The sequence below is a fragment of the Drepanopeziza brunnea genome (assembly GCF_022702325.1).
Source record: "Drepanopeziza brunnea f. sp. 'multigermtubi' strain 214-2 chromosome Unknown ctg8, whole genome shotgun sequence".
In the NCBI taxonomy this organism is placed as follows: Eukaryota; Fungi; Ascomycota; class Leotiomycetes; order Helotiales; family Drepanopezizaceae; genus Drepanopeziza; species Drepanopeziza brunnea.
The window spans coordinates 2,070,385-2,207,312 of NW_027094071.1; the positions used below are offsets into that span (position 1 = coordinate 2,070,385).

Sequence of the window (136,928 nt, forward strand, 5' to 3'; positions counted from 1 at the left end):
GAATATGAGTGGTCGTATGAGGGGGAAGACAAAAGGAAAGGAGGATTGGGGACCAGGATGGTGACAGCCACTGCTTCCGAAGACACAGTACCATCCCCATTCTACTTCAGAAACCTGGGATCCGGCGGACACGGCCATTACAAAACGATCAGGAACTACTAGCCAAGTTCACCCTTCCCGTAGGTCAGGCACATCCTCATAGAGACCGTGGTCTAAATGAGTTGACTTTCATTGACGCCGTCACGATTCCGTGCCGCTCAAAAAGAGCAGAGAGAAGGGGGGAAGAGAAGGGCAAGGACAGAAATGGAAGAAGGGGACTTACGGAGGTGACCGAGAAGAGGCGGCGACGAGGTGGCGAGGTGGCCGGGAATCTGTGAGCCTGTGAGTGATATCAAAATCCAAGGGGCGAGAACGCGACAATACGGGGAGACCAACAACTTTCCTTATCCGAAGACAGTAAAAGCGGTGTTCTTGGTCCCGACTACAGGCAACCCGTATGCCACACAGATGATTACGCCGTCCGCGAGTAATTACTTTCGTAGCTGCCCAAGACGTGTCAAGGGTGCACCACCACGATGCGCCGCAGCGACGGGTGTCAGATTTCAATTGAAGACTCACGGCCTCTGTGTGGCGGAAGAGAAAGAGACAGAAGGGAAGAAGGCGGCCGACTCACATGGATAAATTGGGCGCGGGGGTGAGGTGATGCAGAAGAAAAAAACAAGAGGAGATGCCAACGAAGGGCGAAGTCAGAAGTGGTATGGAAGATGAAGTAAGGAGAGGAGTGGTTGCTGAAGGGTGAGGGAGGAGGCAGTGCAGAGAACGATGAAGGATGATGAGGGAAACTTGAGGGCGAACCTCACCTTCTTATAGTTTTTCGTGGGTGCCAAATTTTCCCAAATCAGAAACTCACTAGCGTAATCAGACACTCACTAGATCACTTCGCCTACCCAGATCACCGAGTTTTTCACGTGTTTCTACACGTTACTTGCGAGGTGTTGGACGGAAACCATACCAACATCAAGACTAATACTAACACTTTGATACTCAACCATGTATCAACATGCACTAAATCTATGTCACATCCATCTAGGGGGGTCACCGGCCAGGAAGCCAGATGGTTACTACATATGTAGGCATCACTTGAAAAACTCCTGCAGTCACACCATCCTACTATCAATACATCATAGATTAAACAGCTAGCCGGAAGCCTAAGAGTACATGTAGGGTATCACAATGGGACCTGGATTTGAAGCTGTCCATCTCCAAGTAAACAAATAAACAGCCCAGGGGGCAAATGCCAAGTACTTAGCGAGCCGCGCATTCCCTATACATACCTTACATATATCTCTTGATACCATTTACGCTCAATTCCAATGCTAGGTATTGAATATTGAAAGGCTGCCTCATGCGTATCATGCGGGTCTTGAAGAGAACTAACAGGTGATGTGAGTGAAGTGATGTGAAGGCGGACGTTGCTCACGGACGGGCCGGACCCGGCCGAGCTGGGTTGGGCCGAGCCTAACGTGAAGAAAAAAATCTCCTAGTCAGCCGCTTCGTTCCGCTCCGCATTAACGTCCACATTAACGTCCTCAAGCTTACCTCGTTGCTCTGGTTACGTCCCAGCCCTATTTCTTCTAGTATCGGTTCCAACCTCGTCTGAAAGGTGAGGTGCGCGTGTGACTACAGTAGGAGACACCAAACACTCGACATGATTGCGAATAGCTCCAAACTCTCTTTTGATAAGCTAAAGGACCTCGTAGCTCTCATAACGCGCCGTCTGAGAAACGATATGATAATGCACAGTTCGAGTGTAAACCTTTTTCCTGCCTCTGTGCTGCTGCGAAGCCGGCCTAGAGATTGCCCTACAACCAACACTGGCCGGTAAGCACTACCTGATAGTTGATCACAACCACCACCTAACGCGACTTTCGTATGGAGCCTGACCCTCGGAGAGACATGTGCCCTAGCCAGAAACGCCATTCACGCCGGCACATGTCGGACCATCCACGAAAAAAAATCTACACTCTCGCTCGAGCTAAGGATGCCCGTTCCCTCTCGCTTTCCACGAGACTCTTCAAGATGCGAAGCTCCAGGAGAAAATTTCCACAATCTTGTACGTGACTTGTGCATTTGCACCATCCACCCTAGCTCGCTAGCTTCAACCCGCGAGAATATGAATCTCGTCACCTCCATGATACCACTCTAGAAAAGAGGCAAGGGTCATTACTCATACACATGCAGCCTTGGCTCTGAAGTGTGAGTTCCTTCTGCCCTTTTCATCTCGTATATACGCCAGACTGGACGATTACTGTGTACAGTGCTAGATAACTGCTAATGCATAAATCTACCTTTCGCACTAAAACTAAGGCTCAACACTCCGAAAAAAAAAAAATCGACATTAGCTCGTGTTTACTGGTCAATCCTTTGAAAATTTGATTAATTACCACCGAGAAGCTTGGATCTGTGTGAGTGTTTTTTTTTTTCTTCTTTTTTCTTTCTTTTTTTTTCGATAGACCTAGATACAAAAGATAAAGCTGAAGTCGCTATTTCATTTAAGACTTCTTCTAAAGCTAAGCGAGAGCCAACATTTTACATTTCTGCTTCAATAAACTCTATCAAGTAATAACATAAGATAAAACCGGCTCATAGTTATAAGCTTTATCTTGCTAAGTATGAAAAGGGTTATAATTTAAATTTACCTTTTAAAGCTTGTGGCTGTAGAAAGCTTAAGCCATCAAATGTAAAGAGTCATGATGCGGAATAAAAGTTTATGCATTCGCAGTCAGAGGTGACTATATCAAGAAAAACCTATGTGTCGCACTGGATTCTCAAAGAGCCTGGGTGCTCCTGCTGAGCGGCATGTATCATAACAGGTGATGGACGGAGCATGGATCTGGGCCAAGGGCATCTATAACATAGCCTTCAAAGCGAGTATATCATTAGATGCCCAGCAGGCGAGCCCCAACCCCCAATCATCCGTTCCCTCCACTGACCTCAGAGAATCTCACGCAGAGATGGCACTGGCATATACTGAACGACCTCGGCCGCATGATGCCAGTCTGCTGAGTGGAGAGGGCGCTCGTCAGATACTCCACCATAGTATAGTCCGTAGCCATCTACGCGAGACGAACTTCGTGAGATTTCGGTTGCTGTCATGCGAAGCCCACAAGACCTCGTCAGCAAGGGAAATGTTTTCACGGCGCCAGATGCATCCAGTTCACCCTCAAGGGCTCTCTCTGCCGTCGCAATTGCGTCGGACGTCCGGCCTCTTGAGTCCCAGGATTTGCACGTGAGTATCGTACCGACCAACCCCTAGACGTTCGAGGCAGGAATAGGAGGGACACAAGACGTCACGGTTGAGAAAGGAAGCATAGAGCCAACAAAGAATTTACATGCGTCTTTGCGTCGCAACGAACCTACAATTGTAAGTCCTACCACTCGGTGTCCGAACACATAAACAGCTCCGTCAAATCCATCATCCATAAAACTTTATCCGTCCAGCAAAGAATTTGAAACCATTGAGTCAAAGCACACGTCTACACGATTTTCTCATTTTCCCGGAAGCGGAAATGCACAGGAAAAACGAAAAACAGAACCAAAAATGAAAGACAGACAGGTGAACAAGCTGAGATTGGGTATTCGCCTCATTCCAAACGCCACAAGTGGTATGCACATACAGATGGATATACGTACAGATATCATACACTAATCTACGTTCTGCGCATCCTTTTCACCATGAACCACCCTGTCGCACCGTCTACACAACTCATCCTCAACCGGTGCCACAAACCTCCAGCATCTGGGGCACTTGTGGTCTTCCGTCGGCAAGACTATCGCCTTTGCCATGCCACCCTCGGTCTCGAATCCCCTCACGTAGAGCCAGTCCTTACACTCCTCCATGCCCGCCTTCTCTTCGCCCATTCCCGTCTCCTTGGGCTCCAGTGTCCGAAGCTTCACCTTACTAACCACAAACATAGCCGCCAGTTCATGTTCATACACCTCGAAGAGCAAGTGTGCCGATGGCGGTACCTGTAACACCACTGTACTCTCTAAGCTAGACCCGATTTTCTTGTCGGCCCTAGCTTCCTCCTGCGCAGCTTTGATAGCAGCGTTAGCAGCCATCAGATGCTGAACATGCCAGGACTCCGCAACAAGTCTCTCGGGCTTCATGATCCGGCGGTGCAGCAGGGATAGCGGGTACTTGGCTGGGTGTTGCCATATGGCATCGTCTGATTTCATCCACTCGGGACGATACTCCCACGCTTCTTCAACAAGATGCGGACATATCGGTGCCAGCATACATAGCAGCCCATGGAAAATTTCCGGAAGCACACCCCCCCCATCATCGCAATACAGTCTATCTTTTATAGCTTCGATGTAAAAAGCCGAGAGACCGCCGTTGATGTATCTATTAATTGCATTGACGCCCCTGTGATGTTCGGTACTCTCGTAGGCGGAGGTTACATGACGGACACATTCGCCGAGCTGGATGAGGGCGATTTGGTCAAGTAATGAAAGGGGAGCTTGCGAGCGAACGTGCATAGAGCCGAGGAGCATCTTGAGGGTCAAACGGTATTTCACTAAGGCGGTATGGTTGGCGAGAAGGACGGAGGGGCCGATGGATATGTCGCGGGTGTAGTCGCTGCTGGCGACCCAGAGGCGAAGGGCATCGGGACCGAGGGCCTGGGAGCTGGGGCCGCCGGCCTTCTTTTTCGATTTGATCGGCGGGAGCAGCGAGCCGTCAATGATCTGGCTGGGAGCAATAGTGTTACCTATAGACTTGGACATCTTCTTGCCTTTATCATCAAGCGTGAATCCATGAGTTATGAGCTTCTTGAATGGAGCGTAGCCTTTCCCGGAAGCACTGGTATGCGTCAACAAACTCGATTGAAACCAGCCTCGGTGCTGATCAGTTCCCTCAATATAGACTCCAGCTTGTCCTTCGGTCTGTGTCCAGCTAGTTCCACTGTCGAACCAGACGTCCATCGTATCTTTACCCCGTCGGTAGGATCCTTCCAAGCCCGGGACAATCCAGGCAGGGTCATCAGCAGCATCGGTCCACCAGGCATCAATGCCTCGCTTTTGGACGACAGAGATGATGTGGGCAACACTTGCATCTGTCAAGACTGCAACACCGTCTTCATTGTACAAAGCTGGAATAGGCACGCCCCAGGCACGTTGTCGAGAGATACACCATTCGCTTCTGCCTTTGATAAAGCTCTCTAGTCTTGCCCGACCAGAACCGGGGATGAACTGGCATTTCTCGAGACGCTTCAACGCATCATCTTTCACATGTTGGACATCTGCAAACCACTGCTCTGTAGCCCGGATAATGACAGGAAGTTTGGTCCGCCAGTCATACGGATACTTGTGCTTATACTCGTGGGTCGCGAGGACCTTGTCACCAAGGAGCGTCAACACCTTTTTGCTGCCACCATCCAAGACAGGCGTCCCTTCCAGGACTTCCGGGTTTTCAGGAAGAGCTGCAGCAGTGAAGCAGCCAAGGTCGTTGACAGGGGCCACGGCCTCAATTCCTAATTTCGTACAAAGCTCGTAGTCGTCCATCCCATGGCCTGGGGCCAGATGAACAAGACCCGATCCAGATTCGGCAGAAACAAAATCTGCGCAGACGATGGGCTGGGACCCACCATCATTGCCGCGAACAGGATTAGTGTAAGAGCAACTTTCCAGATCTTTGCCCAATATACCATCCAGAACCAACTCGAGAGGGCTCTCGCTAGACAGCACCGAAGCAATATTTGGTAGTCTAGTGCTCGCAACAAGCAGCACATCTCCTCTACTCCTCACAAGCGAGTATTCCATCTCAGCACCGACAGCAATGGCCCTGTTCGCCGGCAACGTCCACGGCGTCGTCGTCCAGACCACAGCACTCACTTCTGTCCCCTCTGGCAGCGTCTCCCGTGCCACATCCGGCACGCTCATCAGCGGGAATTTCACATATGCAGCCGTGCTGACATGGTCCTCCTTGTACTCCAGCTCCGCCTCCGCCAGTGCCGTCCTCGAACTCGGAGACCAATACACCGGCTTGTATCGTCTGAAAATGAGGCCCTTCTTCGCCATGTCACGAAAGACCTCCAGCTGCTTGATCTCAAAAGCTGGATCCATAGTCTTCCACGCATTTTCCCAGTCGCCCATCACACCCCACTCCTGGAACCCTTTCATCTGCTCCTTCACTGTCTTGGTAGCCAACGCTCTTGCTGCCCTTCTCACCCCGACCGCATCCAGCTCCACCTCCCTATTCCCCTCCCCATTCTCCCCGAATTCTCCCTCACTCTTCGACTTTTTCAAGCGCTGCTGCTCCAGAGCTTTGATCTCAATCGGCAGCCCATGACAGTCCCAGCCCGGCACAAAAGTAGCCTTGTACCCCTCCTGCACCTTCACCCGCACAATGATGTCCTTCAGAATCTTATTCAGCGCATGCCCGATATGCAAGCTTCCATTTGCGTACGGCGGGCCATCGTGCAAGATGAAGGGGCCGAGGCGAGGTCCCTGGCTGCTCTGCCAGGCGTAGAGCTCGTCGGTGCAGCGCTTTTGGAGTTTGGGGATGGCTGAGAGCGAGGGCCGGGGACTGATGTATTTAGCATTGTAAGGGGCAATTTGAGGGGATTCATTACGGAAAATTTGACTTGGGCAGCCGGAGAGTTGATAGCCAGGACTTTACGGGTAAAGGACGGGGCATTGTCGAGAGCCCATGGTATGGACAATGTTTTTTTCTTGACTCTATATTGAAGGAAACGCGGTCGCGGTGGAATATTGCCGAGTCAGTTGTAGACTCTTGGCATCAAAAGCGAGTCGTGTGTATAATTGAGCATATTGACGGAATGTCACATCTCTGCATTCCATTTACTCGTTCAGTCCGTTCAGTATATCCTATACTACAATTCATGCCCAAAAACTCCTAATGACGAGGAATAACCCGAGTCAATGCCCTAACGTAACTCCGATATCCATGCAAGCCAGCCAAATCCCGCAATGCCATCAAAAAACCGTAAGCCCGCTCACCGTTCCATTCTTCAACACCTCAAATACCAGGCCTGGAAATCCAAAGAGTGTAGTGTTGCCCAGACCACGCGTGGTTTCTGTGCCAGCAGAATCAGTTCTCTTTCCACCACTATCCTCCCACCCACCTAGCAATTCACAACTACTGCCAGGACTATCTCCCCAGTCACGGTTCAACACCATCCCACGCTGACGTGATTTCGCTTCCTCGCTACTCTGATAGATACTCTTCCACTCCTGATGCAGTCTCTGTTCCACTTCCTTGAATGAACTCTCAGAGTCTATGATATCCTGACCTTTCTTCGGGATCAGGTACTGAATCTCCCACCGACATCTGCGGTGTCTGTTGAATGGGTACGAGCCAGGTACATTCCCGTGGAGAATCACCTTTGATGCAACGAGGCGGCTTGAGGCATCAGACGGTGTGATATCTTCCGGCTCTGGTGCACGGGATTCTCTACTCGGCGGGCACTGGGATGGCGCCGTCGGAGTGGAGAGCAGAACATCGAAGCCGTGATAGAAGTAATTGTAGAAACATTCTCCCGACAGATTTCCTGCCACTTCTCCATCATCATCGTCTTCTTCCGAGTCATCCGTCGCCGTATGCGCCGAAGATTGATCGGTATCTGTAGAATCATCATGTAGTCTCATATCTGCTGACTCCGACCTGCCATGGCTACGGGATTCAGGCCGAGCTTTGTGAATAGACATCCGTTGATCGTTTTTTCGGTATATAGCATCTGGAGGACCTAGTATAGCGACCAGTTCTTGAGGAGACGTCAAACCAAGCTTGATCCAAACCGGTGCAACACTATCTGACCGAACCAACTCCAGCTGCCCTTCTCCATAGATCCTCACCAGCCGAACTTCATCCGGCACAGGCTCGCGACCTTTCACAAGAGCCGTGAAGGTATCTCGGGGGTCTATGGTCTGAACATATAGCCTTTCTCGAGCATCCGGCCACGAGTCCCCACGAAATATAGCCATCGAGGCAGCCGGATGACTGGAAGAAGAGGACAGTAGGGACACAAAATCCTTCTTCGGAGACCAAGCCGAGTTTTCCAAAGGAAACGAGAATGCCACCCCAGGATATGACAGCACGTAGAGTCCCAAGCCCGTCTCGTCCCCCGCCTCAGGACTAATATATTCGCCTGGGAAGGTTGGGCCCAGCAGCCGATTGTAGATGTGCCGGAACGTAGGTCCTGGCAAGTCCTCTGCCTGCGAAGCTACCGTTGGTGCGTTGGAGCCCGCCCGCAGCACATTTTGATCCTTGTATGCGAGCTGACATTTGGTGAAGTCCAGCACCTCTATCAACCGCAACCGCTGCGCTGGACCATCGAACCGTAATCGCACGCCGTTTGTCGGCAGGTTGAGAATGACTGGGTCCCTGACGGGGTAAGCTTGGTTGTACACCAGATCCAAGTGCGGAAATCGTTGAGGCTCGGCCTTCAGTCGTGTTAGGATGTCGTGCAGTGTTGCTCCCAGTACTGTATCGCCGCTGTGTCAGCTGCCTCGAGCTCTGAATAGGTAGTTTTCAAAAGCCCGAGATATCTCACCCATGAAGCCCAAGGCCTGTCCTGGATAGACCTGGGCTGTGAATAGAGACATTCTGGGTGCATTTGCGGAAGATGCAGGTTCTCTGATCTTCGTTGGTGGTTTCGGTCTCGGTCTTGTGGTTGAGTGTTGACCTGGATGGAGATCACAAGTCATGGGGGGTGGAGGGGCAGACCGGTTGCCCCTTCAACGGCGTCCTCACTGTAAGTACTTTCGCGCTCCAGCTTTTTTTAAAAGTCAACATGCGCATCAACATCATACCTGCAACATCACAACCAATTTTCAAAGTGAGTATTGCGCAGTCACTCAAGAGCGTTCAAGCTTTATGTCACAGCATTCTCTTCCTCATTAATCCACAAAAAGTCAATTGACCAAGCCCCGACGCGCATAATCCAAAGGAGCGCTCCATCCACATATATCAACAAACACCCTTTCCACAGGTGTATGGCAGGCATTCCTCGGCCGGCGATTGTCGCGCCCTCCAAACGAACCATGCGTCCTCCTCCAAGACCTTCGACCGCCAGATCTCAAATTGTTGCGCCTCCTGCAGCTCGAATCGACCGCTCCGGCGCAGTATCCCCAGCAGGATCGGTCATGTCGGTGGCTACGACGCAAGGAGGAACGAAGAGAAAGGAACGGGAATTCGAGCACGACGAGGAAGAGACCAATATCAACGTCGTGGTCAGATGTCGAGGTCGCAATGAGCGCGAAGTCCGTGAGAACAGCGGAGTCGTCCTATCAACGAACGGGGTGAAGGGCAACAGCTTAGATCTCTCCATGGGACCCAGCGCTCTCAGCAACAAGTCGTATCAATTCGACAAGGTTTTTTCTTCGGCTGCAGACCAGGCCATGATTTACGACGATGTGGTGACGCCTATCCTGGAAGAGGTATGAAAATTGCGAAGGTGTGGGTGGGCAATGCTGACCGCTTTCTAGATGATTGCAGGATACAACTGCACGATTTTCGCCTATGGCCAGACTGGAACTGGCAAGACGTACACGATGTCCGGAGACATGAACGAGACCTTTGGAATGCTCTCTGACGCAGCAGGAATAATACCCCGAGCGCTCCATGCGCTGTTCAACAAGCTTGAAATTGATGACGCGGAAGCTTCAGTGAAATGCTCCTTCATCGAACTCTACAACGAAGAACTCCGGGATCTAATTTCGCCGGACGACAATGTAAAGCTAAAGATTTACGACGACAACTCTAAGAAAGGTCACTCGAGTACTATTGTGCAGGGAATGGAGGAGTCGCATATTAAGAGCGCTATCGAGGGTATCAATCTTCTGCAGCATGGCAGTCACAAGCGACAAGTTGCAGCTACCAAGTGCAATGATCTTAGTAGCCGAAGTCACACGGTATTCACCGTTACGGCATATATCAAGCGCACTGCGGAAAATGGCGAGGACTATGTCAGTGCTGGAAAACTGAACCTGGTGGATTTGGCTGGTAGCGAAAACATCCAACGCAGTGGAGCCGAGAACAAGCGCGCTGCTGAGGCTGGACTGATCAACAAGAGTTTGTTGACTTTAGGAAGGGTCATCAATGCTCTGGTCGACCGCGGCTCTCACATTCCTTACCGCGAGTCGAAGCTTACTCGGCTACTGCAGGATTCCCTGGGAGGACGGACGAAGACATGCATCATTGCTACTGTTTCCCCTGCGAAGAGCAATCTGGAAGAAACAATCTCTACCCTAGACTATGCATTCCGGGCGAAGAATATCCGGAACAAACCCCAGGTCAACCAGATGGTCAACAAGAAGACTCTTTTGAAGGAATTCACGTTCGAGATTGAAAGACTGAAGAGCGAGCTCATCGCCACCCGGCAGCGCAATGGAGTGTACCTCTCCAACGAGAGTTATGAGGAGATGACTGTGGAAAGCGAGTCCCGAAGGATCCTCAGTGAAGAGCAAGCCGCCAAAATCGAGACCATGGAAACAAACTTGAGGAACAAGGTCCAGGAGCTTTATTCCTTGACCTCCAATTTCATGACTATGAAGAAGGAAAACGAGAATACTAAGTCCATTCTCGACGAGACTAAGGATATTCTTGAACAGACCGAAACTGTACTTGCCAATACGCGACAAAATCTTGCCGAAGAGACTGTCTTGCGAAAGGCACATCAAGAAACAGAAGAGCAGCTGAGCACCGTCGGAGGCGAACTTCTGTCGACTCTGGGTCGAACTGTACATGATGTGGGTGGACTGCATGCCAAGAACAGGAGAAAATCGGACTTGCAGTCTCTGAACCGCAATACTTGGGGGCTTTCGCAAGCACAGGTGACCGAGGTCACCAGTATGGTGGAGGGCAGAGTCGAGGAATTTCGGGTTCAACAGCAGGAGTTGATGGCGACTGTTTCCACCAGAATGCAATCCTTTGTCGCTGGTGAGTTGGAGAAACTGGCTGCCACGCAAGCATTCCTGGAAGAGAATGTTGCAAAATTTGATGGATCCGAGAAAGAAGTATCAGAGCAGACAAGAACCGCCAAGGAAGAGATGGATGCTGTTTTAGAAGAGATCAAGACTCTCCGAGAAGACGTCAAGACTCGCGTTGGCGAAGGACTTCAGGGTATGTCTGTTGCAGCTGAGCGGATTTCGGCAGAAGTTATCAGCGAGCTTGGTGCTTTCCACACACAGCTACATACATCCTATAGCTCCCTCGGCCGCGATTTCAAGGGTCTGTTTGAGGAGCTTCTCAAGCACGTCCACGCTCAAAAGGCCGAGGCAGATATCCTGCGCCAACAATTGGCCACTGCTAGCGAACTTGCCATGCAATCGAATGTTGCTGCGTGCTCGCGTCTCGATGAAGTCCGTCGCGAAGAGAAAGAGCTGGCGGCTGTAGATCGTCAAAGCCTGCTCTTACAGATCACAAATTTAGTCATGTCCCAAGGCGAGGCACAGGATGCACGCCTGAATTCCAAGATCCAAGAAGTCCAAAAAGATGTTCTGGCATCGAAAGAGGGCTTTGAATCGTCACAGGCTCAGTACAACACTGGAATGGATGCTTGGAATGAGAAGGAGACACAGCTCGTCGAGGAAGTGCTGCGCTCACGAGAGACACTGAAGAGCAAACTGAAGGAAGACTGGGTGGTATGTCCTCCGCGATGCATGTTGAAATCCAATATACTGACGAAATACAGGCTGCGAACAAGCATAACACATCCCTCCAAGCTGCCACAAACTCGGTCCACGCGGAGACAGTCCGGATCGTCGATGAGCAAATGAAGGATATCGAGATCCAAATGCGAGCTCTAGACGACTTTGTCACCCGCGCCCGCTCTCAAAACGCCCGGCACCATGACAGCCACACCCAGTCTCTCGACAACCTGTCAACCACTGTCAAGTCGTCATACTCGAACATTGGCTCCCATTTCACCGCCACCTACGAACGCGTTCGCGATCTTGGCGATGAGATGTCCGCCAAAACCACAACTCTTCAAGAATCCCTCGCTCCTCTCGACTCCGTCCTCAAAGAACCCCTCACCACCCTCCGCGAAAACATTGCCAGCACGAATTTCCACGAATACACGCCTACTGGCCAAACACCGCAGAAAGTGCAATATACATACCCGACTGAACTTCCACGCACAGATGCACATGAGAAGATCTTGGCTGCGATGCGCAAACCAGTTGAGTTCCGCAGTCCGAGTAAGAGTATGGCCTCCATGGTTCCTGTGATTTACAACGACGACCCATTAGCTTTCTCCGGTGCCACGCGGCAATTTTCGCACTCTCTCGGCCCGCCACCCTCACGACCTGCTGATGCCAAAGAAGAAATTGTGCGCCCGTTGACCAGCGGGAGCGCAGGGCTGAGGGAGATGGATATTAATGTACAGCCAATGGTGGACGAGAATATCATTCAGATACCAAGTCTTAAGCGCAATGTCAATGGTGGCAAGCTGCCAGTGCTGAAGAACAAAAGGAGTGTTGTTGCCTTGGAGGGGAGGGAGAATGTTGATCCGGGAACGAGTATGATGAATCCATCGGCGCAGGTGGGGGGTACAGGACGCAGGAGAAGTCCTAGAAATGGTTAAAAGTCCGGAAAGTGGGCGATTGCATGAGAAGGGAGGAGAGTAATATGCATAGTGACGGACGGTGGAAGTTTGTGTGTTATGTCCGTCCCATCCGTCTTGGCTGGCATAGCTCGGCGTTGGCTGTTGTGCTCAGGTTGGGTGTCAATTTTCCGCGGGACTCGGTTTTGGAGATGGCATTTGGTTGTTGTTTCTGGAGTACTGGCCTGGTTGAATTTTGGAAGGGGATAGACGGCGAAGAGAGAAGAGAGTAATCAAGCAATTGAGGGTCCATTGTTCCACAAATCTGTCCTCGGTATTCCTTTGCTTGCCTTTCACGTTTCTGATCATATCAAGTTGCAGAATTTAATACATGTTCTCTTATTGTACGATTCATGTATATAAGAATACCTTTCGCATCCACGTAAACTTACCCACAAGTACCAGGAAGACTTGTCACACTCTACCCAAGAGGCAGAAGCGGAAGCGCTGAAAACCAGCTGTACCCATCTCCGTGTGTTGGCAACCCAGCACAGCTCAAAACAAGTCTAGCAGCTCCGTAGATATCAAGTGTACTTGCAACTGCTGTCAATCTTACTCGCTCCTGCTGTCAAGTGTACCTGCTACTGCTATCATCCATCGCCTCCCTCTCCCACCTCGCCTATTGATCCCGCCCATTTCCCACCCTCAGCCCAGTTAGTCTGCAGCGCTCTATCCCACATTTTTCGTACCGCAGCAACTCTGATTTAACCAGATGCGACTGCTGCAGAGAAGGCATCTCAGCATCTGAAAATGGATAGACGCTGACGGTTGTCGCGTTGAGGTTGGTTTCTTCTGCTGGAAATAGAGTGGGTTTATATGAGGAAATACGGACAATTAGGAAGACGAGAGGGGGGAAAGGGGAAGGAACCGAGGAGCTTATACTACCTATGTATGGGAAAAGCGACGCAGCGGGTGTGATGGGGCTCGATGAAGCGAGGGGGGGTTGGGGGATGTAATATGTTGATTTCATCGTGTGGTGTTGTGTGGTGTGGTGTTGCGAATGGCTTTTTGGAAAGACGGTGGTTTTTCTTATGGCTCTTGTGCGCCTCTCAGCGCTAGAACTGAGGGTTATGATGTCGGGTGTGCGGATGAGACGATGGAGGAGATCAAGGCAGGAAGCTGGTGGCAGGAAGGGAACTTGACCAGTGGGAGGGATTATGGGAGTGAAATGTTGACGGTTTTTTTATTCTTTTTTTATTTTTTTTGCTGTTATTCTGATTATTACTGCCAAGTCTTGGACCTTTGGACATTTGAAATGTCGCAGATCCTACCCAGGATATTGTCGGCAGTATATTTTCGGGGGAAAAAATTGAAAAATGAATATCGCTGAGTATCGTATGAACGTGGTGGATGTGTGAAGAGGATGGTTGAGGTGATCTGGCGATGCATCGATGCCCGACTTTACCCCCAAGCTGACCGTCCAGAGTCCAGAGAGATATCCATCCCTATCGAGTTTCTTGTGCACACCGCACGCAGCCTACGTATCGTACGGTCTCGATTCATTCACGTTATTTCTTCCATCTGCGCACATGCAACTGACAAGTCCAAGTCCTCAGCCCTTATTGTACACGAACTGTCAGGTCCCCCGCGATCGCGCGTCCACATAAAGCGAGCCCACACGGCGTTTTCTGAAATCGATCATTTTCAAAGACGGCGGGTAGTCTGGGACTGTTTCGTGCAATAGCTCTCGATCCTTGTTTCTTGATCCTTGACTCCGTACTGGCGATGAATGTCAGAGAGAGAGAGGTATCAATCGCTCATGCTGGACGTCGTCATTGCCGACTCGACTGGTAGTTTCATCTTTCTTTGCAACGCGCGAGTTAGTGACCGGGTGCAGGTAAGAGCGATACAGGTGAAAAAGTGATTCACGAAGGCCCAATCTCCGAGCAAATAGCATACATTCAGTGGATATGTGTTTCTGGCAGAAGGGACTGTTGGAATATGAAGAGGCAAAGGGACGCGAATCGAAGAAGATGCATACAACGCTGATGAGTGGCTGACATTATGAAGAATGTAATTCGGAGAATACCTTCCAGTCAGCTTCATTTCCTGATTTATGGTATCATTTGACTTGTGTTAAGTTGAAGTATGAGTATGAGTGGCTGTAGAATAAAGGTGCGAGTACGGAGATGACAGTGGTGGGATGAAATGACAGCACGATTTCCTACCCACCTTCATTTAATCCAGCCTGACCACTCTCATGGCACAGAGGGCATCGTAAGCCAGCTATTACAGGAGAAAATGTATAGATACGTAAATCTAAAAGAGAAGAGGTGAAAAAGAGGAGCGTGGCCCTTAACTAAATGTGTACTCCTAAGATGTTGAAGTGTATACAAATCCCACGTTACGTTGGCCATTTTCCAACGGCAGAGATGATCTATTTAAGTCTTTTCACACCTCGCAGGGCAGCTTACATCCTCGCGACTATAAGCAAGAGGTGCGTTCGCGCTCAGCTGACACGGTTGAGGTGTTGCGGGGAAGTGGGGGTTTTCTTCCCTCGCTTATTCGAGAGTAAATAAACAACCGGTGAATTGACCCCGGAGCGCGGCTGGGAAAGAAAATCTGGCCGGGAAAGCCCGTTGCGCATAGATAGGGTAGCCGAGTTGATTTCGCAGAGAATCTAGAAGGTGTATCGTGCGGTTAATAGGGTTATAATATTGGAAACTGCAGTGCAGAACTGCAGGACCGTGACTGTGCTCACGCCGATGATGGTAAGGTTCAGTGTTGGCGTTGCACCCGGGGAGGATATGGTAGATGGTGTCTATTGATTATAATACGACCTATAAAGCTGTGTTCACTACCAAGCTGCGTAGTTCCGGTGTATCGGCTCGGGTGTAATTGGATCTTCTGAAGGAGGTGTAGAGGTCTGACGTTCAATAAGGTTTTTGGTGGTTAAGGGCACTGTCAAGAGCATCTTTGCTACTGATACCATCGCTGCTGCTGCTCCTCTTCGTAAGATAATTCCATTGACTTACAAAGCTTTGCTGTGGGGTAGGAATTGCAAGCAGGCAGCTTCCTACTTGCCTACATATTTTCCTCGAAGAATTCCGTCTCTGACAACTTTTTTAATCATCAACCCATTCCCATTCCACGTCCTAATTGGTATTTCGAAGGGACTTGCAGTTTCAGCGAATTTCTTCATGCAATTCCTGGTTATGTGTATCGCTCCTAAGAATCTCCTCATCTCTGCCGCGTACCTTGTGGTCGGCCATTCTCGAATCATGTGGGCTCTCTCCAGCTTGATCGATTTTCTTCTTCCTCTCCAGTTCTGTATCACACTCCCAGTACCCTTAGCTCGAGCATAAAACAAGAGGCACTCTTTGAAGGTGAGTTTTAGCCGCGACCAGAGTAGTATAGGCAATCCAAAGCAGCTTGACTACTCCCGAGCTCGGGTATCGGATATCTTGCGGTCTTGGAAAAAAAATGACAATCACTTCAGTTACATTGCTCTGAGAACAGGATAATTTTCTTTTGATCTAAGTATTCTCTGGATAGATCAAAGTAGTAGATAGGTTGATACTGTAAAGTGAGGGGGTGAGATTTTTGATTAAGCGAGAGGTGCGTTTCTGAGCTCTCGTAAAGGAGTTAACATATCCCCATGATCCGAGAGGACAGCAAAAACAACAGCAAATATTGTAGAGGTAAAAAAGACGAAACTGTTCATCTACACCAAGCTAGCGGCAGCAGAGCAGCTGTCTGTAGTTTCTCTAGGCAAGGGCGAGATTTTGTACCTCCTATCCTATTAGACAAACGAAAACAGCCTATACGAAGATGCAGAACGCCACACGAAGCTTCAGGTAGCCCCGTCCACGTCCACTTCCACGTCCACGATCGAACAGCGATTAACTTGAACAAAACAGTAGCATACAAACCGCTCTCTTCGGCAGCCGACCGAGGCCCCAAGAACAACCAACCCAAAAGACGAGAAAACAAAACAAGCGAGTCAATCGATCCTCTCTTTCTCTCCACAACTCAAATATTGCAACCATCAGCAACCATCCCCCGTCACCCAGAGGACTAGGTACCTCCTCCGCTTCCCTGCCTCCACGATTTCTCTCTCTCTCTCTCTCTCTCTCTGAGGACTCCGGAGACGTTCCCTTCCCAATCCCCAATCCCCAGCTTCCGTTCCATCCGACCGACAACTGACAAGCCCCAGCCAGCGACTTCGTCGCCGCGGAGATGACGTGGAAAGGTAAACTTTAAAGCCCAAAAAAAGAGTTTTCTGTTCCAGTTCTCGAGAGAAAGAGCAGATTGGCGACCCAATATCCAGCGTTAGTGTTCTTTACGGAGTATAATCTAGCTCTCGCGCCATCTTGTGATCTGTGAGTTCCGCCAAGGGGGGGGGGGAGAGAGAAAGGCGTTGCCACTAGGTGCTAGGAGCTAGTAGGTATCGAGAATCGAAACTCGGCGTCGGCGCGCGATTGGCGACGGTATTTACCCACTGGCCGATATCGGTGAGCTAGCTGATAAGCAGTAGCTAGATGAATTGAGAACTGGAGCTGCAGACGTACAGTCTCCAGAGTAGGGATTGAGAAAGGAGGGTACGCCCCTAAGTAAGTCTGTAGTAGTACGTAGTACTTACAGAGGTTACAGCGATTGAGGTGTTGTCCCTGGTCAAGAGCAAGGGGGTGTGGAGCTCGAGCTTGACCTAATAGGGTAAAAAAATCCAAACGTCCAGCCTGCGTAGAAAGAGAGTTCTTGGGAAGTCACGCTACTGCTTACCTACCTACCTGACTGGACTACAGACTTCACTTCTACCTCGAAACCTACAGCGGTTTTCTTTGACTTTGGAATCCGCAGATGACCAATCCATTAGAAATACGGCGATGTGGCGCAGGTCGGCTCTTCCAAGCAGTTGGTAAGAATAACTCGACCACTAGCCGATCCTCTTTACAGTATCTCTCCGGATTCCACACCTCTTGAAGTTGGGATGGCATGCGTCTGTGTGCATGCATAGGAGTAATCTCGTAGATAGTTCAGCTAAACGAGGGCCGCTTCTACGGGAAGAAGCGGCTTCTTATCTTTCGGATAGCAGGACTAGAGTGTTCCAAGACTTACGGTAGATAGAGTCGGTATGTAGATAGGAAGCATGTAGAGATCAGTAAATGCAGGTAAGCAATAGTAGGACTTGACGTCGGACCTTCCTTAAAGTACGCGAATCAATTATGTCCCGCGAAACAATTGCGTCCCGTGACGCTGATAAAATAGCAAGGAAGTCAAACTTATATTTTGATGAAAACATTGGTTATGTAACCTAATAAATATATATATTATTACATTGTGAAATCTTAGCCAAGCTAAAAAAAAAAAAAAAAAAATCTTTTTCATATCGCGTATCCTTCGAATTAAATAAAAAAGGGCTCCAGATGAAAGCCGCAGCGTACTGTATCTCGTTTATCTTTTCCAGCTTTTTATTCAAGCTCTCTCGATCTTTTCAGCGCCATTCTTATCAAAATTGACGATAACATAATAACAATTCGCTTATAATTTCTCTCGTTATCGCTAATCCGAAGATAAGCTAACAGATTTTTCAAATGCGTTTTTTTTATTTACAAAAACCTATAGATCGATCGGACACGAGGCCTTCGCGAGCTGAGCAAAGCTCTTTTTCTTACAACGTTTTTCAACGCAGCTTTTTCGTCTGCAATTGCGCTTCGAAAAAGGAACAGAATGATATTACTAGCTTCTACTTCTTTCGCTACAAGCTGCTTTTCGCAGTCTCGAATAAAGATCTTCTGGCTCGGGTGGAATATAAACGGGAATCTCTCCACTTTATTGCTTATACGCCTCTTTCAATTGATTTTTTTTTTTTTTTTTTCGCTCTCTTTCGGCTTTCCGATCAAAAACTCTTTTGCCGTTACTTACGATCGTTTCGAAATTTAATTATTACTAACTTGAGTTTAGAGTTAATTGCTTTGAAGTCAGCTTATTACTTTTCGATTTCTCTGGCCTGGACTTTTTTACGCGCTATAAAAGCTAGTGCATTTGCATCTGTTTGCAAAATTCGATTTTTCAATTAACTTCTTCTTGCACATATCGCATTGAGCTTTTTAGGATTCACGGACTTCTGCTTAATCAAAGCTTTTTCGCAATAACTATATCTTAATACCTTGTTCCGAAATTGTATTACGTAAAAGAGTTGTACTCCGCGTCGCTTACAGAATAGCGAAGAAGTCCAGTATGTATTTTGATTGAAATATCAGCTATAGAACCCGATACATGTAAATATAATTATACTGTTCAATCTCAATCAAACTGAATATATATATTTAATTGACAAATATCATTTTGAAAGGTTATACTTTTCTTCGCAGTCTAGTTATACAAAAAGAAAAAAAAATCGGTGCGGGATACAATCGTTTCGCGAGACTTCACTATTTCGCTTACTTTAGGAGGGAAGGGCCCCTAAAGTTGCGACGTCAAGTCCCACTATTAGGTACCAGTGGCTCGGATGATCGGGCTATGTTCTCTTCTTCTCTTTTGACTTTGGACCTCCCCCCGTTCCGAGAGGGATCCGTGCACAAGGATCGTGCCACCACTGTACCAGCCGGGAAGACGGATCATACAGTACGCGAAGGAAGGCGGTAGGTATCGTATTGAGCCATGCAATCAGTGTCCATGCCGCTTCGATTCGGTGATCATCTCGCGGCGTTGGGTTATGGTGGGTGGTGGTGGTGCTGCTGTTGGCAGCGAACGACGGCGACAATCGCAATTGCGGTGGCCGTCTACTTAAGCTTTACGAGATACGGCACGGCCATTTCGTACCGTCCGACTTCGGAAGAGGTGTGAGAATCTTACGATTGTGCTTCTTGATCTGGCCGAGAACCGAGAACCGAGAGCGGAGAGCGGAGGCGGAGGCGGAGGCGGATGCGGATGCGGAATAAAGAAGAGAATACTCCGATTGAGTTGCATGGCGGGAGTCTGGAGATGGGGATACGCACAGTAAGATGGGACGGGAAGAGATAAAACGGGAGGAAAGGCGTGGCGTGGCGTGGCGTGGCGCGGAACCTCCATAAGGCTGGCTTTTCCTGGGGAAAAGCGTGGCGCGCCGTGGCGGATAGTCGAATCTGGAAGCTTTCTGCTAACGTATCAATAGTATCGAAATCATATTCCGAAGTTTGCGGAGGGCTTCCCCGATACGGATCATGCCGATATGCCTCCCTTCCCTAACCCAAGCAGATGGAGCGAAGCGGAGCGAAAGAGAGGCTCGTACGCCAAAGAAAAACAAAAACACTTACTGGGAAGAAAAGACTTAACCCGTGCGCCAAACAAGGCGAGCTGTCGGCTATATACTTCACAGTAGTCCAACTTTGGAGTTTGAAGATCGATTTATCGGGTCTTTAAGGTTTGGCCTCCGTAGAGAGAGCCCTTGAATTTTCAATTGAGTTTGATATTGCATATTGTAACGTAACGCAGTTTTTTTTTTACAACAAGGGAGAAATGTTTATATACCTCGAAGTAAGAGATTTCAACGCGTCAGAGAAAAACCTTGTTTCCACTTTCCAGAGCCATGGTATTCAACCCCCGAGGATGTAGGTAGGTAATTCCCTGCTTCGCTTTAGGAAGAAAGGTACGTATAAGATTTGCCAAGAGGCATCGACCCTTTGCTAAGTTCGCTTGCACAACTAGTGGTACGAAGGGCTATTGATTGTTTTACTTTGTATTAGCAATCATACTTTGTATTAGCAATCAATTTCTTTCCCTGAAATTCAAAGGAAAGTCTAGCAGGACTTCTTAGTGGTCCCTGTCTAAGGTAAATAAATATTGTAGTATATCTGCAAATTGAAAAGGACCAAAAAACCCAATTCGCGAGTAGCCATTCAAGCCGCAAAATGTTTCAAATAAATAAATAAATAAATGAATATATATATATATATATATATATATATATATATATATCATGGAAGTTCTCTCAAACCCTGACCTCTCTGACTGGGACGAAATAGAGAGTCAACGATTGTTTAATGTAATAGTCACGTGACTTGTCTAGACGCTTGCTAAATTGTACTAGGTACTTGTTCTAGAACGCCGCCGCACGCATCCATTCCGTAGCGAACACACGGTTGCCTCTGTCCTACAGATAAACGGATGAGATTAGATATAGATCGAACGGGTTTGGGTTTGGGATACGGGTTTTGGGGCTCTTTCTAGATTGTGCTTTGGCCTCACGAAGAAGGCTTTAGCCACCATGCTATGCTACTTATGCTACAACTCCGTATGCTGAGCAGAGACGGACCAAAATCGTCGCTTGGGAACCCACGGCGCATTGACGCTGCATCTTCTTGTTCTGGAGAGCACCCGAGTTTAGCGCGGCTCTCTGCATCCCGCATCCGCACTCTAGCGAAGCATGAAACGAATGCGTACACATTTTCGGGATAAGATCAGCTCTGCACATGAATGTTTTCTTTTTCTCCAAGGAAAATCTGGGGTTACGAGAGGTAAGCAAAATCTCTCACCGTCTCTCTCTCTGGCTAACTATACTGAGGGCCGTACTCCATGGTTCAGACTCAGGAATGATAATCACCAGCAAGCCGTAAGGAGCGTTTACAGCAGCAGAGCAGATGGACGGGAACCGTCTAAAAAAGACTATTCCAGCTAGCTGGCTAGCTAACTGGCCACATCTCACGGTCCTTACACCTCTATCGACAGCATCATGAATACGCATTTTCAATCTTCTGGCATACGAAACTAGTGCGCAAAAAACTAGTACACGTCCCTCAAAGGCCTGGTTCCATACTCTAGGCAAGACACGATGCGTGCGTGCGTGCGTGCCTAGTTTTTTGGTATCAAAACATAATAAACAATGTAATAAAAAATCCACTCACTCACCAATAATGGCAGCCGCCCCCCGGATAGACCCCAAAGAAAAACGCTCTTACAGCTCTTCCCAACAAAATCTACCAAGAGCTCCAGAATCTCAGATCCTCCCTCCTAGAGAATGCATATCGGCGGCATAGTATCATGTTCTCGTTTGAAAAATAAATTCATACATCGATACATACGTCTCTCCATCTCCATCTCCAACCTTAGAATCAAACCCCCCTCCGCCCCCCTTTTTCGTCTTCTTCTTCTTTTCTTTTCAAACAAACAATAGAACACGGGTTGACGGAACGCAAGGGGATATCTTCGGAGCCGAATAAAGAAGGGAAAAAAGGAGGAGGGAAAAAATAAAAAGAGACGAAAGAGTCAAGCTACGGCCCCGGCCCCGGCCCCCTTGCTGGAGTCCGTAAAAGTACATACATACAAAGTACTCCGTAAAGCCCTAAGATGATCCACCCAACAGCCCTCCAAACCATAGCTCTCAAGCTCTCCTGAGCCCCCACCCTTCCCGCTTCTTCTTCTTCTTCTTTTTTTTTTTTTTTGGATGAATATGCAGAATCGTACGAAGGAGAGAAGAGAGGAGAGGAGAAGAGAAGAGAAGAGATTGCTTGTTCAGATGGATAGCTAGCTAAGGAAAAAGAACAAAAAGGGATTCCATTAAAACATAGACTATACTCCGTACTTACCTACCCTACTCTCCGGCTAACAGATCTGAGGTTTGATGTGCAAATAACAAAAATGGATTTCAAGGATCGGTCCCCTGAGTTTATACAGCGAGTACAAGTAATAGTGGGGACTTGGCGTCGCAGCTTTTGGGGTCAGTAGCTAGCTAACCTCGTCCCACCGGGAAAGTATAACTTCTTGTCATTTCACAAAGAGAGTTTTCTCGCACTTGACCAAAAACATCAGGACTTGGCTATGGCAAGAAAATTCCCTCCCAAGTACTGCAAGAATTTAGCCAGTATGATAAAATCGGACAGGGCCTTTCATCCATCCGGTACTTCCTACGTACTACGTACAGGGCCAAGCTGCATTTGTCTTGCCCTTCACTTAGTAGTACTTGGGTGGAATTTCAGGGTCTTTTTTCAGGGTCTGATTTCGTAGAAGCCGGAACCTTCCGCTGCCGAAAGATACCCAGCAGGAAAAGACCCGGGTTGACCACTGCTTCAATTCGCCTGTTCCGCGCGCCATTGACAGAGTTTTCGTCAAGCGAGCCATTAATGCATCGATCTGGAAGGGTCGCGCTCGTGTACTTAGAGAGGATTTGATACTTCAAATTGGTGGTGGCAGTGACAGAACCAGCTCTTGGTCCTGGTCCGCGGGCGAGGTGAAGTAAGGCAGTAAGTACCTAGTAGTAGCCCCGTTGACGCTGATACTCTCTGCTGCCTGCATTCATCCCGACATGGCACCCACATGAACGCCGTATATCGTGATGGCGGGTGCCCTGTCGACCTCGTCTCGAGTATTTTTATCCCATCTTGATGCACAGGCAAATGATCTATCTGTACGGTTTTCGGCGAGCCGAAACCGAAGATTCTGCGGGAGGATCAAGAGGCCGGATCAGAATGGTCATCATACTTCAGGGTTGGACTTCGGCAAGAGTTTAGTGGGGCTGGAGTACGAGTAGGTACAGTAAGGGTCATCGATAGCCTTCTGAATGGTCAACCCGTCCCGTCAATATGCGTGCCGAAATGTTCTATCCAAGTAGGACTCGTAGGGAGAGTCTGTAGCGTGATCTGATGGCTTCATGTGTTCGGAAAGAAACAGAAAAATTGCGCCATGCTCGCGAGGCTAGTTGTTGATCTTCACCTGGACGCGAACAGATTGCAGCTGATATGCGGTGAGGCAAAAAAGCGTGTGGCACACTGATGAGAAGTTCCTGTTCGGGAGCTGCCGAGCTAATCTAATAACTCCGTAAGCATATCAAATTCGGATCGCTCACCGAGAAATTTTCCGTGTTCTTGGCAAGTAACCTAGTACTATCCCCTAGAAATAAAGATTGACCCCCGTGGTTACAAGGATGTCCGAGGCCACTTACTACTACTACGTACGTATTTCGTAGTAAGTCCATTTGTTTCGAGCATGTAGAGGCGTTTCCTGGAGATTTCGATAGCCGGGATTTAGTGAACTTTAATTAACTAGTTGTACTTGCTAGTACCACTACGCACTAGGATAGCAGTAGCAGCCCTAATAGTACAGCTAGCTGGTAGTAGACAAGCTTCTAGGGAGATGGTGATTCGATTGATGAGGGTGGTGGATGACGTTTCCGCAAAGACGGTGAACGAGCGAGGATAAACATGGCTCGAGGTGTTTGTCATGGTGGCCGGAGTCGTCCAGCACAGAACAGCATTGAAGTTGGCGACCCTCAAGATAGAGAAGCATTTCTGAAATAGATAGCTTTCTGATTGACACCAGGATACGAGCAGCGCTCGTCTTCTCGGCCTATCATTTTCAGTATGTTCCTCTGCATTCGTCTGCATTCGGAAAATCGTCGTCCGCCGTACGCTGATTGGGCGCCAACGCTTGCTGGCCTTCCACGTGTATTTGATCCCGGGTCAAATTGTCCCATCCAGGTCGGACCAAGTTGTTGAAACACGGGGGCTCTCCCCTCTCATGCAGCATCATCGACCGGTCTCTCAAGATCTGGACCGATCTGTTATCGGCCCGCCAGGGCTTATCCCGATAAGTCGGCAGCCGCTTTACGGAGTATTCCCGGAAGCCATTATGGTTTCCCTGGGGGGGCCAGTTGTATGCCCTTGCGTTGAGACTCAAAGCCTTCTCTCGCCTTGGCATCATGGCGTTCTGCTGCAGGTTGATACTGGTACGTCCTCTTGCTTCCTCCTCTTCATAAAGACATACCCATGGAGTTAGTTTTAGTTTCTCTAGCAGTGCCCTGGAATCCCAAAAGCTACTCCTCTACCGTATATTGCATACTTAGGCCATATTCCGATGTCTGGTGAGGGATTTCCGACCACACATCGAGAAACCTTATTTCCTTGGTATCAAACTCCTCTGATTTCAACTGGCAGAGTGGAGCAGAGTGTCTCTGCGCTTGTGAGGAAGAGACTACCTAACCATCAGTCTTTGAGACGCAATCAGTTGGACGACTTAGGGGTTGGTGAGTTCAGATTGTCGCGGGTATTCGTCTCGCGTGTAGCAGAAATGAGCTCCGTATACCTGGATCGTACTCCGTACCTGGGCGGTGAATGGAGGAGGCTGTGGGACTCTGGAGCAAGGCTACTAGTAGATTCATTATTCGACGTCTGGTGGGTGGCATTGATGACATCGATCGAGGAGTGAAGAAAGAGTTCGCCAAACTGGTTAAGAAGTGTACCGCCACCGCCACCGCCAATGCGTAAAGCAGCGACACTACCTCACCGATCAGTAGGTAGTTGGAGGTGCAGTGTATCTTTTGCGTGCTCGTTCGTTTGTTCGTTCGTTGGTTCGTTGGTTCGTTCGTTCGGATCACTCACCGTTGCTCTGCCGATGAATGCTGGATTAGAAATGGATGGTGGTATGATGGTGGAATCGTTGGTTGATGTCGATCGCATCGCGGACGGAGAGAGCAGAGACAAGCCACTCACTCTACTGGCTCGCTTATAGGCGACGGGCCTTCCATGATCCGATCTAGCGTAAACCTTATTCCATCCTCATCGCCTTGCTCAGCCAATGGCGGGCGCCTTCGGACCAGATTGTGGGGAAGAGGGTGGGGACATCTCTTGGCCCTCATGGGTGCATTATAAATTACAACTAATTACAGCTACTAACTTCTAGTTTGTGCTACTACTGCCTGCTATTGATACTACCATATACGGTAAACTATAAACTTTAAACTGCCACACTTCGTCCGTCCTCGACCATTCCTGTGCGTACCAGGAGTGAAACTCAAATCTGAACCCAAACCAAACCTTCCTACGTAGGTAGTTAGGTACCTACGTAGTAAGTAGTAGGTACCTAGTACTACAGTACAGAGTACGGTACGGAAAGTAGCCCAGCCTAGCCCAGCTCAGCCCAGACCAGCCCCCCGCCTCCAAGCCCACCACCACCTCCACCACCACCTCCACCACCTCCACCACCTCCACCACCTCCACCAGCTCCACCAAGCTCCACCACCACCTGGTTTATTCAACCTCCAGGATCCGAGGCCCAAGAGAACGAGATTCACTTTGCTGATCCCCGAAGAAGAACCACCCATCCACCCATTCATCCACCCATCCGCCCAGCACCCACCAACCACACCCCCATACTGCCGGTCTAAGTTCACCTCGACCGGCCTGAATCATGTCCCCGACATGTGCCAGGCATCCCGCTGCTGCCGTTCCATCAATATCAAAGCGATGGCCCGTGTCCGGACCTAGCACCTGTGGCAAGTATATATCCACACCCGCCAGTCTCGACATTCTGAACCCGTTCCCCGCATATCTCTCTCACCACATCCCCTTTCCCCCCCCCCCCCCCCCCCCCCCCAAGCCCAAGACCAACTAACTACCTCATTAACCCACTTCTCCCTGCTCCCGCAATTCTGGCTTGGGATCCATTCATCCTGCCCACAGCACGCCTCAGCTGTGGAACACTTCCCGATTACCGTGCAACAGCAGCAGGCTAGCCAGCAGCAAGACGACCTCCAATCACAATCCTCCGTCCCAAATCACCTCAGTGCCGTGGCATATCAGTGCCATGGCCAGTATCAATACAACGGTGTCGATGACCAGCGCCAGCACCAATTCCAATAGCCCCATTCCGACGGATGTGGAGGAGCCCCGGAAAAAAGGTCGGTGGTGTCCAGTCCTGACAGACCAACACGCCAACTGACCACATAGTCACAGGCTCCCGTGGGGGAAAGAGATCAGTCACCCATCTGAGCAAAGCCCAGCTGGCGCGGAAGCGCGCCAACGATCGCGAAGCACAGAGGAATATCCGGCAGCGGACAAAGGAGCATATCGAGAACCTGGAGAGGAAGGTCAAGGAATTGGAGCAGGGCGGGCGGTCTGGCAGTATTGAGAGGGTGCTGAAGCGGAACCGGGAATTGGAGGATGAGGTCGAAAGGCTCAGGTCGATGGTCAACGGACACCACACGCCAGTCATCGCGGCTCACGCCGACATACCAGAGATATTGACCCCCCAGAAGGGCTCGCTCGAATGGATGCCAGAATCCGCCTCCGGAGCCTGGACTCATCCAGTGTCACACGTATCCTCTCTCAATCCGCACGCGGAAATCCCGGCCTCCAACGCGGCATACCCGACCACCACAGCGCAGGCATACCCGGCAACCACCGCAACATCCATGGGCTACAACGAGGAAGCCGCTCACCAGATCTACCCTCCCACCGAATCCTGGGGAAGCCCAACCCACTATGCGCCCCCAACGCAGGCCATCCAAAAGTCGGCCCAAGCCTGGTCACCCGTCGACTCCAGCTTCTCCCAACCCTCCCGCTTTCCAGATATGCAGATGACAGGATTCAACGAGGTGGTTAATCAGCAGAACTTTAGCTCTCCAACATGTTGGCAAAATCAGCCGTCGATCTATTCTTTCCAGATGTCCACGAAGCTCAAGTCCCCCGTCACGTACCTGGACCAGTTGATTTTCAGTGTGATCCAGTCCCACAGGCACCTACACTCCACGTCTGCGCTATCGGGAGATGAACTACTCGGCCCTGCCCTCCCCTCCGTTCATATCCTTTTCAACCAGCCCGGACCAGCGGAGAAGCAGCCGCCTGATATCGTCCAGGTCATGGAAAAGTATTCCGCTGTCATCGCCAATCGTGGCTTCCCGCTCATTCCAGAGAAGCTGGCCTCTTTTCTGTGCATGTATCGCTTCATTCAATTTCAAATTTTGCCTACGTACGAGACCTTTCAGATGCTGCACGAATGGCAAGCGCCCCGCCCTTCTCAGCTCAAGACGTTACACCCGGCATGGATGGACCTGCCTCCTTGTAAGTTCAACGTTTTCTTAGCATTATGTTTCTCGTCTACGATTTATCCGGCCTCCAACTTGACGGAAAAGCTTTTTCTGACTGCGCGTGGCAGGGGGGAAATTCCGGGACAAGATCATTGAGAACCAGGGGAAGTATGACACACCCGAGTTCCAACACGACTACGCCCTCGGTCTGTCCATCAACTTCCCCATGGACCCGATGAAGGCGCTCATCTTCGATAATGGAAAGATCATGATCAGTCCTGTTCTGAATAATCATTTGAGCGATATTAACAACGTCACCATGAGCAAGGCGTTTGGGGACAAGTACCCGGAGTTTCGGGATTGCTGCCGCATCACGGAAGTATGAGAACGACGGACCTGGTTCTGAAGAGATGGGACAGGTTGACCCTTACGAAGACATGACTCGTGGTGTTTTAATATCCGGCTTTTGATTTGGCTCGAACGCGGCGTTGCGTTTTGGCAGGCGTTTCGGAGGGCCGGACGAATCGTGGCGCACGTTTTCTTTTTTAGTTTTAGGATACCAGATGGAATTTTTTGTTGTGGTCTTTTGTGTGTGTCGCGAACTGAGCTGGGACAGCTCCGGCGTTTTGAAACAGCAGCGTGCATGGAGGGATCGAAACCTCCAGGCCTGTCGGGCGTTTGGGTCTGCAACGGACATGGCTGCTTGTGGCCTGCCGTGGAGTTCTTTTACGAAAAAGATCATGTTTTAATTATTATTCTATCTATCTTCAGCCGGGTCGAGCTGTAGTAGGCTTTTCCGAGCCGTCTATAACGTATATACATTTATATTTACATATAAACACATATACCTATACATATACCTATACATATACATACATATACATATATATATACAAGCCCACTCTTTTTTTCTTTTCTTATTCTTTATTTCTCACGAGGCTCCTTCCTCATGTTGCATTCTATTCTATTCATGGCATACATACATACACATCCTTCCTTCCCATCATCAGCACCTCACAATATCCCCTCACTCACTCCTCCGCCCGCGGCTCGCACCATCGAGTCGATCTCCTACCTAGATCTACCAGGTACCCTCCCCCATCACAACTCTTCTCTCCTTACTCAGCATACATACTATACTATTCTCACACCATATTTCGCTTCCGTTCCCGGGCCATCCAATCCAATCCAATCAATCGGGCCGGGCCGGACCGTTTCTCCTCCGGAAACCCGCGCGAGCTGGAGCTAGGTTTTGGTGGGTGGGTGGATAGGTAAGGTCTTCCCTCTTTTTCTACTAACGAACTCTCTTTTTTTTTTTTTTTTTGGGTTCCCTTTTGTCGTTTTGATGTTGTGAGCATTGGCGTTTTTTCTGGCTGCTTGGTAGCTTGTTAGATGGTGGGTGGGTGGGCCTCTTGGGGGGGGCGGGGGTCTTTTTTTTTTTTTTTTTTTTTTTTTTTATGGAGGGGTGGAAAATCACCCCTCGGGGGCTGGGGGCTTGGGGGTCTTGTGGAGATGGGAAATGGGAAATGGGAGATGGGGATCTGCGCGGTGTATGGTTCTGGGCGTGGGGGGGGGGGGGAGGGATGGGAAGGGGCAAGGAGTGGAGTGGAGTGGGTAGGTAGAGGGAGGTACTTTGTGAAAGCTAACGAACGTCTCGAGTGTTGCGGGATTCGGCGCTGGGTGCGGATGTTTGGATGGTTGGGGGAGGTGTGGTGGCTGAGAAGGGTAAGCAGGTCGGTCTATCTGTCTTGAATGCGGTTAGGGAGCGAAGTGGTAAAGGTCCCTTCGGGGATGGTCCAACGCGTTTCAGCGAAAAATTGGAGAGCCGAGACTTGGATTTGGACTTGGACTTGGATCTGGATCCCGCTGGCTTCTGCGCCGGCTTTGCGTAGGTAACTAAGTGGGTATATACGCTTTTCGATCCTCGGTTGGCATCATGTCTCTCGCTGGATTTGAGGGCATTTTGATATTGATATTGATCTTGATCTTGATGTTGGGGGTTAGACTTATAGTAGCTGAGGTAAGGTAAGGAGGTAAGGTAAAGTAAATATAAGGGAAGGGCATGTCGGTAGATTGATCTGATAACGGAACTCGTTGTAGGTCCGATAGAGCTCTCCGTCGCGAGAAAGAGATACAACTAGCTAAAGGGTCATTTGACTGATGGATGGTGCCGATTATTCGTCCGATGCCTGTGCCCCATGCCGGTGCTTTCTCCACCGAATTAAGGAGCCCTTCTTACCGCCGAAGAGCCTCTCGGATGCTGGAGCTCTTTTTTTCCCGCCGCGGACAGGGGGAGGATTCCCGTTATTCTGTTCTGTGTCGGGATTTATGACTTACATTATCGCCGGAACGGGATGGGATGGGACCGATTGATCTGTTGATTAGTGCGGGGGCTAGGCATGGCATCTCAGATACCCTCGTCTGCGGAGTCCGCATCTTTCATAACTTTCTCTGGTCGAGAATTATGTGTCCATATCGGCTTTGGGGGACGAGGCTTTTGTTTTGTAAATAAAGCTCGCTTCGTCTGTAGCCACCCCTTCTTTGCCCTTGCTTGGAAAGTCATGACGGAGAGGGTCTGGTTCGATGGATTGATTGATTGTGTAAGTAAGTAAGTAAGTAAGTAGGTAGGTAGGTAAGTAGATAGGTAAAACGAAACGGAGATAAGTGAAGTCCGGAGAGCTGGGCGCGATATCTGGTTTGTGGGATACTGGAGAAGGTATGTGGATCCGATTCACATTGATGGAAGTATGATATACCTAGACCTGATGGGATACCGAAGAGAGCTAGCTGTACAGATACTACTAGATAGTAAGTACTCCATGCTGGATTCCGTCGCACCGAACAATTCCCAGAAGTTGTACGTGTACACCCACGGAGGAAGGTCCGCCGTGGGTTTAGAGTTCGATATGCAGGGAAACCAAAATCTAATTATGCATACAGGCAATCAAGAAGTTCAAGGAGGGCAGGGAGAGTTTTAAGGTCGGGGCCGTGCCGTAACTAACCCTCTGCCCCACGGCCAGCGATCTCCTATGCCTCGACAATTAAGTGGATCTTGATCTTGCGTGCCCTCAACACATTAAAATCAGATGCCGCTCTATGCGAGCCCACGCGTCCCCTTGGTGCGCGCAAAGTAAAATAGAAGAAGGGCCGGCCCGTTCGGGGGGGGGGGGGAAAAGAAGCTATTCGCAAAGTCGGTGTGTTGCAGGATCGCGAGGGGGACGTACGTAGTAGATATTTAGAAAACAGCGGATTAAGCGCAGAATTTATTATTAACTTTGCGCTGGGCCGGCGGTCCGCAAGACACCTACGTCTTGTTTTTTTCTTTCTTCTTATTATAATAGCCAGCTCTGCTAAGTATAAGCAGAACAAACAGCAAGGGGTCGCTAGCCTCTTTTTTTTTTTTTTTTTTTTTTTTTTTTTTTTTTTTTAGCGTATCCTATCGACGTACGCTCGCTGAAAACTGATCAGCTCTGATCTCGTTATGTGCATTGCCTTGCTTAAGCCGAGAATAATTAAGCATATGGTGAGGTTTCGAGAAATTGTTCGTGTGGTTGTAAGCTAATTGTGCAGGCCGTATTTCACCACATACACGGCAGACCGTCATTCAGCTTGAGGTGCTGAGGCATGCGAAATCGTGCTCCACTACGTTCGAGGCACGGCAAATCTTTGGCTCTTTTCCCCTCCCTCTCATTTCAGGTGAAGTAGAAAGTAGAAGAGAGTTTCGTTTGATAAGGGACACGAATTGGCGTTGACGCCGCTGCTTGATACTGCGTTTCTGGGACATGGCCTTCTAGGAGAGAGACTCACACAATCAACTCATTGATTACAGCTACCATTTTGCAATCGTAGGGTTCAAATTCTCGCATCAAACGACGTATGGGTGTTCGCTGATAAGGCAGAGATATGTATGGAAACACAACGAGCCGCGGAGGCTGAGACTTCACGGCATGATAAGCTTCCGCAAGATAGAGGAGCTGGCTGTCTCCGCCACGGTCTTTCCCATATACAAGAGTGATTTTATTGCCTTCTTTTCAGTCTCGCATTTCGCATTTCGTTTAAGAGAGTTTAGGCGCGAAGTTGTAAGACCTACTGACTGACACTTCCGCATTGCTTGCTTGCCTTTGATATGGAGGTACCTACAGCGGTTACACAATTCCGATCCATCACGGGAGCTAGCTTGATCGAGCAATACCTCTCCAATCCTTCGCATGAGCTGCGATCAATTTGCGTGCGGCTATTACGGATTGCGTAAGAAAAGGCCGGCGATTTCGAATTTCCAAGCGCTTGTTGAGGGTATGCCGGAGCGTGGTCGGGATGGGAACGAGGCTGGTGGGAAATCTTGAAGATATTAAAATAGCAATCCTTTCTTCTAAAGTATATATCATGTTACCGCGTCTAGCGACACGGTGCAGGGGACCGTAAAGGTATTGCTCGATTAAGCTACTATCCACTAGTCGTAGCAATTACGGCCTAAGGGTAGGGAATGGAGAGAGGATACGATGTACGGATGTCTATCTGGGAGAATCGGAGAAGGGATTCCGCGGTGGGGACATTAGTTGCGCTGCTGGTGGTGGGATTATAGGTCTTTCTGAACATCGTACTTGGCTTTACGGCATGATGAGCCTCCGCAAGCTAAAGGGAGCCTTCTCCGTTGTGCTCTTCTCCATATAATAATACTTATACACAACCTTCTTTCTCGTTTCGCATCTCGCATTTCGTTTAAGAGAGTTTTAAGCGCGTGGTCGTACGATTACCGGCACTTCCGAATTGCTTGCCTCCTTCAATTCCGTCCGTACTTTCGTTGAACGGGATAGCCCTGGATGTGATTGAGCGGTAAGTACACGGACACATCTGCGACGTTTTAAAAGATAGACTTTAACGCGTATCGTCGGCTTTCAAGGTGTACTACTACTGGTCTACTGGTATCGCCTTCCCGGAAACAAAGGCAGGAGGACCCCCAGGGTAGCGCGGCTAGGTTCTTGTTGTGTTTGGGCTCGTGCCACCGTGGTTACGCTGATATTTCTTTCTAAGGGATGGAGGGGTTGGAAGAGGGTCAAGAAGCAGACTTGAAGATACGGATAGGATATATAGACTTTGAATGTACAGAGTGGAGGAGGTCGTTCTACGTACTTTACTATCCCCTCCTTAGATACTCCGTAGATGCCGGTCTTCGTTTAGCCCGATGCATCTAGAGCGGTGGTTTCTGAGTGGCTCAAAGCCCTGTCGATTTTACTGCACAGACTAAACACTTGCTTAAAGATCCTTTTCAAGACTAGATCGTGATAATTCTATTAGTTCAAGCCCTGCTACTAGTAAGAGCCCTTGCAAAATTATACTTCCGGAATTTATCCATGAGGAGGGGGGGCCACGGAAGAGAAATCTGCATTGAGAAGCTGGAAGCGAACATAAATCGAGGATCTACACGGGACTTGTGAAGTCCCGCACGGGATTTGTTGTAGTCGTTGTATTTATCGACGTCTGGCGGGTATCCAAGACGCAATGCTTGGACCAGAGGACCTCCCACGTGGTACGGCGACGTGCTAAGTGAAGGATATAAACCCTTTAAAAGCATTTCCTAAGAACGTGCGCCGAGTTTTCCTTCGTCAACTATCGAATACGTATGGCCCTACGGGCGGCCTCGACCCGTATGACTACAAGCATCGTTCTCTCTTGTCGAAGAGCTAAAAAAGGCTCGCGTTCGTAGCCCTTGTGTACAGAGCCGGTATGTTTGCAGAACGCTCTTTCGAAGGCGCAATGCCGTGTTTTCGATCATCCGAATTAAGCCCTTCTCATCTTATCTCTTACACCCGTTCCCTTTCTATCGCAGATCCTCTTGGTCTTTTTACATCGGTATGCCCGTTACGTATAAATCGTAACCGGCATGGTGTTCGAGAAGCGAGAGGAAAGAGGGTCGAGACCGCTCGTAAAGGTAGATCTTCGGCGCTCTAGACTCTTTGCCGCAAGGGAGAGCTGAAGGTTCGTAAGAGGCACCTCGTACAGGTGAAGAATCGTAGCCTCCTCGCACGGGATCTGTGGAATGCGAAACAGGGAATTGGGCGGTCCGGGGTCATCATTGTGGATTTAACATACGACCAGAAAATTGGGGGATTTGGATAAAATATAAAACAGTTGTAGGATGAAGGTTGGTGACGTATTTAAGAATTCTTGTCCAGTTCCTTATACTATTGGTATTCGGAGTGTCTATTGTATACTCTTGGCTTTGGACGTACCGTTATTACTAGGTTGCTTTCACAACGGTCTCTTGCTAAGTACTTCGGTAAACGGGTATACAGCTTCTGTCAACGGCTGGGAGGCGGCAGCGTAGTAGTAGTAGTAGTAGTAGTAGTAGTAGTAGTAGTAATAGTAGTAGTAGTAGTAGTATTGATTTGCGTCTAGCGGGTAAACAGCGGAGCAAGCGCTTCTCGCCCTGGGACCTCCCATAGGGTACGGAGACGTGTAAAGCGAAGGGTTCACAAAAATTCCATCAAATCCATCTAACAAGCGCCAAACCTCGATAATCTTCTCTTGGACCGACCTAATATCATCCTATAGTACCCCCGAATAAATTTCGAAAAAGTTGTTATCGAAAGATAAAGATTGAGTACTCCCGTCCCCTACGGATAGGATGGATAGTACGGAAAGGAGAAGATTATTCCTAGTCGAACTCCAAAACTCGATATCTCATTCTCGACCTCAGGAAAGCTCGGGAGGCGGCAGCGTAGAGCAGGCGGGCGGGGACGCTCGTGACTCCCTAGCAAGTTGAATAATGATAGTTAACATAGACAACTCAAGCTAGCAGATACTCGCTCGATCGAGATTGATACCATATGATGCATGCCATTAACTAATGCGATGGGGTTTGCTAACAATAAAGTGCCGTCTCGCTTGTAAGCGAGAATACGGGTCTGTATTCGGAAAGTAAATAAACAGCGGGACAAGCGAAACTTGAATCCATGTGAGGCACTGCTCTCGCAATCACCCAAACCATGGCTTCTCTTGCCTGTTATAGGGTGCGAATGAGGCTGTTTTGTGCCATAGTAGATGATTATAGTGCCATTTCACTTACAGGGCCCGGACGAAGCTAGTTATTCATGCTCCTCAAGCTGACTTCCTAAGAGGTCACCTCCTCTTCACTTATTGCATATTGACTGTCTTTCCATTTCTTAGAAAATGGCCTCATGTATCGATAAGAGCAAAGTCTGTAGCTATCTAGTATCGGCAGTGTAGGTGACGCATTCCACTTATCGGGCTTTTTAGGACATGACACAGAACAGCAGAGCGACAGAATACTTAACCACTATAACAGTGTGCTCAATTCCACGAGAGGGAGACTCAAGGCTTTTGCGAGAGAAAGGACTCCCCAGAGGTGCTAATCGTTGTTCAAAGAACATGTGGTATCTTGCTTAGAGCTATTGGAATATTCAAGTATCGATGGCATTTCTATGGCTCAGCTCGCTCCACCAACTTGAACTAGGACATTAGGCAATCTTCGTTCGTGATGCCGTGAGTGATTGTCGTGTCATCCTATCTCTCCGTAGCAGCCATGTGGGCTGATGATGCCATCATGGCATTGACGTGCGACTGGGTCCCCCATCTGCGGGCCGGTCCCTGCGTGCCAGCGATGGTTTTCGGATCGCCACTTCTGTTCCGGATGCGGCTACAGAAACTAGAACGATATGACACGAGATAGGAAAGAATTTCAGAATCATATATATGTCTATGATTTCCTACCCCGCAGTCGGTTTACGGAGCTTGGCTTCCTATCATTCAGTATTTGTTCTTCTCAACTCCTCCGCCATGATCTTTAGACCACCCTACATCTCCAGACTCCAGAGAACACCGCAAACATGACGCTCACCGTCGAAGTCATTACATTTGTTTCGAACTTCCGATGGTATATCATTAGGTCTGTCTTGACGGCGTATGTAGCGAGTAGCTATCGACAGTACCGACGTTTGAGTACTTTTAAGGGTCCACGGCTCGCTGCCTGGACCGATCTCGTAGATACACCCTAGCCATTTTCCAAGACCAGGAATTTCAAGGAAAAATTGGGCTGTTAACGATGAATGATGGCGAGGCTTGAGAGAAGAGTCCGCCACTAACTTTGACAAAGTGGTTCGCGAAGAGTGCCTTTGGCATCGGCCCCCGGGCCACGAAGTGCTAGCTGACATCTGCTGGAAAAAGAGTCAGTGTTTATATTTCGGTAAGATGGCTCCTGGCCGATCTTGACTTTCCATAGGGACACTGGTGCGGATGGGCCCAGATACATTGATCACAAACTCGCCAGAACTGGTCATGAGAATAAGTGCTGCGAGATCTCCATACATCAAAGGCGATGTGAGTATGAACTGGCTTCTATAACGCATTTTCATGTCCTGTCGAGCGTTTCTTGGCTCAACTTGACGCGGTTGTTCTGGGGATTGCGCTGAAGCTATACAGTGGTACCATAGTGTCAAAATGCCACCCTACCAACACTATATTTTCAGTGAGGACGATGAAAAAAAGATGACTTATCGTCGAGCACAGATGACTGAAGGGGTAAGTGACTAGCCATCATTAGCCGAGTCTACTGGCTGATGATCGCTTTGTAGTATTCTGGCAGGACGAACCCGTTAATAAAGCCCTATATCGACAAACATATCCGGAATCTGCTTAAACTCATTCGTGCTAATTATGTCTCCACGGATGCCTCGTTCGTTCCCCTCGACGTGGGTAGACAGACTAGCGTCGTTTTTCACTCGGGATGTCATAACTGATATTGCCTACGGCCAACCGTTCGGAAATCTCATCTCGGACACTGACATGTGTGACTACATCAAATCGACAGAGGCCATGCTTTTCTTGATGGAAAAACTTGGCGCTGAGCCACTGCTGAGAAGGGTGGTTCAGACGGACTGGGTTAGCAAGCACTGTTTCCAAGTGACAAGAGTGAGAAAGGTATCGGGAAGATGCGAGGGTAACAACCCTCCCTTCTGCACCATCCTTCGCCGAAATTCAGATTTGGATTAAAATCGCCGTGCTGCGCTAACATGATAACAGCATTTCAAAGAGGCTGGTCCGTGATCGCTTCGCCACGACCAAAGTGATGCCGAAAGACATGCTCTCGGTGTGCATGTCGCACGGCCTCAGCGAGAAAGTCATAGTCGCCAAATCCACCGTCAGTATCCTCGCAAGGTCAGATACCACGGCGACAGTCATCCGCGCGACACTCCAGTACACCGTCACCGACCCGTCGACACTCTTCAAGCTCCAAGCCGAGATGGACACATACCTCGCGTCCACAGCCGGTGCTGGGAACACCACCACCTCGGCCGCGGACATCATCCAAGACAGCGAAGCGAAAGAGCTCCCGTACCTCCGTACCTCCGCGCAGTCATCAAAGAAGGGCTGCGAATCGGGTCACCGACGACAAGTCGCCTGACCAAACTTGCCCCTCCAGATGGCGACCTGGTCGACCTCGACGCGCACCGTACCGGGAAACCCGAGAAGGTCTTTATCCCAGGCGGGACCAACATCGCCTGGACCTCGCGGGAGGTCAACGAACGGGGAACAGACCTCTTTCCCTCTCCCTATATATCTCTCTCCTGAAAACCTCTTGCAGGGAGAAGGGCGTCGCCGACTTCGCCCGTGTACTTCTAGGGGTGTGCAGCAGGACAATTGGATCTTCGGGCAAGATACGGACCTATCCCGGTCCGAGAGGTGGCTCATTGGTGATGTCGAGAAGCTGGCCTACGTGGACAAGGTGGCGGACCTGAACTTTGGTTGTGGGAGGTACCGCTGTCTCGGCTACCGCATTGCGTGGACGGAGCTGAACAAATGCCTCCTTGAGGTGAGCCTGTGTCTTTCCGTGGGTGGAATTTTCCTGGCTCCTAATGCGCCGTGGCAGCTGTTCCGGAATTTCGATGGCCAGGTCGGTGCTACCGCCCGCTCTCCCGTTTGGGATGAGATACCCTCCAGATACCCTCCCTCCCCTGACAGGCGAGGAAATCTACCAAGTGTGTTCTGGCTGACTGGTTTTGCTAGTTTGTCAACCCGGCAAGGCCGTGAAAGTCTGAGAGCCGTATCTTGTGGCTCCAGAGCCAGCTGTAGGTAAAAGTCACCGAGCGAAAGCGTTGATGGGACCTATATCGCTTAAGTGTTTTTTATTATTATTTTCACACGTACGAGACGGAGGAGGAGGAAGAAGAGTTTCTAATCCGTATCAGAGGCAACAAATGTGTCTATTTTCTATACTTCACAAATCAAAATGGATTATGAAAATCTGCATATTGTACCCGATTTCTTGGGGGGGATTTTTTTTGGGGAGTGTTTGGAAGTGAGAGGTATAAATAATCAGATTAGCTAGCTAGCACTTAGGTGACACCCTCCTTTCGTCGCATCTAGTCCAGATACCACGGAGCTAAAGAGTACACTGTGTATCTCGCAGAATCTCCATCCCAGTCCCGGTCATCCGCAGAGAGCCGGAATATGACAGGAACGGAGCTGCCCAAACGCATACTCTCTACCCACAAAGCTCGACCATACTCCACCGCCTTATCATAATCTAACAAAACAAGAGCCCGACTAGCTCGCAGTTGCACGCTGCAAAACCTGCCTGGCTCGCCACCAGCAGATGGAATAGCGATCCGCAACTTGAGATTTAAGAAGTAAAATAAAATCCGTCATGGCGACTACCAAATTGATTTCTAGCCGGAGTAGAACCCAATATCAACACCGCCACCGTGTCGATGTCTCCAAACCTCGAGGTTTCATACTACGGAGGCCTCGCCCGCAAGTCTCTTTGCCAAGTCGAAGTCGAAGCCTGCAGCTGAAAAAGACTACCAGGGAGCCTACCGCGCGGAAGAGGAGAGCGCGCGTGTTGTCGGTCTTCGTACGGTTGTTTCTGCAGTGCTGAACAGCGGCGCATGCTCCTATCGCAGCAGCGACGACAACACCAGTGTTACGATGGCGCAGGTCACGCTTTTGCAGTGTATCTTTCGAGGAAGCCATGGCAGAGAGAGAGGTAGCGTTGTTGAAAAAGGGGAGCGAAATAAGCGGGGGAGGGAGAAGGGGAAAGGCGGGGGGGGGGGAAGAAAAAAAAAGCATGCAACTTGAGCTTGCATCTTGGGAGTTGCAGCTTTTCCCATACAGATGGATCAATTCTTGCATCCTACGGTAGCGTGCACCTTGCAGATGCAAGAATGTAGACGCCATACAGACAGACAGACATGCTTACAGACAGACAGACAGACAGACAGACAGACAGACAGACAGACAGACAGACAGACAGACAGACAGACAGACAGACAGACAGACAAACCGTATATTTACCCCAACCGCCAGCCCAACCGATCCCATCCCCTCAGTCAGCCAGGAAAAGAAATTCTAATCCCAGATAGAAAGACACAATACAACACATTACAATAAAAAACAACACAACACAACCCAAGCCAAAACCCACCCATCAACCAAATCGAAAACCCATCACCGCGATCAAAAACACCCGCCTGAGCTTAAGCGAGCTCCCCTTTCCTAAAAGGTAAACCAACCTACCTTACCTACCCCACCTCCCCAAACCAACCCAACCCAACACTACAAACCCACCTCCCCTCAACCCCCTCCATCGCCCCCCACCTCCCCTCAAGTGCATCAAACGAACGGATACACAAGATAAACGAACGAGAGCAGTGCCGATACGTACTTTCCTACTTCCAACTTCGTATCTTGCTTCATGTTAAGCCCTCCCTGTCTAGAAAGGGTAAAAGGGTTAAAAAAAAAAAAAAAAAAAAAAAAAAAAAAAAAAAAAAAAAAAAAAAAAAAAAAAAAAAAAAAAAAAAAAATTAAAGAAAAAAAAATGAAAGAAAAAAAAGGGAAGGGGAAATAGAAAGAGGGCCTTGAATGGGGAAATAAAAGAGTGGGAAAGAAAGGGGGAGGAGGTCCGTCTTCGTATGTTAAGCGTGAAGACAGATAGATAGACAGACAGATAGACAGGCAGATAGACAGGCAGATAGATAGGCAGATAGATAGATAGATAGACAGACAGAATAGATATGCTACGACCAGTTGAAGAACAAACAGACAGACGAGCAAGCAAGCGGATGAATGGATAGATGGGTGGACAGATGGGTACCTAGGATCGATCTATGGGAGGGAGGGATGGGATGGGATGGGATGGGATAAGATGGGAGGAGGAAGGCGAGAGGAATATGGGACCGACGGAGAGAGATAATGGGTGGGTGGCATTGAGCGTAAAGGATAGAGGATGAAGGAAGGGAGGGGCAGTCAGTAAGTACCTTTATAACCCTGAGAGGGAGAGGGAGGGAGCGAGAGAAAGCCCCTTGATAATGAAGATTAAGCCTTTTACATTCTATTAATTACTCCATGGTCTGAAAGCGATTAATCATACACGCCGAGATGGTCATTCTTACCCCCAATACTCTGTCTATATTCCTATTCCCATTTCAAAACCAACGCCCGAACTCTACCTAGAACGTATATCCTCTAAGACAGTTCTCCAATGCTGAAGACCTTCGTCCTCGGAGGTTGCGATGGTATCACGGGGGGTTGGTGAAGTACTTGCCCGGGACGTGTCATCTGCTGATAATTCTGGCTGTAGATCTCGCGCAGAGCACCCAGCCGTACCCCTGCCGGAAGTCCAATAGCAGCGGTCCCAAAACCCACTTCGTCCTCTTCCCCGGGGTGATTTTCCTCTTCGGTATCGTCGTCGTATAGGTTGCCGACGTATTCCCGGGAATCTGCATCACAGTCTCCGCCATCTTCCGACTCATCTAATGCCTCATCCTGCTCGTCCTCGTCTCCGTCCTCGTGAGAACTGTCGAATATGCGAAATACCGCAGGTAAGCCTTCCATGTCATCTGGGCCGCAATCGTTCGACAGGTCCACAAGCTTCTCGTACAGTCCTTCGGCTTTGTATCGCTCCTTCTCTTCCTCGTTCATGCCTCTCGCCAATTCCTGCATGCTGTCGGCGAACTGTCCCAGCATGAACCCATCTTTCGTCAACTCATGGCGAATCTGAGGTTCGTCACAAAGGGCAATGCTCTTGCAAATCTTTCGTAAAACCTGCATCTCGTGAGCATTGGAACTTGGAGCCGAACTTGAGAGACCGAGGTTGCAATTGGCAGGCAGAGCATTCTCTTTTCAGAAAAGCAAACTATACTAGGTACTCACTTCGAGTGCATTCCTTCTCGTCTCCCACCTCACATCCGGACCGGCCGCGGCCACGATGGCTTCTCTACTCTCGTCCAGAACCTGGCAAATGTCTCCCATCATCTCGAACTGCTTGCTACACGACAACCTCTTGTACTTTTTGTTCATCGTGTACCAGCAATCCCTGGAATAGTGGTCGAAATTCACCGGTGGCCTCGCCGCCTCCTCGGCAAGCCGGGCATTATGTGCAGATTGCACAAAAGCCGCGAGGTTCGGGTTTGCATGGCAGATCTGGTAGAGGAGGCTTTGGGTCGTCGGATGGGGGAGGGAGAGAATCTGACTCCACAGGGATGGCTCATTGCGTCGGCTTCTTTTGGCGGACGGGACGGGGTTCGATAGAAGGGATGAAGATCCATACGGCTCTGAGAAGCTCGCGTATGTACGCTTGGAGCTTTTGGAAGCCATAGCGGGCGGTTTTGGTGAGGGCAGTGCTGCTGCGACTGCAGCAAGGGAGGCGGATGGCGAGAAGCTCGATAGCTTTCGCGACTTCACGCGCCAAGGCCAAGCGCGGATCCCGCTTAACGCCCACGTCACGTGTTCGTATATGTGAGACCATAGTCGTGGTGCTGGAAGACGTGTTGAGACCTTTCAGCTTTGCTGAGAAGGGAACGAATTCTCCATTTTGTAGCCCAAGAGAGAGAATATGGAGTCAAGATGCCCCGACAGCTTCAATCTGTGACGGGCTTAGTTCAATCACCATATTCTTTGCTTCCTTCAGAAACAGCTGAGCGGCGCTCGATCAAAACCACTACTAAGCGTCCGGTCTCTGGGATCAACATATCACTTGCATCGCTCTAGCATTAGCCTCTCAATTTCAATCCAAAGAAAACACTGACTACTCCGTACTTCGATATCTTACCGTATGGCTAGGAGGTCAAGAGGTCCTTAGATCCAACCCCTCAAAATGCATGCGACAAAAAGCTCAGATCCGACGCAAGAAGCCAAAAGTCAACAGTCATGATCAGAATCTGAATCATATTGAAAATTAAATCTTCTTCGTCTATCTATCTATCCGTCCACTTGTCCACCTGTCCATCCACACACCGACATGGATAGCACTTCTCATCTCATCTCATCCGACCCCCCCTCGATATAGCACCATCCAGCACAGTAAACACCCCAATTCATCCCAAAACCATTCATGCATGCACCGCTCCATTGTATTACCCTCCGCGAATAACAAAACAAAAACAAAAACAAAAAACTGTAAGTGAAAAACCCGTCCTACCGCGACGACAAAGCGTCGAGTCCAAACGCCCAGCCAGCGACCACCTCGCCCTCGCCTTTGCCCCGACCCGACCCCAGTTACTCTCTCCCTCAGATGGAATAAAATTAAAATGGTGATAGAAAATCTCAATTCAGATGGTTGGAGGCGCATTATACAGGTCCGGTTGGTGAACGGACAATAGATATATGGTATAAGGTTGCGGTATATAATTTTTCGAAGTGTGGTTTAGACGGACCATGGAATGCCCGTAGTGGATTATCGAAACCAAAAAAAAAAATTGTATCGAAGCGTCGTGCGTTTATCTGTACGCGGGTGACCACCGTGTGTAAGTATCACCGTAGATGGTTCATTGCTGGGTGTCGTGGCTCGGCTCGATACTGCGTGGCTCGATGCTCGGTGCCGGCGTGCCCTCAACTCAGAGTGGTATAATTGTGGACGCAAGGTGTCCGACGAGTCGTTCAGAAGCTGCGTTGTGAAGGATCTCGACTCTCATCATTGCGTCGCTGGCCATTCTCTCCTCTGGCATTGACCCATTCCTGGGCACCGCTCTGTCTTCCAGCAGGCTGCTCCACCGGCAGTTTCTGATCCTGCTGTTGACGGGGAGCAAGTGCCATCATAGACGGGTCACCTGGTCGGATAAGAGACGACGCAACGGCCTCTGCAATCTGAACAACGACGTAGCCTCGCAGCTCATTGTCCTCCCGGCGGTCCTCTTTCTCGAGCCTGAAGCGTTCATCCTTGGCCATGTTCGAGCGGCGAAGACTACGAATCTCGTTCTGGATGTGAAGCAAAACTTCTTCGGGACACCTCCTCCGCTCAAGGGCTTGCTCAGGCTTGCGGACATAGCGTCTCGTCACATCCGTCGCTCCATCCATCGAAAAGGCAATGCAGTATGACATCTTCTTTCCCCAGCCCTCGGCATACAGCCGCGGGTTGTCCCACGCCTCTTCGCAAGCATCGACGTGGATCCACCGTTGTTGCATCTCCGAGTAGACTTCCGTCCAGATATGGTCTTCGGCGTTCCATACCCATCGCACCCGTCCTCCGACGGCTCGGCACAGCATGCTGAACGCGTTTGCCCATTCTCCACATCGTCCCTTCCGTGTTTGCAGTAACCGCCACACATCGCCGTATCGTGGGAATCGCTCGTACGCACCACAGTCACCAGCCGAACATCGATACAACTCGACTCGAAGGGCTCCGTATGCCGTCTCCTCGGGCGTAGGTGGTGTCGTGCCTTGCGCAATTGTTGGCGAGAGACACACTGAACACGGCGGGTTGTTGACCCAGGAAAAGAACGAGCGCTTAAACCATCTACACCGACGAGTTAGAACCGATCGTCTCTTGAGAGCAAGCACAACGTACCTCAGTAATGCGCGGATGACACAGTCTTGGTAGCCCCATTCCGGCTTGCGTCCATCGCCCATGCTCTCCGCCTGAGCCTGGAGCACTTGACTCTCCTCCTCTGCCTCGCCATATATCCGATCCAGGGGAATCACCTGCAATGCCTCATCCAGCAGTCCCGGGTTTTCGTACTTGGTAGGGGTCAATGATAACGAGATGAGGAGGTTCCGGAATTTCTGCGACTGCGCATCGGCCGGTGGCGAGGGGACCTTGGCTTGGTGCCTTAGCGAGGCATACGGTGGGGGGGATGGGCTGGAATGAGAAGAGGGAGTCGCAGGCCGACTGCCGGATCGTGGTGATGGCTGGGAGGCAGTTGAGGGGCGCTCCGAGGTCCTCCGCTCTCTCGGCGAGATCCTCTGTTCCAGTTCATTCAGCCGCTTCGTCCGCAACAGGCCCTCGAACTGTGCCGTCAGACCGCGCGCCCACCGATCGTCAAATTCCCTCAGGCCATTCTGTGCACTGCCGCCGTAGGGCTGGGAGTTGGACATGTCTTTAGTCGAGATGTCGAATTTCGCACTTTGACGTTCGAGGCTGATGGGGGGGGGGGAACCTCCGCCTCTGATGCGCACTCTTTTTTGCCTCTGCCCGAGTCGGTCCTCCAGTGGAAATGCCGTCTTTTGTTGTGTTAATGAATGAATGCAACGGGGAATCAAGTAGCTGGCTGGGTGGCTGGGTGGGCTGGTTGGCAAGGTTGAAGAGAGGAAGATGGAGTTGAGTGGTGAGTAGGGACGATGGAAGGTTGAAAGCAGAGTGGACTGGGTTGAACGAGATGGGGGAGGGGGGGGGGTGTGGGAGGGTCCACCTCCTCTACTAGAGTGGACGCGTGAGGAGTGGTGGATTAGGGTGCATGGAGGCGTGTTCAGTCGTCGTCAGCTTTTGTTTTATTGGTGCCTTAAGCGGCCTGAGGATGACTAAGTGAGGTGGAAGGTGAGCTAGGCGAGTCGAGGCGAGGCGGTCAATAGGGGCAGAAGGGTAAACAAAGCCGAATAAAGCCATCTAGGCCAACAAGACTTTCTGCGCCTTGACCCTTCCTGCGAGAACAGACTTCTAGAAGTCCTAAATATGCTTTTATGTGAATATACTTTATCTGAAGTTCTGTACACTGTACACTCACCATCCTCATCATCATGCCTCGTTTCATCCGGATTATGGCAAAACAAAAATAGATATACACAACCGCATCACAGTAGACCCGAAAGTCAATTTGACAAGTATGGGTAAGCTTATGTTCCGCCTCACGACGAAGTAGCACGTAAGTACTGATAACTACTACTACTACTACTACTACTACTACTACTACTACTACTACTTACCTCAATAAACTCGTCATGTATATAAGAGCCATACAGAGAGAGAGAGAGTACTGTTCAACATTCCTTTCCTCTTTGCCCCGCTTGTCTTCCTTTCTCTTTCTCTATACAATTACCCTACAGGCTATATAGCAAATACCTACACCCATCAGCCACCACCACCACTTACCACCACCACTGCGACCTATACTACCACTACTGTTTCACAACAAAACCCTATATCCACATGCAAGTACGTACGTAGTACATCTCCATCTCATCCCCATCCCCATCCCATCCCCCTCCCCATCTTCATTTCCGCCCTCCCCCTCCCCTGGGTAAAGCCGTCCACCGATCCATCCCTCCTCCACCCAGCACCCCAAAGAATGAAAACCCAACAAATCAACCAACAAAAAGAAGGTTCAGGTTGCGCGTCCAGGCCTTGGCCACCCATCTTCTAGAAATACCTAGTGGCAAGCAGCTTGCGCGGCCACCGCCACGCCAAGCCCAGCCAGAGTTTCGATGACAGTACCGACACCGACCTACTGTACAGCCAACAACAAGTAGGTAGTAATACAATACGTAACGTGACGACTCCCTTCTGCTACCCACTCTGCTCTCCTCTGCTCTCCTCTCCTCTCCTTCTCCCTCCACATTCCGTTACGTACTTGACGATAGATATGTACCGAGTACCAGGTGCTGCCACCACGAATCCTCACGGGTGCGGATGCGACCTTCCGCGGGTTGCACGAAGAAAGATACCTAGTCGTACGTGCTACTTACTGTACTACTACAGTACTGTGTACAGTAGGTACCTACTACGTACTTGCTGAAGGGATAGGTAGATACGGTAGTAGATAGATAAGTGGATACGGAGTCGGTGGGTGGAGCAGGGTACCCGAGCTGTCACACGCGGCCCGAGTGCGCGTTTCGGGGGTCCGTCCGTCGTCGAGTGACGAGCGGGCGGGACGGGCTCTAAATAAAACAAGAAGCCTGCAATCCCTAGGTACTTAGAATTAGCTGGAATGCTTGCTACGGTACAAACAAGTACTACCGGTACGTGCAACACACAATCTTTGAACCCAATTTTAGAAAAAAAAAAAAAAAAAAAAAAAAACCCCCGAAAAGACGGGTAGCGATGTGGAAAACCCAGGCTCTCTCTCGTCAGGTTTAATTAGCCTGAATAGGCGATGAAACGAGCAGACAGGGAGAGAGGGAGAGATGGTGCAGTACCTACCGTACCTACCTACCTACCTACCTCCTATACAGCTGTACACAAATTCATGGTGTCGGCGCAGGTTTGAATAGAATGAAAAAATGAAACGAAGTCGAAAGCAGACAGAGGTCAGCTTGGTGGCTTGGAGAGCTCGATATGATGATGCGATGTGATTCGACCCATCTCCATGGCCACAATTCCTTTGATTCCATCCATGGCCCGCGTATTTTTCATCTCATCTCATCTACCGACATATAGCATCACACGACGTACCACTCACTATACAACACCAACCAATCCACGGAATCAAAATCGCAACTACCTAGTTCACCGAATTCTTATCCCTCCACTCCTGCTCGCCATAGAACCGCGGCGGCAGATCCGCGTCCCAGATCGGCCTCTCGACAATCGCAACCTCGGGCCCGTCCCCGTTCCCATCCCCATCCGCATGCCCCTCGCCAACCACCACCACCCCAAGAATCGGCCGGTACTTGAACGTATGCCAATGATTCGGGCTGTCATCGACGACCTTCTCCCCCCCTTTCCCCTGTCCCGCCTCATCCTCAAAGGCAGCGACGAGATCCACCTCCTCACTCTGCATGCCCTCGTGCTTGTCTTCCCGCTGCGTAACCCTCCGTATCTTGCGCGAGATACCCGTGCTCAGCGTCGAGTTGGCAATGACACCGCCGGCGCCTGATGGGTTTTCCTTGCCGTGACGAACGCGGCGTCGCTTCCGTGAGCCTGCAAGCTGCTGCTGCTGCTCCTCCTCATCACTCGGATCGTCTGGCACGCCCCGCTCGTTACTCTTCACAAAATCCCTCGTCAGATCGAACATCCAGAGCCATCCCACTCCGTAGACCCACAACCTCTCTTTCGTGCTGCCGACATCCCACAGCACGCCCTTCGCTTGATCCAGCATCTTCCTATACTGGGCCGGGAACGAGGCCGGGGGGTTGCGACGAGACCATGGGCTCAACCCGCCTTTCAGGACATCAAACTCAAAGATCTCAGACGTAGACGTTACGACGACAAGGCGCGCTTCCCCGCTCGGGAGCTCATGAGAAATGGGATGAGGCGTGTTTCGCGTCGGGTGCGGCACCACGCCATTCGCCACGATCTTCTGCGCGGTAGCGGGCCGGAACGACAGGACGACCGGTGCAGTGGGGAGTTTAGGGAGGAGAGAAGCGGAGGGATTACGCGTCCAGTGCTGGCCGTAGATGAGTTTAGGGGACTTAGGCTTCGAGTCCTCGTCGCTATCAGAATCCTCGTCGCTGTCTGGCTCGGAAGATGATGACGCGGTGGATGAAGAGGTAGTCGGGAGGGGTAGGGTCGTGTCTTCGATGCCGGAGAGGGCGAATGTGTCGATGTAGCCAGCGAGATCGCTGACGGCTAGAACTTTGCTGTCCGATGACCACGCAAGCTGGGTTATCGTTCTGTCGTAAGTGCCAAGGCCGCCAAGGAGAGTGAGTTTGTCGGTTTGGCGGGAGAGACGGGAGAGCTTGGTGAGGGCTGGGTGGATGGCGATAGAGGGTGATAAGGAGGGGTCGTGGGAGATGCGAGTCAGGAGGATATGGCTGTCTGGGCGGATTATGGAGAGCCATTTTCCGTCGGGGGAGAATTGGATGAGGCGCGCTCCTGTCGAAAAAGCTTCTGAAAGAGTGACTTTGGTGACTTTGAGGCTGTCGTTGTCATCAGCACTCCGGGACCGTAGTTGGAAGACCTTGATATCTGTTGCAGTCGAGACTGCGAGAAGGTTGCCATCGGCGTTCAGAGTCGCGGATGTTATGTTCGCTTCCCCTTTAATCAAAATCTTGGCGACCAGTTTGCGGCCTGGCACAGCAGGTCTGTCCTCATCATCCTCACTTGAAGGCACTGGTGTGTTGTTTACCCTCCAGACGTGCAGCTCTCTATCCCACCAACTCATCATCAGCCGCTTCCTTGGCGAGCTTCCAATTGTGAGTTCTTGGGGAAGGAAAGGTAATGATCGCTGGTTCTCGAATCCGAACTGGTCTAAAGGCGTAACAATAGGGGACGCATCCGGTCCTACAGCCGTCAGTCGAGATATAAAAACGGGCCAGGAATAGTACCTCCAGAAACCACCACACTCATGCCACAACCCTCGAAACTTGCCATAGCCTTCACATCGTGATTGTGAAACCTGCGATGCGAGACTTCAGCCCATCTCGGCTTTCCTTTTCCTTCTGGCTTATATGCCACAGTCCTCCTGTCCATTCCACCACTAAAGATCGCCGTACCATCAGCGCTGGCAGCAACACATAGCACGTCCTGCTCATGCGACTTGATCCTCTGCCTCAGGGTATATGTTTTCCCATCCCAAATTTTCAGCTCCCCTGTCGAGTCTCCTGAAACAATCGTTCCATCTTTTAGAACCTTCACAGACCAAATCAGAACCTCCTTTGGCGCTCTTCTGGGTCCAGCACCGGTGGTCATGCTCCGCAGCATTGCCCCAGTCCGGATGTCGAAGATGCGGATCATGCTGTCTGTACATCCTGCTATCACAGTGTTGCGGTCTTGGAAAGTAACACTGATGATCTTAGCCTTTTTTGCTGAAGGCCGCACCAGAAGTCGCTGCAATTGAAGGTCATCATCCTTGGTCGAGTAGAGGACCAGAGCTCCATCTGTGCACCCCGCGATCAGGTTCTGTCCCGCCCAATGCGATGTAGAAACACCATTCGACTCAGACTTCACCGGCGCAAGAGCTGGCTGCGCAGCAATGCACCAGATCTCGCCGTGATTCCCGCTAGCATTGCGCTTTGGTCTGCTGGTTTGCAAGTCCCATTCCGTGACCGTCGTCGTATATCCAATGCTGAAAAGTCTCGATTTCCCAAGAAATATTTTGCCGTCGACCACCTCGTTCGGATCCTGAGTCCATACCAGCCCATCAATACTCCGGTCTTTCCCTCCGCGAATAATCGTTTCCTGGAACCATAAACCCCTCTGCGGATTCCATATCTCGATGTCGCCGTTAGCACGCCCTATCGCGAGTCTCGGAGGGGCTGCTTTCTGGTTCTTGGATATGTAGGCGTGGGAGAATGCGAGCGCATTGATTGTAGAAGGCGGGAATGGCACGAATCGACATCGGTGGATATCCATGGTGGGCGTTGGGAACTGGGGAACTTTCGCACGCAAAATATATTTAATCCAGAAACTTTTCGAGACACTGGCAAAATTGTGCCGTGCCTAGGCGGTGAGAGGTGGAATTAGCTTGTTTGAGTTTAGCGTGTATGTTAAAGTTAGCTCTCAATCTAGGTACTACTACCTCACTTCCCATCTCACAACTTCTCAACACCACGGCATATCTTGTATCAAAGGTCAGATTCCTACGTATCTCATATCTTGTATGGAAATTCATTACATTTGGCGTCTATAACAAGCCTCAAGCATCCCTCTTCTTTACCAAATCCGTCTCAAATTCAAGTCCGGCATCTCGCCGGATCACCCCATACATCGAGGACGAGTCCATGGGCCTTCCCCCTTGGTTCTTCGAGAATTCCCTCGCTTCCTTCAGATGCCCCAACGCGACTTCAGCAATCTTCAATCTGGTGCCTGCATTCTCTGCACAAGTGATGCCGTGGCTAACGTCCTTGAGTGCCAGGTTCAAGTCGGACAGTGGCGTGCCACCTATCACGATCAGTCCTGTCTCATCTGTCTTTTGATATGATGGCAAGAAACATACCTCTGGGGGGCTCGTATGCACCGGTCGTCATGCGTTTCGAGATTGTCCCGGCTAGCGGCCCGAAATTCTCCTCGATGAACTTTTCCATTGCCTCGGTCCCCAGTCCGGTCTTTTCAGCAAAGACGTGCGCTTCGGCAATCATCTCCATCATAGATGCTGTCAGGAGATTCCTAACCAAGTCAGCCTTGCCCGTTCCCTTGTTTTTTAGGTCATGGTACCCCGCAGTTTTCATCAAACTTGACTTAGAGACATCCTCCCCGAGATTGATTACTTCTCTGCCCATCACACCTTTCAGGTATGGAGCTATAGCCTCAGTAGCTTCTGTCGGCCCCGCCACGATGAACAGTAACTTCCCTGCTTCTGCAACGGGCGAGGCGCCGGAAACAGGAGCTGCGGTCATATCAGCGCTGTTTCGTCTCCTGTCTGTGTATGCTTTACCCGATACAAATGTAGCTCCAGCTTCAGTCACCTTCTTCGATACCCGAACCGTTGTGTCTGGATGCACTGTTGAAGTATCAACCATGATCTTGCCGTTCAAATTGCCAGACCCTAGCATTTCAGCGACGATGCTTTCTAGGACAGAATCATCGCTTATCTGTCCCAACCCTTTAAATTAGCAATTGGGCTTTTATTTGTACAGTGGGTTACTTCCAGAAGAGAAGATAATATCAGACTTCGAGACAACGTCCGTAATTGTGGCGCAGGGGACGCCTCCAAGCTCTACCAAAGGCACTCCTCGAGATAGCGTGCGATTGGTAAAGTTCAAAGCTGGACCGCCTGATGCACTTAGATGCTTTTGAAGGTTCTTGGCCATGTTTAGGCCCATGGAGCCCAGCCCTTGCAATTCTGTCAGTTTATTTTCCCGAATTTGACTTGCGAGTTTTGGCCTACCTATCCATCCTAGTACTGGTTTTGCTTGAGAAGTCATGGTGAGTTAGCTTGGAGAGAAGTCAGTTCAGGGAAGAACGCCAAAGAGTACTACGGCGAAAAGATAGGTATGAACCGATTTTTAATCCTAACGACTTCTGATGTACCCCACTTTTGGAAATGACTCGTGCAGAGCCAGCTACTAGTCACTCTTACCTTCCCATTTATGCAGGTCTTCTTTCGTTCGAAATTTGGACCTGAGAGCTGTAAATTCCAGATTCTACATGAAAGTGGACTCGCGTAGATTTACTGTTCCCAACTCCCTCTTCGTTGTCAAATATATAGTTCCTCGTGTTATTGAGACTGGAGATCGACAGATTATAAGCTCTAACATATCGGAAGTGTTGTACAGTTCATTTTCTACTCAAAGTCGAGTAGGTAATTGCTCGTCCGAACCTGCGTGCCCGACTCCTCTGGACGCACTCTTCATAGTCGTCCCACGTCCGAGAAAGTTTCTACCGAAGAATCTGATGCATTTATGATATTTGCTGTTCGGCCTCACTACGCTTGCGCTTCTTTGGTGTTTTAGTAGGTGCAAAATTTTTCAAAAGGAAGAGAGAGAACGCGTTCAGCGCCCGTATGAGTGGAAGGAATAGCATGCATCATAGAAGAGGTGGTAAGCCGTAGTGCCAGAACGAGTAAGATCCGTTACTGCCTTACCCCTTGCGAGCGATCGTGTGAATTTTCTCCCGGGGCATCACCTCTGATATCACACGCTGTTTAATGTATAGCAAGTCTTACACCGTCAGCTGTGCGGTGGAGGCAGCTCGTTATTCCGCACTCTTCAAAGCAAAGCGATTCGAGAAAGCGAACAATTCAAGATATATACTTCTCTCCTTCTATTTTCTCAAAACAAAATAGCTGACTTGCCCGTGTTGCCTCTCATGAACAGGTTCCTAGAGTAAATTGAAAATAAGGATTGAAGTAGCTCTAGGTACATTGGCTGGGTTGGAAGGCCGATGTTGCGGAGATGAAGGACCCGAGTCTACTTCAGTTACCCTTGGCGCCATGCTCACACTACGGAAAGTGTTTGCTATCAGTCGTAATCGTATGATAAATTCCTCAAGGAATTCGGTCGCTTTCAATCCGACCTTCGCGCAATATTCTAGGCACTTTTTACTATTCAAGTTTTCTATAGGCTTTGCTTAATTTGGAATCGGTCGCATTCCAAATGCGAGTGGCAGCAAGATTTCTCGGTTGCCCTTCTATAAAATCTCAGAACAAGAACCTGCGAGGCATGAGGTACAAGAGATGAGTTTTATTTTCTATAAGAAAGCTGCAGGGTACTTTATATTCCGAGATCTGCATTAGCAGAGCTTCTGCTAGTCATGTGGGATTTTGACGTGAAATATCCGGTGAGTTGAAACAGAAAATATGGGATAACAGCGTGTTCTAAACACGCTTCCAAAACTGGATCTCATTCGATTCATTCACCAACTGGCATCCAAATGGATCCACGGGGATTTTGATAAAGGACTGCCCTTGCGGTATCAATTGCTTGCCAAGTGAAGCGCAAAGCCCAAAGGACGATCTTGAGACACAGTCAGAACCTGTATCACCAGAGAGAATTCACACTAATTGTATGACCGTGTCACTCCTCCTCTCGAGTACTCTAGCAGTGGCGGCGTCAGCGGCCTAGAGTAGCCAAACTTATTTACGAATATCAGACACCTAAGGCATACAGTAACACCAGACTCGCTGCAGGAGCTTGACTCGTTGCTAAGGATAAGAAGGTCCATCACCTCTCCGCATCCGTCGCAAGACAAGTACTGCATCAAGTACTGGATTCGGGTACACATTATCAAGAATGCTTTAATCCAAAGCTGTTGTCAAGTATTGCTCTGCTGTCAATCAGACTTCTCGCTAGCTCAGTCACTTTCTCGGAGCCCGTCGAGAAGCAGTCCGGAATCTGGATTTCAGAGTTACGAATCCCTGATGCCACTTCTTGAATCTTACTGTGGTATATATGCTCAGCACTTCGCATCGAAATGTCCTACTTATTTAAGTCTTGTGTCTAGCCTGGCTAAGCTTGCAACTCCGCTGCCTGCTGGGACGGCTGCGAAGGGGAATTGCTCCCTCCTTCTGCTTTAAATAATCTGCAAGTGTCCGGGATTCCAGGTACTTGCCTATTTGGACTCAGGGGGAATGCGGAGACACTTACTTACACGGCAGTGAGTCTGTGTGACTGCAACTGACTGCGAGAAGCGAGAAGATGTGTATAATTGGCGGGAAGGCTGTGATCTGCAAGATTTGGATGCACTAGAATATTAGAGAGCATACAGGGAGCGTTCGACATAAGCGCCCGGCTATTCTGGCTGATTCTCAACCTTGCGACGCAGATGCCAGCCGAACTATGGTTGGACAGACTTGACTACGACTTTGAAGTTGACGGCTCGAACAACGCGTCCCCTCCCCCCCCCTTAATACAGAAGTGACGCCTATCGGAGCAGCTATCTAAGGAGGCTCCGATCACTGCGATAAATCAAATAAAACTTCCGGTATTCAATTTTCTCGCTACCTTTGTTGTCAATGTTGAAGTGGTTGCCAACTTCATCGCAGCTTTATACTGCGGAAAAGTGCAGTCGGGATTCTTGACAAGGCAGGTTACGATTCAGACAAGCCCGGAAGTTTGACTTCCCATTCCAGTTGGCACAGGAGCCCCAATCAGACAACTTCCTACTCGCTCATAGAGTCGACTCCTTTCATTCCGTTTCTGACACCTTCCTTCATGGTCTTGTCCAGCCAAGCTAGCCTCATACTCATCGATAGCGCTCGAAATCATCTCTTCGCTTCGTTAAATAGCTTCAGACAATACTTGAGGACACATACGATTATGAATAAACATTAATAATTGCTTATAAACCCTGAGAATTCACCCGAGGAACAATTCATACATCGCGCCGAGGATAACGAGGAGCCCGTGCTAACGCCTGCTTAAAAGTCCCGACGTACTAACATCAGGCTAGAAAGCAAGTCGAGATATCAAGTTATGTTCCAAGATTAAGACATAGCGCATTATTTCCTGACGCCGAAGTCTACGATTTGGCGTTAGTCTTTATGATAGCGGCAGGATAGGAGACTTTCAATGATCTGCAAGGCGTCATCTTTTAGCTAGAGAAGCTATAGGCTACTTGGAAGAAACTTTGCTCAACGCTGCTATAAATATATTAAGAAAGAAAATAGACAACGGCTTGCTCAATTCAATGTTCTAGAAGCAACGCCGCACGTAAGTCCACAATAATGATATCTAAAGTTGCAACGTCTTGACAACGCCTGTCACCCGCCCGACGTTAAAAAATACAACAACAAGAACAAGAACATCTTGACAACAATCGGTGACGACAAGATAGTCGCTATCAAGCAATACACTTTCTACGCCTTGAAGGTAGAAATTGCGGAGATAAGGCAGACCCAGGACTCGCCCGACACATCTTCACCTTACCCACCGACGACAGATCTGATTATCAACAAAAACAACACCAAAAGCGCGCCGCTCCAGACATAGGCTATCAACCAAGCCTTACAGATCAATTCAACTTTAAATTTCTTTGCATCGTATCGACGCAGTCGCGAATTATCTGAAAGTATTTGTCGGATTACAAGGGCCAATGTGGCAGTCAGGAATGGAAGGCACGAGAAGCCATGGGCTTCCCTTGGCACGTGAGGGTGGCACATGCACCCGTGGTCCCCTTAAGGGACCATTACAATTAGTATAGCAATACCAGACATCCAACAACAACACAATCAAAACCGCATGGACTAGTCTATCAACCATCACCTGTGATATACCCACAGTATTGATAGATACCTGCTGTAAGTCTTGTGTATCGCGCGGTGCACAAGGTTCATTCTCAGGCAAGGTCTTGTGGCAGCCTAGCTCTATCACAAGGTTGCGTCGAAGATCGGGCTTACATTTAATTCCTTTGAAATGAATCTGTTTGCGAGCTGCCTATTCTCACTTGGTCTGCTTTTTCTCAATCGGTATTGTATCGTTCGAGTCTTACGTGCATCCGGCACGTTATATGCTAGGCAACTTTGCGTTGTGGATGCATCGATTGGTTGCTATAAGAAGCAATCCTTGGGTCTGAGAATCCAGGCGTCAAACTGATCAGTAATCCTCGAATCCCTTATGTGACTAGCATTCCAGCCCATGCGCTTGCCTGGGTCCCAGTCCCTCATACAGAGCCAGGCTAATCCGGACATTCAGACGAAGCCTCAGTAACCCTCTCCCTGGACGCAGTCATAATCTGCTTCCAAACGAAGCATACGGGGAATGGTGGAACTTACCCAGTAACAAAGATAAATTCGTTAAGGTCCGGTTAGATAGATGCCTTAGTCTGAAACTTTCGCCTGAGCCATATTGATACTTTTCTGGACGATTATATTTGAGATGGAAATATCGGTAGCGTTGACCTTGACTCTGAGTAGAATCTTGGGCTCGCCAGCCACGCGGAGAGGCTTAGCTGTAGAACTCCGAGTCTTGAGAGCCTGAGCCACCGACCAATCAACTACTAGTATAAGCGAAGAGGCAATGGTAAGCACGAAGCTCCTGAAGACGGCAAATATGGCCGGCATCTTGGCTACTCGACTGAAGCCATAATAAGTAAGTGTTATCTGTGAAACACTATGGGGCTAAAAGGGTGAGTCTTAGGTCAAGGTGTTTTGATCATGGAGTCATGGTGTACTTCGAGTCAAGAGTCTTGGCGAGGATACCAGAGTATGTAGGCAAAGAATTTAAAGCGCACTTACATTCATTGAAATTTCAGTGCGTTACCCCTATAACTTCAACTTTTAGCTACGCTCCTGAAATTATCCACCCTCCTCCATTGAAAATTGCATTAAGGAAAGCATGAGACCCTCAGACATTAGTTGCGAACTCATCGCGGTCGCTAATAAAGGAGACCCACATTTGCATCGGCAAAATTATAAGCGAGCGTGCAAACATCAACAAAAACAAAGTGTATGGAAAAAAAAAAAAAAAAGGATCCTACCCACATCAATTATGTGGATTTTTAGAGAGTGAAATTAATCCCAAAAAATATCGCCGAATAAAGTGCCAATTGTTCCCGTCCAGTTTGTCCTGAAGACAGCTTGCCTACCAAGCCATCCCGCCTGCTGGATGGTAGAAAGATGAATTATTTCGCCTTATGACTCAGGTAAGAAAATTCTGAGGTAGGCGACTTAGTATGTGAGTGAGCCATCCAACCCAAGAGTCAAGATGGCACCTGCTAACTAACAGAGAAACAGATGAACAATGGTTAGAAAGCAAGATTTGGAGCAAAATATTCTCTTGCTACTTCCGCCTTTCAGGTTGCTTTGCTAAGTCGGAAAAGTAGGACGATGGAAATATGAGTTTTTGTTGCTAGGTAAAGTGCAAGGAGAGCAAGGTGCACTGACCACCAAGTCAGTGCACGGACCTCAGGCCTTGGCGCTGGTTCCTACTAGGTACAACCTCGCTCCCACTTCGTAGTCTCTTACAATACAAGTCAATCAACCACAACATCAGCAAAGCTTCCTCGTGACCTGGTACTATCATCAGATTGATACCAGCAATGGTTTTTTTATCTCATTGAAATATGGCTAGACTCTGAAGCGCATGGCTGAATCTCAAGAATGACCGCCAAGGCTTAAGTAGTTAAGAAAGCAATACATTCGCAGGGAGGAACTCACGCGATACTGACCCAGCGGCTCACACCAAAACGCCTCCGCTTGAGCCCTGTGCCTTGTAGAGATCCAAGCACCAACCAAGACCTCAGGCTGCAAGAAACTCCTAGTAATTCACACCAAAGACTTGCGCGCCATGACTGTCAAAATCAACCATCCTTGAAGACGGCAACGGACCACTGATCACTATCAACGAGTTGACCACTAACATAGCCAGTTCCAATTCTAGGGTCCCAGTCTTGCAGGCACTGTTGTGCAATGTAGTCCACACAGGTACCGATATAGTAAAGCGACGGCGAGCCCCAGTTGTCTCTATCTCCCTGCGACACACCCCGTCAGTACTTCCATATCATCAAGCACTAGGACGCAAACGCGGAGACATACCAGGTAGCAGATCCATATCCCGGCATCCCCGAAGCGTGCGAGGCGGCCGCAGGAGTGCGCGTCCATATAGACGATGTTCGTGCCGGCAAGGGTCAGTTGGTTGCGGGCAACTAAGTACCGGAGGCGTCAGTCTTGACGATTGCCGCATCAGGATGATCTCATGTCTTTTGGTAAACATAAAGATAGGAGCTTTCAAATACTCTAATACTTACAAGGGACCAACTCGCTGAAAGTGCGGGCGGAGGCAAAGGTAGGGTAACAGGTGTATTGTTGCTAGGAACTCGTCAGCTGCAGTCCACAATCCAGATAGAGGACGAGGAACGGAACTCACGGCGAACATTTGTGAAGTACTAGCGCGTGAGCGCAGATGATCGATGTTGCGCGGAGCGCCATGCTGTTCTAGGTCTGTGGAAGGCTTCCATTCTGGATGGTCGAGTTTGACCTGGGCGATGATTTCGTCGAGAGAGCCGGTATTGTTAATCTGGACTCCAGGCAAGCCCAGGAACTCGCCTAAGAAGCGGGGAGGTGAGATGGTTAGGCCTTTGCTCTCGAAGTACTGGGCGGCAGCGGTGTTGAAGTTGTCCACAGAGCCTAGAGTCAGGGTGGGAGAGAAGGTAAGGATGAGCAAGAAGTTCAGGAGGTTGATGTAGATAGCTTGCATCGTGACTGAGCTGCTGTATAATGTGTTTATCATAAGATGGAGTGTTATCGTATTGCGTTATGTTTAAGTAAAGAGGAGCAGAGAGGGTCTTTAACTTCTGGAGGATATATATGATGAAATTTTAGTGAGTCAGAAGGGCACTTTCACCTTGATCAGTGACTGGTTGTCTGTGAATCATTCAGGTTAAAACTTGAGGTTTAATATAAATTTGGATTCCTGGCAAGCCATAACGAGTGCGTTATATTAAAGGGTTATTTCTCTTTCATTGACTGAAGTGAGAACAGGACAAGGCTGCACTTTTTTGATTAATTCTATGAATTCGATCAACAATTTGCAATATTCAAATAGAACTCGGAATCCTAAGCACTGGGGTAGCTTGGGCGAACGAACTTGATCGAATTTCCTTTGGAAAAAAAAAGAGAGGAGATGAGTTCAGAAGTTGTCTGCATAATTCCACCAAATACACATAAGCCTTCTTGAGTATTTAATAGTTGAAAGCATGATCAGTAGAGCTGAACTGTATGGATACGGTCATACTAAGAGAATGAAGGGACAAAAGCAAATCGATTCCTCTCTTCGCTGCCTCTTTATTTCTAGCTTATAACGATTCTCACTTTTTTTCTCAGAATTCTATTTTCATTTCATTACCGTATATATCTCAACCCAGAAAATTCTCCAAACTCAATGTAAGGATGTCGTTAACATATGATAAACACTAATCTAGCGAAAAAGACAAAGATAGCCCAGCGCCAAGCTCGAAAGGTAAACAAACGTTCGAAGAAGTAATCTGCACCCTTACGCAAAACCAGGAATACTTCAATCATCATCACAATCATGCCTGAAAGTAATCCAACTAGGCAAGATCGGGGGGGTAGTGAATAGCCAATCTCTGCTACAGAAACAAAATCCAGTGTATAAGTGAAAGATCACTTAACTAGTCCTAATTATTCCAGAATCCAGCCCAAGCAGCACGAATATATAACGTACTACAATCTTTCCGATCCCACGCAAACCCCAGCTGTCGGAGTACAAGGGCCAATGTGGCAGACGAGAATGGAAGGAACGAGAAGTGGTAGGAAAGGGAGGTGGTAGACCTGGCACGTGAGGGTGGCACGTGCACCCGCGGTCCCCTCAAGGGACCGACACTACCAGTATAGCAATACTAGACATCTACAACCCAACCAACAAAACACCTGATAGTACTATCAACCTGTGTACCAACACCAGCCGTGGCTCTTAGACCTATTTCTACGATCTCCTACATATCAAAACTTTCCGGCCAGGGGTAGCACATCCCAGAATCCTCACACCAAATTCCCTGCCACAGGTGCCACATCACAGATCTATAGCTGTCAATATATGTATATATATATATATATATATATATTAGCTTGTTACTATCAAATCCTCACTCCACTCTCGCCCTCACTCTCACACTCACTCTCATTTACACCGTCAACCGCCCTCACTTCACCCCTCCCCGTTTCCATATTCAAGTAAATAGCAAAACCCTACGTAATACTACTACCTTCCTACCTACCTACCCATAGCAAGAAACCACAAGCGCAACACCAAAACTCAGCCAGGCTCATCTAGCATGGAAAAAGACGAGGATTTTTTTTAAGCAATACTTGCATTCCACGACAGTGCAGCCAGTGCAGGCATGACTGGTGCTGCAGCGACAACTGGCAAGCACACTTAAAAAAAAGAAGAGAGGAATCGAAAAAGGTCTCCTCCCAATATAGCTCTATTTATACTGCTAGACCCTCCTCTCTCCTTACTATTCTCAGAGGAGTAAATCCCCGTGGATGAATGCGAAAGCAAGCTTAGCGCTTGCAAGTACAGCAGAGTGAATGAATGAATGACAAGTTGGAATCTTTTCTTTGGCTTTTGAACAGGATACATATAACAAGGAAACATGAACGTAAAACGCGATTAATTTTTTCGGTTTTTTCTTTCTAACTTTCAGTATTCACCTCTCTCATCACATCGTATAGAAATATATCTATCTATCTAGCTTACTGGCTGGATGGATCCAAGGCAGCAGAAGAGGAAGCGAAGGCTGACAGTCGAGAGTCACCGGAGCAATGGAATGAATTACTTTTGCAGGACCTGATATATACCGGGTACAGGCTTTCTGCAGCTGATTGCATATGGACGTGCTGCTTCTATGCAAGGCTACATATATACTAAGTACCGCCATAAAGAACCGCCAAGAGGTTCAGACTGGGGAATCAAAAGGAGGCATCACTCACTTTGAAGCGAGAAGGCGGCCGGAGAGAATCTGGTATCAGGTAAATTGCAAAAAATCTATCTAGTAACAGTCAGGTACGATTACAGAGCCTTGATGCTTAAACGTCATCAGCAAACCAACCTCACTCAGCCTTATCCATCAGCATCAGCCACGCTAACAATCCATCCCAATACGCCGCAGAATACCTTACAATTTCCGTGATACAAGGCGAAGATTGAGGCGGGACAAAAACACTGGTTGCAGCCAGAAAAGAAGAAGAGATAGTGCATCTAGGCATCACCTAAGGCGGGAGAGTTTCGTCCAAACGCATGCACCCGGGACCTTGAGCAACCCTACGCTCGAATACCAGAAATTATCCGTGCTCGACAGTATGCCTCGTCCTTTTTCGTGCGGTGCATATACCCTTTATCACTGAAGTACCTTACGCTCCTGCTCGCGCTGTCTTTGCTCTCTGCGCTCACGCTCTTCTCGCCGAAAGTCGTTAGAGGTGGCTTGGGATAGTAGAGGAGCACCTCGATCGTAGATTCCTCTGTCTTGGTTGTGGATGTAAGTTTTCCCGTCGCGGGAGGTGGTCGAAGTGACATAGTATCTCTCTGAAGCAATATTTCCGTTAGCAGTAGCACAACTGATGCACGGAAACGAGAGGGGGATCTGCGATACGAACCGTTGTCTGTAACTCTTCGTTTCTCCACTCTCTCTTCGTAGCCTCCATTCCCCATTGTGGTTGTGGTCCTGTTGAAGTCTGTAGACAAGCGAGTGGAGGGGTTTCGGGAATCTTTTAACGAGGAGCCAGAGTGTATGACGGCTGGCTTTAGAGTGTAGGAAAGGCGAGAGTTCGAGTGCGACATTCTGGAGATTGAATAGATTCTGTACTAGCTCTGCGGATACACGTGTTTGTTTGTTTCAAGTAGGGCGAAATGTGAGGTTATACTTTCAAGGAGACGGAGTTTGGTTGGAAAGAACGTAGTACTTATACCTATGAGCCAGCACGGTAGCTAGTGGGAGCAGCCCTCAGCCGGTCAACCAGAGCCCAAAAATCAGGCAGTCCTGGATGAGATGGGACGACGTGATTGCTCTCTTGCCCCAAGAAAGAGTGCCGACGGAACTGCTGCTAAATACTGACCTAGTTTGCCTCCTCTCACCGAGACGCTTCCAGTCCGTGCTTTGGTCACATTGAGACTTGGAGAGAGCCTGGAATTTGGCAAACTCGGACGGGATGGTGAAAGGGACTGACTGGTTTAAAGCAATTCCTATAGATCAACCTCACCCCCGGCTCTGGAGTAGACACGTACGTACCACAGCCACTGGCAAAGGTGCATGGCGGCTATTCAGACGAATGGAAGTCTGTCGCTAGAGTATAGACGCAAGAATATCCATGTCGGCGAGGAAAACCACCAAGGCAAGGAATCGAGACAGAGAGTAGAGAGTAGAGAGCAGAGGGCAGAAGGCAGAGGGCTGAGGGCAGAGGGCAATTTCTCAGAGCATGTGCGCAGTGTGGCAGGACATGGCATAGCAGACGAAAGACGGTGAGACTCTCTGGAGGCTTTGCTCGAGGCCCTCTGCTCGAGGCTGACCGAATCCTTCGCTTGCCCTCAGAACAGCCCATAAAGGCAACACCTTCACACTGACGGCATAGATTTTTCGGGATTAATTGTCATGAAAATGCAAAGACAATGACCGCGAAGAGTTTGATCAACATAGTAAAGAATTGAGAAAGCGTTTGAAGCAGAAGGGTCCAGCTGAAAATGCTGACCTAAGCGAGCCCAAGGACTCGTCAGCGTGAGATCCGCATGAATGAGCATAACCGGCTGAGTCTGACAAGATTGTGATTTGTTTGATCCCGTGACGACAATTGCCCACGCATATATCCCTAAAAAGAGAGAGAAATCAGAGGTCGCCAGCAAGATATGTTGATGTTGTTGTCGGCAAGGCCTGGGACCGTAATAAAGAGAGAGTTGCAAAGAGTGAGGACTGAGGTGAGGTTGAAGGCATAAAGTAGATCCGATCCGATCCCTTGGACGCTAAACCCCATGTGTGTGCACGAAATGCCCGGCTAAATAGCGGCAATCTGTCTTAAGCTCAAGCTCAAGCTACATCTCCAGATCCTAAATCGACAACCCAAACACCTCCTATCCACCGCCGCCTCCTACTTACAAGACCAGGATCTTCTTTAACACTTTTGTCTCTGAGAAGGTTTAAACCCATCTCTTCTCTTTAACAATTTTAATCAATCGCTAACACTGATATCAATAAGATCTACTACAACAATGCGTGTCCTCACCCTCGCGTCTTTGGCTACAGCCGCCCTCGCTGCTGAAGTCACAATCGATGTAACCCGTGCCGTCGAGTGCGACCGCAAGACCAAGGTCGGCGACAAGATCTCCGTCCATTACAGAGGTACTCTGCAGTCTGATGGCTCTGAATTCGACGCCAGCTACAACCGGGGTACCCCACTCGACTTCACCGTTGGCAGGGGACAGGTTATCAAGGGGTATGATGTTGACATACAAGGCTGTGAGGAACAAAGACTGACAGGTCTAGATGGGATGATAACCTCCTGGACATGTGCATTGGCGAGAAGAGAACTCTTACCATCCCCCCCGAGTTTGGCTACGGAAACAGTGCCCAAGGACCAATCCCCGCTGGCAGCACACTGAGTACGTCCTTCCCTCAACTCCTCCACTGCATACCTAACGGAACACACAGTCTTCGAAACCGAGTTGATGGCCATCGCGGGCGTCAAGGCTCCAGAGAAAATTGTTGAAAAGCCGGTCGCTAGCAAGGCTACTGAAGGTATTAAGGCTGCCGTGGAGAGCAAGATAGCTGAGGCTGCCGAGGCCGTCAAGGTTGTTATCTCCGATACTGACCAAGATGGACAGGAGCACAACGAGTTGTAGAGATGGCGTCGGGCTTCCGGGGATATCTCTGGCTGGCGGTATACGTTGGGATTGGGCTGCTAGCTGTAAAAGTTTTGCATCTGCTTCTGAGCTTTCTGCAGCGTGGTAGATGAGGCATTTCTGCAATGCAATACGTTTCTTCTGTCTTTCTTGTTGAGCTTGGGAGCCGTGAGTTGATTAAACCCAGGTTAATGCTGCAAGAATTGTCGCATGATGTATTGAGAGCATGCACCCAGAGCTCACTCTCTCATTCGTATAAACGAGGCAAATGAAAGTAGTGCAACTTAGATGATGACCGACCACCTACGCCAACGACATACTTCCCAACCAACAGGTCAGATCAAGAACAACAAACTCCACACCCATACAACGGTATGAACGTCCAACAGGAACAACATCGCCAGTCCCCACCCCCCTTTTGCATCCCAAAGTAACGAAAAGATGGCATAGGCCTAGCGCTCTCCGATATAGTCCTTGCATAGCCAATCTAATTCCTTTTTGGTGGGTTTCCATTGCTTGTTAATTACAGCATCAATCACCCCCCACCCCCCTCGCGACACAACTCTCCCTCGGGAACTAAGTCTATTGAGATAAGAACTGCGATTTTAAGGCTTGTAGAAAGGTGTTGATGGAGTGATCTGCAGCTGCCTTGGTAAGAACAAGATTCGATATTGTAAGGGATTTTAAATCGGCTTTTGCCAATTTTTTTAAATCGATACGTGAGATCTAGTATATGATATCAAAGCTATCGACCATGACGCATACTGGAGCTACGAAAGCAGGAGAAATACGGGTCAAAATCTTGTACAGCTTTGGTCACCGATATTAAAACAGGATTGTATGTATACGAAGTAATGGCGCTGAACCAAGTGGGCCCTAAGATGCTCTCCACTTCTCTTCGCCACTTCTTTCTGCTGGGTGGATCTAGCCATACTAATGCCACACGCGAGATTGCTTGTCTCAACCTTTTGTTTCTTTTCTAAGTGACTTGACCTCATCGCTTTTCCTCGGCCATCGATCAATGCCAAAATCGATAACGACAACGCCCGCATCGAACACTGCGCGATGTAAACAAAACATGCTAGAATGCTCATCTTCGACGCGTCGGTACCGACTCACTTGACACTCCTATGACATCCAGAACTTACCACAAGAACTACGCGATTTCATGATCGTTTTGCAATGGACTGGAAACAAAATTGCTTTGTTTGCAAGTTCCTCCAAGGACCGGCTACGAAAAGTGGGGGAGCAAATTATCGTTTCGTGCAATCATCCCCCGTGTCAGCTCTCTAGGAGCTGCGCTGTTCTAGGCCACAGTCGTGCTAGAGCCCAGCTTTAAAACCAGCTCGCAACGCTTCAAGATAGGAGTAGTACGAGGGACCCTATAGGCCTCAGAGACCGGTCGCTTTGTAGGTGCTCCAGAAACGGGCTTCGGAGTCCATCCATGAAACCACGGCAGCCTCCTCCTTGTCTTCCTCAATGCTGCCTTCTTGAGTCCACATCAACCATTGCATCATTACTATGAGATTCCACTTTCGAAGTCGAGTCTTTATTGCTCTGGCGATTCAATGTCAAAGCTCGCTATAGGGGTGGGTGTAAATTATTGGGTGGAACTCGTATCTGCCTATCTGCAAGTAAGAAGTTAGTATAAATTGCTCTTTGGGTGCAGATGAAGAAGCTTTATGTCTTCTCAGACCACAAGATTGGAGTCTTGTCCTTACTCAACGGGGTCGGTTCTTTCACCTCAGCTTCTCCTTCCTTATTATGCTCAAGTGTCTGCGGGAGCTATAGCTTGCTTTGTAAAGGCTCTGTGACTTCCGCGCCAATGCATCTTAATCAACCGATAGCGGAATCACTACTGTAGATAACGCGCTGGCCTCGTTTGGTTGGTTAGACTGTCACCAGGCGTGTGGTGCCGGCCTATAGTTTCGCCGAACTTGATATTTTCGGTCGCCAACGTAAACAAATATAATAACCACGACGTGATCGACGTCCTCCATTGGCGGCACTACAACGCGCAAGATGGATCATAACACGCCTGCGATGCACGAACGTGCGCTTCCAAAAGGAAAAGAGACGATACTGTCCGTTCTCCCTCAGGAGCTTTTGATCAGAATCGCGTTACTCGGCGGTGGCAGCGTAAGTTCCCGACAGCTGTTTGATCTTTAATTTGTTATCAAGTACAGTTGGAACGCCGCTCATTGATAAATGATCCAGGGGCGAGATCTTCGTCTTGTCTGCAAGGAGCTCGAGCCCGAGGCAACGAAGTACTTGTTCGGAGAGCTTACTGTTTGCTTGCAAGAGCGCAGCCTACAGAGGTAAATACACTCGGATTCGAATGCCCCTAGTCTCCCAAGGACTTCAGTGGCCTTTACTAACGGTCCCAGACTAGTCATGATCTCTTCTCAGAGCGATAAATTCGGAAAGCAACGCTCGGAAAATCGTCATCGGACACAAACGGATCTAGACAGTGTACATGACGCCTACATTATTCCTTTATGGGATGTTCCGCGAATCTGGCAACCGAAAAATGAGTTCTGCGAATTTGCATACTCCGAGTGACGATTTCTCTCCAGCAGAGCAGTACCCTGAGCGACTGGAATATTGTGCCATGACTCGAGCCGAAGCATTCGAACTGTCCAAAAAGTGATGTTGAATCCGGGTCCGGCGAAGCAGGTACTAGCCGCGCCATTTTTGCTGAAGAGGATTACCGGTCCAAAAAATTGATCCACTTGCTGATGCGTTCATCTATACAAGATACAGAAGTGAAGGTTGGATTTATTGGGGTGGTGTTGGTGGCTTAATCATACGATGGATACAAGCAAGTTGACCTATGATCAAGTATGTCCTTTCCGATCTCGAGACAAGCAGATTGGTCCTAACAAAAAATAAGAATTGTACGGCACCAAAAGGCCAGCAGGCTAATAAATTGACAGCAAGTATGATTGAAAGGCGCAGACCCTTTCCTCCTCACGCCGCTCGTCAATCACTGAAGAAGGCATCAGTCTCATACCTGAGCGCTCATTTTCGTGCCCCCAGACCGTTGCAGATAGCGCCAGACGAATGAAACTCCCCATAGCAATAGATTAGGACTTTGAGATTTTCTGAGATGGTAAGAACCAATTGCAAGAACATGTGCGGGCCCTTGCCCTCAAATATCAATCTGTAAGTCGGATCACACAAATTATGCCCCAGATAATGGTTAACTAAACGAACTCTACATGGTGTTTAGGCTGGCCACTCTGCCGTAGAGGATTTCGTGCTTCACACATCTCAAGTGGGACTAGGAGCCTGGGCCATGGGATAGTTCCCTGCCTCCTCGTCTCAACTCGAGTCTCCGATAAGGCTGCTGCTATCCCGATACTTCAGGACAGCAATGAAGATGCATCCAGCTTGGCGGCACGTTTCATCCTGCAGCAGCCCTTGCCATGATCCACAGTTGGCTGGGCTCATGAGGTTGCATTTGAAACTTCAAAATAGCTTCCTCTGTCGAGCTTCCTCTGTCGAGCATTTTCTGCTTTGGATTGTTCGTGATTATATACCGAAGTACAGCCCTGCCTTGTGCCTGCGATCCTGCCGTCTAGCAGTCTGCACAGCAGAAAGGTTTGACTAATACCTCGATTCCTGTCCCAACTCTCATTTTCTGTTATTAGCCAGTTGATTAATTTTTTTTCTTGCGGGAGTCAATTAGAGGTACTTTCCAGATTTTCGTATATAGGATCTGGTGTCCTACAAGTGGTCGACACACCGGGCTTGTGAATGGTCCTGTTCCTGGCTTTTGGCTCCGGCAACTTTAAAAGGCTCCCATTGCTCCTGGCTCTAAGCAGATGTCGTTTTCTGCTCTCTGGAATCAGTATACTCGATTTTACTGCGGAGAATGGGATGGTAGACTTTCCAGAGTCCCAGATATGCTGCCAAACTCCCAACTTCAGCCATTGCCAAAGACTATTATCATTCGCAGCCTCAGATTATTCTAACTTGCGGCTCCTCGAATTTTGTCTGCTTGCTTCTCGTACAGTCTTTGGGTTATTGGTCTTCTCTGTTTCTCAGCTTTGATAGTGAGCTTTCAATTCCAGTGGTTGCCGGATATTCTGATCCTTCTCAGTGTTGGCCAGATCTCGATTCCTCCTTCGCAGATTACTTCTGGCTCATGTCTTCCAAGTGTTTGGAACTATGATCTTGCCTGCTTGTCAGCTTTGTATATCAGCTTTAAAGCCAGATGATTGCCCTTAGAAGTCTTGTCGCTTGGCTTTGCATAGTTGTCACTTCGGAATATCTAAAACCAGGTTAGCTGTTATTTCACATTGGCTGAGACGGTGGACTTACCACAGTTCGAACTTCACAGTTCAGCTCTCTAAGAAGAGATGTACCTTGAGATGTGACCAGTGGTGGGCTGAATCGTTGTCATTTCCTATCTCCCAGCAATAGCAACAGCACACCCAGAGTCACAAAGCAAAGATTAACCCCATTGTCCCGATCCTCCCCGAGCAGATCCATTCTTGTCCTACACCCCACCCTCTGCTCAAATCCACACCGAAGAATCGTGTCCAGGCACTGCCTCTCCCACCTCACCGACCAGCGGCTCGGTATCCAGCGGCCGTCCATTCCTCTCCACCTCCTCCCGCCCCGCCTCGGTCAGATCGTCGCAGACCTTGCACCTCAAGTGCAAGCAGGGCTCGAAAGCTGGGGCTCTCTCGCCGGTGGCGCGGGCCCGGATGCACTTGCGACCGGACGACGAGATCCACTTGCGACACTTGTTTTTCCGTTAGCGTTTTTTCGTTCGCCACTGGAACCCTGGGCGTAGTAATCAGAAAGATGGATGGTTCTGGGGACTTGACTTACGCAGCAGCAAACCCATATTCCGCTTAGGCTTCCTCTGGTCGCGACTTTGACGGCGGGGGCTGGCGCTTCGGATTGCGACGTTGCGACTTGGACGCCGGGTACCGCTTGCGGTGCTGTTTCTGCTGTGGTATCCATTCTACCTTGATCTGGGCCGGGTTCGATGTGGGGCGCGGCGTTCAGGGTCGGGCTCGAGGCTGGTCTGGTGGTCGGGTGGTGGTCGCGGTGGTGGTGGTGTTGTCGCCGTTGGTGGTATTGTCGTCGTTGGTGGTGTTGTCGTCGTTGGTTGTATTGTTGTCGTTGGTGGTATTGTCGTAGTTGGTGATATTCTCGTCGTTGGTGGTATCGTTGTCGTTAGTGATGTTGTCGATGTTTGTGGTGTTGTTACCGTTGGTGGTGGCGGCCGCGTAAGAGCTCAAGGCGGGGGTCAACATCTGGCCGAAAGTAGAGCGTCTTCTTCTCCCCGCGGAAGACGCAGTTCTTGCGATGCCAGCGGCCGAGGTGGCACGCTTTGTAGGTCTGATAATCGACGTCCCAGAGTCATCGTACTCCTCCTCATTGACTGTGGTGGTCTCGCTGCTGGTGAAACCGGGCGCCAAATGATTCACTGTTGCTGATGAATCGGGCAGACTTAGGTCAAGGGTCAAAAGCCTCGCCCGCCGAAGTCGCAATTAAGGATCGTTGTAGGTATCCATCATCGTCGGTCCTTGTTGTCTCGGATGGATTTTTGATTTTTTTTGATTTTTTGCGTCGGCGCCGGCGTGGGTTGTTTACGTTGCCGCCGAAGTTGTTGGCCGTGCTAAGCGAATGACTTAGCGTGTTATCAACATGGCGAAGTTGCCAGCAAGGCTCATCGACATTCTGTCTTTTCTTGCTTGATATCTATTTTCAGCTGCTTGTTTCATTTGCGTACTTTTTGCTCTTGGAGGCTGGATGTCTAATTCTCTATTGTGGACTCTGTGACGCTGGTGGGAGTATTCGAGAGCGAACTATGACTGCGCCTGCGATGTCCTCACGGTAATGGGCACATAACTGCTAGTTGTTGTTAGATATTACCGAGAAGAATAATCTCTGTTAGATGTGGTGGTCACATTCTCCAATTATTCGGTATCCAATGTCCTCGGCGGTCAGCAGACATTGGCCCAGAAACAAAGTCTAAGCTGGCTGCAGTCTTTGAAATCGGATTATTCACTTGTAGCCCGAATGCTCTGAATCTCCCGCTCCATATGTACAGCAACAGTTCATTATCCCATTGTTCCAGCAATCCACTCCAGACTATGGGGAGCAGATTCTGCTGATTCCGAGGAATGGAAAGATGCAGTGCTGGAACATGTTGCGAGGCATAAGGTAGTGAGTGCACGACCACATCCAGGGAGTATCCAAGCAGCGAGAACCATTTTCCTAGAATGATGCGAAAATTCTTACCAGGAGTCCTGGTAATGAACGGTGTTCGGCCATACAGCCGCTAGCTAGAAACTCGACCATCTTAAAATAGTCTTATTAAGCATTGCAAGAGAACATAGACGCCCAGATGCCTTGAAATAGATTGATAGAAAGCCAATCTCTCGAAATTTTCACATGTTGATACGCTTAAACTACTTTACTTGCGAATATCATACCTAGGTAGTCATTAGAGAAGGAGAGCGCTTGCCCGTCTAACAGAATCGGAAAGCTGGAACCTCGGGACATTCATGGCCTCCTGACCTCAAACAGAAACAAACGATAGGAGAGAAGAGAATGAAGTTGGTAGAGACAGTAGCAAGACATGGAGAGGAGTAGAGAGTCGATGGAAAGATGGAAGGAGAAGATTTTTGGACGTGCAACTGGAGGCAATTATAGTAGCGAAGGAGGCAGAGAAGTTACATAGGGGGGACAAAAGGAAGAACAGTATGACTGAGTGCTGAGGAGCTACGAGGGTTTGAGAAGTATCAAGGAGCTAATGCAAAACAAAGAGAAAGGAACCACAAAAAGTTTTAGCTAGTTAGTGTAGTTACTTGTGAGGTTCTCGGATCGAGAACCATTTGCTTATCTAATAACGACACGTTGTGGCCTAAGGCCACAAGGGCCACTCACTTCACACCAAACAATCAACCCTCTCTCTACAATAGGGACAGTTTCCCCATTATCTGAAGTCAGATCTTTATCCGTATAGGAGGCTCGTATTGGAGCGGATGAAAGGTCGGTCCGCCAATCGAGTAGCTCCTGCGGCCGGATCTCACTCCCCTCGGCCTCGAGCCTCCTTGGCCGCTTCTTCGCAGGTCTTGCATCTCCTACGGCGGCATGCTACGAAGCCGAAGATCGAGTTATCGGCGGCCCTCATCTGGCGGCAGACGTTGAGATGCGTATCCGTCCATGACCGGCATTGGAGATGCTGTGATCAGAGAATGCATCTGGATGTGTAGGCAAAGAATGGGTGCGAACCAGACAGCAAACCCAGTGGGACTCTGCACTCTTGACCCTGGTGCTGTTCACTATCAGGTTGTGTTATGTATGGCGTTTCTTGTATTCGATTCTGTGGATGCCTGTTCTGCTCCGGGTGCGTTCTAGTGTTGTTTAGCACGGTTTTATTTGAATTTTCTGAACTTTACGCCTTGAAACTTCTTACTTGAAGGACTTGCAACTATGTCCAAGTTGATTGTTCAAATTAGCTCCAGCCCGTTTATATTCACAAGGGTGCTGTTCGTTGCGCCTATTCGCACTTGAGCATCAACAGCTTCAAACAGCTCCACTTGGCTCCTGATTACTTACGGAAGCAAGAATGATTCACGGAGTCTATTTCGATTTATGTCACTTACTGGCATTGACGATGGTTACGTTTGATTCCTACTCGTGCCCGGCAATATTTAAATTCTGTATATGTCTGGACTAGATCATTTTCCGTTTTCTCGACTTCTGAGAGCCAAACAGTCGGGTCTCTGCCCTCGCTCGACAGCTTTAAACATCTTCTGAAGAGCCAGCGCTATCTCATCCCACTCCTGTCTCGAAGGGTGTCTTGTTGCAAAAGTCACAAGAGTCTGTTAAATGGCTGGGGTGTAGCGGGTGGTAGGTAGGTAGGTAGGTAATGGGATAGATGACTGTGAATGAATAGTGTGAATAGATAGTATTAGGTACCCCTTTCTCTACTTGGCTCCCGCGAACTCAGAGGACACGGACTTTAAAGTATCCATCGAAGAACTCTCACAATAAAATCAGAATCGATATATACATCGAGATGGGATTGCAAACTGCCCAATAAAGATTTCAAGACTATTTATTGAAGTGAACGGAGTAGGCACATGACTGAAAATGGAGTCGGAGATTTGAGCACCAAACCAGGCCTCGCGTTCAAACGAGCGAAATTCTCTCGTGTTCAAATACATCAATAGATGACCGAAGTTAATGGCAGAGGCAGCCGTGGGATCAGTCAGTTAGTAAACTCAGTCAGAGTTCTGACTCTGGCTTTCTCCCGCGGTTGAGTCATTCTAAGTACAAGAACAGTCGTCGTGCTGATCACTTGAGAGCCACACCTGCAAAATAGCCCATGGGGCTTCGATAGAAACAGGTAAAATTCATTATTCTAATCCTTTCTCTCAGATCATGTCGTCAATATTGAATTCTTTGTATTTCTGGTGGGCCCTACCAGGCACAAACTCCTTCGTGTTTCGCTCCATCTTCTTTCTTTGTCCTTCGGCCCTCGTCCGGCATTGTCCATCTTGTTCGGCGAATTGTGCAGCTTGTTCGAGTGTTTAGGATAGCAGCTTCATACAGAAACAGCCTTCGAATTGTGTCTACATGAAGGGTATTTTCTCTCGACGAAAGCAAGCATCATCAACAGATTATTCAGACTCTTCGACTTCGACAACACAGCTAAAGCTTCACACACACACACATACATAAGCAGAAAGAGAGCTTCAGCGTGACATCGACACAAGCACAGAAAAACGCGCACACACACACACACACACACACACAGAGAGAGAGAGAGAGACACCATCATGCAGCTCTCCATCAGCGCCTTGAGCGCTGCACTCGCACTCATCATCCACCTCGGAGCTGGCCTCCCGGCTACACTCCCCCCGCTCGGTTTCCAGGGCCACGAGCTGCGATCTCCCTCGCAGACGGCACCGCCCATCACGTCGACCGCGCCGGCTGCAGCCAGCTCCCTCCCCTACTTCGACACGTACATCCAGCCCGAGCGGCCCTTCTCCCCCGCCGTGTGCGGGCCCGAGATCTGCGACGTCTTCACCGAGACGACGACGCGGACCGTCAACCGGGCGAACCCCTCGCTCGTGCTGGTGAACCAGACGGAGACGTGGAAGGCCGGGAATACGATTACTGTCACTAGCGAGGTGTGGATGCTGCCGGCTCGGGAAACAGCGACGACGGCGACGGCGACGGAGGCGGAGGCGCCGGTGATGACGCGCGCGCCGGTGTTGGTCACGGCTACGTTTGTGGATGGCAGGGCTGGCATGGCGACGACGGTCGTGGAGACGTTTGCGAATAGCTGAGGGGATGCGCTGGCGCTCGGCGGATCCGTTCCGGGGGAACCAATCTCTCGCATCTACTATTACTGCGATCAAGGACGGCGGTCTGTTTTCTGGCCATGTATGTATATTATGTGCTGCGGCGTGTTATGGGATTGAGTTTAGCGAGGCTTTTGCCTTCCCCCCCCTAAAAAACACCAAAAAAAAACAAAAAAAAACATATAAAAGACAAAGACTTACAGACTCTAAACCTAACATAACGCATCCATTCGTTCCGGTGACTGCCTGACAGAGAAGTAGAGCGAAGAGCGCTAACAAGCCGAGCCGAACGAACCCAACTAAATATAAACCCAGCACAACACAAACCCATTCTCATTCTCACTCTTACTATTATCCCAGCTGTGATCTTATTGTGATTAACGATATTAAATCGGGTAAAAAAAAAAGAAAAAAAAAAGGAATAGAAGAGGAAAAAGGTTCATTTCTCTAGACTCCTTACCTCTTAAATTCCTCTTTCTTTATCCGCGCTTGGTGTTATTTTATGTCTTTTTTCCTCTTCACGATTCCCTTTATATTTTTACATTTTCACATTTGCAAATTTTCACCTTGATTTTTTTTTATAAATAACAGGCACCACAATTTACAAATAGAGCAGCCGGAGAAGGAAGCGAAGTCAGCGAAGTGAATACACACATTACCCCCACCCTCCTCCTACCCAACACCTATCTCCGGAAATCCCAATTCGGAATCTCGCTTGTAATTTATTTACTGCTTGTCACTATGCGTAGAGGAAAGGGTGTATGTGTATGTGTAGCTGTCTACCAAACCCAGTCGTAGTTTAACTCCAACTTCAACTCCAGACGTGGACTCGGACTCGGGTTCAGACTCGGATCTTCTGGGTGTGGATGCTTTTTTTTTTTGTTTTTTACGTCGCACTGTCGCGCGCTGATAGGGAAAGGGCAGCGAGCGAGCGGGTGCGAGCGATATTGATCCCGCTATCTACAGATACGGAGATCGAGATCTAGATCTGTGTCTGTACATGTGAGTTGCATGTCACACAGATCTGATTGCTTTCGGCGATGGAGAGCGACGTTCGGCTGGCTTGGGTAGCTTGTTGGTAGGTGTGTATCTAGATCGTTTGATTCATGCGATTGACGTGGTGGCGTTTATTGTGTTGATTGATGAGGGCTGGAGATTTATCTATCTAGACTAGACAGTATGTGTAGGAAACTAGAGGCCTCGCTGGAGGAGACGCGCTGTAAGAAGCAGTCCAGCCCAGCCCAGCCCAAGGGTCCTCCCAATCGGCGGCTCATCAGCGTTGCAGGAGAAAGTCACAGGATCTTCGCAAAGAACCAAATAGAAGAACGGACACGTGTGATGAGTGTGATGACATGATGGATAGGAAAGCAAATCTGACGGTTGAGTAGAGAAACCAAAACAGAAAAAAGCTGATGCATACACTCGACGCCAGCAGGGAAGGAGGCAAGCTCCGAGGCTGGGTATATCACCTGGCGACTTCGTAGCAAGTCGTGCTGACGTTGGAACGACAGAGCAGATGAAGCCTTCATAAGCTGGACGGAAGGAGAAATTAGCCAGCTCGTACACATGCTTGACCTCAAGTGCAGCCTAGAGAATCACGCAATAGATGTGATCTATGGTGTTGCTTGTTGCATCTACTTACCTAATTCTTTCGTCGATTCTGTATCGCCGGCTGGTGAATTGAAAATTAGTCAGTCACGCGATAGCCGAAAAGTCGAGGCGTATGTATGCGTAAGGAGAAAGAATCGTTGAGAGAGTTTCTAGACGCGAGGTAGTTACCTAGTATGGGACTAGGCATTTGTTATCCCCAGCCTCCTCTTTTGAATTGTACTATAGAGAGAATGTGATGGTCTGGTAGTCTGGTAGTCTGATAGTCTGGTACCTTTCGTGTAGGTCACCGTTTGGTAGACGCTAATCGAGCGCCGGCCGGGCCGGCACGAGCTGGGACGGCCCTTGCACGCTAATGCGCGACATCTTTCACGTGCGCCCGTGCCTGATCACCAGTGTCACCCGCTGTCTCGGGCCGAACGGAACGGTGCGGAACGGAACGGAACGGGGGATAGACGTTGGAGGCTCAAGGGTGAAGGAAGGCTTTTGGGATAGATAAACTTAATTTCGTATATCTATCTATCGACTGATCTATCCACCTCCATCTCCATCTCTATAAGCTACTCGTGCAGACACGGGCCGATATCAAGATACGAATGTATACAAGTACATTTACTTAGTGCTGACCAGACTTGACAGTAGCTCGGCGACTTCACAAATCCCCTCAACATGAGCTAAAACTAGCTGAGAAGATCATCGACACCAGAGCGCGAGCTAGATCCATCTCTCGAGAGGGTTTGAGTGAGTGACTTTTTTATTTTTCCTTAGTCTATCTATGATCTAGGCGTGTACATACGTTGCTGATCCCGCTAGCTCATCCTACAAGCGTGTCTGATCTCTTCACTCACGACCTTGACCGAGCTCCTGGGCAAAGGTATATCAAGGCCACCTCCCTCCTCCCTCATTTCTTCTCCAGCACAGCATTCAGCATATGCACACAACAGAGCTGATTCTGCAATTGCCAAACAAACTCCCTCTCTCTCTCCTCCTCATCCTCCTCTTCTGCTCTCCTCTGCTTTTTTGTCGTACTTTTGCTTTCATCGTCCCTTTGCTTTCATCGTCCCTTTGCTTTCATCGTCCCTTTGCTTTCATCGTCCCTTTTTTTTCATCGCGTCCACCGCTTTTCGAATCCGTCAGTTATTTTCTCCTCTTCTTTTCTTCTCGTCGACACCATCCTCCCCCATCCTCCTCCTCCTCCACCACTATCCTCCCCCTCCCCTAACACAGGATCATAAACCTTTCTCCCGCTCTCCATCCCTTCCCCCTTGACCCTCTCGTTGGTGGTGCTGACTGCCTACAGGGAAAAATACAAAAAAAAAAAAAAAAAAAAAAAAAAATAAACAAACAAACAAACCCCCGAAGCCCGCCATCCCAGAGCCACGGATGCCCCGAACACAACGGGTGTCCAGCTCACCGGCCAGGCTTCGAAGACCCAGATTTAGTTTCAGAACTAGGTCTCGGTAGTCTGTCCAGCATTACTGCTGAGTATGCTCTCCCCTTTCCCCCTTCCCCTTCTCCCTTCCCCCTTCCCCCTATCCCCTCTCCTCAGTGAGAAGTGCTAACATTGCCACGCAGAGGAAGCACAGCACGATGTCGGTCGAAGACCAATCCAACTCCCGACGACATCAGAGCCGAGGAACACACCCCACGGGTGCGACCCGCTCGCTGACTTCACGGAATGACACCAAAGAGGTATGGGATGGCTGATGAAGACCAAATCCAACTACCATCGCCACCCCGCTGAATTGAGACGGCGCCTCTGTCTTCCAACCCCATCATGGTGGTCAGCCAAGCACAGCATGCTTGGTAAGTCCTTCATCCTCCATCCCCCTTGACCACATTGACTGACGATACGACAGAGGAGGTACAGCATGATACCGGTCGAAGACCAATCCAATTACCGACGACATCAGAGCCGAGGAAAATCCCTACGGGGTGCCTATTCCCGCTCACGCTCGTTACTTCGGAGCCCGCAAGCGTCGACTGCTTGGTAAGTCCTTCCCTCTCTATCATTGACCTCAAGGGATCATCACACTGACTGTCCATGCGGCAGCCGAAGCATAGCTTGATGTCGGTCGAAGACTACCGACGACATCAGAGCCGAGGAAAATCCCCACGGGGTGCCTATTCCCGCTCACGCTCCCTACTTCACCAGGAACGACATCCAAAGAGGTATGGGATGGCCTGATGAAGACCAAATCCAATTACCATCCGCCATCCCGCGCTGAAGGCGCCTCTTGTCTTCCGCCCCCGATCATGGTGGCCTGCCAAGCATGAACGCACAGTAAGCCAGCTCCTTCCTTCCTCTATCCTTCCTCCTACCCCTTTACCCACAGACCCGGTCGACCATTTACCATTGATTGCTTTTGCTAACTCGGCCACACAGAGCGATGTCCATCAAAAAAGCCACCCAAGCAAGTCAGATGACATCACCCCCTCCTATCACTTGTGTGTTCAAAATTCTCTCTCCACCCCGCAGAGGGCAGTGTCTGCCAACGAGCCCTTGAAACCCCTCAAGTAGCCTGGCACTGTCCCCCCTCCACAACAGAAGAGCTTGGCTCAGACAGAAGGATGAAAACTAGGATGTAAGTTCCGAACATTCTCTCCCTCTCTCCTGTGCTGATGAACCTCAACTGACGTGATACTCTGTATATAGCCCATGTCTTAGGCAGAATCATGTACTAGCTAGAACCATGGAGTTGACGCTCGCGGGATGGATCTTGGCTCAGTCTTCATGTATTCTGTCCTCCTGTCAGGATGGAAATTGGTGGGATACGTACATACCAGCTGGTGGCTTCGCTGCAAAGAATGCTGCCGACCTCGCTCGCAGAGCAGGCCACATGTGCGCATTCGGCGGCCAGGGAAATCGGGTGGTCTGAGGACCTGGATGCATATGGTGGAACTTGGATGAGCAGGCAGGGCAGCCAAGGCATGGTTACTGTCTTGCGGAGGATCGTTTGGCAGAGGGTTGGTTGGATCCCGTTCTGCCAATCGCACATGGGCATGGAGGAGGGCTGGCCGGCGCGCCTCGGATGCAAGAATACCATTCAACGGATTGCTTCTCACCTCCACCCCATCCCATCTTGTTTGTCTTTTGCATCGTGAAGTGATTCTTTTCTCCTCTCTCCTCTCCCTCCTCTCTTCTCTCCTTCTCTCCCCTAATTTTCTTTCTTTCTTCGAAAAGGGAGACGCTTCCCGTTCCCTTGCCCAACTTTCCCAACTTTCCCAACTTTCCCAACTTTCCCAACCTTCCCAACCTTCCCAACTTTCCCAGAACTTTTTCAAATATCAAACATCCACTGAAGAAGATAAATATCCATAAATTACCTCCTTTTTATTTTGTTTCTGTTCTGTTCTCTTTTCATTTCCTCCTCCTCCTTCTTCTCCTCCTCCTCCTCTTCCAAGAACGCAGACGAAGACGGGGGAAAAAAAAAACACTATAAAAAAAGAAAGGGAATACACAAGGAAATAAAATAGAAATAGGAATCAATATACAGTAGAATGGAATACATGCGAAGAGGAGAGAGGAGAGAGGAGAGAGGAGAGAGGAGAGAGGAGAGAGGAGAGAGGAGAGAGGAGAGAAGGAGGAGGAGTAGTACTCGTCGGTGGGCGAGCAAAGTCGTAAAATATATATATATTAACCAGTCACTACAATAGGAATCGACCTCGCATTTTTTTTTTTTTTTAAAAAAAAAAAAAAAAAAAAGTCCGCCAGGAGAGGCTCCCAACAGGCGAGGTCGGTCAACTTTCCACTCTGTTTACGCACTCTGTTACGGAGGGCTACGAATCTTCACCTGTACGAGGTGCCCTTTACGAATCTTCAGCCCTCGTTTACTCTTTCTCTTGCGGTAGAAAGAAAAAGACAAAGAGTCTAGAGAGCCGAAATCAATCATCGATATGCGACGTCTCTTAAAGAAGATCTTCTTTTCCCGGCGGTTCCGAACCTCCTTCCTCTTTCTTTCTTTTCGAACACCACGCCGACTACGATCTATAGGTACTCAACGGGCATACCGATTAAAAAGACTACAAGGATTTGCGATAAAAAAAAACGTATGTAAAAAATAAGATAAGAAGGGCTTAATTCGACTCATCGAAAGCACGAGACCGCGCCTTCGAAAGAGCGTTCTGCAAACACACCGGCTTTATCGAAGGGCTGCGAACGCGAGCCTTTTTTAGCTCTACGACGAAAGAGAACGATGTTTGTATTATACGGATCGAGGCCGCCCGTAAGGCCACACCTGTTCGACAGTTGTCGGGAGAAAACTCGACGCACAGCATTGTGAATTGCTTTTAGGGGGTTTTACATATAATTCCTCTACTGAGCGCGTCGCCGTACCCCATGGGAGGTCCCCAGGGTCCAAGCATTGCGTTTTGGATACCAGCCCGACGTTAATAAATACAACAACAATAACAACAACAACAACAACAACACACTCTGTCACACACTTTGTTACACACTCTGTTACGCACTTTGCAAGCTCTGCAAGTTGTGGGAAAAGGACGCAGGTATTGTAATTTTTTTTTTCTGGCTTCGAGCTTTCTTCCTTTTGCGCTACGCTCGCTCTCTCTCAGTCTATTACCGAGAGCCCTCACGTAAACAGGCAGCGCACTGACTTTGACTTATTAAAGAAATACGAGGTGCAAGGGCTACTAAACAGTAAACAAAAGTGATAACCTCTAATATATTTATTTAAATAACCGTCGTTGCGCAACTTTGGAATCAGTCTTTATAGCCTACCCACGCCTGCCTTTAAGAAAACCCACTTCATGTCCGGGCTACCAGTTGCCCATCTAAAATACATAGTGAATAGCCTCCTGTTTTTGATACCCAGCACTTTCTTTCCCATCCAGCCCAACCCAACCCAACCCAACCCATCCCAATCCCGCCCCGCCCCGCCCCGCTCCGTCCGCCCAGCTCATAAGACGCCCAAATTACAGCTCGATCCAGCCCCTATCTCATATCCCAGTATAGGTGCTCCCAACTCCTTTGCCGTGTAAATATATCTAAGATTCCAACGCCAATAGTATAGTGACCCTCCCTAGACGACCGTAGTAATGAAAGATTGGTACTGCTCCTCCTCGCTCAGCAGTTTCTTCGCCGGCTTGACCTTGTGTACCGGTACAGGCGTTGAAGAGTTCGTTGTTGCCCAGGGTGTTATTTGAAAATCCATTGCGTCGCCCTTGTCACCTGCTTCCTCCTTCTCCTGGGCCGGGACAGGAGATTCAATTTCCTTGGGGAGACGCATGGCAAGGAGAACGTATTCGGCCCGTGTAGCTTTATCCATGATTTCGTCCATGTACCGCCTGACTTCCTCGGGAGGAGCCACGATCTTCTGGAGAGCGTCTAATTGGCGGCCTTGTTGGGCAAACAGCCGGATAGTGATCGGCTGGTAGTAATCGAGCGCGGGGTCGTACGTGGGAGAGTCGCTGCTGCTACCCCTCCGGACAATCAGGAATGATGCGATTACTTCTCCCCCAGCTCGGCTCTCAAGTATGCTGAACCTCGGAAAGGCGTAGCGGTCTCCGTTGCCACCAGAGAACTCGAATGCGACGCCAGAAATATCTGGCTTTGCGGATGGCACGGGGCCTTTTGATCGCAGAGCTTGTGGTTGTGGTTGGACTTGAGGAGCCGGGGCGGCCGGAGGAGGGGTGGGTGGTACTTTGACTGCTGCAGGTACAGTAGCCGGGGCTTGTACGGGCGTTGCAACCTGAGGTGAAACCTGAGGGGGCTCGACTCTAGGTAGGCGTGCTGCAGCATCCATGGATTCTCTTGCCTTCTGAGCCCGAGTGAGCTCGGTAAGCTCATCTATGTGACCCTGAAATCTCCTCAACTCCTCCGCTGTAGCCTCGCCGTTTGCCACTATCCTCATCAATCCTTTCAGACTCGGATCTGTAGCTGCTCTCTCTGCGAGCATTTGTATAACGGGGTCCGTGCTCTTGCCAACTGGTGTAGAGGGTGGTGCTGGCTGGGGACCCGTCAACGCCGGCCCGGGATTTTGCAAGGGCGCAGGCCGGTGGCCGTTCTGCGCAGAGCCCGGGGCTGCAGGACCAGCGCGGTCTGATACTGGGGCGTCCTGCGGTAGAGGAGATGGTTGTGGGATGGGAGGAGGGGGCTTCTGCTGGACGGGCTGGACAGGAGCCGGTGGAGGGGGTGTCGGAGGCATCACTCCGCCAGGAGGGCCATACTGGATGATGGGACGGTACATCTGCTGGGTAGGTGGTAAGGGTGCGGGCTTCGGGCCCGTGTCTTTAATAGCATACATCGTCGCTTCGAAACTGTGCGGCTCGACCGTGATGGTGCAGCTCCCCAGCTTCGTCATGGAGTCTTTGGCCGGATTGTCGGCGGGCTGGTCTGGCTCGCCCTTCTTCTTCTTCGGCTTGGTCCAGTACTTATCGAAGATGCCTTCGCTCAGCCATTTCTGTCGTGATCGGTGTAGTGACTCGACCAGGACTCCGCTGGGGGACAGGTCAGCTCCCAACTTTCTCGCTGTCATCGAGACCTGGGGCAGGCGGTAGCTCTCAACTTGCCTCTCGGTCACTGTCTGGTACTGGCTCGCAGGCAAATTTTCAGGCTGCGGCTCCTCGACAGTAGGCAATGGTTTACCTGCCGCAATGCTCCGGGGCAGCGTCTCCTCCACGACAGGAGGGGGTGCCGGCGGTGTTGGAGTCTGCAGGCGCTGTTCGGGGGGCGTTGAGGTCCGCTTCTTGCTGACGGCCTCTACACGAGCCGCGCGAGCTGGAAGCTTTCTTTTTCTCTCCATCGCCGGCAGGATTGCGGTGGCGGTTGCGGTGGCGGGGTGGTCGATAGCAGCGGCGAGATGAGATGGCGGTGTAGTAAGTGACGCGGCGACGAGTTGTGTGACAAAGACGTTGATGGAAAGGAATCCAGAAGTTCGCGGTCCTTCAGTACCTACTGTATCGTAGCGTACGGAGGAGGGCGAGACCGTTGCTTGGTTAGATCAGAGGCCGGTCCGTGAAATGAGAGAAGTGGAGCCCCAGCCGAACACCAAAACTTCTTCTGTGAGCAGCCGAGATGTCGTTTTTCTCCACGATCGCTTGTGTAGAGATATCGAGAGATTATTATTTCACGCAGACAGGTGAAGAAATCCAAGGAAAGATCCAGTCGGAGGCGAATAATGGTTCAGATGCTTTGATCGCGTGTTCCGTAAGTGTTCGAGCGTTGGCTCTCGTCTAATGTCTAAAGAAATGAGATAGATCCCTATTTGATATATTTGGTATCTTTAGCATTTGCTTATATTCTGTTGATTCCAAGCTCTTATGACCTAGGAGTTCTGACATCAATCGGTCAGATCCTATCGGCCAAAAGATGGCTCCTCTCGCCCCTATCTTCAAGAGAGCTTACATCCTCCTCTTCTCAAGCATTGCTCTCTACTCCTTGGCCTTGATTGCAGTCGCGAACCCATGGCTACAACGACAGTAAGTTTCGCTTCTCACAGGTCGGAAAAGTGCTAATTGTTCCCAGTGTCCTGTATGTCCACAAGCTTCACACCGCATGGTGGGTCGACATCAATAAGCCAGAGCAGTTTGGATTTGCAAGTCAGTCAGTCTCTCAAAAGGTCATGCCTATTTGGATTTGACCTCGTACCCAGAAAACCAAATCACGCCCTTCAACTTCAGTACTCCTGATGGTGAAACTATCTACGCCTGGCATGTAATGCCCCTGGGACTCTATGCCAAGCATGAATATGAGATATTACAGCAACCATCCGGTTGTGCAGAGGACATCACCAAGACCAAGGCATTCCAGCTTCTCAAGAATGATCCGGATGCCCGTTTGATTATAAATTGCAAGTACCACCATGGACGTTCGTGTGCCGTTGTTAATGTGTCTCAGTTCATGGGGTACAGACCCAAATCCGAGTCTCGGGAGGCCACAGCTAATAGGTATAGAATGCGGGAACGGTCGCTCAAGGCTGGAGAACCGACTCTTACCGGTATTTAGGACGTCCCGCTCAATCTCTCCGTTCAATCGTCACAGGATTTGAAAGAGGAGACTCACAAAAGCTCTCTATGAACAAACTATTGACACTGCTTTAGCTCCCTCTCCGACGGCAGCACATCCAACATCCACATTCTCGCATTTGACTACCGTGGCTTCGGCCTCTCAACCGGCACTCCCACCGAAGCAGGTGTAATAACCGACGGCATTGCAGGTCAGATTGTTCTCGCCTGTCCCCCTCCTCATTCTTTTAGTTTCTTGGCCGAGATTGTGTTCCAAAGTCCCGATCCTGCAGGGCACAGGGCAAAATACTAATCTCCCTCATAGCCGTCAACTGGGCCCTCAATGTCGCTCAAGTCCCCCCCTCCCGCATCGTCCTCCTCGGCCAAAGCCTCGGCACAGCCGTCACATCCGCCGTCGCACTGCACTTTGCCCAGCTATCCATCGATTTCGCTGGCGTCGTACTCGTAGCCGGCTTCACCAGCATCCCTAACCTGCTAACCCAATACTCCATCTTGGGTGTCTTACCAATCTTATCGCCATTCGGTAAGCATCCCATGCTGCAGCGCTTACTATCGAGCCAAGTAGTCGATAGATGGGAGAGCGCAGAGCAAATCGCCCATCTCGTCAAACTGAGCAAAAGACTACGGCTTTTCATCATCCACTCTAAAGACGATCCGGAAATTCCCTGGACGCAGTCTGAAGGCTTGTTTGCGGCGGCGGCGAACGCGACAACTGATGGAGGGATGGGCATCGAGCTTTTTGAGAAGATGAAGAAGAGGGAGACGGTTGAGATGGAGGGTGGGGCATTTGTCAGTACGTGGAAGGATGGGGGTGATCGGATAATTAGGGAGGAGATTGTAGGACATGGCCGTAAGTGATGTCGGCTTCTGTCTCCGATGCGCAGATTGATGTTGACGGTTTGAAGAACATAGCAGGATCTTGACATACGCTCCGGTTGCTCTGGCGGCGCTGAAGGCGTTTGGGATGGATGATGGGGGGATGTTGCCTCTTTGAAAGCTGTATGTGTCACAGCTTGTAAGTATGATAGAATGGATGATGATAGAGACCTGGAACCTCGGGCAGATTAGACATTCATTGGTTATCCTTATAATAATTCAAAAGGCAGAAGACTATTCTGTAAAACGCTCTCAACTACGCCATACACCGGCATTTTCCTCCACCACAACTAGGTAGCTAAGCCTCTTTCCAGCTCAAAACCTTTCCTCGGTTTGCAAGTATTTCGCATACAAAGCTTGATGTCCTGCCAAACAAAACACGGCAAAGACCTACAACACGTGACAACGTAAATAAGAGCCCAAGCTTCAGATCTTGGCATTTCGAGACCCCCACCTTAAAGTACCCCGCTGAAACATCGTGCAGCTGTCCTGGCCACAGCTCCTACAACTCATCAGACAGCCCCAGAATGGCAGACGAGCAGAAGGCCAGCACCGCAGCTGGCAAAGGCAAGGGTAAGGGCAAGGACAAGGGCAAAGCCTCCGAAGAACCCACCAACAATGACCAAGCCGCAGCGCAAGAGTCCGACGACGACGACGACGACGGCGAGCTCGAGGAGCCCACCGCGGCACCAGGCACAGCTCCCAGCACAGTATCCAAGAAGAAGAAATCCAAACGAAAGCGCGTCAAGGCAGCTCTAGGCGGTGGAGGCTCCTCCGAGCCCACCAGCTCTGGCTCCCGGGAGGAAATTAATAAAGCCGTCGGCTCCCTCGGCGCAGCCCAGATCCAAGAGATCCTCAAGATGAACCCGAGTCTAGCACGACAGCTGGGCATGGGCGAAGGCACCGAGCTCTCGAACCAGAAGATCGAGGAGGCGATGAAGAAGCTGAGCTTAGAGGAGATTATGACGGGGCTGGCGAGCTCAGGCAAGAATGTCAAGGATATGGCGAGCTACAAGTTCTGGCAGACGCAGCCCGTGCCGAAGTTTGGAGAGAGCAGCGAGCCGATTGAGGAGGGCCCTTTCAAGATTGTGGACATTGAGAAGGTGTCGAAGGAGCCGGGGCCGCTACTGCCGGGGTTTGAGTGGGTGACCATGGATTTGACGAGGGAGGAGGAGATTCAGGAGTTGTTTGCGTTGCTCTATGGGCATTACGTTGAGGATGACGAGGCGATGTTTAGATTTAACTACTCGCAGTCTTTCTTGAGATGGTAAGCGAGCGGTAGAATTCTGGGAATTTGGCAGCTGCTAACTTGGGCAGGGCTTTGATGTGTCCCGGATGGACGAAGGAGTGGCATGTTGGTATTCGCGCCTCGGCCTCACAGAAGCTCGTAGCCTTTATCTCAGCCATTCCCGTTGCCCTGCGTGTCCGAAAGAAGACGCTCCATGCTTCGGAAGTCAACTTCATGTGTGTACACAAGAAGCTGCGGTCGAAGCGAATGGCTCCTGTCCTCATCAAGGAGATCACTCGTCGATGCTACCTGCTGAAGACGTGGCAGGCTATCTACACTGGTGGTGTTGTCCTACCCAAACCAGTCAGCACCTGCAGATATTTCCACAGATCACTTGACTGGCAAAAGCTCAACGATGTCGGGTTCAGCCCTCTCCCTGCTAACAGTAAGCCCTCCTACCAAGTCCGTAAATACGCTCTCCCCGACCACACTTCCACCAAGAACCTACGACCTATCGAAGCCAGGGATGTCGACGGCGTTCTTTCCTTACTGCAAAGATACTTGGAGAAGTTCGACATGGCTCCCGTCTTCACCAGAGAGGAAGTTGAGCACTGGCTCCTCAACAAGCGTGACGATGCGGACGATAAAGTCGTCTGGGGCTACGTCGTCGAGGTACGCTTTCCCTGGCTCTTGTAGTCGATGTTTTCAGCTAATGCAGTTACCACAGGACCCCACCTCGAAGAAGATCACTGACTTTTTCTCCTTCTACATCCTCTCCTCCTCGGTAATCTCTTCCTCAGTACACAAAGAGATCCGTGCTGCCTACCTCTTCTACTACGCCACCGAGCACGGCCTCGACCCTCAATACACGCGCTCCGACCTCAAAGTCCGCCTCAACGAGCTCATACATGACGCGCTCATCCTGGCCAAAAAGTTCAAGTTCGACGTCTTCAACGCGTTGACGCTGTTGGACAACACCCTGTTCCTGGAGGACCAGAAGTTTGGGGCGGGCGACGGACAGCTGCATTACTATTTGTATAATTACAATACCAATCCGATCGCAGGGGGTGTGGATGCGAAGAATGTCTTGGATGAGAAGGGGGGAAGCGGGGTCGGTGTGGTGATGTTGTAGGACGTTCGGGGTCAAAAAAGAAAAAGTTGAGATTGGCATTGAGATTAAAATTACCCGGGAGAAGGGAGATTGCCTGACGATACCCCCAAGAATCGAGCTTGCTAGGTAGAGGCAGATAGATATATTTGATACTGGCTCAGGTTAGACCCGCCTTCCTGTCACTCACTACTCCAGACTTTGTACCTTCTTTTTATTCATTCGGAGGTCTTCTCGATTATAAGATTCATCTTCCCTTGCCCCATCTTATCTCTTTCCCTCGCCACCCTTCATGAGCTCTCTCCCACCAGCCCTCTCCACTCCTCCTCTCCGGCGGGCGATGCACACTGGTCTGTTTATACATAGCATCTATACCATCTGCAGAATACCATCTACAGGATACCATCTACAGAATACCATCTATAGGTATAGGTGTATGCAAAGAAAGGGTACTAGTCCCCGCCTGCCTATATCTAAGGTATATATCTATGTGTGTATCTATATATCTTGGCTACTACTCGGCTACTACTCGGCTCGGCTGCACTTACTTACTGTACTTACTGTGTGGAGTTATCGTTGTCTCGTTGTTTCGCTGTTTCGTTGGATTGGGTACCGTTTCGTCTTTGTCTTTCTGATTGGGTTGATTTGGTTGAGTTCATAGATAGGTCGATAGATAGATGGATAGATAGGGTGACGATCTCGGATCTCGCCTTTTTTTTCTTTCGATTTTTTTTTTCTTTCAAAGTATTTACGAGTACTAAGGAAGTGAGTGGGTGGGTGGGTTTTACTGTTGGGTTGTGTGCTTGCTTGGATATGGGTGGAAGATGGGGGATGGAAGATGAAGATTGGGTTGTGGGGTTGGGCATGGGCTTGGAGTTGGGTTTGAGAGAGGGGAGAAGGGAGTTGGATGGACTTTGTAGAAAGGAGGCTTGAGGGAGAGGGGTTCAAGGAGGAAAGTAAGGATGAGATGCTGCTGTGCGTTAGTATTGCTGGCTAGGTAGGTAGATTTTGGTTGTTGACTTTCGACTTTCGAGTGTCGGGTTAGCGAAGCGAAGCGAGGGGAGAGGAATAAATATCAAAAGACAACTGACCGACAACCATCACTCAACGATGCGTGATTAACAATTACCAAACTCTCTATAATAACAATAACGATTACTATTTCCCCAGCCCCTCCGTCTTCGCAATTAACGCCTCCATCTGCTCGTGAAACCACTTCGTCTCCTCCAGCATGAACACGTGCCCAATCCCTTCCTTAATCAGGCCCACCCCAGGCTGCAGCATCTCGATGAGCTTCCGCCCGTGCGGGACCGAGATGATACTATCCTTCGTGCCGTGCATGACCATGATCCTCTCCCGGCCGACGCGGTCCCCAATCTCCTCCAGCTGCTCCTTCGTCTTGTGGTGCCAGCCGGCCGCGATTGCCTGCAGCAGGAAGCCCTTCCTCTGGAACTCCTCGACGTTCAGGCGCTTCATGATCTCCTGGGCGGCGAAGCGCTCGTAGTTCGTGGGGAAGCGGCCGTAGGCGCCGGACGGGGGCAGCTCGACGTTCGGCGTGGACGCCGTGGGTAGGACGGCGTCGTCCTCGTGGGCGAGCCAGGCCTCGGAGAAGAGCACGGCGGCCGAGTCCGAGACGGAGCGGTCGAGGCTCTTGGGCATGAACATGCGCACTCGCGCCTTCATGTGCTCCACGAAGCTGGTGGTGTTTTCGATGGCTGCTGCCGTGGAGAGGAGAGAGAGCGAGGCGAGACGGTCCGGGATTAGATAGGCCTGTTTGGGTTGTTAAGATGATATATAGTTCTTTGAGATGGGGGCAGAGGGGTCGGTACGAGTTCTTGGGCAATCATCCCGCCCATTGAGACACCGGCTATGTGTAATTGGCGATTGCTAGTCCAGCCGAGATGGTCGAGAAGCTCGATGCAGTCTTTGGCCATATCTAACGTGGAGTAGCGCATCAGCGGCTTGCCAGACTTTCCCATTCCTGTAACCATGTCAGTATTTTGGAGAAGTGATGTTGGGTTAATAGGTAGTAGGACTTGCCTCGGTTGTCGAAAATAAGAGATGAGTACTTGTCGCCATGCTCATGCCCGAAATGTAACGTCTCTCTCTGCCACCCGGACTAACATCGTCAGTCATCATCCATGCGCACATTCAGCCCGGCTAATCTACCTTGAAGGAGCCCAACCCCATGATCCACTTGCAAGCGTTAGTAAGTCAGGTAGGTGATTCAAGATACATTGCCGAAGCCGCCACGGGGGGACTCACGATAAGCTTAATATCGCCGCTTCCATGGACCTCCCAGTCGATATTGATCGGTCCATGCCTATCGGCAGCAACAGGGAGGACGCCTCTCTTAGTGGGAGTGAGCTTCCACAGCGCATCGGGATACGAGGGATGAGCGAGGATTTCTGCAGCCCGTAGTTGTTGGTGATGCTCATGCGCTACCCTAGAGACTATTAGTGCTCAGTCTTGGAAGAGATGGGGTCCGCTTACATGGTGAGAGTTGACAATAGTGTGATTCGAGGTGCGTTGTGAATCCTTATCTGTAAGATCTTGCTGAAGAGGATGGAGGTCCAAATAATTGGGAATTGGAGCCTCGGTATGTTATGAGTGAGCTGTCTCGCTTGGATTCGACTCGCGCTTGAGGGTCAACAGTCATCCCTTTGTTTCAAGTCACATGTTGCGGGCAGAAAGGGTCGAGCGATATATCTTGTCACGTTTTGACGGACGTCACGTCGATGCGATGCTCGGCCAATATCAATATCCGGAGGAAAATGAATGAAGTCATTGAAGTGTCTGTCAGGTGGATCGACGCTAGTGGCTTCCCCGCAACCTCGCTTCTCTTTTGGACAACCTCTATCCTTTAGCTGATCCAGCAGCACTCGCTCTTCAATACTGTATATCGACGACATGATCCATCTCATCCGATTCTTGGACTTGGGATATACTATATAAATTACAACCTCACATTACCGTTTTCGCAGCATCGTGGCAGCTTTTGCCTGTATACCATGCGAATTGGATTATCGTACAGGCCGGAGCCAGACATGTCCGAGACGTTCCAGCCGCAGCAGGTGACGTTCGAGCATCATCGAGGTGGCGACTCAATCGGCATTGCAGAAGTGCAACCCAGATTATCCTGGAGATTTCAGGGCAATGCGAAAGACTGGCAGCAAGGCTCTTATGAGCTACAGATCAAGTCTAGCGGCCGTGACAGTATAGACCCGATAGACTACAGAGGGACGTTCACCTCGTCCGAGTCTGTGCTGGTGCCATGGCCGTGCCGGGCACTGGAATCAAGAGAATCCGCCACAGTACAAGTGCGAGTCACCGGGACCTCGACAGGCTCGGTGGCGTCTCCCTGGTCCCCGCCATCAACCGTTGAGATTGGTCTGGTGAACAGAGATGACTGGCACGCCAAGATGGTTGCTGCGCCGAAAACGATCAGCACCAGTGGCTCTCTGCGGCCTGTATTGTTCCGAAAGGCTTTCAAACTGGCTGGGGAGGTCAAGTATGCGCGCCTTTATATAACCGCCTACGGTCTTTACGAAGCCAGTATCAACGGCAAGACCGTTGGAGATCACGTTTTAGCTCCTGGGTGGACATCATACAAGTACAATCTCCACTACCAGACGTTTGACGTCACCAAGCTGCTGAAGAAGGGCGAGAATGCCATCGGAGCAGAGGCGGGTGAAGGGTGGTATTCCGATAGACTGGGCTACAATGGTGGCAGAAGATGCATCTATGGGGATGCTCTCGCTCTACTAGCACAGCTCGAAGTCACGTTTTACGACGGAACGCAGGTAACGATAGCGTCCGGCAAAACCTGGAGGTCCTGGGTTAGCCCGAGGATATCTTCCGAAATATACGATGGGGAGATTTACGATGCGAGATCCGAGCTGCCGGGCTGGAACTCCGTTGAATTTGACGATGAGCATTGGTCTGCAGTCACCGAACTTGTCCATCCCTACTGGGGCGAAGTTAAAAAGTTCGATAAACACGGCCAGCCGTTCCAGGCTCCAAGACAGAGACTGAAATCTCCACAGGGACCTCCGGTAAGGCGTGCTGAGAAAGTTAAAGTGAAGGAGATCCTTAGCACCCCTTCTGGAAAAACTGTTCTCGACTTCGGGCAGAACCTAGTGGGCTGGCTCAGCGTACGAGTGCGGGGACCACCAGGGCATACGATTCTCTTCCACCACGTGGAAGTCCTCGAGAATGGCGAGATTGCAACACGTCCTCTTCGCGACTGCAAAGCGACGGATACTCTAATCCTCGGCGAGAGTGAGATTTTGTGGGAGCCCAAGTTTACATTCCATGGATTTCGGTATGTCCAAGTCGATAACTGGCCATCAGCTGACGGGAAAACACTGTTGGAAAACATTGAAGCCATTGTTGTCTACACAGACATGGAAAGAACAGGCTGGTTCTCGTGTTCTGATAGCGGTGAGCTTGGAATCAACAAACTGCACCAGAACATCGTTTGGGGCATGAAGTCAAACTTTGTCAGTATCCCAACCGACTGTCCCCAGCGCGATGAGCGGCTTGGCTGGACTGGTGACATCCAGGTCTTCTGCCCGACTGCTAGCTTTCTCTATGATATATCGGGTATGCTTTCAGGGTGGTTGGATGACCTAGCTATCGAGCAGGAACAAGAGCTGGATGGAGTTGTCGGAGATGTTGTGCCGATGGTGCCAGGTATTACTGAGCTCACTGGTAAAGCTGCATGGTCAGATGCTGGAATCATGGTCCCATGGGACCTGTACAATGCGTTCGGTGATCCAGGTATTTTGAAGGCTCAACTAGAAAGCATGAAAATGTGGCTTGAGAAAGGTATGGCGAGACAGGTATCTCCAGGAGGCTCCGAAAAGGGCCTGTGGAACCCTGCGCAGTTTCAATATGGGGACTGGTTGGATCCTGATGCTCCGCCCGATAGTGCAGGAGCTGGTAAGACCGATCCTCAGTTCGTGGCTAATGCCTATTTGGGTGAGCTTGTATACTTCGCGGTTCGGTAAGAGATTCCTTGCTAATGTCAACTTCAGTGCACGTCTCCACTTTACTGTGGAAGGTCTGCAAAACGCTTGGTTCAGAAGCTCTGGCAGACTATATCAAATATAAAGACCAAGCAGCCCGCCTGAAAGCAATGTTCCAGGAGGAATATGTTACACCTAACGGTCGCCTGGTCCCAGAGACAATGACATCCTTGGCATTGGCCCTACAATTCGATCTTCTTTCGTCTCAAGTTGAAGCATCTAAGCCAAGCGTTAATTCCCCGACATACGGTAGATCCTCTGAAGATGCTGATAAAAAACGCATCGACACTGCTGCAAACAGACTAGAGGCTGTCGTCCGGGCCTCCGGCTTCAAAATTGGCACTGGTTTCGTCGGCACACCACTAATACTCCCTGCCCTAACAAGCGTTGGCAAAACACAGCTCGCATACCGTATGCTGCAAGAAGATCAATGCCCCAGCTGGCTCTATCCACTCACCATGGGTGCCACCACTCAATGGGAACGATGGGACTCGATGTACCCTTCTGGCCAACTCAATAATGGAGCGATGACCAGCTTCAACCATTACGCCCTCGGCAGTGTGGCGGCCTGGCTCCATTCCACCGTTGGCGGAATCAGTCCCAAGGAGCCGGGCTGGAAAGTTGTGCGTATCGAGCCCAGGCCTGGAGGGAGAATCACAAGTGCCGACGTGAAGCATTTGAGCCCCTATGGCATGGTTGAATGTAGTTGGAGTATCGTCGGAGAGAAAAAAAAGGAAAAGGATGTGTTTGTGTTGAAGGTTAGCTTGCCGCCGAACTCTTCGGGCGAGGTGAAGCTGCCTGGAAGTAATGAGGTAGTCAAGATTGGTAGCGGGAACTGGAATTGGGGTATGTATATTTTTGCCGTCATTCACTTGAGATTTTTATCAGTGCTTGTTATCCCGGCTCTCGCTCTCTTAAAGAAAAACACTACTAATTTTTTTTTCTAGAAATTCCTTACCGGGCCCCTGACGTACCAGCTAAGAAGTTCGAATGGATTTATCAGAAGCTGGGACCGGATGAGTTCTGAGCGCGTCAGGATAATCCGCCTCTATTACCATGAAGCTAAAAGCATTATGCTCTCCCTGTCACAAGAAGCGATCTTCGGGCAATTTTTGTAGAAGATTTCGAAATGTAGCACGCGGTATACACTTGTTGGCGTCAATACGAAGAGTCGGAAACCAGGGTCATCTAAGATACACAGTCAGCCCTATATGTATGTAGCAGACTTCTAGCGGGCTTCTAGAACCAGTGGATCTCCAACGTCCCTTCGAAATCCTGGCTCCAAAGAAGAAAAAAAGTGGAACAAAAGAAAAAGAAAAAGAAAAAAAGAAGCCTGCCTGTCTTACCCTGCTAACGAACGCCCCACCTCTTCTGCAGAAATCCATCATCTTGGAATGCGAGCTGGGAGAAAATGGGGAAAAAAGATATATGGAAGAGCCGGACGATTATATATTTCCTGACCAGAAACGAGATTAATCTCTACTGTAGGACTTGACGCCTCAACTTTCGGGGCCCTTCCTTAAAGTGGGCGAAAAAAATGCGTCCTCGGAAAAAAAAAATGGTACCCCTTTTTCGTACTTTTTTGGGAATATTTCTCGCATTATAAGAAAGAAAGTCTCGATTAAAAGAAGTTGATATTCCCGATACTTGACGATGCTGCTGAAAATTTTAAAAAGTTGATGTGCTGGCCTTGTTGTATATTGATGACTATTGTCTTAAGTAGATATTAAGGCATATAAACTTGCTGCATCAATAGCTATGTGGTATCTTGATTTGTTCGTCTAATCTATATATATATATCAATTCGTTATTGAGTTATTCGACTAGGAAGTCGTAAAATGATGCGATTTTAAGACCAGTTTTTGCTGAGGGATACATTTTTTCCCAAGGAAACATTTTTTCCGCCCACTTTAAAGAAGGGCCCCGAAACTTGAAACGTCAAGTCCCGCTGTGAATTAGATGATCTATATTCTAGCCCAGCCTCTCCGTACCGCATTGAGCACACCTCCGCTAAGCCGGTCGACGGACTTGGTGATCCAGGATACAAACCGAGCCTGCCTCTATCCGGAGACGGACGTCTATGTTTTGTGTGCACGGCATGTTACTATGACTGCAGCGTACTCGGGATGGGATTGGAGTCGGGAAGAGTAGCTGCTCTTCGACCATTGAGTCTTTGATGAAGATAGCCGAGTCGTCTGCTACGGCTGATCCCTCCTCGGTTGCATTGCCGTGCCCGCTCTCTTAATTCGGGTTTTGACCTTTGACTATGTATGGCTGCGTATCTCGGTGCGGGCTTAATGGCTGTTTGACGGATAGGCTCTTCCTTCTTGTACTTGTATACGTAGAGGGTGAGATGGAGATTTCGGTCTAGTACCGGTAGTCGCTTACAAGATCCTAGATTCCCCCCTATGAATGCATGTGCAATGTACCCTTCCCCCCCCGGAATTGCTACAGCCTGAGGGTGCCTCGAAAGTTTATATTTCCACTTTAAATCCCCTGGTTACCCTACCCTCAAGGGTGTCACAATTACGCCTGCGACGTCGTGTACGTACGTAGTACATACTACGTAGTAATTTTGCAATGGCTCTTACCAGGGCTTAAACCAATCAACTTACAAGGACTCAGCCTTGAAAAGTACAACTACTTAGTATCTACTACAAGTATCTAGCCTACGAGGTCTACTCCTCGGCGACCCTCCGCAAGCTCCGGGGCCAGGGGACCTCGCTTCGCCCCGGTCGTGGTGCAAGGCTGCCTTCCGAGGCCTGTAAGACTAACGCTCCATCAATTTTCTTGTACTTATCGGGATATGCACCTGTAAAATATACTACGTCGCAGGCGTAAGTATTACCCCTCGAGGGTAGGGAAAACAGGGGGTTTAAAGTGGAAACTAAACTTTTAAGGCACCCTCGAGGGGTAATACTTAGGCCTGTACCGTGGTAGTTTACAGTAATGGCTTTTTCAAGCGCGATGCAGCTACTAGCTATTCTTCGAGTGTCTAATCTATCTATAGCAATAGCCCTTTTGGACCCGGTGCAGCCAGCTAGTTCTCGGACATATAACCCATAGCAATGGCCCCTGACAATGCGATGCAGCTGGCTGTCTTTCGTGCTCTCAATCTACGTAGTATAGTGATGGCTCCTCTTAGCGCGGTGCAGCTAGCTAGCTACCTTTCGGGCATTGGATTCGTAGCAATAGCCTTTTATGAAGCGATGCAGCTAGCTGTCTTTCGAGCATCCAGTCCAGAGCAATAGGCCTTTTCAGCCCGATGCAGCCAGCTGTTTCTCGAGCATTTCTTTCTTTGCTATCAATTAGCTTATATTTAGGTATTCGAAAACTGTACGTATAGAATTCTGTCGTGCGGTAGATAAGGTTGTATATAATACTGGAAACTGCAATGTGCATTGCAGGTCTGCTTTTGCACAATAGTTAAGAGCCACATTCGCTCTGACGGCTCAGTTGATCGATCGCCAGCTATCATTTGAGCGAATTGTGTGTGCACTTTATAGTTTTCTTAGCCGAAAACCCGCTGCCACCCCGCCATCGTTAGCTGCGGGGATGCATCTCGATCTGTTGACTACAGCATGCTTAGTCAGGCGGCGATAAGCGAGTTATGGTTAACCAAAACTCCAAGTGCGTCGGAGATGGCATCGGGCAAACAGTGCCGTGCAATGGTACCGGTACCTACGTAGTACTTAACCGCTACGTGGTACATACGTAGTACAGAGCCGTCGGTAAAAACGTCAACCGGCCTGCTCTGGGGGGGGGGGGGGGGGGTGTCGTGCGGTAAATAAGGTTATAATACGGGAAACTGCAATATGCATTGCAGGTCTGCTTTTGCACACTAAATTCGAAAAGAAAAGAATTGATAATCGCAATCATCGATTGCAAATAGTCTGCAAATCTGGCTCGTAAGATACCTGTTTTCATTACTGAGCGCTTGATCAAGTTTTTGATATTCCTCGATGGCTTAAGCTCAAATGGATGCACTTAATCGACGTTTTCCTTTCAAATCACGTAATACGTAGTAGTATTTTTAACAGTTTACGGGTTCACGGTCTTAGCTATGGATCCCCTTTAGCTCAACATTACGTAGTACCACCGTACAGGCGTAAGTATTACCCCTTGAGGGTGCCTCAAAAGTTTAGTTTCCACCTTAAACCCCCTGGTTACCCTACCCTCGAGGGGTAATACTTACGCCTGTACCGTGTGTATATGAAGAAGATGCAATAGAGTTGACAAGGCTTTGAGCTATCAGAAACCACCGCTCAACGGTTTATGGGCTAGGCTGGGTCACAAATGTTTTCGTGTGGGGTACTGTAGGATAATCAGTATCCTACGTAACCAGCTGTTTAAGATTTGGCTCCAGAACAATTTTGGAATCAAGTCAACCGCCATTCGCGAATCAATAAAGAGTTTTGGCCAAGAAGAGTTCCGCCGAAAGGGTACCAAACTGCAGTACAAAGACGCTAATTAGGTAAGGTTTGAAGGTTAAGGCGAGCTTACGAGCTGGGTAGGATTAAGGTTGATTAGTGTAAGCGTAAGGATTCATTTTTACCACGGTACAGGCCTAAGTATTACCCCTCGAGGGTGCCTTAAGAGTTTAATTTACACTTTAAAGCCCCTGTTTTCCCTACCCTCGAGGGGTAATACTTACGCCTGCGACGTAGTATTATGGTGTTGTGATGCGAGTCCAGATTCAGACATCGGGTAAAGTCAGTTAGTTGACTCGGCTAAAGCCTTTGAAAATCTGTCGCAATACTCAAGAAGAATACGTTGTGATACGCAACAAATTTTACAAATTCAAGGGACTTGTTCACATATTCAAACTATCCCGGCCCCTGATCAATCGGGCAGGAGTGCAGAACCCGTTTGGCCCTGCAATCGGTAAAGCGGCCGTCAACTTTTATTCCACAAGCCAAATACATGATTCAAGAAGCTTTTCAGGGCTGGATCTCTAATTACTCTGTATGTATATGCTTATTGGTTGGAGCCCTGTTCAGACCCTTACCAAATTCCACTTTGCCGCTTATCAGGTAGTGGGTGCGGGGGGATATGAAAGGGTACCAGGTACCTATGCGTAAGGATTCCTACTAGGTACGGCAACTACTACATGTCAGACCTAGGCTCTACCGGTATATCACAATTTCGCTGAGCTCTTACAATGCGGTTTACCAGCTTTGAAAAGCTGTTACCGGCTTTGGAAAGCTGGAGGAAGTACTTCCCCAAAACGTATCAGTAAGTGGCGTCGTCTATGTCTACCCCAATAAGTTTACATCCGATTTGCACGATATGCATCATGATCGGCCGAGCCCACGCGCCTAGTCAGCCAAGCGCCAAATTTTTTAAGCGAGAATTCCTCGTAGTAGTACAGTACTTGCGGACTCTTCTCTTCTTGACTCTGTAATCCAACTCTATTAAATATTCGATGACTCGACCTCGTCGCGGCCTGTTTCGCTCACTTGTTTGATGCACCACCTCCACAATTATGGTAATCTGCGTTGAACAATAGCGTTTGTTCAAGAAGCGAGACTTGACAGCGTTGTTTCCTCGATGAGGTACCTATCTAGCTTTGCACCAATCTTGCACGGGCTATAAGCTAAGTACCTTACTAAAGCGAGCGCCGGTGCGGTCGACCCTTATCATGCCCAACCGGGCGACATAACTAGCAGGCGTGGACTTATTGGTGGACATAGCCGAAGCCCCAAGAATGTATAAGTACGGAGCTCTTTCCAAGATACATGGGCAAGCTTTGCCGTCCAAAGTTCGTGATTTGGGCTTTTTCTGCAAGGGATCTGAGCACTGGGCACCCGAAGAAGACGATCATCGAAGCCCATTGATCTAACTGCCGAAAAGCCAAAAATCCTGGCTGCCAAACACAGTCGTCGCTCTACTCTGTACAGACTGTCCACACGGCAACCAACATGCCTTCTTCACTTTCTCCCACGGTAGATGTGTACAGCAAGGTCATGTTGGAATTACCCCCGAAAATCAAATCACTGCCGACGCCGACGGTCCGGAAGGTCAACACCAACGATGGGATGTCATGGCACGTGAAACAGACGGGCATGGGACGAGATCTTATTCTGATACCTGCCTGCGAAGGCGACAGCTCTACCTATGATCACCTCGGCGATCTCCTCTCCTCCTCATTCAGAATAACCACATTCGACATGCCTGGCTTCTCCAGAACGATCGCGCCGCCCTTCTCGATGGAAGACCTCACGGTGCAGATTTTGGCGACTCAGGTCGTCACGTTGATGGACGAACTTGCGATACCGACAGCGACCTTCTTCTCGGTCAGCACTGGGAGCTTAGTGGCGATGGGCTTGTTAACATACTACCCGGACCGGGTCGAGCGAATCATCATCCACGAGGCCCCTCTCCACGTTCCCGAAGGATTCAGACTCTTGAAGCTCAAGGACGACGCTTATGTGATGCACCAATGTCGCGAAATGTTTCCCGCACTCCTGATGGAGAGCAGAACGGCGTGGGAAGCTATGGGAGCCGAGTACCATGCTCGGATGGAGAAGAACTATGTCACCTGGCTCAGGAAGTACATCGGCCAGCTGGAATGTCACCATTGGGACGAGGGATTGCTGCAGAGACCTGTGCATTGGAGCGTTGGATCGTTGAATGTGATGGGAGGCTTCTACGACAACATTATTTTGGCGACGAAATTAGGCCTCGAGGTCGAGATACTTCCGTGCAAGCACTATCCACAGCTAACGATACCGAAAGTACTCGCGGCACATATTCGATGTTGTGTGAAGGATGGGGCTTGAAAACGTGGAGCTCCAGGCCGTTAGCAATTGTCTCTCATTCACTACCGTGTCTACCACTTGTAAAATAACCTGCACGTTTTGCACTGTACGCTTAATGCAGACCTAGGAGTGTCGAGCGTTTTGGACTTGGGAGAGGAGTCGGCGTGGGCCAGGGCCGGTGGCAAGAGCCATTGACATTATCACTTAATATGAAACACTATTTGAGATGTGCAAAAATTTATCGAGGTGAGAGTAGGTAGCGGAAGAGCGGAGTGAGTAAGCAAACCAATACTTGAAAGTTCGCAGAAAGTCAAGCTCCCCCCGAGTTAATCTCAACGAAACAGAAGCTTTGTCTCAAGCATATGGTTCGCAATAATTTTATTTCGGAACTCTGGATACCATTTGATCGAGACGTGATGATGGGGGATTTGGGGGGGGGGAGAACATATGAAACCAAAAGAAACTTTCCACGTGACGACCGCTCGCTCGCTTGATAACATTGTTTACGTTCAAACTCGACAACTAAAGCTATTACATTGCGGCCGAATCTGGCAAGATGACTCTGTTTTGCTACCTGGTGATCGGCTATGGCACGCGTTGCTTATAAGTAGGCGGCAATAATCCCTTCTTCTGAGCTTCGTCTTCCGTCAACCTCGTTGTCCCAGCCCGGCTCGACAGCTTCCAACACGTCCGTCTTCATCCCTCTCCATCCAACAACCCCTCAGCTTGCCTCCAACGGAGAGAGATTCGGGACTTCTAAAATCCCTAATCGGAATGGACGTGCTCAACTCCTCAAGATGCGATACAGCCCGGCATATACAACCGACCCGCCATCCGCTTCAAGACCTCCTCCTCCCTCTTCGCCCCGAAAAGGTGAATGAGCGATTGCTACGCTGGAAACAAAGTCAGCCGCCACTACCCCTCGATCAAATCGAAAGACGACCACAGTCAGGTATTCAACCGACATCGCAACGGGAATCCGACCGATCGATATACCTCCCTAATGAATGGTACGCGAAAAAAGCAAGCGCGCGCTGAGGCTGCTAGCCTTGGGGAAGATCGATGAGAGGAGGATCGCGATGCGAGTCTTGATCCAGAATCTCAGGACGCATACACCTGGTCTCGAGAGACGCTGCGCACTATCAGGCTTCGGGGGCTAGATCTGGCTCTGGCGCTTCGCTGGTAGACCACATACATACACGTACTAGATACTGAAAGGGAGGGCGATCAGCCCACGTTTTTAACCGAAGCCCACGAACGACCTTGCGAACGCTGTAGCCTTTTTTTCCTCTTTTATTTTCTTTTTGTCGACGATACTATAATTTTCTCACTGGCATCCTCGGGCGTGGTGAAGAATTCGTCAAATACGAAGTCACACATCCGTCGCACGGGTGGTGTTCTGTTCGGAAACGCCGACTCAAGTGGCATGTATTTTTTGATCTCGAGGCCTGGATTTGCTCGGTCGGGGCTTACTGCTGGATTTGAAACCGACCCGAACGGAATATATGCACTCGTTTTAGAGGCTGTAATGGAGGATGTTCTTTGCGCCATCCGATTTTCTGACCAGGGTCACTGGTCGCATCTGTCTTTTGAGCTTCACCTCGCGAGTCCACGATCGTTCAGGATATGTCTTTTATACGTTTCTGAGCCAGTACAATCTATGGCCTCCATCGGACGTATCGTTTAAGGCGAGGCAGTAGATATGGGCTGTGATTCTATGCGTGGAAGTTGTCGGCGTGGTATTTGAAAAAATGGCCATATTGGGAAAGATATAGTCTACCCACCTTGCCTATAGGTGAAGCACACTTTTTTGAGTAATCGTATTTGCGATCAGATGGAAGTTCGACAATGCCCTGTTGGGCAACCACGAGGCAACTGAGGTTGTGGGTAACACTGTCTGTCCCAATTCTGCAGGCTCTGGCGAAACACCACCTCTCAAAGCGTTGCCAGAAAATCGTTGGCTAGAAAGAATTGGGACGAAGCGCGCAGCTAATTTGAAGCGGACGTGGTTGCGACTTGGGATGGCCACCAGTCAACTCTGTGGATTTTGATTGCTGTATAAATTTTGGGGAGCCGAGGGGCTACTATATCAATCGACTCCACCCTCGAGAATCCCCAGTCACCTCCCTTCGTATCATATGACCGGTGGATCTGGCAGCTTTCATCCCAGATCTTCCCATCATATGAATGCTCAAAGTCTGCCTGATTTTAACAAAGCCCATCAATCCAGCGTCGGAATCATATCGGCAAGCTAACCAGCCCCTAAACGCTTGACCCCCCCCCCCCCCCCCCCCCCCCAAGGGTCAATAGTTCGCCAGCCAAACACTGCAGCTGTTCCTATCTCCGCCATACATGTGTACCATGGCCGAAATAATCGATAGCAAACCTCCCTTATCCAGCACTATAACGAGATTCCCCATAAGCAAGATCATCGGGACGGCCTGATATCGAGCCACCAATTCCTGGATCGAGGCAGCCAGAAGAGACGTCTCCTCGCTATCCGAGCCTGAACAATTAGCAAGCGCATAGAAGTCTCGCTTTTCAACCGATGATACTGGTCTGCGCATCCCCAGAGCATAAGATGCCGACTGGGAGTAAGCGAGAAGGGTCGGAGATCGTCCGAAGCGAATGTGTATAACGAGTAACACTCACTGGCTTGCTCGATCATGAGCGAGCAGCCAGGGACTCTTTGAAATTGTTGGAACTGTTGTTAGACTTCTGAAATCTTCCGCTTACTTCCTTGCCCGCTCGCTCATTTTTGTAGATAAATAAATAACCTTGAACCTAAGTCTACATGGAAACATATAGACAGGACATGAAGGGTGAAAGGGAGAGGTTGTTAAGCGAAGATGCCGGACGGAGAAAACCACAATAGTACATGGCCAAAGATATATATTAAATTTTTTTTTTTTTTTTTTTTTTTTTCACAGATGCCGACGTCAGAAAATCTTGATTGATAAGCAGATATTTCCTTGAAAGAATACACGCTAGCTCTCCCTCTCTCCCTCTCTCACACACACACAACATCCTGAAATATCTGTACCTACCTGATAGGTAATGTTTAGCCACGTGATTTTGACATTACCCCTTTTTCAAACATCGCTTGCAGCGAATCACACCAAATGAAGCAGTACGAAAGACTACACCGGTGATAATGTCCACCTTCCCTCCTCTTCGCAGTGTGGATACCGAGAAGCTAAGCAAAAGCAAATATGCAATCCAAAGCTCCCGGGGCTGTAGTTCTTCTTAAGAGCTTAGACCGAGCACGACCTGGTACTTCAGCTCTCTAATCACTTGGGCTATCAACAACTTCGGTGACATCCGAAGCTTCAACACGCTCCGTCCGAACTGCTTTGAACAGTCTCAACCCCAATCCTCAGCCTGAACCTCGAGATGAGACACAAGTCCCTCATATCCTGAAACTCACTCGACACGAGAAGAAAAAAGAAAAAGAAAAAGAAAAAGAAAAAGAAAAAGAAAAAGAAAAAGAAAAAGAAAAAGAAAAAGAAAAAGAAAAAGAAAAAGAAAAAGAAAAAGAAAAAGAAAAAGAAAAAAAGAAAAAACCCCCCACCCCACTCCGAGATTCTCAAACCACCGGCCGCATCATCACAAAACGGCAAACCTCAGAACTCCAACACAGCCGCCCCCGAACCCCTCCCCATCACGACAACTCCACGACCCCCCGCTCTCTCGTCCTCACCCTCTCCCCGCCCGTCACCCCCCCCCCCCCCCCCCCCCCCCCCCCCCCCAACCTGACCGGGGCCTCCCCCAGCCCCTCACGCGCCCGCAAGATTGCAACACGCCCAGAACCCCAAAACCATACTCGCAACCCGGGCGCTTTACGGGATCGCTCCGCTCCGCGGCCCGGGACCGGCGCCTGGTTGTCCGAGGAAGGCATTGCTCGGGCTGGGCGTGGGTGCTGTCATTGCAGCCGAGATCAGGGAAAGAGAGGAAGACGCGAAGAAGAGCTCGATCGAGGAGGGAAGAGGATATGGGGAAGCCGTTCGGCAACGGGGGCGCTGGCGCGGGCGCGACGAAAGGGCGGGGGGGCAGGGACTACCGACCAATCGTGCCGTTCTCATTGGTAATTCTCAATTCTCATTCCCGCAATCCCGACTCTCATTCCCGCCATCCCATCGCCCGGTTCTCCCTTGTGCGGGCTCCGCTCTAGAAGTAAGATCCAGGTCATGTTGCCCGCGGCGTGCCAGCGCTGGCAGTGAATATACCATGCGTGTACCGGGACGCATCAGCGCGGCGACCAGCGTGCCTCCTCTTTCGATTTCCAGGCTCTTCTTCTATCCATCCATCTGCGAATACCACGCGGAAAGAAAAGAGTCAGAGTCAAGAGTCAGACATCAGAGATCCGAGTCGGACATCAGAGTCGGACATCAGAGTCGGACATCAGAGTCGGACATCAGACATCAGAGGCAGAAATAAAAAAAGAAAGAAAGAAAGGACGACTTGCCGAATCCACTCTCCTTTGTGCAATAGAGCACCGAGCGAGCGAGCTTGACAAAATAAGATGGAAAAAAAAGGGAAAACATGATCAGCGAGATGATTGCCGTCGTATTATATAACACCACGTTCCATTGCGGGCGGGGTTGCGAGATGGAAACTATCTATGCGCAAGCAGATGATATAAAGGGTAGCCAGCACCACATACATTGACCTAAAGTAGTTGATCCTACCCCCTCGGAAAATATCTGCAGGCCAGTCAATCCACTCACGACCTGGGGAGGACAAGCGCACTAGGCCTCCCCCCAAGCCTGACGAACTTGGTCACCAAAGCCAATACATCCAGGTCTCACTTACTCTTCAGCTTGTTCTGCCTGTTACAAGACAAGCTCAGCTGGTAAACACTATGTGGAGTTCCCAAGAACGCCAGGGCTAACGCAATCCCAATCCTCAGTCCCAGAGTCCCAGTCCCTTGACACCGATTTTCCTCGCTATCATTCCCAAACTCCGCATTTTTTATTTTCACAAGAGAGAAGAAAAGGAAATTAAGGACCTGATCCTCCAGCCGGAGCTGAAGCCGGATTGATCTCCTCGGCAGGAACAAGCGTTGGCGCAAGCCGTCTTCTCTTCTTCTCCACTCCGTCATCACGCTGACTCTCGCTCGCATCGCGCTTGGCGCCACTCACGCCTTCATTCGTACTCAGCGGCGTCTGCGGTGGCGTGGCGATTGGGACACCACCTACAAACCCAACATTGCTACCAGCTGTAACTCCAGGCATACTACTCCCGACCAGCGTAGGATTGCTGATAATAGTGCCAGGTGCGTGAGAAGATTGCGTAGCGACGGACGAGGTGGAATTTGAGCGAGTCGGCGAAGAGGGACGGATGGAAGGAGAAGGGGCGGCAAGGGGAGAGGGCGCTACAGTAGACGAAGTGCGCTTGTGGCCGGAGAAGGGTGAGGATGGTGCGACAGCGGTCGGTGTTGCCATAGGAGTGTTTTGGGACGAGGAGGCGGCAGTGCTGAGAGATGGGCGTTTTGCGGTGGGGACGTCGCCGGTGTAGACTTGGCCTAGTTCTCCCGGAGCGAAAGTCAGAGTTGAGCAGAAGCCGTCCGAGGATGTCATGAGAAGTGTTAGGCCATCGTTGGACCTGATGAATGTGTTAGTAATGGTCATGTGAGATGGGGTTAGAGACTTACCAAGTCAGATCGGTGAATGTCGCACAGTGGAGATTGCTGACGATACACAATGGCGTTTGTTGCTGAGTATCGTACATCAGAACCGAATCCTCTGTCGCAACGGCGTATACCATTCGGTATGGGAGTGAGAAAGCCATCATCGGTCCGGGTGCAGCGGACGAGTGTGTGTCCATTTCCACTGGCTTAGGCTTTGGAGAAGAAGTAGGCCCCGAAGAGTCGGTCTGAGGTAGAGTAGGCGGGGGATCCATTACGGATGGTGTTGCCGACTTTGGAATGACCGGGTCTGGCAAGGCTGACATGGTGTCCTCTGATGATGTGTCGATTGTGATGTTTTTGGTCGGAGGCGAAGCTTTTCGGGGAGTGTAGTAGATCGGGGAGCACTTGACCACCACAGATGGCTTCTTATGTCCTGGGAGATGTGCAATTGGTGGCTTATTGATGCCTCCTCTTGAGTAAATGTACACGGTGTTTGTGACCTCGTAAATCGTCTTTGCAGACTCTTCCGTACCCTTTAATTGCGATTGGTATTGACCAGCTGGTGTGAACAAGAGGCTTCCGTCCGGGGTAAAGGTCAATCGGCGGAAGAAGGACTTGAGGGTATCATTTGAGTATATGTGCGCATTCTTGACTCCCAGCCCGATGCTGTATGGTTTGGGTGAGGCCTCCATAGGCATGACCGCTGGGAGAGGTATTGATGGTGCTGGAGAAGCAGATCTCCGCATAGACATAGACGGCGAGGAGGGTCCAAATGAAGATCTGCGACTGTGACTGATCGTACTGGGTGGGTTCATTGGCAGAGCGATAGAGGTTGGAGTACCCGGGCATGATGGAACTGGAGAGCCTAGAATAGCAGAAGTCGACATTTCTGCGGCGAATTGTTGGCGCAGGCCCATCTCTGGGGGAGCTGGGCTGTGAGAAGAGATTCGTCGACCTGGCAGATCCATCCTCAAGTTCTTGCCAACACTGCGGAGATCCTCGTCTCGATTATCCAACGTGTATGCCCCATCCTTCGTCTTGAGCGTGTAAATATGCACAGAGCGATCAGAGGACTGGGTTGCAATGTACTCGTTAAGGGGATCCCAAGCTACGCCCTGAACGTAATGTTGATGCTCGGCGATTTGGCGTATCAGCTGTCCAGTCTGAGCGTTGTAGATTCTCGCAACATTGTCCATACTTCCAGTAATGAAGTAGACTCCGTCGGGAGACCACGCCAGGTCGTATATTTCGTGGCCTGACGAGCGGCACATGTGCTTCGGTCTCCATGTCTCCTTGTCCTCGGTGCCGTCCTCCCCAAACACAGGCTTTGCATTCTTCGAGTGTAAAGCCCAAATGATGACATTGCCATCGTCGCCAGCGGAAGCCAGGACGTCGCCTGTTGCTGTTAGCGTATGCACATATGATTTAAGAGTGAAGGCTTACCTCTGGGAGCCCAGCGTACCACGTTGACAGTCTGAATATGCTTGGCCATTGTGCATAAGTACTCGACATTTCTGTCCTCTCCCTCAGCATCTATTCTCCATAACTGTTATTCGTCAGCAACTGCAGACAGCATCTATCCTTTTTGCCAGACCTACCCGGACATTATTATCTCCCCCTCCAGTAGCCAATCTCCCCTTACCATGCGGCTGGAAGTCTGCAGAGTATATGGGGGCGTTCTCGGCGTGCCAGTTGACGATTATGGGTGCCGCCTTCATGATGGGCGTAGGGTGGAAGCTGGAGAGCCGCCGGCGAGGGAATCGGGGGGGGGGGGGGGGGGTGGCAGCGAGGCCTGGCCTATGGCTTGGGAGACAGCGTGAGACGGTGTGTTTGGTATCGTCCGGCGGGATGGCGGTGGTGGTTTTTTGTGTAGAATCTGGGTCGCGATGAGGAGAGAAGACTCTTGGGGATATAGGAGAGGCTAGCTCTGGCCGCTTGTGTGTTGTGCTTTCGTAGTTTGAGGAGTTTGAGAAGATGCAGGTCAATCAGGGATTAAAGGTCAGCCCCGTTTGGAGTGAGCTCAAGTTTGGAGATGCGAGGTTTTGCCGGTGTTTTATACAATTAATTGAGTGATTGAGATTTCAGTAGCTTGGCCCGATTGCATTAATTTATATCAAATTTGAGAGAGAGATTGTATTGAATCCGTTTGACTCTTAATGTGGGGTATCTACGTACTACGTAAGAAGGAAAAGGTAGTTATTGTCTAAGCCGTCCTTCGCGTTGCCGCGTTTAACGCGTGTCTTTTCGCGTCGCCCGTGCTTTTGGTTCAGATGCAAGATGTTAAAAGGAATGTATAGGAACTGGGGATAACTTTCCCCACAGCTATCCCCTTTTCATCATTCTATGTCTATTACGGAGGCTATTATATGTTACAATTGTCTTGTGGTTGTTTCAATACTTGACTGACTCTGATAGAATTGGTCGCGTAAGGCGATATCAAGATCAAGTTCAAGATCAAGTTCAAGATCAAGTTCAAGACCAAGATCAAGACCAGATCAAGACCAAGATCAAGATCAAGCAAAGTCTATTCCAATCAGTAGCCTGGTCAGATCAGTCATAATACCAAGAAATATATCTATGATCGTTAGTTACCCTTGCTTATAGCAGGCAGCTGGGTAGGTAGTTGTCGCATTAAGCTAAAGTGTGCAGACATCCATACCTTCTGCATCAACCCACCTTCGTCTACCTTGGTCGTTGTTGTCAAGTAGGAGTTAGATGTTATCATCCAAACTCGAGTCTTCAATTGCCGATTCCAAAAATAAGAGTCTACTGATAGAGCGAGTTGGCCTTATGCCCAACCACGGCTAAGCCAGCCAGTCAACTCACCGTACCGTACCGTAGCTAGGGAATCGAGCTACTGTATGTCGTCAAGCCCAACAGCGCCTCTTCGTCTACTTCTATCACCAATTTCGCGGTGTAGCACCTATACGAAGCACTTGATCCGTGGGTGGCCCGTCTGTGGCTTTTGCATCGGATATCTTCTAAGCCTCGTCTCCGGGAAAGCGGGTACCGTATCGGTATCGGATTCGGTGTTATACCTGGATGACCTCGCTGCACGTGGGATATATTTCGAGACGGTTGATATTTCGGTACTGGTTATTTACATTGCAGATGAAATCGGCCTCAAGATAAATCAATTCAAGCTTCTAATCTTCTTGTCTTCTTCTTCTTCTCCTTCTTCTTCTTCTTCTCTCCTGTTCCATCTCCTGTTCCATCTCCTCACCTTCGCCACAAAACGTGACACCTGTCTCGCAACACTTATCACTTTCACCGCTCAGATAGGGTTCGCAGCTAGAGGAAGCGGTCCCCATCTCGAACCCTAAATGCTGCAGATTCATCGAGTTCATCAAGCCCCTCGGAGAGATTAGCTACTTCGCAGTAGCCGCAACCAATTGCGATGTTCGGGTCCTGGACCGGATTGGCCGGCCTAGGTACTTTGAAGTTCTTACTCCCCTCTCATGCAGTCAGTGCTGGTGTTGGGATGTTGGTTGTTAGTGCTTAACTTAGTCAAGAAAGGCGGCTTGCGTTCCCGTTCGTCCAGTTGCCTGCTGCCTGCTGCCTGCTTACTGGAGTAGTGTTCGGAGTACGGCTCTTCTTCATTCTGGGGGGGTTGTTGTCAAAAGTTGTTATATGTTTCTTATGTTCGCTTGGAACTCCACGCCCTTTCCCCCCCCCCTCGTCCTCCTCCTCCTCCCGCCAGTCACCAATACGAGAAGGCAAGTTCTGCATCGGGATCTATACGACGACGGCGAGTGTTAGCTGCATAACATTCCGCCTCCATCCGTTGAATTCATCTCATCTCACTCCGAACTTCACTCGCCGATGACTCAACCCGATCAATTTTTCCTAATCCACCCTCTCACGACCGACCAGTCACTTTCTGACTAAGGTTTCTCGGAATCATCATTCACTTCACTTCTCCTCTCATATCCGCTTTATACGCCATACGTCTATAAATGACGGGTTGGCCTGACTTGGATCCTCGAGACATGATCGCCACATCCTAACTCTCCAGAAAAAAAAAAAAAAAAAAAAAAAAAAAAAAAAAAAAAAAAAACCACAACAATAACAACATCAGCACAAGGACAGCATAAGATGCTCGAGACCGTTTCGATATCCCTTGCTACTGGCGCCTGCAGTCTCGCTCTCGTTGCCTTGATCACCATCCCTTCACTTCTCGGCATCTCATCCCACTTACGGAGCTTCAAACCGCTACCGGGCATCTACGAAGACAGAGATGGAGTCGCCACCGCAACATCCGTAGCCGAGTATAGCAGCAAGCTTCCGAAAGCCCTGCTCGCCTTCTTCACAGGCGCAGGATTGCTCACCTCGATTGCTCTCGCTGTTCTCGCCACGCTTGGAGATGGGGGATCCATGTTCGTGGAGAACTGGCTGTTGGTCGCGGAATGGGTGAGCTAGCTCCACGTGACGGAGCGAGAGATTGAACTCTCAAGTGCTGACCTGATATATGTCTAGTCCCTGATCCTGGTCCAGACAGTCGGAATCATCCTCATCAAAAGCTCCGTCAAAAGCTACACTTTGGGGGTCTATGCAGCTCTCTCCTCCGTTTCACTGCTCGCAGCCCTCTTGTACCAAGATGGACTTATTGCACAGCAAACGGCGGGTGAAAGATACGTCTCTTCCGCGGAACTGAGTCTCCGCATTACCCAGCTTTTCTTGGTCGTTCTGGTGACATTCTCCAGCGTCTCTCTACCAAGACGACCGGAAGTGTTTCATAATGGCGTGCCAGTTGATGGCATGCAGACTGTTTCTGCATTTGATAGATATACCTTTACATGGGTCGAGCATCTCCTCCGCCTCTCCCGCCAAAACAACCGCATTGAACTGGTAGACCTCCCCAAGATGGACTCAAATACCCGGTCCCAAGATCTAAGCGAGTCCTGGGCCGAGAAGCCCCATCCGAAGAAGTTATGGGTTGAGATATTTTTGGACCACAGTCGCAGTTTTAGGAACCAATGGTGCCTCACTTTGGTCCAAGCATTCGGAAACTTTGCCCCTCAGTTCGTAACCTACCACCTCCTGAAAATCCTCGAAAAGCGTGTCTCAGGCGACACAGTCAGCCCCGAGGCGTGGATCTGGGTCGTCGTTCTAACCATCACGACAATCGGAGCCTCCTGGATCGAATCATGGCTCTACTGGGTTTCTTGGTCCGAACTCGCCATCCCGATCCGCGCCCAGCTATCGGCGCTCATCTTCCAGAAAGCCATGCGTCGCAAGGACGTCAAAGGGGCTGCGAAGGCATCGAAAAAGAAGGTGCCTGCTGGTCCGGATACGGCGAATGTGGCAGGCAACAAGCCGGAGCTGAACGACGAGGAGGGCGAGAACAAGGGGAAGCAGTCTACTGTTAATCTGATCGGTGTCGATACCAAGCGCGTCTCGGATTTCTGCTCGTTCAACAATTATCTGCCTGGTAGTCTTTTCAAGCTGATTGTGTCGTTCGCCTTCTTGCTGAGCATCATTGGGTGGAAGGCTCTGGTGGCGGGATTCTTGGCTATGTCGTTGACGATCCCGTTGAATATCTTTTGTAGCAAGAGGTATTCTGCTGCGCAGGACAGATTGATGAAAGTGAGAGATGTGAAGATGGGGGTTGTGACGGAGGCCTTGCAAGGTATGTATTCTGGGAATTTGGAGAAAATCTCTGACGATATTAGGTATCCGACAGATCAAGTTCTCTGCTTTAGAGCAGAACTGGCAAAGAAAGATCGGAAAGGTACGACGTAAAGAATTGGAAGAGCAGTGGAATGTCTATCTGTAAGTTGCAAGCCACGTGGAAGTAGGATTAGCTAACGAGCCAGCTCCGACACGTTCCTGCTATTCTGTTGGATCACTTCCCCAGTCGCGCTAGCCGCCACTTCCCTTGCAGTCTACGCCTCGATTTACGGCGAGCTGACCCCGTCCGTAGCCTTTACAGCTATCGGCGTCTTTACCAATCTTGAAGTCACACTTTCTGTGATCCCAGAACTAACCACCGACCTCATCGACGCCTACGTCTCTATGGAACGCATTGAGAAATACCTCGGTGCCCCCGAAATCTCCCAAAACACTAGTCACGGCCCCAACATCGCCTTCGAGAATGCCTCCATTGCCTGGCCCTCTGATGAAGAAAAGGAGGTCGACGATCTCCGCTACGTCCTGCGTGATATCAATCTATCGTTTCCACCAGATGAGCTGAGCGTAGTCAGTGGAAAGACTGGGACGGGGAAGAGTCTTCTGTTAGCTGCTATTCTGGGGGAAGTTGATCTACTTGCTGGGAAGATCAATGTGCCGCAGCCGCCTCGTAGCCGAGATCGCCACGACCATCTCGCCAATAAGGACAACTGGATTATTCCGTCGGCCGTGGCCTTCGTCGCTCAAATTCCGTGGATCGAAAACGCGAACATCAAGGATAACATCCTGTTTGGCCTTCCGTACGACGAATACAGATATCAGAAAGTTATTGAGGTCTGTGCATTGAAGAAGGATCTGGAAATGCTCACTGATGGTGAAGCGACTGAGATTGGAGCTAACGGGATCAACCTGAGCGGTGGTCAGCGTTGGAGAGTTACGTTCGCACGAGCGCTTTATTCCCGTGCTGGGATCTTGGTGCTGGACGATCTTTTCAGCGCCGTGGACTCGCATGTTGCACGATTTATCTTTGAAAAGGGCCTCACAGGTGAGCTGGGAGTCGGCCGAACGAGAATCCTGGTCACACATCACGTGGCCCTATGCAAATCGAAGACGAAGTACGTTGTGGAGCTTGGCGATGGGACAATCGAACATGCAGGTCTCGTCTCTGAGCTGGAAAACGATGGTACTCTTCAACAGATCATTAACCATGAAGCAGCCGAGGTTGAAAATCCGGATGACGAGGATCCCACAGCTGTCAACTCGGCGGAATCGAGTAATGGGGATAGTGCTGAGGCTGGAGAGGCGCTTAAGAAAGTCGATTCGAAGAGGGCGGTCAAGAAGTTTGTGGAAGACGAAGTGAGAGAGCAGGGGCGGGTTAAGACGAAGATTTATCTGGACTATATGACGTTCAGCGGTGGTTGGGCGTTTTGGTCTGTTGCTTTTATTGCGTTCTCGCTTTTGCAGGTGATTGTTACTGGTAAGCTCGTGTGGTCAACTTATGTCAGAACTTACTGCTCACATCACTAGGTCGATCCTGGTGGATCAAGATCTGGACCGGCAACAACGAGAAGCACACAAGTATGACCCATGCCTTCACCTACTCCTACCAAGTCCACGATCTCTCCCCCTACAGAGCAAATGCCACGCACATCATGACTACAGATTCTTCAGCAAATCTGAGGTACTACCTTGGTATCTACGTTGCATTCTCTGTCGCAAATGTAATCGTAGGAGCTTTCCGATATTGGTACATTTTCACAGGCTCCATTCGGGCGTCTCGTCGCCTCTTTGACAAGCTCTCCTTCACCATTCTGCGTACACCCCTCAGATGGATGGATACTGTGCCACTCGGCCGTATCCTCAACCGCTTCACAGCCGACTTCAACGTCGTCGACGCCCGTCTCTCAGCAGATATTGGTTTCGGTGCCAACAACGCTTTCCGCTTATTCGGAATTTTGATCGCTGGCGTAATTGTGTCGCCCTACGTGATCTTGCTCTCCTTCTCCCTACTCGCCATCTGCCTGCAAATTGCCCGCCTCTACATCTCGGGCGCGCGAGAAGTCAAACGCCTCGAGTCCTCGGCAAAGTCTCCGGTATTCGAGCAGTTTGGCTCAGCCCTCACAGGCGTAGGCACGATCCGCGCCTTTGACAAGAGCGATGTCTATATCGCCCGCATGTTCTCCCGGATCGACGACCATAGCACTTCCTTCTGGCATCTCTGGGCCTTCAACCGGTGGATGGGATGGCGGATGTCTGCGGTCGGGGGTTTATTCGCCAGCTTTGTCGCTGCCTTTATTATTTTTCTGGACATTGACGCCTCGCTTGCCGGGTTCGCCCTCTCCTTTGCCTTGGAGTACGGCAATACAGTGATTTGGACGATCCGACATTACACCAACCTAGAACTGGACATGAACGCTGCCGAGCGCATCATCGAATACATCAACCTTCCCACCGAGTCCCTCTCCGGCACCGACCCGCCAGCCGCCTGGCCGTCAGAGGGACGATTGGAAGTCACAGATCTCGTGGTCGGATACGCCCCCGACCTCCCCCCAGTCCTAAAAGGCCTGACATTCTCCGTGCAGCGTAACGAGAGGATCGGCGTCGTGGGCCGTACTGGCGCAGGAAAATCGTCTCTAACCCTCGCCCTCTTCCGCTTCCTCGAAGCGCGCGAAGGGAGCATCTATATCGACGGGTTGGATATCTCCAAGATCAAGCTCCACGCTTTGCGCTCTCGCCTAGCCATCATCCCGCAGGACCCTGTGCTCTTCTCCGGCACGGTGCGAAGTAACCTCGACGCCTTCGACGAGCACTCCGACGCTGAGCTACGAGACGCCTTGCAGCGTGTCCATCTCATCTCTGCGTCAGAAGCGGACAGTATTAACGTCTCGTTAGCCAACACGGGCACAAACACGCCTCTTCCCCGTCCGGGCTCTAGTTCCGCGAACAACGCAGCGATAGCAGGCGCAAGCTCGACTGCCAATGTGAACGCAACACCTAACCTCAACAAGAATCCATTTACCTCCCTCCACACGCCCATCACGGAAGGTGGCCTGAACCTCTCCCAGGGGCAACGTCAACTCCTCTGCCTCGCGCGCGCGATCGTCTCGCGGCCCAAGATAATGATTCTGGACGAGGCCACCTCTTCGGTCGACATGGCGACGGATGCACTCATCCAGCGCTCCATCCGCGAGGAGTTCAACGACAGCACGCTCATCGTGATCGCGCACCGGCTGAGCACGATTGCGGACTTTGACAAGATTCTTGTGATGGGTGAGGGTAGGGGGGTGGAGTTTGGGACGCCGAGGGAACTTTTCCAGCGTGTTCCTGATGGGGTTTTCCGGAGTATGGTTTTGGAAAGTGGGGAGAGGCAGAGTTTGGAGGCTTTGATGGGGGGTTGAGGGGGTGAAGGGGTAGGAGTAAATGGGGTTAAATGGAATGGAATATGATGAAATTGGGTAGGTTACGTCGAGCCGGCGCCAAGCATACGCATAAGCATAAGCATCGAGAATCCATGGCGTTGGTTTTTTCTCTTTTTTTTTCTTTTGAAAATATGCTTAAATTTTTCTTTCTTCTTCTTCTCTTTTCTTCTTTCTCTTTTCATTTTTCTCATGTTGGCTTAAGGAAGGAGATAAGGGTCAGTCAGGGTAAGGGAGAAATGGATGAATGGATAGATAACATGCAGCTAGCTGGATATATATATATATATAATTTCTTTAAATATCAGTGCATTGAACGAATGAAGGAATGAAGGAATTAAAGTAGATGAATAACGAGGAGGTTTTCTGCTTCTGTGGGTGGGGGGTAAGGGTATTGCTATTGCTGTTGCTGAGATTGAAGTGATCTGGATAGATTTGGTGAGGTTTTGATGTGGAGGCTTTTTTTTTTATGCTTTACGCTATATGCTTTATGCTTTGTGGAGTTTACTTGGGATTTGGAAGATTTGAAAATTTGAGGGAGGAAAGGGGGGGATGTGGGAAAGAGGAATGAGGTGAGTGTAGATGTGGGTGTGGATGTCGATGTGGATGTGGGTGTGGGTGTGAAGAATGGGATGGGATAGGATAAGCAGGATAGGATACAGTACTAGGCAACTGCTGTTGGCCGGCCACTTAAGCGAGAACATAAAAATCAACATTGGACACTTAGCTATCACTTCTCAATCACGCAATAATTACAAATCCAAATCAAACAAAAAAAAATACCATTCTATTCTTTAGACTCCCTTTACTCTTCTCAATTTTTAAGTTACTTATTCGAATGCGCACCGACCTCTATACTTAGCATGCCAGCCTTCGGCCGCGATACAAGCCTCAATTCTCTCCGGCATACTCTGATACAAATTATCACATAACGACTGATCCAACGTATTCCACGCAGCTTGCAAACAGCTTTCCATCTTTTGCCTGGCGTGTTCTGAATTCGATTTCGTCGATTGCAACGTCGGAGAACATTTAGTAGAGCTTCTTTTTGAGATGCTACAAAACAAATGGAAAAAAAAAAAAAAAAAAAAAACCCTAGGTGACGGAGAAGCAAATAGCAAGAGGAGAAATAGCGAAAGTCTTTCAGAAGCTCCGCATGCATTAGGCGGCGGAGGTCACGGAATACCAAATTTGATTGGAAAAAAAAAAAGGAAAAAAATTATTCTTTTTTCGAATATTCGGAATTCCATTTTCTTTCTCTAGCAGCTCGAAAGCTCGAAAGCGGAAAAACCTCAGATGATCGAGAATCGAGATTGGAGTAGGCTGACGACGTATGTATGTACCAACCAGACCGAGACCAGCTAGCCGGATATTCTTGTTAAATAAATTTAAGGATGATATGCGAAGGTTCTCTATTAAAAAAGATTGTTTTTCTTTCGTTCTTTGCGGCCATCGGCTCTCGGACAGTGCATTGAACTATCACTAGTCGGATATCGAGATATCTAGATATCTCCAGAGGGGAGCAAGAAAAGCCTGTTGCTGCTGGTTATAGGGCGGGCTCTTGGGCGAATGGAGAGCTGAAGTCGAGGGAGGCAGTTTGATTGATCTATTTAGAGGGGAAGGATAAGTAGATGGGGCTTTTTGGGGGAAGGGGGTCTTTGAAGGAGTTTTCCTTTAAGGAGGGTTTTAAGGACTGTCTATGATTATGACTGTGATTGTAACTGTGACTGTGATTAGGACTGTGATTGTAATTGTGATTATGATATCAAAGGGCATTGAGTTTTTGTTCTAATAGCTTTGTGATTTGGAATTGGGTATTATAAGATAGGTAGTTATTATACGCGTGGCTTATTTCCATATTCATTTATCATTTTCTGTTAAGTTCAGAGGGAGTAGAAAAAAAATTCACTTACTTGTTTATACGTGATCCTCTACCATCCGTGGCATCATCATCATCATCATCGCGTCATGTATACATCTCGGCCCGCTCCTGTCCCTTTTTCTCTTTCTTTTTATATTTCTTTTTCTATTTCTATTTCTATTTCTATTTCTATTTCTATTTCTATTTCTATCTCCTTTTCTATCTCCCTTTTCATGTCCTTTTCTATCTTCCTTTTCATCTTTTTCTATCTCCTTTTCCATCTTCCTTACCATCTCCTTTTCCATCTCCCTTTCCATCTCCCTTTCTCTCCTTTTTCATCTCCCTTTCCATCTCCTCAGTCTTACCACAGCCCTGATTCAGATCCCGATCCTGATCGCAATGGCCCCCCAGCGCTGACACGCTAACGACGCTCACCACCATCGTCTGCACAATACACCGCTTTCCACCCCTATCCCTGTCCTGAGTAGGTACTACTCATCCTGCTCTCCAAGCCCAGCTGCTGCTGCAGCGGCACGATGTTCTTCTCGCTAATGCCATCCTCCAGATCGCGCCTGACCGGGTTCAGCTTCGGGTTCCCACCCCCGCAGCTCTTGTTCTTTGCATACTTCGTAAACCGGCTAGACAGCACGGCAGAGTGCCTCTGCTGTGGTTGTGAAGATCCCGGCGCCGGGAAGAGGCGCAGATGGTACGGTGCGTTCCTCCGGCGGCCGCCGGCTAATTTGGAGCCGTGGCAGGGGCTGGTGGAGAAGTACCAGGAGGTGTTGTCGAGCATGTGTTTGAAAATTGGTTTGAGTCAGGGTGAGGGAGGCGGCGATGATGCAGACGTTGACTTTGGTTCTGGGAGAAGGAAGGGGGGAGCGGTTAGCGTGTCTCGCTAATAGGCCTCTCTCGCTAAGCGAGGAGCGCCGTATAAACACCCCATATATATACTACTATATATATATATAAACTCCGAGAAGAGTATGGGATTGGTAACCTGCACCCCCCAAAACCCTAAATCGCATCCCCCTGAGTATTCAAATGCCCGGCCCAGCCGAATATTCGGATTTCACAGTAACGCTTCCTTGTAACGGTCAGCAATCGCGATCGCTCGTACAATCTATATTCTACTATATTTAAATGGATGCCTAGGATCTGTATGCTTAGGCTCCTCCACAAGTCTTGTCGGAGGCGGAGGATGTTTCGCAACTAAGATCTGGGCCCAAAGAGATGAATTTACGAAGGTCTAGATTTTAAGAAATACGGATAAGGCCTTGTCGCACGCAAAAGGAGACATTTGCTAGTACCTTTTCGTGCTTAGCACGGGCCGGGAATTTGGATATTCCGGGGGATGTGATTTAGGGTTTTGGAGGGTGCAGATTCCCAAAGTTAAACCCCGGAAGTCTGGGTTTGGAAAGCAGAGCGAGTCTTAATAGTGGGCCTTGACGTCGCAACTTTTGGGGCTTTCCTTACTAAAGTAGGCGAAACAATTATGTCTCGCGAAACAATTGTATTCCGCACCGATTTTCTAATAATATTAGATTGAAAAGAAATTTCAATCTTGTGAAATATTTTCGAATCAAATATTTACTTAAGTACCTTGATAGAAGTCGATTATTTTCGTATCTAAAATACAATTAATAATATACAATTATAAATGTTATTCGAACCTTTATAGCTGAATATATTATTATATCGTTTGTGCGAGATCTTTTTACGATTCGCTCGCAAATTTTTATAACTTGCAATATTGAATACGCTTTTCGAGATATTAGAATAGAGCTATGGTAAGGAGGTCGGAAGAGTTCGGTCTTGCCGTAGTTGATCAGTTTTGTCGCTTTGATGATCGAGGCGGCGGATGCACTGGAGCATGAGCTGTTAGCGCGCTTTTCACCAATGTAGAATTGACTCTTGGAGGTAGGATTAAGAGAGTGAGGAGGTATACAGAGTAATACTCACAAGAGACCCAAGGGCATGATGACAGCGAGCGATATATTGACTCTACGGAGTTGATCTGGACGTTCCAGAGCATCGGAATCGGGATCAGCGCAAGGATGAGATCCGTAGCGATAGTCAGACCCGGTGAGACGGTTTAGTCTTGAGACTTTGGCAGCGGGGCTAGCTTCAGAGACTGACCAGTGTTGGTATAGCTGAGTTTACGGCCCAAGTCCGCGCTCCAGCAAGTCGTGACCACTGATGGATCCCACAGAATTGCCAAGTTCTTGCATTGCGCCAGGACCGTGAAGACCGCGAGTGTCGTACGGAGTATACTCCGGGTATGATCATGAAATAGATCATGCCCCATAGAAAATTTCGCAAGCCCTTGTTCGGGGCGAAGCGGAGCAGGAAGAGGGCTATCGAGACTTTGGATGTCGTGGTGGTAATCAGGTAGATGGGTTGCGTGGCGAAGTTGGGCTTCAGACCGACTATCTGTACGCGGTCGAGGTATACCGCGTGAAGTCTTGAATCATTGTTGACCGATGGGGTGACCAAGCAGCCACCCCGCTATAGATAGGATCTGGAAATACGTATTAGAGCATATTCATCAAGCCTATATGGGAACAGACTTTAACATAATCCTGTGCCTGGTGAGACCGTGAGACTAAAAGATGCTTCCCAGTAAACTTACACTTGCTCCTACACTCCGCTCCGAATCATCATTCGCACCCTAGCAGCACACGAAGCAGTCAGCGATTGCCCCCTTTTTTGTCTCCAGGACATTTTCGGGAACGGATACAGGAAGGCCCGAGCTACGGACAGATACGACTCGCTTATAGTTAAACACTACCGAGGTTTTTAAAGGCCAAAGCTTCTTTTCCATTGTACGGATAAGCAACGTGGCCACTGGCTAAGCATCGAATAGTCCTTTCTTTTTTTTGCCTTTTTTTTGGATAGGGTAAGTTCTTGCTATTTTAATAAGTTTTCATTCTACCAGGCTGTATACCACCCCTGCACCTCGTAAACAACGCCGTCTCATCGCTTCAATTAAAGCAACAACTCTATATTTTTCGATCGAGTCCCGCGCTTATTGAACAACTATTTCTAGTCGATGATATTTTTTAATAAACCTCGAGATATTTCTTTCGAATTTAATATTTTATTTGATTCCAAACCGTCTCGATCGGGTTAAGATCTAGAGATAAAGCTATCCGATCGGCTCGATACTATAAGCTTCCAAAACCTTCAGTATAAATCGAGCAGCATTTCCATTAGCGTTATCTTAATGAGACTCCAATTCTAGATAATCGTAGAGAATTTATCGATGATTGGTACCCGTGCGGCCAAGGAGTCTGTCCGCCAAGGCGAAAATCGCTCAAAAAGATGCTGATAACTGCTCTACCTCCGCTCCGTACGAGCGGAGCGGATTTATATAAAGGCTACGAACGCGAGCTTTTTTTTAGCTCTACGATAAAGAGAAAAAAAGCCCTCCATATTTATATCTATACAAATCGAAGCCGCTCGAAAAGCTATAGGTATTCGTTAGATGACGAAAGAAAACTCGGCGTACATTTTGATAAAATGCTTTAAAAGGTTTATAAAGAGTTTGCAATACCGCGGGATTAAAAACCCGGGGCTATTTAAAAGAAAGCTTTTTCTTAACGATGTCTTTACTTTCGATTGAATAGTACTTTGTATATGATTCCTTTATTTGGGACGTCACCGTACCTTATAAAAGGTCCTAAAGTCCAAGCATTGCGTTTGAAATACCCGCCCGACGTTAATAAATATAATAATAATTACAACCGGCAGATAAAATGAAATCATCCGTCGATTCAAGCTTTATCGCCTCTCCCGAAGCATTTGCCGGCCAAGACCAACCGGCTGTACTAAACATACTTTCCGCTAAGTCGAAGCGCTCGTTGCGGAGGTACAGCGGCTAAATAATTCCCCTTTGATCCATTACGGAAACTAGCTTAATCGAACAACACCTTTACAATCCTCCGCTCCGTATCGCTGAACGCGATAATATGATATATATATTCGATAGAGTTAAGAAGTAATTTATATTGATATTTTATAAACTTCTTGTCAGCCTCGATTATGAGCCGATAACGCTCTAATATACTCTTAACGAGCGCTAGAAATTTAAATTCGCCTATGTTTTTCTAACGATACGAAGAGAAGGGTCGTAGAAGTATTGCTCGATTGATTAAGCTAGTTTGCGAAGTAGATTGAAACAAAAGGGTTACTTGACCGCTGTACCTCCGTAGATTAGTATTCGTAGCAAATAAAGGAAATAAAGGGGGAGGGTTGGTTAGGGATCGGAGGTTAGAAGTTGGCGTGCGTTGTTTTATAGTTTTGATAGGAATGCATAAATAATATATTTAATATTCAACTGTGCGCGGCAGTAATAGGTACGGTGGCAGTAGATATCAGCCGCATTTATAAGGACTGGTTGTGTCGTCGCTTAATTGCAGGAGTACCCGTTAGCGTGGGATATAACAACCCGCGCCTGCCAAAATCGAAGAGGCTCGGAAATTAGCATTAATAGCTACACGCAAAAAAACGCCAGTATTTCTTTCAGATATCGGAAAAGAATTCGATCGAATTGCCGTATCGGCTGCATCTGTTATATCGTTATTAATTTAAGTGTTGGTTTTATCGTCTATATCGGTTTTTGAATATTTTATCGAATATATCAGTTTAGAAATATTTCATCGGATATATCGTTATCAGTTATATTGGTTTTGGATTAATCATTAGATCGAGACCAAAAGGAAACTCAGGTCGAGATAAAAGGTAAAAAAGCATTACGATATGCTAAGGTAAGGTGAGCTCTTTGCCGGAAAAACAATCGTTCAAAAGCTGCTAAAGATTTCGTTATAATCTTCGATTACTAGTTAATATCTTAAAAAGCTGAAGGCAACTATAATACTGATTCTAGAGATAAAGAACCATATCCCTCCCTTCCTTCGCTTCCGTTTTCATAAATCTTATAATGAGCCAGGTGAATCGGAAACCGGAAACCAAAAACCGAAAACCGTGAACAGGGAGCTGTGAACTATGAACTATGAAAGCAGAATTTCTAACATAGCATAAGGTTTATAAATTACAAGCTTGGTGAAGAACACCTGCCAATCTCATCTCTTCCCTACCATTAATTGAATCCACATCGTGCTGCGTATATGATAGGCTATAAAAAATTAATAAATCGTATTCAATGATCATCTATTAACGATCGAGCCCTAAGATAAGGATAGAAGAGGATAGAAGCGACGGAACTGTTATAAAAACCCCAAGTTATCATCCTTTCTTTTTAAAATCCCATCTTCATCGTCACTATCCTGAGTAGCCTTCTCAGCCTGCCAGTCTTCCCGACAATTTAGCTACTGTTGCGCCTCAGATATCAATAAGCATGCGGCTCCAATTCGTCGTCAACGTTGCCCTCATCGTAGGGGCGACAGTGGCTCGTCCAGTTATGGATTCAAACGCTGCTGCACATGCGACACTTGACAATCTAGCATCAATTGCGAGGAGGAATCAAGACAACATTTTTTTCGGGACATATATGCAAAGACCAAATGGCAAAACCTGTGCAAAGTCCAACATGTTGGTGCGAAAAGAATGGTAGGCACTCAAATCTGGATCAGTCGAATGGCATCTAAAACCTGGCGCAGGGGATCTCTCAGCTCAGAGGAGAGGATAGCATACACAGATGCCGTTCTGTGCTTCCAGAAGAAGGCGCCTTTGACTCCAACGAGTCTTATACCGGGTGTTAGATCCAGATACGATGATTTTGTTGGGACACACATCAACCAAACTCAGAACATCCATTATACAGTAAGCGCATTGTAAACTGTCCATCTACGCTGAGACTGATGATCGTTCTCCTGAGGGGACTTTCCTCGCCTGGCACAGATACTTCACCTGGATGTACGAGAAAGCTCTTCGCGATGAGTGTGGCTACACGGGTGCGCAACCATACTGTATGTATTTGGAGAGTCTATCTTTTCCCGTTTCAGCACATCTTGCTCTACTCCCGGAACATTTATTCCCAGTCAGAAAAGTACTGACTCCCTGGTGCTATACAGGGAACTGGGGTCTCTTCTCCAATGATACCACCAGTGGTCCGGTATTCGATGGAAGCGCGACTAGCATGTCTGGCAACGGACTCTACATTCCGGGCAGAGGAGACCTCACCCTCGCTCTTCCTGGCCACCGCGATGTACTTATCTCAGCAGCCAATGGCGGTGGATGCGTCTCTTCGGGACCATTCAAAAACATGACTGTCAATCTCGGACCTAGCGCTCTTCCCCTCAACGGCGGCAAAAGCCAAACCGGCAGTGGACTCGACTACAACCCTCGATGTCTGACGCGCGATATTAGTTCCAAGGTCAATGACAAGTTCGCGAACGCGACCGCCATCTTGGATCTGATCACCGAAAATTGGGACATTGATTCGTTCCAGACTGTCTTGCAAGGCGTCCCAGGCTCGGGAAGCCTCGGCGTGCATGGGGGTGGACACTTCACTATCGCCGGTGATCCAGCAGCCGACGGGTTCGCTTCGCCCGGGGACCCGGCTTTCTATCTACACCATAGCATGGTTGACCGCGTCTGGTGGATGTGGGTAAGTTTAATCATCGGGCAGCCGCCCTTTTCCTTTGTGTCCCGGGATATACCACCCAGCTCCTAACACTACTCCCAAGACACACATAATCACGAATATATGCTAACGATCCGATCTCCATTCAGCAAATGCAAGACCCGAAAAAGCGCCTGACAGCTATATCCGGCACCGGAACATTCTTGAATGTCCCACCCTCGCCCAACACTACCCTCGAAACACCCGTCGACATGGGATATGCTGCCACCCCCGGCTACGGTCCCGTCGCTATGAAAGATTTGATGAGCATCACTGCCGGTCCTTTCTGTTACACTTACGATTCCTTGTAAAGAGTGGGTAACTTTCACTTCGCGCAAGATCGCCCTCGGCATCAAAAATATTATAGCGACGTCGTCGTATCTCTTCGTCCTGGCAGACGAATCATATTTTTCTTTCGTTCCGCTAGCAATACGGTCCTATTTTTGATATATGTACATATCACGACTTATAATGAGCTAAAAGTGCCTACTTTGTAAAGAAAACCTGGTTGATAGATGAAGAGGAAATAAAAAGCACAAATTGTTTCACGGTTTTACTTTCTTTCTTTTCGTATCAGCTTTCTGCGTTCGGCTAAAATCGATTCACCGTTTAACATCTATGAACGACTGCGTTATAGAAATGGGTTCTTATAACGGAAGAAATCCTATCTATTCGCTCGCTTTGAATTAAGACTGTAAGTATTCAAAATAGATAGTAATTAGAATTGTATTTCCAAGAAACCGTTTATATCACTACCCCCCACCCCATGTATACGAAAAGGGCAGGATCCCAAGGGTGGCACGGATAAACTTTTGCGGTGTTTTGGCTCGTGCCACCCGCCACCCTTGAGATGCTGCCCTTTATACATGGAGGGTAGTAAAAAATAAAAACAAAGGAAGAAAAGAATAACCATACGTGGTATATATAAATTACCAATTTCTCGTGTTGGCTGGCGTACCTACTACTTATCAGACCTTAGAAAAACTTTTCTCTTCTCGTTAATTTTTTTTCCATAGAAATTGTTTTTTTTATCTTTTTTTTTATATCTTTTTCAATAAAGAAAAAAGCGAATATTCTCAATCAAAATCTGATATCATCTCTTTAATGCTCTTTAAATAAAGAAAGACAGGTATTAGTTTTCGCTAAAAGGGCTTCGTTTTATCCCTTCCCGCGCCAGGTGGCACGCTCGCTTAGGATGCCGGTTTCCGCTTTTTGCATACGAAATGTTAGATCATATAATCTCCAAACTTTTATTTGGAAATATTCATAGAAATATCGGGCCTTTAATATGCAGACCTAAACCTATTTTACCAAGTTATGTTGAATGCTTGCCGTGATGCAGTAAAGTGAAAGCTCTAAGGATCGAGGATTAAGCGAACGTGCCTTATAACGCAGGAAGGAACACGGCTTTAATAGAAACGAATTTTATTTAAAAAAAAAACGAGGAAATGAACTATAAATGGGTTGATAGTATTTTCATCTTCTTGGGGATGGAAGATGTAAGTAAGGTGTTGAGAGCGAAGAAAATATAGATTTACGATAAGAGAACGTATGGAAAGAAAGGTTTCCATTGGAGCGAGCACCTTTTGATAACGATGTTGAAGTCGTGGTGATGGTTTTTTGCGTCCTGGCATCTGTATAAGTGCCTCTGGAGAGTATCGGCATTGATATTCGAGAGAGCGGCTTTGGATGGAAGCAGAAGAGGCTTGATGAACATCGGAAAGTTCATCCCTCTCGTCTCGAAAATTTTTGAGAGTGTTTGAATCTGACGGGATATCTTTAGGAGGAGATTCGGGTACGGCATAATTGACTATATCAAGATAGGTTATAGAATGGCGCCGAAGTCGTGATGGTGTAAACGGGCATTGTTCATTTAATCAAGAGCCCCAGCGTAGGCTTATATTGTGAACAAAGACTGCTCTGCTTGCTTGCCTCTGTCAACTCGCTGAGATCACGACGTGGAGTGATGATAGGAACAGACATGAAATTACGAGAAATAAGAAATTGTAAGCGCCTTTGATCTTCAAAAAGCTTGGAGATAGTCGTTGGAGAGGTGTTTGATGGCAAAGGCATCCAGAGGTCCCGAGAATCGGGGTACGTAAATGATCGCCTGTCTATGCCTGCCCAGCGAAGTCCACCAACTTGTACCGGCCGAATCATGATATCGGCGTCTGTCTCTCTCTCTCTCTCTCTTTTTTTTTTCACATGTGTGGATACAGAACGCTCATGTCGACGGGTGCACGTGACTGATAAAGAAAGGAAAGAGAACGGGGGCTTACAGGACCACAAATGTTTGCCGGGATTGCCCCGGACGTACAAATACTATTGGGCTGTGGTTATTTTCAGTTGATATACATAAGAGTGGACAGAGAAGATAGGATAGATGCGGTGATGGTCGTTTTGAGATAACTTACTACATCGTCTTTTAAGCGGCAAGCAGAAGCATCTGGATTGACTGTAGATGCGAACACAGGAGCGAGAGTCGCAAACATAACGGCGAGGATAGTGAAAACCATTCTGGTGATAACATATATTTTCGTCGGCGAGGATTGGAGAATGATTGAATATTTGTTGTGTGTGTAGAGTGGTTGACGATGGGCATCAGAGTCGGGGTTATGCTGCTTTCTTTACATGCTCATCAGTGCATTTTCTAATGATAAATCCGCTATAGCTATAAATTCTAACGGGAGGTGGAAAGTTTCAGTAAAGAGGGGGCTCTTCTTCCTCTCCAATCCACGGGTCCAAAAAAGGATTGGAAAATGCACTTGTAAGGAGATACACGATGATGCCTGCACTCATCGCAACCCATTCCTTGACTGGCATTTGATAGGAGAATTTTTTTTCTTTCCTATTCCCTGCATATCAGATCTTAAAATTGCAGGCAATGGTAGCGCTGGGTAGGGCCGGGCTGCTACTTAATCTAGGCGGACGGGGGTCTGTCATCCAAGGTGGCGTCTGGTAAATCGGGGAGCATGAAATTCTTGGAGAAATAAAACGATATTACGATTTATTTCTGATTTCGTTTACTAACTATTTTAAGTCCGGTTTCGAATTCACAATGCCGAGGATCGTTCGTTCTACCTTATTTTAATATGGGATGGGTATCCTTAGCATAATTCAGCTAAGTTGATAGTCAGCCATGGCTCTTTTCTTTCTTTTTCTTTTTCTATTTTTTTTTTAAAAAAAAATGTAGAGCTTACTGCTGCAATGATTGACTGGGCATAATTTCGACTTTATATTTGAGATGATGTTTGACATAGGGATAGATATGCTGGCCACATGAGTACGATCACAACAGCTCGCTTAAGAAGTCACATGATACCAGCTCGTACTTACTGCCGGTACTTGCCAAGTCGTGCCGCGTATTCGCGTATTTAACCTTGCGGTAACAACATCATTAACGACTTTAATATTGCCACAATTCGAGCCAAATAAATGCCAGCGAATTAGATGGAGCCACAAATTGTATTTCTCTTGATTTGGCGCTAACGTTAAGCTTCTATATATACAGGCAGTATAGCCCATTACCCGCCACCTCAGCAGTCAATAACAACTGCACAGTTGCGACTACGAGCATCGGATCGAAAAATGATCAGCTTTGATTTTCTCAATGTACTTTTCCCAAACTTAAATGAAAATATTTATATTGACGCTAAATCGTCTCCATCTCCCCCAGATCTTCACGAAGGCAGGATCGGCTTTCTCCTTTCCCCTTAGCTCAACGCACAAACCTCGCTAAGACGGGCTGATCTAGCCTAACATCCACAAGAGCTGACATGCGCCTTCTCAACACGGCAACGTTCATCCTTTCGGACTTCACAGGGAGCGAGATCCCTCCCTATGCAATCCTCTCCCATCGATGGGAGGGCCATGAGATCACCTTCCAAGAGCTCGAGGATATCAAGGGCTCTGACCCCGCAGCCTTTGTGAATAGCGAGCAGGATGTGAATACTGCCGCCTGGTCCAAGATCAGAGGCTGCTGCGACCAGGCTCGGGTGCATGGCTATACCTGGATCTGGGTAGATTCGTGCTGCATCGATAAGTCCAGCAGCGCCGAGCTTTCCGAGGCGATCAATTCCATGTTCACGTGGTACGGGAAAGCCGGCGTATGCTATGCCTATCTGTCGGATGTGCGAAGCACGGATGGCGAAATAACGGCAGCGACAGGAGAGGAGTTTCAACGAAGCAAGTGGTTCAGCCGAGGTTGGACATTGCAGGAACTCCTGGCTCCGAAGCAAGTCATCTTCTGCGCGGCCGCTTGGCAACAACTAGGGAACAGACAGCAGCTCTGGCCTTTTATTTCGAAGGCCACGGGTATCGGTGATCTAGGGGGTTGGAGAACGGCTAGCATCGCTCAGAAAATGTCCTGGGCTTCGAGAAGAGAAACTACGAGGAGTGAGGACAAAGCATATAGCTTGATGGGCTTGTTCGGAGTCAATATGCCACCGTTGTACGGAGAAGGGGAGAACGCATTCATCAGGCTTCAGCTCGAGATCCTACGGATTTCCGACGACGAATCGATTTTTGCCTGGGCCGACGACAAGGATACTAGTGGCGGGTTGCTTGCTCGCTCGCCTAAAGCATTTCAGAACTCTGGAGACTTTAGAAGGTTGGACGTCTTCCGATACGAGAAGGCGCCGTATTCGATGACGAACAAAGGGATCCGTGTTGAGTTGCCAGTATGCATCCCCGAGGAGCTGCATCTGGATTTCATGGATGCCGACGACACGTTCTTGGCGTTCCTCTCCTGCAGGGCCGGGCAGAACTACTCCATGCTGGCGATTCTGCTGCGCCGCATCAAGGGGAACCAGTTTACGAGAGTATCCTCTGCCGAGATTATCCGTGTACCTTGGTGGAACGACAACATGCAAGCCCGGATAGAGAGCAGCACCAGAATGGTACAGGTCAAGCAGGAAGACGAATCGGAGCTGTCATTCCGCGGGCTACCTCAGTACAAATTCTCTGTGGCTCTGGACGTCCTCGAGTTCAAAGGGTTCCAAGTCACGAGTCGATGGACGTCGTGGTCGGATAGCTGCAGCAGCTGGGATGATGGCGAAGCCAGAGATGAGGAGACGATCGTGATAGATCGGATGGAGGGGAAGGATAGCGTGACCGCTGCTCTTGAGTTCACGAGTAGACAGTCAAGCCGGTTCGAAAACTACGATTCTCACCCTGCTCTAGCGTATGCAGAAAGCGATAGATTCGTCTTGGTATTCAACATGTACGCACGCCGGGCGCGATTGGGCATCCTCTTGCCTTCAGGAACCGAGACGATGCAGGATATGCTGAGGAAATGGATGCAGCCCGGCGACTGGATGACGAACTGCGGCCAAGTTCTCCCCACAAGAAGACTCGTCTCCGGCACCAAAGTGACGGCTCAACTTGTCAGGAAGCCGACGGATTTATGGCTACGCAGCTATCAAGCCGAGGTGTCATTCGAAGATCCGGTCGAGCTTTACACTACCCATATTTCTGACACCCCGTCAGATCTCTTGGTCGAAGCACTCCCGAATAACGAAGTTGAATCTACTGAGAAAGGTAACTCGATGTCGCTCGATCCTGGCGAGAGCTATCACCTCCGCGGCTTTCTCTTACAGAAAGAGTCTGAAGTGGCGCCGAAACGGAGAAAATTTTGGCTGAGCCGTCCGCAGCATCAGGTGGCTGGCATCTCGGAATTGGCAGACAACGAAGTCGCTTCCTTCAACTCGGAATTTACAGATGCGGCAAAAAATTACTCTATACGGGGCTTCTTGGAACACAGGGACTATCTTGACTTTACCCCTCACTTCGAAAATCTCAGTATTGGGGATGGACGAGTTCAGAATGAGGAAAAATTGATGCAAATTAAGTGAAAATTCTGTTACATCAATCACTGGAGTAGAGAGATCAAGATAAGATTGTTCAATCTAAGCGACCCTGCTAGAAAAAGCCTCAACAGTCTTCTCTACCAGCATCTACGCGTCCATCGCTAAGATCTTTCCCTCGAACTCTCATTTTACCCCGACAACTTCCTTTCAGGGGTTAGATATCCATGTTACTACTTGACGAGGCGACTTCCAATATCACCACCAGCATTTCAGCTGCGCGAATAGCAGTTGTTCCCGACAGCTGTCAGCTGCAGCACAGGCTTAGACGAAGCGTCCCCGGTTGAGTGGCTGAGAGGGCATCAGACGGGTTGGGAGATCTGGTAAGAGAATCTTGCTTGATTGCAGCTGAATCCTGAATGAAGGCTCTGTTGGATCAGTAATATACTAAGCAGTCAGGCGAGTGATAAATACTGGAATTTTTACAGTTTTGTGAGAATTAAGGTACCGAAAGACACACATGCCCACCTAGAGCGGACTCTAAACACCGATTTAAAAAAGGTTCAGAGTAACGAGTTCATAACCTTGGAGATGTAACGCCGCAGCTGCTTTATTCAGTGCACACAGAGCATCCCAATCTGTGATATTCCGTTCATTTTTGGCACTGGGCAAAGATGAGAGCGAGATATATATCAATCGACGTTGAATGAAGCTGATAGAAAGATCTTAGTACTGACCACTCGGGATGACAGGCTCGCCGCATAAAATATTTTTAGCCTCATATCGAATAGTAATTGAATAAAAGATTGATGATTGCATAAAGAAAGGAGACGATCTCTGTCATAATTTGATACAATGAATTGAGAGGTGAGAGCGATGGTGTAGATGGAATATGCAGGTCTACAGACGAATTGCCATTCCTCTGAGATGTGTGACTATATGGGATTTTGAAATTGAAAAGGGCATAAGCCGGAGCCGCTGAAAGTAATCACAACTAGTAATGTAAAGGTTTTCCGAGGGGTTGCAGTTGCTGGGTGTAATTGTTGCAAGTATAACAAAGTTGAGTTGTCGTTGAGAAAAAGTAAGGCCCAAGTGGCGGGTTCTAGTGGGCCAGGGACCGATGATGGGCAGCCCCTCCCGGTGCCGACTTGACGTCCATTGCCACCACCACAACCACATCCTCAATCTGAACCACAGCTACAGCATCTCAAGTTGGACTTGGACCTACGACCTCATGAGATTCTGTACACGATTTCAAGATGGGACAATCATCGTCGAGCGAAGACGCAAGACACGCTTCAACCGAGCAGCTGAGCCATCAACTGGCCCTCAAATTCGCCAGACGCTGCTTCAGCCCGCTCGAACTCTATTCCTTCGAAGATGTTTTCAACTCTCTCGCCGACAAGCAAGATGATATCTCATTTCTTAAAGAGGATACCGTAGCGCGCCTACTTGAAATCCCAGATGTCCTCGGCGTCTCCTCGATTTTATTTCAAATGATGTCGTATCTAGGCGCATTTCCGTTTGGGCAAGATGCACCGGTCGTGCTGGGGTTTGAGCAGATGATCATGGTAGTTGTTATCATGACCGAGAGGTATGCGAGGGTGCTGAAGAAGGGCGGACGGGATAGGACGAAGTTGCTATTTCGAAGTCTGGCAGTCTTCGACCGGGGCGAGAAGGAGGAGAATGTTAAGCCGGAAGCGGATACACAAGCGGTTTCTGAGCCAGCGAGAAGCTATAGTCAGGGTTTCGCTGTGGACGATGCTGCGAATGACGAGGAAGAAGAAGACGACGACGATTTGGCTCTTGCGGCCCTGGAATCCCTAGATGCGATAGAAGTCTTCCGGCACGGCGACGCCCCTATCAATCAAGCTTCCATACCTTCTGACAACCTCAAGAAGCTAATAATGCTTCTTCTACTGATAGCACCTCTTTCCCCTCAACAAAGCCTCGCCCGAAATCCTGAAAGACTATCAGGCGACCAGCTTGAAGGCCTCCGCAAAACTGCGGACAACGTTCTGGCAGCATTTGTTAACGTCGAGAAGTTTCCTGGCGTCAAAATACATCAATTCAATACCGTTATACTCACTTCCTTACCATTTCTGTTCAATGGCTTTAATGCCCTATTCGAGCATTTTTTGTTCTCAAAGAACATTGATTTTACGAAGAGGAAAGGCGATTCTGCTGCACCATTGCCCCCTCCAGATCCAGTGATGGACCAACCGCTTCTTCCTCGAACGGGAGAGATTTTGGACCTGAACGTGCTATCACAACTGTCCTTCTTCCTCCCCGGCGACTCCCTCTTCAGACGTCTACGGCTGCTTTATTCAGGCGGAGATTCAGGCTTCTCCATGGGCAGCTTCGAAACCAAAGTCTTCAACTGGCGTGCCCCCACCATCCTCCTCGTATCAGGAAACCGCATCTCCGAGCCTCCCTCCTCCGGCCAAGAACGCGGCTTTGCAGACGCACTTCCCCCCAAACGATTCCCAGACAGCAGCAAATCCACGCACATGGTCTTTGGCGTCTACGTCGGCCAGCACTGGCGCCAAACACACAAGGAGTGTTTTGGCGACACCGAGACCCTGCTCTTCCAACTCGAGCCCGTCCACGAGGTCTACCACGCGTCGTCATTAAACAGGGACTACATCTCCTTCGCTAAACCGCCCAGCGCGCACTCGGGCATTGCCTTCGGGTGCCCGCATCCTAAAGCTAAACAGACGGCCGGCTTGTCCACGCATGCCAGCCTGGGTGCAGTTTCGCTGCTGCTCGACTCGAGTTTTGAGTTCGGGGTCTTCACGCATAACTACACCTCTGGGGGTGGCGCGTTCCGGAATAGTGAGACGAGGAAGTTTGATTGGCAGGATCGGTTCGAGGTGGAGAGTTTGGAGGTTTGGGGCTGTGGCGGGGACAAGGAAGCGGAGGGGCAGAAGGAGAGGTGGGCTTGGGAGGAGAGAGAGGCGGAGGCAAGGAGAAGGGTCAATTTAGGCACGGGTGATATTGAGGCTGATCGAGCGCTGCTGGAGATGGCTGGATTGATTGGGAGTAACAGGAGTGGCGGTTCGATGAATTGAGGGGACCAGGAGGTGCGGGAGTTTGGATTTGGCATGCTGGATAACATTGGATATTGGTCTTTCAAGAGCCCGGGTGGAGTTGGGGTGAGCTGGTGCTTGATTAGAATACCCGCAACGGTTGTGCGTTGTTTACTTGTTTTTACCCCTAAAACTCGCTACCCCTTTTGCTGCAAGCGAGGAAGCCCCTCGATCTGGTAGTTACAAATCGGCTCGTCGAACCCGGATAGTCAACACACCAAGCACCACCTTTCGGATACAAGTAATCAACAATGTCGGACGTTTTGACAAGCCGGTCCACCTGAAAGTGTACAACCCAATACATGCCCCCGACTCCAAACTCCATCCCAATCCAATTCTATACACATTACGTCTCGCTCTCGTCGTCTATTTTTTCGGCCACAGCAACCCCGACACCGACTCCAACACGCCCTTCTTCTCCTCCCCCCTAACCACAGAGCTAGCTTCCTTTCCTTGCTCCACAACCTCATCCGCCCCGCTCTTCTGACCTTTATCCACCACACCCTTCTCACTCTTGTCCCCTGCCCCCTCCTTCCCCTTCTCCACCCTCCCCAACTCCTCCTTCCTCTTCTCCAACCTCTCCAACTTCCTCCTCCGCTCAGCCTTCAGCTCCTTCTCTTCCGCATCGCGGCTCTCCAGCTCCCGGATCCAGGCGGCTCTCTTCTCCTGCGCCTTCTGCTCGGCCAGCACGTCGTCGAATTCCTTGCGCTTCTGCCGGTCCGTCTTCCAGTACATGGAGCCGCCGAGCATAGCGAGCAGCGTAAACGCCTGCGCGTAGATCCGCGCCCGGAACATGCGGTTCGTGCGGTTTGAGTCGCCCGCCCGGATCGAGCGTGAGGCGTTGAAAAGCGCCCAGCAGGTGAGGCCGCAGCCTGGGGAGCGGGGACATTGCGTCTGCGTTAGCAATTGATGGGGGAAGATATTGGATCCAGGGGAGAGAAGGGGCGTGGGACGGATGGGTGCTTGCTTACCTAGAGGGATGAGAGGTTCTTCTTTCAGACGCCGGAAGAGCTTCTGCCACCGGTTTTCTTCGTAGAACTCGCTGCCGTCGTGTGCTTAGCTATGTACTTCTTTCGAGATTGGAATTGAGGAGAGTTAGGGAATAGTTGGGAGGCGTACGTATCTCCATCGAAGGATGAGGGGAGGGGTGAGTTGGACATTTTGATGTGCAGGTTTTTGAGGCTCTGCTTCTTATTATTGTTGTTGTTAATGATGTTGTCGTCGGTGTCGAACTTCTTCCTCCAAGCATCTAGCTGACCTCACCACTCAAGCTTAAGGTATAATCATCCGATGTTCAGCCGACCAATCGCGGGGTCCACTAAATTTAATTATCAGTGACTGTTCTGGTCGTCAACAAAACAACAACATTTTTCACATATTTTCCCCACCACCAGTAACAAAAATCGATCTTGTATCGATTGTCCTTCCTCCCACGATGGAGAATGGAGCCAAGATCAACGGAGAGCCCAATGGCACCAGCCCCCCACGAACACCAAGCTCGAACTCCTTCTCCCTCACGGAGTACTCAGCCAACCCTTCACCGCCGAGGGGGAGCCCCGGGAGCCCCAAGTCTAGACTCAAGGGACTGATTCCAGACGAGTTTCTACTGCCGAATGGATATCCTGATGTAGGTTCCTTCTCCCACGACGGATCGCGATCAAGAGCTAATTCCACAAGTACCTACGTCTCATCCTCGCGTCTCGCGTCTACGAGGTCGTGGAGGAAACGCCCCTCACGCACGCCACGAACCTGAGCAACAGGCTGCAATGCAAAGTGCTATTGAAGAGAGAGGATTTGCAGCCGGTGTTCAGCTTCAAGCTGCGGGGCGCGTACAACAAGATGGCGCATTTGGATAAGACGACGACGTGGAAAGGAGTTGTGGCTTGCTCGGCCGGGAACCACGCGCAAGGCGTAGCATACTCTGCACGCAAGCTCAAGATCCCAGCTACCATCGTCATGCCTGAGGGAACGCCCGAGATCAAACACCGAAATGTCAGCAGGCTTGGGGGAACGGTGGTCTTGCACGGTGCGGACTTTGACGCGGCGAAGGTGGAGTGCGCACGCTTGGAGAAACTGTATGGGCTGACGAGTATCCCGCCATTTGACGACCCGTATGTTATTGCCGGGCAGGGGACGATTGGGATGGAGATCCTGCGCCAGACAAGTATCCAGAAGCTGGAGGCTATTTTCTGCTGCGTGGGAGGGGGAGGACTTATCGCGGGAATTGGGTTGTATGTGAAGCGTATTGCGCCACATGTGAAGATCATTGGGGTCGAAACGTACGATGCAAACGCGATGGTGCAGTCATTGGCTCTGGGTAAGAGAGTCACGTTGAAGGAGGTTGGGCTGTTTGCAGACGGCGCGGCAGTGAAATGTGTAGGTGAGGAGACATTCCGCGTGTGCCAGGAAGTGGTAGATGAGGTTATTCAAGTCACGACCGACGAGACTTGCGCTGCCATCAAAGATGTCTTCGAAGACACTCGCTCCATCGTAGAGCCCGCTGGTGCGCTCGCCCTCGCTGGCCTCAAGAAATACGCGGCTGCACACCCCTCCGCTAACACAAACCGCCAACTCGTTGCCATCGCTTCAGGAGCGAACATGAATTTCGACCGCCTACGCTTCGTGGCCGAGAGAGCAGCGCTGGGAGAGAAGAAGGAGGCGCTTATCAGCGTCTCTATCCCCGAGAAACCAGGCGCGTTCTCTGAGCTTATTAAAGCTATCTTACCACACATGGTGACCGAGTTCTCGTATCGCTACGCCACAGATGCCGTAGCCAACGTGCTCATTGGACTCTCTCTCACCTCTGCAGCTGATCAACGAGAAGCTGAGCTCGATTCCCTGCTCTCGCGAATCTCATCCGGCGGCATGACGCCCGTTGACCTCTCCGGTGATGAGCTGGCAAAGTCCCACGTCCGCTACTTGGTAGGCGGCCGCTCAGGCGTCGCACACGAGAGGTTATACATGTTCAACTTCCCTGAGAGACCGGGTGCGCTGGAGAAGTTCCTGACGACGCTGCGACCGAGGTACAATATCAGTCTCTTCCAGTACCGGAACGCAGGCAGCGATATCGGCAAGGTGCTGACGGGGATTCTGTGTCCGGATGGGGAGCTGCGGGAGCTGGAGAGCTTCTTGAAGAAAATTGGGTACCCGTGGGAGGACTGTACTGAGAGTCAGGTATTCAAGACTTTCTTGAGGTCGTAAGGGGACGAGAAAGGAATATCCAGAGGAGTAGTTGGAGATTAGCGCGGCGTCGGGGTGTTTGGTCCTGAGTTTTACAGATAGATAGATCATGCTGCGGGCGCGGAGGGCAAAAAATAGAAAAGCGATGATTTTTACCTCGGCACTGCGTTGAAAGAGCCCTTGAAGAAATTTTACACATAAATCGGGTTAGTTCAACAAGAAAAAAATTGGTCTACTCTCTCTCTCCCTTCTCTATCCATCAAGATCGAAAGAAGTGGATCGACCCCGTCCCATCCATCCATCTATCCATCCCGCGGCGAAACTCTTTTCCGCTCCGCTTATCCCAGCCCAAATCTCTCTCTCTCCGCGGTTGAACATCATCAGCAACTTCACAACACACTCACGCATTTCACACGCCTCTCAAGAAAGAAGCGGCGCAAACCGCAATTTAATCCCACAACCCAACAAAAGCTAAAAAAAAGAAAGAGAAAAAAAATCAACCGACAAACTCAGTAAATCATATCAGCGCAATGATTCCACGACCCTCGACTTCAAGCTTCTTCCTCCTCCGCGCAGCAGCAGCAGCAGCAGCAGCAGCACGCGCGCTGTCTCCCTCCTCCGCCATTACCCTCCGTTCCTCGTTTAGTAGAATGCTACCTGCGGCGAGGACGTTTGCGAACTCGACGGCGGGGACGGCCGCGCGGAGACCGATGGTTGGGGTGGTTATGGGGAGGGAGATGGGAGTGGGAGCAGGAGCAGGAGGAAAAGTCGCGGGAATGGGGGGGCTGGAGCAGGTTCGGGGGATGAAGGTTAGGAGTTCGGTTAAGAAGCTTTGTGGGGGGTGCAAGGTATGTTTTCCTTTGGGGATTTCTTTATTTCTTGGAGGGGTTTTCTTATTTAGGGAGGAGGGGGGAATGGGTGCGGAGCTATGGAGGCAGAAGAGACGAAAAGAATATAAGCTGACGTATGTACCTCTCTCACAGAGCGTGCGCAGGAAGGGTGGCAAGTCGGGCAAGGGGCATGTGTATATCATCTGCTCGCTGAATCCGAAGCACAAGCAGCGACAGGGGAAGTAGGGGTCGCAATAGGTGTAGCAATATTTGCGAATATCTGTGAGATAGTGGCGCAATTCTGGGATGGTGGGAAATGGAGGAGGGTATGCCATTGCGGGCATCTCTAGGGCTGCACGGTGGCGGAGGAGGTGAGAGGAGGACCTGAGTTGTATGATATGATACGATATGCACAGGCTGGCGTTGGCGGGTACTGGTCTCATGCTCGACCATCGACGAGGGCTGAATACCGAATCTTGGGCAGAAGCAGGCGATGCTTGAGAGAAGATGGTGGTGGTTATAGGATTGAAGAACCCAACCAATATACCCCTTGACACACCTCTTCCCACACCCCGTCCTCGTGTCTTCGAGTCTGCGGGTATCCTGAACGGCTTTAATCTTCACAGCCCATCAATATACCTCTCCATCGTCTCCCACTGCGTCTTCCCCGTCGATATCAAGTACCGGATTTGACCCTGTTCACACCCGCCCATTAGCCTCCTCCGCGTACCAAACCACTCCCCGAGGGCGTCGGAAGCAAAAGAACCAATCTTAGGTAACGAATCTGAGGTAACGCACGATATCCCCAACCCCTCTGTTCCTCCTGAACTCCTCCCTCGCAAAGCCCAGCGTCTCGGCCCTGGTCCGGGGATCCGAAATGCGGCGACAGCCTCTTATGATCGCCCGCCACAGCTTGATCGCTTTTCCGCGCTGCAGAAACTAGAAGAGGCACGGCGCCCACCATAGGGCAACGTGTTAGCGAATCTGGAGGATCCTGGGGGTGGTGGTGGTGGTGGTAGGCGGGAGAAAGCGGGATGGGGGGGGGATGGTTTGTACGTATTATTTACATGGTCGAGGGAGATGGTTGGTGGTAGTTTGGGGTGGTGAGGGCGTGCGGCTGAGGCGTAGCTACGCCAGCCGCGGTGGAGGGTTTGCGTCGGGCATCTCATCTGGTGGCAGTTTGTAGTCGTGGTCGTGGTCGTGGTCGTCTGAATATTCCGTCTGAGAAAGAGCAATCGGGTGGAGTTGAAGTGAAGCTTGGAGGCCGAGGCTTGCGGCCTGAGTTTAAATCCGGGGTTCATGCTTGACAGGCGCGGCGAGTCACGTCCAACATCGATTTCTTCTACGAAGCGAGAGGAGAGAAAAGGGCGAGATCAAGAGGATGGACGAAGTGGATCATATCGAGCTTGCGAACCAGAAGAGCTTGGAGGATTTTGAGAGGGAATATATGCCTGGGTATGTATGTGAATTCCCCCATCTCAACCCGTACGTTGTTTTGATATTCCGATCATCATCATGTTTTATATAAACAAACCTGCCTAGCGCTGTTCACGACATTCTTCCCCCACAAAGCCATTTTGCTTTGCCAGCTCAACTTCCTTCGGTTGGGGCTTTTCTTTTCTTTTCTAATCCCCACAGAAACGACTGGAGATTCTTCCGCCACCCCACCACTGCCGCCATCTACACACTCGCCCTGCACGCCTCGTCGTCGCTCCCCGAAGCCGATCTCAACGCCTGCTTCGCCCTCATCGAGCTCACCAGCTCAGAGGACTACCGGGAGTCCAAAGGGGGATGGAAACCCCGGGCCAAGAAGGAAGAGATGAAGTTGCTGGACTTAAAATACCTGCTCGTCAAGAAGGCAGAGGATGGCCGCGTGCAGGGCTTTATGAGTCTCATGCCGACGTACGAGGATGGGTTTCCTGTCGTGTATTGCTATGAGATTCATCTCTCGGCGGAGTTGCGGGGGTAAGTGCTGTGTAATTCTCTTCTTGCAGTTATGAAACTTATGTTGCAATGGGCTAACGAAAGATAGGACGGGGCTGGGAAGGATGATGATGGGGTATTTGGAAGATGTGGCGAGGAGAGTTCCTGAGACGGAGAAGGTCATGTTGACGGTCTTTACGCGGAATAAACGTGCCGTCGAATTCTACGGTAAGTTGGGGTACAGTACAGATGAGTATTCGCCGGAGCCAAGAGTGCTGAGAAATGGGACGGTGGTGAAGAGTGAGTATCTTATCCTGAGTAAGGGCATCAATAGATGATGGGTGGGGTGGGCCCAGAGGGTCCAGTGCTGCTGTCTGGTGTAGATGGGCCTGCATTCTTGAGGGGATCGATGTTGCTGTCGGCCAGCAGGAGCTGAACGTCTCTTTGGCTAAGAATCTTGCAGAAGGAACAAGCGCTGGTACTATCCACGTCAAACTGAGTAGTAGGGGCTGGGAATAAGCGATGATGCCGCTGTCTATCATTCGGTGGTTCTCTGGCAGTTCGCAGGGGCACTGGTGCTGAGGTGTTGCGTGGCAAATATCACATAACATGGTCTACCTCAACGGAATTTTTGCAAAACGCGCGGACACTCATCCTCGACAGAAAATGCCCAGCGAGATTATATCTGGAGACGGACGTTTCCCCTGTTTCAAACGCCCTCGACAACGGGCCTAGGGTCGAGCTTTCTTCCCATATAGCCCATAAGAAGGGCTAAATACTACTTCGATCAAGCGAGCGAGTATCGTCTTGCTTTGCAGATATGCAATATTAAAGTCGCTATCCGGGTCCGGTCGTACAGCCCCATGGTCTCTGAAATAGTTCAACGACACTTGCCCGTTAAGAACGACACCCAACCCATGCCAATTGTGACATGAGACCAGTTAAAACAAATGGCTGGAAAGTTAACGGCTTGGATTGGATAGGGCTGAAGCCACAGTTCTCAGCCGTACGACCTATCCTTAGGCGAGGCACGTTCTCCCCCATGTTTTCAGCTCTGCTATATCAAATAAACATATCGCGGGAGCTATACCGGACTGTGGACATGAAGTGATCCTTTTGTTCGGTTGCGGTGTTATTGGTCCACCGGGATGATTTGATTAGCGGTCTTTGTTATAAGGCTGTAAATTTCCCTCCTCACATTTCATTCTCCTCTTTCCCAACCTACAAATCCCGCGTCTCCAACTGAGATTTACGGCCCTCATTTGAGATTTTAGGTCAAAATGAGCGACACCAAAGCCCCCATCACATCAGAACAACCAGCTCAACCTCAGCCTACCTCCGCAAATTACCAACCAACGACCGGAACCGAGGAATGGTCCAACAATATATTTGACTGCTTCAAGGGAGCTGACAATCTCTGTATGCGCGTTAATATTGTCTGCTCGAGACGTGTACTAAATGAGATTATCCAGGCCTGAAAGCGACATTCTGCCCCTGCTTCGTCTATGGTCGCACTCAAGCCAGGCTTAGAGACCCAAGCCTCACTGGCTACGAAAGGATAAACAACGACGTATGTACCCTATCAGCCCTTTCACCACAGGACAGCGTCTAAATACCTCCAGTGTCTCCTCTTCGCAGGCCTGAACTGCGTCGGTGCTGGATTCGTGTATAGCAGCTCCTCTCTCCTGATGATATGTCCAACGTACTTACTTACACACGCCACAGCCTCGAATTCCTCAAGCGTCAGGACATCCGCGCCAAGTACTCCATCCGCGGCGACACGCCCTCTGATGCCCTCCTCTCCTTCTGCTGCGGCTGCTGCTCCCTGATCCAAGGCGAGAAAGAGGTCATCGGTCGCGCGCAGGCGCAAACGCAGCAGACTCAGGGGTCTTTGGGATATCAGGCGCCTGCTGGTATGCACGCTGATCCTCCCCAGAGTTATTAGGCCAACCCTGAATATCGGAGATTAGAATGCTGCGTTGCGATGATGTCTGTTTTTGCCTCTGAGAGCAGGACACGGGAGTCTCGAATCCGGCTATGCTGCCCAAGGCGCTCGCTCTATTCCTGCGGTTGAGTTCTATATTTCCGTCGTAGTTCTGAGCTCCGTGTACTGGATTACTAGCCAAAACCCGTATATATATATATATATATATTCCATCTTCTCAACCTGTCGTCGTGTTTCTCGCTCTTGTTGATATTCATGCAATCGCTAGCGCCTCACTCCGATGATTGCAATTGCCATCGCGCGGCGTGTGCAGGGGCCATTGCGATCTTTTCGGTCGGCGACCCTTTTTTTCCGGTTTTCTTTCCTACGTTCGTCGGGTATTGCGTGTCTACGTGGCAGCACTTTCGCCAACCCTCATACATCTATCCATTCATCATATGGAAGCGCTTTGCTTTCATGGTAGGGAGGTACTTTTCTTTGGCCAGCCGTGGGTTTTTTTTTCTCGTTTTCGGTGAGGTCATGCTTGTCTGTGTGTAGATGATTGTGTTTCGGTGATTTTCTTCCGAGGGGGTGGCGGGGGGTGTTCTCCAGCAGCAGCAGCTTCATTCTGAAAGTTGAGGGATATTTGGAAAGGAAGAATCTTACAGATTGATTTCATCTTGTTGTTTCTAGTTCCTTTTTATTAATACCGCTTTCGCCTGCTGTTCTAGAAGCTCATTTGAGAACTCGAGCTATAACCAACTCTTGAATAGCATGAGGATCTTAAGCGTAATGAATGGATGGATTTTTGAAATTGGACAAGTGAGATAGATCAAAATGATGATGGGCCTGAATTTGCTTGATTATATTGAATTTCTACTATGATAATACTGAAGAGAAAAGCTGAAAGGTGTAAAATCTAGATGGGAAGGGCAGAGTGCTCCATTTAGA

At 49.4% G+C, this 136,928-nt stretch overlaps 36 protein-coding genes across 37 annotated transcripts; 19 read left to right on the forward strand and 17 right to left on the reverse strand.

Annotated features, from left to right (window-relative positions):
- Window positions 1–3,705: 3,705 nt before the first annotated feature.
- Window positions 3,706–6,700, reverse strand: L3040_005299 (uncharacterized protein; the record flags this gene model as incomplete). The annotated part of the gene is made up of 2 exons (XM_007288729.1): window positions 3,706–6,589; window positions 6,636–6,700. The coding sequence occupies 2 exons, from the start codon at window positions 6,698–6,700 to the stop codon at window positions 3,706–3,708; spliced, it is 2,949 nt and encodes a 982-aa protein (XP_007288791.1).
- Window positions 6,701–6,999: 299 nt separating this feature from the next.
- L3040_005300 (uncharacterized protein) lies at window positions 7,000–8,628 on the reverse strand (the record flags this gene model as incomplete). Its single annotated transcript, XM_007288730.1, has 2 exons — window positions 7,000–8,507; window positions 8,577–8,628. The coding sequence occupies 2 exons, from the start codon at window positions 8,626–8,628 to the stop codon at window positions 7,000–7,002; spliced, it is 1,560 nt and encodes a 519-aa protein (XP_007288792.1).
- A 438-nt stretch (window positions 8,629–9,066) lies between these two features.
- Window positions 9,067–12,611, forward strand: L3040_005301 (uncharacterized protein; the record flags this gene model as incomplete). Its single annotated transcript, XM_007288731.1, has 3 exons — window positions 9,067–9,462; window positions 9,511–11,667; window positions 11,718–12,611. 3 exons carry the CDS (start codon window positions 9,067–9,069, stop codon window positions 12,609–12,611), a joined length of 3,447 nt encoding a protein of 1,148 aa, XP_007288793.1.
- A 13,515-nt stretch (window positions 12,612–26,126) lies between these two features.
- L3040_005302 (uncharacterized protein) lies at window positions 26,127–27,733 on the forward strand (the record flags this gene model as incomplete). Its single annotated transcript, XM_066157317.1, has 3 exons — window positions 26,127–26,220; window positions 26,276–27,382; window positions 27,477–27,733. 3 exons carry the CDS (start codon window positions 26,127–26,129, stop codon window positions 27,731–27,733), a joined length of 1,458 nt encoding a protein of 485 aa, XP_066011624.1.
- An 8,700-nt stretch (window positions 27,734–36,433) lies between these two features.
- Window positions 36,434–37,395, forward strand: L3040_005303 (uncharacterized protein; the record flags this gene model as incomplete). Its single annotated transcript, XM_066157318.1, has 4 exons — window positions 36,434–36,707; window positions 36,788–36,882; window positions 36,998–37,258; window positions 37,372–37,395. The coding sequence occupies 4 exons, from the start codon at window positions 36,434–36,436 to the stop codon at window positions 37,393–37,395; spliced, it is 654 nt and encodes a 217-aa protein (XP_066011625.1).
- A 2,433-nt stretch (window positions 37,396–39,828) lies between these two features.
- On the reverse strand, window positions 39,829–40,959 carry L3040_005304 (uncharacterized protein; the record flags this gene model as incomplete). The annotated part of the gene is made up of 2 exons (XM_007288736.1): window positions 39,829–40,407; window positions 40,516–40,959. 2 exons carry the CDS (start codon window positions 40,957–40,959, stop codon window positions 39,829–39,831), a joined length of 1,023 nt encoding a protein of 340 aa, XP_007288798.1.
- Window positions 40,960–42,240: 1,281 nt separating this feature from the next.
- L3040_005305 (uncharacterized protein) lies at window positions 42,241–43,674 on the reverse strand (the record flags this gene model as incomplete). Its single annotated transcript, XM_007288737.1, has 2 exons — window positions 42,241–43,096; window positions 43,148–43,674. The coding sequence occupies 2 exons, from the start codon at window positions 43,672–43,674 to the stop codon at window positions 42,241–42,243; spliced, it is 1,383 nt and encodes a 460-aa protein (XP_007288799.1).
- A 2,339-nt stretch (window positions 43,675–46,013) lies between these two features.
- Window positions 46,014–48,805, reverse strand: L3040_005306 (uncharacterized protein; the record flags this gene model as incomplete). Its single annotated transcript, XM_007288738.1, has 2 exons — window positions 46,014–47,734; window positions 47,779–48,805. 2 exons carry the CDS (start codon window positions 48,803–48,805, stop codon window positions 46,014–46,016), a joined length of 2,748 nt encoding a protein of 915 aa, XP_007288800.1.
- A 283-nt stretch (window positions 48,806–49,088) lies between these two features.
- Window positions 49,089–50,316, reverse strand: L3040_005307 (uncharacterized protein; the record flags this gene model as incomplete). The annotated part of the gene is made up of 6 exons (XM_066157319.1): window positions 49,089–49,333; window positions 49,389–49,558; window positions 49,607–49,778; window positions 49,827–49,937; window positions 50,037–50,225; window positions 50,280–50,316. The coding sequence occupies 6 exons, from the start codon at window positions 50,314–50,316 to the stop codon at window positions 49,089–49,091; spliced, it is 924 nt and encodes a 307-aa protein (XP_066011626.1).
- Window positions 50,317–56,128: 5,812 nt separating this feature from the next.
- On the reverse strand, window positions 56,129–57,024 carry L3040_005308 (uncharacterized protein; the record flags this gene model as incomplete). Its single annotated transcript, XM_007288740.2, has 4 exons — window positions 56,129–56,299; window positions 56,364–56,473; window positions 56,576–56,636; window positions 56,695–57,024. 4 exons carry the CDS (start codon window positions 57,022–57,024, stop codon window positions 56,129–56,131), a joined length of 672 nt encoding a protein of 223 aa, XP_007288802.2.
- Window positions 57,025–59,686: 2,662 nt separating this feature from the next.
- Window positions 59,687–59,997, reverse strand: L3040_005309 (uncharacterized protein; the record flags this gene model as incomplete). Its single annotated transcript, XM_007288741.2, has 2 exons — window positions 59,687–59,871; window positions 59,943–59,997. The coding sequence occupies 2 exons, from the start codon at window positions 59,995–59,997 to the stop codon at window positions 59,687–59,689; spliced, it is 240 nt and encodes a 79-aa protein (XP_007288803.2).
- Window positions 59,998–61,308: 1,311 nt separating this feature from the next.
- On the forward strand, window positions 61,309–62,288 carry L3040_005310 (uncharacterized protein; the record flags this gene model as incomplete). The annotated part of the gene is made up of 6 exons (XM_066157320.1): window positions 61,309–61,312; window positions 61,381–61,471; window positions 61,533–61,769; window positions 61,820–61,935; window positions 61,985–62,071; window positions 62,158–62,288. 6 exons carry the CDS (start codon window positions 61,309–61,311, stop codon window positions 62,286–62,288), a joined length of 666 nt encoding a protein of 221 aa, XP_066011627.1.
- Window positions 62,289–64,197: 1,909 nt separating this feature from the next.
- On the forward strand, window positions 64,198–64,737 carry L3040_005311 (uncharacterized protein; the record flags this gene model as incomplete). Its single annotated transcript, XM_007288743.2, has 3 exons — window positions 64,198–64,314; window positions 64,393–64,493; window positions 64,563–64,737. 3 exons carry the CDS (start codon window positions 64,198–64,200, stop codon window positions 64,735–64,737), a joined length of 393 nt encoding a protein of 130 aa, XP_007288805.2.
- A 1,960-nt stretch (window positions 64,738–66,697) lies between these two features.
- Window positions 66,698–67,152, reverse strand: L3040_005312 (uncharacterized protein; the record flags this gene model as incomplete). Its single annotated transcript, XM_066157321.1, has 2 exons — window positions 66,698–66,928; window positions 67,018–67,152. The coding sequence occupies 2 exons, from the start codon at window positions 67,150–67,152 to the stop codon at window positions 66,698–66,700; spliced, it is 366 nt and encodes a 121-aa protein (XP_066011628.1).
- Window positions 67,153–67,193: 41 nt separating this feature from the next.
- Window positions 67,194–67,874, reverse strand: L3040_005313 (uncharacterized protein; the record flags this gene model as incomplete). Its single annotated transcript, XM_066157322.1, has 2 exons — window positions 67,194–67,644; window positions 67,843–67,874. 2 exons carry the CDS (start codon window positions 67,872–67,874, stop codon window positions 67,194–67,196), a joined length of 483 nt encoding a protein of 160 aa, XP_066011629.1.
- Window positions 67,875–70,988: 3,114 nt separating this feature from the next.
- Window positions 70,989–71,501, forward strand: L3040_005314 (uncharacterized protein; the record flags this gene model as incomplete). The annotated part of the gene is made up of 1 exon (XM_066157323.1): window positions 70,989–71,501. One exon carries the CDS (start codon window positions 70,989–70,991, stop codon window positions 71,499–71,501), a length of 513 nt encoding a protein of 170 aa, XP_066011630.1.
- Window positions 71,502–74,923: 3,422 nt separating this feature from the next.
- On the forward strand, window positions 74,924–75,312 carry L3040_005315 (uncharacterized protein; the record flags this gene model as incomplete). The annotated part of the gene is made up of 3 exons (XM_066157324.1): window positions 74,924–74,930; window positions 74,984–75,114; window positions 75,178–75,312. 3 exons carry the CDS (start codon window positions 74,924–74,926, stop codon window positions 75,310–75,312), a joined length of 273 nt encoding a protein of 90 aa, XP_066011631.1.
- A 2,851-nt stretch (window positions 75,313–78,163) lies between these two features.
- L3040_005316 (uncharacterized protein) lies at window positions 78,164–79,885 on the reverse strand (the record flags this gene model as incomplete). The annotated part of the gene is made up of 2 exons (XM_066157325.1): window positions 78,164–79,580; window positions 79,653–79,885. 2 exons carry the CDS (start codon window positions 79,883–79,885, stop codon window positions 78,164–78,166), a joined length of 1,650 nt encoding a protein of 549 aa, XP_066011632.1.
- Window positions 79,886–80,451: 566 nt separating this feature from the next.
- L3040_005317 (uncharacterized protein) lies at window positions 80,452–82,101 on the forward strand (the record flags this gene model as incomplete). The annotated part of the gene is made up of 8 exons (XM_066157326.1): window positions 80,452–80,561; window positions 80,608–80,681; window positions 80,735–80,932; window positions 80,980–80,987; window positions 81,036–81,079; window positions 81,183–81,298; window positions 81,412–81,957; window positions 82,013–82,101. The coding sequence occupies 8 exons, from the start codon at window positions 80,452–80,454 to the stop codon at window positions 82,099–82,101; spliced, it is 1,185 nt and encodes a 394-aa protein (XP_066011633.1).
- Window positions 82,102–82,510: 409 nt separating this feature from the next.
- Window positions 82,511–84,343, forward strand: L3040_005318 (uncharacterized protein; the record flags this gene model as incomplete). The annotated part of the gene is made up of 4 exons (XM_066157327.1): window positions 82,511–83,250; window positions 83,301–83,337; window positions 83,620–83,883; window positions 83,939–84,343. 4 exons carry the CDS (start codon window positions 82,511–82,513, stop codon window positions 84,341–84,343), a joined length of 1,446 nt encoding a protein of 481 aa, XP_066011634.1.
- Window positions 84,344–85,477: 1,134 nt separating this feature from the next.
- On the reverse strand, window positions 85,478–87,107 carry L3040_005319 (uncharacterized protein; the record flags this gene model as incomplete). The annotated part of the gene is made up of 7 exons (XM_066157328.1): window positions 85,478–86,089; window positions 86,149–86,300; window positions 86,360–86,438; window positions 86,489–86,515; window positions 86,585–86,765; window positions 86,813–86,959; window positions 87,049–87,107. The coding sequence occupies 7 exons, from the start codon at window positions 87,105–87,107 to the stop codon at window positions 85,478–85,480; spliced, it is 1,257 nt and encodes a 418-aa protein (XP_066011635.1).
- A 259-nt stretch (window positions 87,108–87,366) lies between these two features.
- L3040_005320 (uncharacterized protein) lies at window positions 87,367–90,376 on the forward strand (the record flags this gene model as incomplete). The annotated part of the gene is made up of 3 exons (XM_066157329.1): window positions 87,367–89,302; window positions 89,359–90,195; window positions 90,297–90,376. The coding sequence occupies 3 exons, from the start codon at window positions 87,367–87,369 to the stop codon at window positions 90,374–90,376; spliced, it is 2,853 nt and encodes a 950-aa protein (XP_066011636.1).
- Window positions 90,377–95,270: 4,894 nt separating this feature from the next.
- On the forward strand, window positions 95,271–96,131 carry L3040_005321 (uncharacterized protein; the record flags this gene model as incomplete). The annotated part of the gene is made up of 1 exon (XM_007288750.2): window positions 95,271–96,131. One exon carries the CDS (start codon window positions 95,271–95,273, stop codon window positions 96,129–96,131), a length of 861 nt encoding a protein of 286 aa, XP_007288812.2.
- Window positions 96,132–101,110: 4,979 nt separating this feature from the next.
- Window positions 101,111–103,457, reverse strand: L3040_005322 (uncharacterized protein; the record flags this gene model as incomplete). Its single annotated transcript, XM_007288751.2, has 4 exons — window positions 101,111–101,714; window positions 101,764–103,135; window positions 103,183–103,285; window positions 103,338–103,457. The coding sequence occupies 4 exons, from the start codon at window positions 103,455–103,457 to the stop codon at window positions 101,111–101,113; spliced, it is 2,199 nt and encodes a 732-aa protein (XP_007288813.2).
- A 2,377-nt stretch (window positions 103,458–105,834) lies between these two features.
- On the forward strand, window positions 105,835–110,765 carry L3040_005323 (uncharacterized protein; the record flags this gene model as incomplete). The annotated part of the gene is made up of 5 exons (XM_007288752.2): window positions 105,835–106,149; window positions 106,216–107,368; window positions 107,412–107,511; window positions 107,556–108,844; window positions 108,895–110,765. 5 exons carry the CDS (start codon window positions 105,835–105,837, stop codon window positions 110,763–110,765), a joined length of 4,728 nt encoding a protein of 1,575 aa, XP_007288814.2.
- A 2,348-nt stretch (window positions 110,766–113,113) lies between these two features.
- L3040_005324 (uncharacterized protein) lies at window positions 113,114–113,437 on the reverse strand (the record flags this gene model as incomplete). The annotated part of the gene is made up of 1 exon (XM_066157331.1): window positions 113,114–113,437. One exon carries the CDS (start codon window positions 113,435–113,437, stop codon window positions 113,114–113,116), a length of 324 nt encoding a protein of 107 aa, XP_066011637.1.
- Window positions 113,438–114,469: 1,032 nt separating this feature from the next.
- Window positions 114,470–115,465, reverse strand: L3040_005325 (uncharacterized protein; the record flags this gene model as incomplete). Its single annotated transcript, XM_066157332.1, has 7 exons — window positions 114,470–114,507; window positions 114,604–114,658; window positions 114,781–115,070; window positions 115,123–115,162; window positions 115,212–115,223; window positions 115,274–115,312; window positions 115,403–115,465. 7 exons carry the CDS (start codon window positions 115,463–115,465, stop codon window positions 114,470–114,472), a joined length of 537 nt encoding a protein of 178 aa, XP_066011638.1.
- Window positions 115,466–118,000: 2,535 nt separating this feature from the next.
- On the forward strand, window positions 118,001–119,538 carry L3040_005326 (uncharacterized protein; the record flags this gene model as incomplete). The annotated part of the gene is made up of 5 exons (XM_007288753.2): window positions 118,001–118,212; window positions 118,263–118,425; window positions 118,481–118,571; window positions 118,677–119,212; window positions 119,338–119,538. The coding sequence occupies 5 exons, from the start codon at window positions 118,001–118,003 to the stop codon at window positions 119,536–119,538; spliced, it is 1,203 nt and encodes a 400-aa protein (XP_007288815.2).
- A 3,465-nt stretch (window positions 119,539–123,003) lies between these two features.
- L3040_005327 (uncharacterized protein) lies at window positions 123,004–125,079 on the forward strand (the record flags this gene model as incomplete). The annotated part of the gene is made up of 1 exon (XM_007288754.2): window positions 123,004–125,079. The coding sequence occupies one exon, from the start codon at window positions 123,004–123,006 to the stop codon at window positions 125,077–125,079; it is 2,076 nt and encodes a 691-aa protein (XP_007288816.2).
- A 1,211-nt stretch (window positions 125,080–126,290) lies between these two features.
- On the forward strand, window positions 126,291–128,102 carry L3040_005328 (uncharacterized protein; the record flags this gene model as incomplete). The annotated part of the gene is made up of 1 exon (XM_007288755.2): window positions 126,291–128,102. The coding sequence occupies one exon, from the start codon at window positions 126,291–126,293 to the stop codon at window positions 128,100–128,102; it is 1,812 nt and encodes a 603-aa protein (XP_007288817.2).
- A 384-nt stretch (window positions 128,103–128,486) lies between these two features.
- L3040_005329 (uncharacterized protein) lies at window positions 128,487–129,280 on the reverse strand (the record flags this gene model as incomplete). The annotated part of the gene is made up of 3 exons (XM_007288756.2): window positions 128,487–128,992; window positions 129,092–129,162; window positions 129,240–129,280. 3 exons carry the CDS (start codon window positions 129,278–129,280, stop codon window positions 128,487–128,489), a joined length of 618 nt encoding a protein of 205 aa, XP_007288818.1.
- A 275-nt stretch (window positions 129,281–129,555) lies between these two features.
- Window positions 129,556–131,321, forward strand: L3040_005330 (uncharacterized protein; the record flags this gene model as incomplete). Its single annotated transcript, XM_007288757.1, has 2 exons — window positions 129,556–129,747; window positions 129,798–131,321. The coding sequence occupies 2 exons, from the start codon at window positions 129,556–129,558 to the stop codon at window positions 131,319–131,321; spliced, it is 1,716 nt and encodes a 571-aa protein (XP_007288819.1).
- A 509-nt stretch (window positions 131,322–131,830) lies between these two features.
- L3040_005331 (uncharacterized protein) lies at window positions 131,831–132,376 on the forward strand (the record flags this gene model as incomplete). Its single annotated transcript, XM_007288758.2, has 2 exons — window positions 131,831–132,148; window positions 132,284–132,376. The coding sequence occupies 2 exons, from the start codon at window positions 131,831–131,833 to the stop codon at window positions 132,374–132,376; spliced, it is 411 nt and encodes a 136-aa protein (XP_007288820.2).
- Window positions 132,377–132,901: 525 nt separating this feature from the next.
- Window positions 132,902–133,431, reverse strand: L3040_005332 (uncharacterized protein; the record flags this gene model as incomplete). Its single annotated transcript, XM_007288759.2, has 2 exons — window positions 132,902–133,069; window positions 133,198–133,431. 2 exons carry the CDS (start codon window positions 133,429–133,431, stop codon window positions 132,902–132,904), a joined length of 402 nt encoding a protein of 133 aa, XP_007288821.2.
- An 80-nt stretch (window positions 133,432–133,511) lies between these two features.
- On the forward strand, window positions 133,512–134,572 carry L3040_005333 (uncharacterized protein; the record flags this gene model as incomplete). Of its 2 annotated transcripts, none has more annotated exons than XM_066157333.1 (4): window positions 133,512–133,585; window positions 133,769–134,095; window positions 134,163–134,353; window positions 134,517–134,572. In XM_066157333.1, the coding sequence occupies 4 exons, from the start codon at window positions 133,512–133,514 to the stop codon at window positions 134,570–134,572; spliced, it is 648 nt and encodes a 215-aa protein (XP_066011639.1). The 2 variants fall into 2 exon arrangements, with proteins under 2 accessions (XP_066011639.1, XP_066011640.1); XM_066157334.1 differs by having other exon boundaries at window positions 134,163–134,281.
- A 761-nt stretch (window positions 134,573–135,333) lies between these two features.
- On the forward strand, window positions 135,334–135,998 carry L3040_005334 (uncharacterized protein; the record flags this gene model as incomplete). Its single annotated transcript, XM_007288761.2, has 4 exons — window positions 135,334–135,472; window positions 135,526–135,623; window positions 135,676–135,719; window positions 135,779–135,998. 4 exons carry the CDS (start codon window positions 135,334–135,336, stop codon window positions 135,996–135,998), a joined length of 501 nt encoding a protein of 166 aa, XP_007288823.2.
- Between the last annotated feature and the right edge of the window lie 930 nt (window positions 135,999–136,928).